At 39.9% G+C, this 102621-nt stretch overlaps 5 protein-coding genes, 1 non-coding gene and 2 pseudogenes across 6 annotated transcripts; 3 read left to right on the top strand and 5 right to left on the bottom strand.

Moving 5' to 3' along the window:
• Window positions 1–4891: 4891 nt before the first annotated feature.
• Window positions 4892–7270, top strand: LOC110134237 (olfactory receptor 7E178-like; annotated as a pseudogene).
• Window positions 7271–16527: 9257 nt separating this feature from the next.
• LOC110148588 (olfactory receptor 7D4-like) lies at window positions 16528–17464 on the bottom strand. The gene is given in 2 exon segments (XM_070463781.1): window positions 16528–16971; window positions 16973–17464. Coding segments are annotated over 2 exon segments (936 nt in total).
• Window positions 17465–30569: 13105 nt separating this feature from the next.
• Window positions 30570–31507, bottom strand: LOC139032172 (olfactory receptor 7D4-like). Its single transcript, XM_070458545.1, is given in 2 exon segments — window positions 30570–30865; window positions 30868–31507. Coding segments are annotated over 2 exon segments (936 nt in total).
• A 3766-nt stretch (window positions 31508–35273) lies between these two features.
• Window positions 35274–35379, top strand: LOC139034536 (U6 spliceosomal RNA). Its single transcript, XR_011487080.1, has one exon. It is a non-coding gene; the product is annotated as a U6 spliceosomal RNA (small nuclear RNA).
• A 9791-nt stretch (window positions 35380–45170) lies between these two features.
• LOC139033419 (olfactory receptor 7D4-like) lies at window positions 45171–46157 on the bottom strand. Its single transcript, XM_070462563.1, has one exon. It carries the CDS (start codon window positions 46155–46157, stop codon window positions 45171–45173), a length of 987 nt encoding a protein of 328 aa, XP_070318664.1.
• Window positions 46158–70725: 24568 nt separating this feature from the next.
• Window positions 70726–77298, bottom strand: LOC110134238 (olfactory receptor 7C1-like). Its single transcript, XM_070460840.1, has 2 exons — window positions 77270–77298; window positions 70726–71674 (listed from the first exon to the last, which is right to left on the bottom strand). Exon 2 carries the CDS (start codon window positions 71668–71670, stop codon window positions 70726–70728), a length of 945 nt encoding a protein of 314 aa, XP_070316941.1. The 5' UTR covers window positions 71671–71674; window positions 77270–77298.
• A 1305-nt stretch (window positions 77299–78603) lies between these two features.
• LOC110134239 (armadillo repeat-containing X-linked protein 5-like) lies at window positions 78604–81772 on the top strand (annotated as a pseudogene).
• A 17867-nt stretch (window positions 81773–99639) lies between these two features.
• Window positions 99640–100777, bottom strand: LOC139032170 (olfactory receptor 7D4-like). The gene has a single exon (XM_070458536.1). It carries the CDS (start codon window positions 100775–100777, stop codon window positions 99839–99841), a length of 939 nt encoding a protein of 312 aa, XP_070314637.1. The 3' UTR covers window positions 99640–99838.
• Window positions 100778–102621: the final 1844 nt, after the last annotated feature.

Below are 102621 nucleotides of genomic sequence, written 5' to 3'. Positions count from 1 at the left end.
TTCCACATGCCTTACAGCCAAAAAAACTAAAACAGAAACAATACTGTAACACATTCAACAAAGCCGTTTTATTTTATTTTTTTAAGTTTTTTTTTCCATTTATTTTTATTAGTTGGAGGCTAATTACTTTACAATATTGTAGTGGGTTTTGTCATACATTGACATGAATCAGCCATGGAGTTGCATGTGTTCCCCATCCTGATCCCCGCTCCCACCTCCCTCTCCACCCGATTCCTCTGTTTATAATAGCCAGGACATGGAAGCAACCTAGATGCCCATCAGCAGACGAATGGATAAGGAAGCTGTGGTACATATACACCATGGAATATTACTCAGCCATTAAAAAGAATTCATTTGAATCAGTTCTAATGAGATGGATGAAACTGGAGCCCATTATACAGAGTGAAGTAAGCCAGAAAGGTAAAGAACATTAAAGCATACTAACACATATATATGGAATTTAGAAAGATGGTAATGATAACCCTATATGTAAAACAAAGCCTTTTTAAATGGTCCACATTTAAAAATTAAAAAAAACTTAAAAAATTAATAGATAAAATAAAAACTATTGCTGAATATTTATTAAGTATTGACCTCTTAGGTGCCACTATTGGGAATCCGAGTGGACTGCTCCAAAATGTGCTGCAATGGTTTATTGATTAGTTTATACTGAAGTTGCTTGAGAAGCAGCTAATGCAAGAGGGAAACTCTGATCCTTCTGTGTCTCCTGGAAAAGCAGGGAATAAATCTCTCACATGAAAGGGGCATTCCTGCCCCAGAAGTTGGAGGACAACTTTGTTCTCAGAGATGGGAAATTTGGAGCACAGAAGCCTATACAAACAAATCTGATTGTTTCTGTCATTCTCTGCCCCAAGCCTAAATCTGATTCTTCACTAGCAAAGTACCCAAAGCCTGTGTTTCTTCCTCTTGTCAATTCCTCACCAATTTATTTTGTCTTTGTCTAAAAAGGAAAAAACTGCCTGCTTTGGCCACTTTTTAGGTCCTATTTTTATGAAACCTCCATATGTAGGAATTCAAATTTGTTTCTTTTTCTCCTGTTAATCTGTCTTGTGTCAACTTTGTTATTATTCCAGCCACAAGAACTCCAGAGGGGTAGAAGAGGAAATTCCCCTTTCTTCAACACCATGCATGTCCTACAAATGGGCGTTGTTGGCCCTACTTCAACGTGAGGGATACAAGTGCAGAGCAGTGGGGAGATTTACACACACTGCATATTAAGTGAGTGAAACATTAAGTGGACTCAGACAAAGGCCTCCTAATTCCCACCCCAGGCCTCTTTCCCACCAGATCATTTTCTTTGAAAACCTACGTTAGTCCCAGATGATCAAATGGAAATATAGCCATCAATTGCTTCAATTGGAATGTAGTGAGCTCATATCTAAATTAACAGAATGGACCAAACTGTTTGCAGGGGCTTTGTGGTATGAATATTATGGATGGTATGGTTTTCTATGGATAATAGTACAATTTCCAGCCCATTTTGTAAATCTGAATTATAGAAATATCATTCCCTATACAGGATGTGAATTTTCATACAGCTCTGTCATGAAAAGGACTATTCCTAGTCAGCCTTCAAGGATCTGTCTACACCTTGTATATCAGAACATGTAGTTGATTGGTCTGATTTTTCTATTAGCATAACTTTTGTAAGTAGTTAATAGAAAAATGGCATGTTTCAAATTTTAAAACTGAATCAATACTCTTGTATGCATATACCTTTTGGACATTCTCACTAGTGTAATGTACATAAGATTGCAGGAATTTTCATAGCTATGTCATAATAAAAAACTCAAAAATAAAGTGAAATTTATCCCTCTGATAATGTTATGCATCATTTCTTTCATAAAAGGCATTTTATTTTAAATATAGTAGCGTGTACATGTCAATTCCAAACTCCCAATACTGTGGTCAATGAGAATTTATCTATGTTAGATAGGACCTAGGTAAGTTTTCAACAAAATTGCTTATGAGTATATAGTTTAAGACTAGTGGTATGGAAACACTGAAAGAAAAATGTGTCTACCCAGTTCATGATGTGTTTGCCTCCGAGTTGGTGAAGTGCAGGAGAATCAGAACACTCAGAGAGAGCAAAACTGCTCTGTTTTCATCAGTAATAAATATGCGTTCTAAAGAAAGTATTATCAAATATTTATATTTTAATATGGGCAGTTGGTAATATGAGGAAGAAATGGGAGTCCGCTTTAGGATTCTTGCCTGGACAATCCCATGGACAGGGGAGCCTGGTGGGCTATGGTCCATGGGTGGGAGCGGGTCAGACACAACTGAGCAGCTAAGCGTGGGCACTAGTGGGTAACACGGTTTCAACGATAGCTAACATTATCGCGATGTTTATCAATAGCCTAACAATGGTTCTCTACCCTGACACTATGTTCATTTGCCCAAAGGAATGATGAGTAGAGATTCTGATCTGATTGGTTCTAAGTTGTGGCTAGTCCATAGCTAAATTCTGAAAGATCAAAAGGTAATTATATTGATCAGCCAGCACTAATAACACTGGTTAAGTATTTTATATTGATTTTAATTTGATTTCTTCCAGCAACCCTATAAGCTCAGTACAGTTAATATACTCATTTTACAGAGGCACAAACTCCCCAGGTATTTGGGATATTAGTCTTTGGGGTTTTTTTCCCCTTTTGATTATTCCCAAATGGCATCATATTTTGACCTATAGGAAAATGAAGGCCCGAGTTGCTTTCATGGAGCTGAATGTAGAAAAAAATGCAATTTCTTACTAAGGAAGAATGACTCGAAAAGATCATAAGCTGATCTTAAGTAGGACAACTTGGGGTTTGAGACTTGGCTCTGATCCTATGCTCTTCAAATGTTCCTAAGGGTTAAGTTTGATGAGAAATCAACCCTTCATAAATTTTTAGGAGTAGAGACATAGTTAAGAAGGGTTACCTAGCCACTACACACAAAAACAACAAAACCAAGCTCAGATTTTTTCTTGAGAGTTGCTGGGAGCCAGCACACGAGATCCCACCCATGAAAAGGTCGTGAGGAGAAGACCTGACAAGCAAGGCAGATCAGGGCTTCAGGGTTTCAAAAAGCTGCCCCGGCGCTTACCTTAAAGATGATCTTTGTCTCTCTGATGCTTGCTATATTAGATTACTCCCTAATTTCTGTGACACAGGTAGACGGCCTTCCGCAGTCTCTCTCCAAACAGGATCAACTTAGAACTTTAATCAATTTGTCCCCCAGAAGGTGGTATCCTATAAGATTATCCAGGATGAAAGGCGTGTTTCAATTTAGACCCCTTTGCTGGCATTCTAGCCTGCTTGGCAAATGCCTACTAATGCACATGACTGCTCACAACACCTTAATCATAAACAGCATAAAGAACCTGATCACACAAAAGGCCCTAATAGGCACAGAGCCCTTCAGGGGGTGAGGAAGCCCTATTAGAGAACAGAAAAATATTATTCTAAAAGTGGTTATAGTTAAAGATTTAGAAAAATAAGAGTTTAGAATTGCCAATTTTAACCAGGAATGCTAAACAGGGGCTGCCTCACGGGAGCTGCAGAGTCTTTGTGTGGTAAACCTTTTAGATACATTTAACTGATAACTTCTGTGAAAGGACTGACCTTTGTGTTCATTAAAGAATACATTTACAAATGCAAATACTGCTTTGCATTCACCTAGGTCATAAAATGTCAATAGGCCCCAAGGTCAGAAGATAATGTATAAGACTCTCACAAAGAAGTATGCAGAAAACACCCTGGTTTCCTTAAGGAGAAACCAATGTAATATTAAACTATCTTCCCCTTAAAAAATGTGCTAACTTAGAATATAAAAGCTATGGTAAAAAAAAAATAAAGATTTGCCAGACTCTGCTACACACCCCCAGTCTGGTCTCTCTCTCTCTCTCTCTCTCTTTTTCTTGCCGACGCCATTCATCCTGAGGGTACCCCTGGATCCTGCTGAGGCTGGACCCCAGCAGAGAGTGTCTAACACTGATAGAGAAAAACTGCAAAAGTGAAAAAAGTTCAGAGTATTTATTAAAATTTAATTATCAAAAAAGCAAGAGAGTTTCAGAAAAAAACATCTACTTCTGCTTTATTGACTATGCCAAACAAAGCCTTTGATTGTGTGGGTCACAATAAACTGTGGAAAATTCTGAAAGAGATGGGAATACCAGACCACCTGACCTGCCTCTTGAGAAAAATGTATGCAGGTCAGGAAGCAACAGTTAGGACTGGACATGGAACAACAGACTGGCTCCAAATCGAGAAAGGAGTGTGTCAAGGATGTATATTGTCACCCTACTTATTTAACTTATATGCACAGTATATCATGAGAAATGCTGGAGTGGATGAAGCACAAGCTGGAATCAAGATTGCTGGGAGAAATATCAATAACCTCAGATATGCAGACGACACCACACTTATGGCAGAAAGCAAAGACCTAAAGAGCCTCTTGAAAGTGAAAGAGGAGAGTGAAAAGTTGGCTTAAAACTCAACATTCAGGATGTTATGCCCGATGTCCGAATCCCCGAGCGGGAAGAGAGAAGTCCCAAGAGACAATGCAAAACGCAAGAAGGGAGTTTATTGCTAGCTCGAGCTAGGGCCCCCGCTGTGTCCAACGCAGTGGCGCACAGGCTGAGAGCCCCGAGCCCGGTTTTTCTACTCATATTTATAGGACATCCAATTTCAAACATAAGCAGGGGTCAACTAGCGAAGCGGATTGGTTACATGCTTGCGGGGGTCCTTTCATTGGTCAGACATTCATCGGCTGTTCGCGCGCGCGGGACTTTTCCGTAAACAAGTTCTGATTGGCTGTATCTGGGTGGCCTGATAATCGTCCTAGTTGCCAGAGGAGGGTCTTTCCCTTCCCGCCTCTGTCTCCTATCATGGCGTTATGTTTGCTCTTCCTACATTCCGTTTGTTCTTCCTACACAGGAAGCTAAGATCATGGCATCTGGTCCCATCACTTCATGGCAAATAGATGGAGAAACAATGGAAACAGTGACAGACTTTATTTTCTTGGATTCCAAAATCACTGCAGATGGTGACTGCAGCCATGAAATCAGACGCTTGCTCCTTGGAAGAAAAGTTCTGACCAACCTAGACAGCATATTAAAAAGCAGAGACATTACTTTGCCAACAAAGATCCATCTAATCAAAGCTATGGTTTTTCCAGTAGTCATGTATGGATGTGAGAGTTGGACTATATAGAAAGCTGAGTGCCGAAGAAATGATGCTTTTTGAACTGTGGTGTTGGAGGAGACTCCCGAGAGTCCCTTGGGCTGCAAGGAGATCCAACCAGTCCATCCAAAGGAAATCGGCCCTGAATATTAACTGGAAGGACTGATGCTGAAACTGAAACTTCAATACTTTGGCCACCTGATGTGAAAAACTGACTCATTGGAAAAGATCCTGATGCTGGGAAAGATTGAAGGTGGAGGAGAAAGGGATGACAGAGGATGAGATGGTTGGATGGCATTAATGACTCAATGGACTTGAGTTTGAGCAATCTCTGAGAGTTGCTGATGGACATAGAAGCCTGGCATGCTGCAGTCCATGGGGTCAGTCGGACACGGCTGAACAACTGAACTGAACTGAATTATTATTTAATCCCTGGTACATCATATGTTTATACTATCCTCAGGATCAGTGACACTTTTAATGAAATACATATACTTTTAGCAAAAATATATTTATCAAAATATGAAGCCCACCAAGGCCAAATATTTATATTTCAGTTATATTGAGAACACTTTGACCGCCACATTTGAGTGAGCACTTATCTCCCTGGAAGATGGATGTCATTGAACCACATAAAGATGAAAAACCCTTAAAGATAATTGGTATATAGAAAGGTTATCTGACTATAATTTATACTATAGTGAATGTGGTTTGATCTCTTCAGGACTACATTGAAAGCAAGGGAATTTCTTGTACAGCATTTGGATAATAGCAGTACATTTGAGTGCTTTTTAGTATCCTGTAATTAGAATAATTTTTTAACAGGGAAGACAATAATTTTTATTCAATATTTTTCCTTCAGAAGTAGGGGGCAGATATTTTACTGTGTTCATGGATTTGTTATCTTGAAATGTCTTTACTTCTCTTCTATTACTTGACCCCATGCCTCTAAAATAGATGCATAAAGAAATCAGTGAATATTTTTACCCTAGTGAAGAATCACTCACAACTGAGAAACACTGCTAAAAGTGCTAAGGGGTATGATTATCAAGTGTAAATATTTCATTTGTAAATTGCTTCAATCAAAAGTATGGACACTAATCTGGGTGCCCCTACAATCATTTTCTGTTTTCAACACTCTTTTTTTTCTAAAGGTACCCCATCAACATGGAACCACAAAATCCCTCCTCCTGGGCCTCTCAGGTTATCCAGACCTGCAGCCCCTTCTCTTTGGGCTCTTCCTGTCTATGTACTTGGTCACTGTGCTTGGGAAGCTACTCATCATTCTGGCTGTCACCTCTGACCCCCACCTCCACACACCCATTTACTTCTTCCTCTCCAACATGTCCTTGGCTGACATCAGTTTCAACACCACCACTGTCCCCAAGATGCTAGTGAACCTCCAGACACACAGCAAATCCATCACCTATGCAGGCTGCCTAGCTCAGGTAACTTGACTGTCTTTTCTCTTTTTGACTGTTTGGAGAGTCTCCTTCTGATAGTGATGGCCTATGACCGGTTGGTGGCCATTTGCCACCCCCTACACTACCTGTTCATCATGAACCCCCACCTCTGTGGCTTCTTGGTCTTGGTGTCATTTTCCATCAGACTTTTGAACTCCCAGCTTCACTACTTGATGATGTCACAGCTTACCTTCTGTGCAGAAGTGGAAATGCCTTATTTCTTCTGTGACCCTTCTAAACTCCTCAATCTTGCCTGTTCTGAAAACTCCATCAATATCATATTAATTTATTTCATTAGTACCATTGTTGGTGGGATTCCATTTTCAGGAATTTTTTGCTCTTATTCTCAAATTGTTTCCTCAATTCTGAGAGTCTCCTCATCAGGAGGGAAGTACAAAGCCTTATCCACCTGTGGTTCTCACCTGTCAGTTGTATGTTTGTTTTATGGAACAGGCCCTTGGGATGTACCTCAGCTCAGCTGTCTCATCTTCCCACAGGAAGGGTGCAGTGGCCTTGGTGATGTACACTGTGGTCACCCCTATGCTGAACCCTTTCACCTACAGTCTAAGGAACAAGGACATCAAGAGTGCCCTCTGGCGGATTATCAGCAGAATAGCCTAATCCCAACGCCTGTGCCACCTTTTTTTCGGTTCATGAAAGTAGAAAATGCAACAAAATCGAACATGTGCAATAAGTGATTCTGAATCTGAAGTCACTTACTCTAAATGTACCTATCTGGCTCTCTACTTTATGTTTACACGATTTTTCCTCTTCATAGCATAGCTCTAATGGAATTGGAGAATTAGATGGAAGACCCATGTGAGTTATAACCCTTCTGGGATTTTGCGTATTGCATCAGTATACCCGTCTCTTTTTCCTTAAGTATTACTCAAGACTCTTGGTCACAAGCAATCTTGTTTCTATCATCACAAAATAAACAGAGCTCTCTCTTTTTCTTGTTATGCATTGTTTCTGTAACTTTCCTATGATCATTCCCTATATGTTAGGTGGATCTAAACCTTACCTTAATGACCAAGATATTTAATATATTTTTGCTCCTTAATGATTTTTGAGTAAATAGAATGGATATTTGATTTCTAAACTGGAGTATTTTGAAATTAAAATAGGACACTATGAATATTAAGTTTGAATAAACACTTATCAAATGGGTTTTTCCTGGGGAAAGTGGGATATATGCTTCCCAAGGAGTAGGTGGCAGGGTACCTATCAAAGCAAAGTCAGTTCCCAATTTTGCTGATAATTCTCCTTCCCATTCCATCTAACTTCTTCCCAATCATTTGAAATAGCAAAACACAAAGAGACAAAAATTGAATAAATCATTCAAATAAATCATTAAATCATTCATTTTGACACCTAAAGTAGTCAAAATCATAGAGACAGTGGGTAGGATGGCAGTTGCCAGGGGCTTTGGAAAGAAGAATAGGGAATTAGTTTAGTGGAAATAGAGTTTCACTTGGGGAAGATAAAAAGTTCTGGAGATGGATAGTAGTGTGTGCATGCATGCTCAGTTGTTCAGTCATGTCTGACTCTGCAACACCATGGACTATAGTCCACCTGGCTCTTCTCTCCCTGGGATTTCCCAGGTAAGAATACTGGAGTGGGTTGCCTTTTCCTCCTTCAGGGAATCTTTCTGATCCAGGGATCAAGCCCATGTCTCCTGTGTCTCCTGCCTTACATGCAGATTCTTTACCACTGAGCCACAAATGCTCCTGAACTGGACACTTAAGATGGCTAAGAGGGTAAGAAAATAATAGCAAATGCAACAATTGACAAAGGATTAATTTCCAAAATATACAGGCAGCTCATACAACTCAGTACCAAGAAAACAGACAACCCAATCAAAAAGTGGGAAAGAGACTTAAACAGACATTTCTCCAAAGAAGACATACAGATAGCTAATAAACACATGAAAAGATGCTCAACATTACTCATTAGAGAAATGCAAATCAAAACCACAATGAGATATCACCTCACCAGTCAGAATGGCCATCATCAAAAAATCTACAAACAATAAGTGTTGGAGAGTGTGGAGAAAAAGGAACACTCTTGCACTGTTCGTGGAAATATTAATTGATACAGCCACTATGGAAGACAGTATGGAGATTCCTTAAAAAACTAGGGATAAAACCACCATATGACCCAGCAATCCCACTCCTAGGCATATACCCTGAGGAAACCAGGGTTGAAAAAGACACATGTATCCCATTGTTCATTGCAGCACTATTTACAATAGCTAGAACATGGAAGCAACCTAGATGCCCATCGACAGATGAATGGATAAAGAAGTTGTGGTACATATACACAATGGAATATTAATCAGCCATAAAAAGGGATGCATTTGAGTCAGTTCTGATGAGGTGGATGAACCTAGAACCTATTATACAGAGTGAAGTGAGTCAGAAAGAGAAAGATAAATATTGTATTCTAATGCACATATACAGAATCTAGAAAAATAGTGCTGAAAAATGTATTTACAAGGAAGCAATGGAGAAACAGTCATAGAGAATAGACTTATGGACATGGGGAGAGGGGAGGGGAGGGTGAGATGTATGGGAAGAGTAACATGGAAACTTACATTCAGTTCAGTTCAGTTCAGTTACTCATTCGTGTCCGACTCTTTGCGACCCCATGAACCGCAGCACACCAGGCCTCCCTGTCCATCACCAACTCCCAGAGTTTACCCAAACTCCTGTTCATCAAGTCAGTGAAGCCATCCAGCCATCTCATCCTCTGTCATTCCCTTCTCCTCCTGCCCCCAGTCCCTCCCAGCATCAGGGTCTTTTAACTCTTCGCATGAGGTGGCCAAAGTATTGGAGTTTCAGCTTCAGCATCAGTTCTTCTAATGAACACCCAGGACTGATCTCCTTTAGGATGGACAGTTTGGATCTCCTTGCAGTCCAAGGGACTCTCAATAGTTTTCTCCAACACCACACTTCAAAAGCATCAATTTTTCAGTGCTCAACTTTCTTCACAGTCAAACTCTCACATCCATACATGACCACTGGAAAAACCATAGCCTTGACTGGACAGACCTTTGTTGGCAAAGTAATGTCTCTGCTTTTTAATATGCTTTCTAGGTTGGTTATAACTTTCCTTCCAAGGAGTAAGCATCTTTTGATTTCATGACTGCAATCACCATCTGCAGTGAGCCCCCAAAAATAAAGTCTGACACTGCTTCCACTGTTTCCCCATCTATTTGCCATGAAGTGATGGAACTGGATGCCATGATCTTAGTTTTCTGAATGTTGAGTTTTAAGCCAACTTTTTCACTTTCCTCTTTCACTTTCATCAAGAGGCTCTTTAGTTCCTCTTCACTTTCTGCCATAAGGGTGGTGTAATCTGCATATCTGAGGTTATTGATATTTCTCCTGGCAATCTTGATTCCAGCTTGTGCTTCTTCCAGCCCAGCATTTCTCATGATGTACTCTGCATATAAGTTAAATAAGCAGGGTGACAATATACAGCCTTGACGTGCTCCTTTTCCTATTTGGAACCAACCTGTTCCATGTCCAGTTCTGACTGTTGCTTCCTGACCTGCATACAGGTTCCTCAAGAGGCAGGCCAGGTGGTCTGGTATTCCCATCTCTTTCAGAATTTTCCACAGTTTATTGTGATCCACACAGTCAGAGGCTTATGTAAAATAGATAGCCAATGGGAATATGCTGTATGGCTCAGGAAACTCAAACAGGAAACTCAAACTCTGTATCATCCTAGAAGGGTGGGATGGGGAGGGAGATAGGAGGGAGGTTCAAAAGGGAGTGGATATATGTATACCTATGGCTGATTCATGTTGAGGTTTGACAGAAAACAACAAAATGCTGTAAAGCAATTATCCTTCAATTAAAAAACAATAGATAAAATGGCTAAGAGGGTAAATTTTATGTTCTTATGCTATCCTGTCAGGCATGAGGGACATATCACTCCAAAGTTGGGTGTTACTCAGCCCTCAGCAATCAACTCCTAGAGGGATCAGCCTCAGCTACAGAACATCACTGGGCAGCCCAAATTCAATGACTATATGATGAGGGTGTGTAAACATTTATTTCTTTTGCCTCAGCTCCAGCCAACTCTAAAGGATTGTCTTAGCTCCAGAGGTCCCTGAGGATTTTCAAAGGCCTGTGATGGGTTTGAACTTGACTTGATTTTTTCCACTGTCTTTTCTGGCTACAAAGAGTTTGCCAAACTGTGATGTCTGAGGAAACAGTCCTCACAGGCCTGTCCTCATTTCAGACACCAGCACAAGTTCACAGGTTCCCAGGGGGACCCTCAAGCCAGCCAGCCACAAATTCAAGGGCTTTCTCACATTCAGCAATTTTCTAGAATGTTCAAATTAAGGAGAATCCCTCAGCTTTAACAGTATACCAGAAACTCACAGAACTCAGGAAAGTTCTGGGCTCAGATGGTAAAGAATCTGTCTGCAATGTAGGAGACCTGGGTTCAAGCTTTCGATAAGGAAGATCCCCTGGAGAAGGGAATGGCAATCCACTCCAGTATTCTTGCCTGGAGAATTCCATGGACAGAGGAGTCTGGTGGGCTACAGTCCATGGGGTCACAAAGAATTGGACATGACTGGGTGACTAACACTCTATGATTATAGATTTTTTAATAGTAAAGGACACAAATATAAAAATCAGGTGAAAGATACAACATAGGGCAAGATCTGGAAAGTCCCATAGGTTATGCTTCTTGGTTTCCTCTTTCCATGGAGTCCAGATCTATTACCTCCTCTTAGATACAATATATGACAATAACAATACTATATATATATATATATATATATATATATATATATATATATATATATATATATAACTAGGTGGCTTACTTGAGCTTCAGTCTCTAGAATTTTTATTGAGGTTCATTCCATAAATGCATTAGTTGAATTTTTGCCCATATGATTGAACTCCATTTCCAGCTTCCCTCCCTAGATGTTGGGTTGATAAACTTGAAAACACAGTTGTTTAGACATATTGGCTTTCTTCTAGTTCATCAACCAGACCACATTCTTTTCAGCCTCTAGATCATGCATTTATTTCTCTCTGTCTCATCTCCACTGAAACAAAAACTGGGAGGATTTTTTAAGCTGGGGGAAGCTAATGGAAAAGCACTGGAAGATGTTAGGGAAGGGAGGTTGATTGATAGGCCATTTGTGTTTGCTAATTGCTGCTTTTCTTTTTGGGACTTCCCAGGTGGCACTAATGGTTAAGAAGCCACCTGCCAATAAAGAAGACAGAGGTTTGATACCTGGGTCAGGAAGATCCCCTGGAGGAGGAAATGGCAACCATTCTTGCCTAGAGAATCCCCATGGATAGAGGATCCTGGCAGGCTAGAGTCCATAGGGTCACAAAGTGTCAGACATGACTGAAGTGACTTAGCACATATGCAGACTTTTCAACCAGCGGATAATTGCTTTACAATGTTGTGTTTGTTTCTGCTGGACAACAAAGGGAGTCAGCCATAATTGTACATATATCCCCTCCTTCTTGACCTCCCTCCCCACCTCCCATCCTACACCTCTAGGTCATCACACAGTACCAGGCTGGGCTCCCTGTGTTGTATATCAGCTTCCCACTAGCTATCTATTTTACACATGATAGTGTATATATGTCAATGCTACTGTTTTAGTTGCTGCTTTTTGAATTTAGGCTCTCACACTCCCACAGAATAGGGAGACAGGGGAACTAATTTTCTTGATGATTACATTTCAAGAGAAGGCTTTGTGAAAATCATTCTCTGGTTGTAAAAAGGATGAGAGACTTGGAGAAGATTTATATGCATTTACTAATAAAAGAATCAGACTGGACTTCCCTGGTGTTTCAGGGGTTAAGGCTCTGTGCTTCCACTGCAAGGGGCATGAGTTCAGTCCCTGGTCAGGGAACTAAGATTCCCACACGCCCATGGCATGGCCAAAAAGAAAGGAATAGAAAAAAGAATTTAAAAGTTTTCTAATATAAGTACTCTAAGAAAAGAGAGTGAAGACAGATTGGTACAAACTCATTTAAGCTGAGGGGGAAACTTAAGGTAGTCTTAGCCAATGAATATCCAACAATTCCACTGTTGTTACAACTTTGCAATTCTTGGGGTTTTAATTGTGGTGTAGGAAGCTAACCTTCACACTGAGCAGGGGTTTTAAATTATGATTACAAGTAACTTGAGTTATAAACTCAAATGTCGGTGTTAACAGTGAGAGGCAAGGCAATAAATCTGGAATGGTACAGTCACAGGTGAGCACACATCAGGAGCATTGTTAGATTTAGCTAACCAAAAATATCAAGAGCAAGTCAGCAAAAGTCAGAAGGAGATATATGTATACAAAAGCTGATCCACTTCATTGTTCAGCAGAAACTAACACAAGAGTGTAAAGCATCTATGCCAAAATTAAAAAACAACATTGAAAAAGATGCATGGGCCCCAATGTTCATTTCAGCACTCTTTATAATAGCTAGGACATGGAAGCAACCTAGATGTTCATTGACAGATGAATGGATAAAGAAGTTGTGGTACAGATATAGAGTGGAATATTACTCAGTCATAAAGAGGAACAAATTTCAGTCAGTTGTCATGAGGTAGATGAATCTAAAACTTGTTATACAGAGTGAAGTAAGTCAGAAAGAGAAAAACAAGTTTTGTATAATAATAATAATAATTATATATATATATATATATATATATATATATATATATAGCATGTAGGGAAATGGTACTGATGAACTTATTTGCAGGGCAGGAATACAGACTCAGACATAGCGAACAGATTTATGAACAGAGAAGGGAAAGGAGAGGGTGGGATGAATTGAGAGCAGCATTGAAACATACACATTACCATATGTAAAACAGATGGCCAACGGGAAGCTGCCGTATAACACGGAGAGCTCAACCAGGTGCTCTGTGACAGCCTAGAAGGACGAGATGGGGTAGGAGGTGGGAGGGAGACTCAGGAGGGAGGGAACATATGTATACTTATGGCAGATTTGTTTTGATGTATGCCAGAAACCAACACAACATTATAAAGCAATTATCCTCTACTTAAAAATAAAAAAATTCCAAAAAAATAGTCAGTTCCCATAATTGAAAATCATGATTCTTTTCCCAGTTGCCAGACCCAAGACTGTTTTCAATCTCAAAGCCTAGAGATTAAATGGATTAAATAGGAGATGAGCCCCCCTTTTAGAAGACCATTCTTGTTCTTCAAAGTGGTAACACTCTTCAAGGACATAACTTGGTGACCAGTTGATTCCACTGGACTCCAGTCCCTGTATGAGCAGTGATTCTTCTTTACCAAGCTGAATATTTATGTATTTATGTTTGCCTTCCCTGCCTGAAGTGCCTTGGCAAACACACCATCCAAAGAACACATCATCCAATTTTGTCTTTTTAATATTTATTTATTTATATTTCTTTTTGTTGTGCTGGGTCTCCCTTATTGCCTGTGGGCTTTCTCTAGTGGTGGCAAGCAGGGGCTACTCTCTAGCTGTGAGAGTAGTGATAAGTGTGAGCTTCTCCTTGTGGTGACTTCTCTTGCTGTGTAGCACAGACTGTAGCATGGATGGGCTTCAGTAGCTGTGGCTCATGGGTTCTAGACCATAGCCACAGTAGTTGTGGTGCACAGGCTTACTTGCCCCATGGCATGTGAAATCTTACTAGACCAGGGATCAAATCCATGTCCCCTCCACTGGAGGGTAGACACTCAGTCACTGGACCACCAGGGAAAGTCCCATTTAATTTCTTTATGGTGAAGAATATGGGAAAATAAACATTCATCAAGACATCTAGTAGTTTGAACATATTCTGTACCCCCTGAAACTGCTCAGCATCACATATCTCCAGGGTGGCAATTCTGTGATTCAATTCCTACTCTTCTGAATTCTAATCCAGCACTCTGTCCTGGCACAATACCTGAACATATGTCCCCTTTCATCCAGATTTTGTCACCATCTGGATCTTGTGTTTCAACTTTAGTAAATTCACCTACAGTGAGGCAGCTAGATCCAACAATTTATTAGCAACTGACCTGTTCTAATATGCTTGGCCTTGCACTTTTTCTGTCCTAGTGATAAATGTTCATACCTTATTTTGGAAGCATACTAAATATACGCAGAAAAGTTCAACCATGTTGAAAATCAAATAAATAATTTATTTGTCAGTGTATTTTCTGTTTGGACATAGAGCATGGCCTGATAAATGCTGAAATCCGGGATTTAAGCTCTATGAGGGCAAAGATTTTTGTCTTTATTTTCCTCCCTTCACTTCTGCATTCCAGATATTTGCATCAGCCTGGCACAATGAGCACCACTCAGAAAGTACTGTTGAATAAATGAATTTGATAAGAACTAGCAATGGTATTGATAACAAGCACTATTTCATAATTCTTATTCAACTATTCTGAGTCTGTACCTGAAGTGGCTGGTATCAACCTGCAGGACTAGAAATCCAGTCCAATTTACAGTGATGGATAAGTAAAAGGAGGGATGCAGAGAGTAGAACTGAGGTTAATAGAGACAACACTGTAAGAGGTGAAGACAAAGTACCCACTAGGCAATTCTGACCAAAGTCCCTTGCAGGGAATGGATGAGAAACAAAACTCGATGTGATTAAAAGGCAAAATTTCTTGTCAGAGAGAGTGTGGAGAAAAGGGTACACTCCTATACTGTTGGTGGGAATGTAAATTGGTACAGCCACTATGGAGAGTCCTTAAAAAACTAAATATAGAAGTTCATATAGAATATATGATCCCACAATCCCACTCCTTGGCATATATCCAGAAAAAACCAAAAAGATACATGCTTTTCAATGTTTATTGCAACACTATTCACCAAAACCGGAACAAGGAAACAAGCTAAATGTCCATCAACAGAGGAATGAATGAAGATGTGTACATACATATAATAGAATATTACTCAGCTATGAAAAAGAACAAAATAACGCCACTTGCATTTACATAGATGGACCTAGAGATTATCAAACCAAGTGAAGTAAGTCAGACAAATATACAATATCACTTACACATGGAATCCAAGAAAAAATGATACAAACAAACTCACAAAACAGAAAGACTCACAGATCTCAAAATCAACCTCATGGTTACCAAAGGCGGAGGGAGGGGAGTGATAAATTTGGGAGAATGGGGTTAACAAATGTACAGTACTATGGATCAAATAGGTAACTAATAAGGACATTTGGTATAGCACAGGGAGCTCTACTCAGTACTCAAATGACCTATATGGGGGGAAAGTCTACAAAAGAGTGTGACTTATAATGTGAAGTATAATGTATATAATGTGATGTATAACTCATTCACTTTGCTGTATAGCAGAAACTGACTATTTTTTTTTTATATTCTGTGGTAACCTATACAAGAAAAGAATCTGAAAAAGAACAGATATAGGTGTATATATAACTGATTCACTTTGCTGTACACTTGGAATTAAAACAACATTGTAAATCAACTATACTTCGATAAAATTTTTTTCAAAAGAGGCAGGATTCCAAACACTTGAATGACATAACAATATACTGAGTAAATGCAAACTTGAGTAATTAAACACAGATAAACCTTCTAAAATTCATTCAGTGGTCATTCAAAAACACTTTATTTACATAAAATTATTAAAAGTTATGTAAAATTATTAAATAAGGGCTATTTAGGTCTGATATTCTAAATTCATGAAGTGTGTTTCTAAGACAATCCTGAAATTGTACAATGAACTGAATGCAAGATTTGTGTATTAAAATGTATGTGCTCTATTTAAATAAAATACGTATGTACTCAAATCACACACTCACAAACAAAAGAGGCAGTATTTCTTTAGCCAACTGCTGCTATCACTGTCAATTCAACTCCTGGACAAGTGTTCCCATCACTGAACACAGAGTGTTCTTCTAAAGACTTTTTGTAGAACCTTCTTGATGTCCCTATTCCTCAGGCTGTAGATGAAGGGGTTCAGCATGGGGGTGACCACAGTGTACATCACCAAGGTGATCATGCCTTTCCAGGAAGATGAATCAGAACTGAGATACATGCCAAGGCCTGTCCCATAGAACAAAGAAACCATGGACAGGTGAGATGCACAGGTAGAAAATGCTTTATATTTCCCATGAGCTGATAGGATTCTCAGAATGGAGGAGACAATGCAGGTGTAGGAGAAAAGGATCCCTGAGAAGGGAACAATGCCAAGAAATCCAGTCACCATATACAGCAGGATGTAATTGATGAGTGTGTCTGAGCAGGCAAGTGTGAGGACCTGAGCAAGTTCACAATAAAAGTGTGGAATGACCCAGTTGGTACAGAAGGACAGCCAGCCACAACATCAACAGACTCTGGATCAGGGAGTATGACAAGCTGGTGAACCAAGACACAAGAACCAGCAGACCACAGAGGCAAGGGTTCATGATGACTGTGTAGTGCAGGGGGTGACAGATGGCCACAAAGCGGTCATAGGCCATCACAGTCATGAGAAAAGTGTCCATACCTCCAAAAACCATGAAAAAATACATCTGGGTGATGCACCCTGCATAGCTGATGGATTTGCTCTGTGTCTGGATGTTCACAATCATCTTGGGGACTGTGGTGGAGATGAAACCAGTGTCAGCCAACGACAAGTTGGAAAGGAAGAAGTACAAGGGGATGTGAACACGGGAGTCTGAGCTGATGGTCAGGATGATGAGCTGGTTCCTGAGCACAGAGACAACAAACATAGATAGAAACAACCCAAATAAAATGCACTGCTTTTCTGAGTCTTGGGAAAATCCCAGGAGTAAAACTTCTAAAACACATGTTTGATTTCCTGGTTCCATGTTGCTGATGCACCAGCTAGATGACTGAAGAAGGGAGAAAAATGAAATAGCCACTGGACAGACTCTGGAGCCGCTGTACTTCTTTAATTTCTTAAAGTGAAGGATTGGGTATAAAAGCATTAACATGACAAAGCTTCAGAATCCTATATTGTTATTTGTTCTATGCAGCAGTTCAACCATGTCCACTGACCTTTGGGATACTCATCCATCATCCTGAACTCTGGCTTGTTGTTGATGATCAGTTTCTAAGGCGTATACGACTCTTTGCAACTCCACAGACTACAGCCTGCCAGGCTCCTCTGTCCATTGGATTTCCCAGGCAAGAATACTGAAGTGGGTGGCCACTTCCTTCTCCAGGGGATCTTCCTGATGCAGGGATCAAAATCACATCTGCGGCATCGCAGGCAGATTCTTCACCACTGAGTCACCATGGAGGCCCCTATCTCTGGCTTAGGATCATCAAATCTAAAAAGTTAGAGCAGGACTTTCCTGGTGGTCCAGTGGATAAGAATCCACCTGCCAATGCAGGGAACATGGGTTTGATCCCTGGTCCAGGAAGATCCCACATGCTGCAGCACAACTAAGCCCATGTGCCACAACTGCTGAAGCCCTCATTCCCTAGAGCTCGTGCTCCACAAGAAAAATTACTGCAATGAGAAGCCCACTCACTAATTTAACCCCTTCATTTCATAGAATGAGGAAATGGATTCCTGAAGAAGGAAGTGGCTTGCCCAAGTTTATGAGTCAGGCTCTTTTGCTTCTGAACCAGGAAGTGGTCCAGTCTGTCTAATAAGTATGTTTAAACTCTCTTTAGCCATTGAAAACTAGGAAATCATGTCTCCCTAAGTTTACTGTGAGTATTTCAATTCTGTGTCTCCCTCTGCCTTTCTTCCTAGGTCCATTTGTTGATTCATGGATTTGGGTGGTGACAGTGACATGAAAGATATTAAGCTGAAATTATTCTTCTACTGAACAGCTTGATTTAAAATTGCTTTCATGTTCACTGCCTTATTCTTTCTTATGATAGTCCCATGAAGGTACTAATTTTCCCATTTTTAAAAATCAAGAAATTGGAAAACACTGGGGCTTGCCAGTGTTTACTCAGCTAATAAGTGACAACCCACATCTGTAGTCAAGTGTTTAGCTCCCAGTTAGCACCTAGAGTGTGGATCCTTAGCACACAGACTCCCACAGCCCATAGGACACCCTAGCTTCACCAAGGCTGGGACAACCCAACATTTATCTAAGAAGATAAAAGAATGCAGATAAAATCATTAACTTGGATCACAAATACCATTGTTATTTCAGAATTAAGCTGTAACGCATCCACAAGGAATCAAGTACAAGGAAAACCTATCTAAAAGTAAAGCTGTCTAAAAGATGAGCTGTTTTGAGTGGTAGTGAGCTGCCCATCACAGACAATACTCAAGCGTAGGATAAATGAAATCCTAATGGGGACAAAGGAATCAGAATTTGCATAAGAAATTGCATTAAATGTTTTCTGTGAGATGTCATTTGCACTGAGATGATTTGTTTTGAGCTTGTTTGGAGATTTTTTTCTGATAAAAATAAATAAGTCTATATTAAAAAAAAAAAAAAAAAAGCCCACTCCCTGCAACTAGAGAAAGCCCCATGCAGCACCAAAGACCCAGTGTAGAGAAAAATAAAGAAGTGCATTTAAAAAAAAATTTTTTTTCATTAAAAGCTAAGGGCAACTTTGGACCTTAGATATAAATGGTTCATGCTCACTCTAACCCAAAAGTGGAACATGAGGCCCAGTGGGATACAGTAACTTGATCTATGCTACTTGCCTTTCCTGGGAGCCAGAAAGGGGTCAGGTAACCATGCCTCACAGGTGAGGAAATATGAGAGAATATCTCAAATATTTGGACCCAGTCCTGCGGGATGAGTAGAATTACAGTCTATTTCTTATGGAAAAATAAAGAAAACATTTTCACTAAATAATAAAACACATTTACAAATGTTTAGGGGCTTCCCTGATAGCTCAGTTGCTAAAGAATCTGCCTGCAATGCAGGAGACTGGTTTGATTCCTGGGTCAGGAAGATCCCCTGGAGAAGGGATAGGTTACTCACTCCAGTATTCTTGGGCTTCCCTTGTGGCTTAGCTGGTAAAGAATCCACCTGCAATGTGGGAGACCTGGGTTCTATTCCTGGGTTGGGAAGATCCCCTGGAGAAGGGAAAAGCTACACACTCCAGTATTCTGGCCTGGAAAATTCCATACAGTCCATGGGTTGGCAAAGAGTCAGACACGACTGAGTGTCTTTCACCTACAGATGTTTAATGCCTGATATACCAAGGACATTGAGGGCAGGAGGAGAAGGAGGCAGCAGAGGATGAGATGGTTAGATGGCATCATTGTCTTAATGGACGTGAGTTTGAGCAAACTCCAGGAGATGGTGAAGGATAAGGAAGCCTGGCATGCTGCAGTCCATGGGGTCACAAAGAGTTGGAAATAACTGATTCTCTGAACATCAAATACCATGGACAATTAATATCTTGTAGAAACAGGGCTATATGCTTTCTAGACATTCATCAAGTGATGAAAAACCCTTCATCTGTGAAGTTATGGGACTGGTTAAAATGGTCTTAAACCATTTCAGTACCATTAGATACTAGGATAGTTACAAAAAACACTTCGTTCTCTATGGTGCTCATTAAATATTGGGAGGAAAGAAGTTGCACCAGGATGAATCATATGTGGCACCCATATTAAAGTGATGCTTAGAAGGGAGCTAAGAAGATGAAGACACTTATCTAGAGCCCAACTGCCCTCTGATTCTCACCACCCCTGGTCCTGAGGGTCCTGTACCCAGAAAAATGGGTCCTATACCAGCAATTAGGAATAACATAAGATCATACAATGATTGATAGTGAAGGACAGGGAAGCCTGGCATCCTGCAGTCCATGGAAACACAAAGAGTCAGATGCGACTTAGTGACTAAACAAGAATACAATGATTGTCAGTGTTCTGTTTGCCTTGTTACATACAAGTCTTTCTGCATACTTGCTATTCTGTAATGCTCCTAATTACAAAGGAGAAAGACCACCATTGGCTGTCATCACTGTCAATCTCCTTGGGTTGACAAAAGTCTCCTAAGTCTCCTTAGGAGGATGAAGGATGGGTGAAATGGGTGAAGGGGGTCAAAATGTCATACTTCAGGTTAAGATATAAATAAACCATGGAGTTGTAATGTACAACATGCTGACTTTGAATATTTGAAAGCTTCCAAGAGAGTAGACTAAAAGTTCTCATCACAACAAAAAATTTTGTACTTTTTTTCTTGTGTTTGTGATCTTGTGATTTGGTGTTAACTGGCTTATTGGGTCATTTTGAAATATTGAGTGTTGAATGTCTTCCAATATTGAATCATTATGGTGTACATCTGAAAATAATGCAGTGTTATATGTCTATTGCCACTCAATAATTAAAAAAAATTCAAGGCTGATAGTGTTTTGGAAAGATAAAAATGACCATATCATATGCAAATTCTTTAACTATACATGAGTATCTTCATTCAATCTGACTCTTTGGGGGAGGTGGGCAGTTTGTAACTGTTGGTAGTGCCTTCTGATCAACTGAAAGGCAGTCTTATTTCCATGACTCATATTTGAAGTATAATAGTTTGTAAAAAGATTCCCTTGACTTTTAATAAATGTGGATTGTTCTCTTGCATTTCAACTTGAGCATTTATTGAGCAGAGTCATAGAAAGTATATGAGAATGCCTCAGGTTCTGGGTATTCCCTGGAGTGTGCTGTGCAACTTAATGGATCAACTGCCTTGGAAGTGAGGAAAGTAATTTTATCTCCTACTGATCTATTGTGGGCTTCCCAAGTGGCATTGGTGGTAAAGAACCTGCCTGCCTATGCAGTATACATAAGAGATGAAGGTTCAGTCCCTGGGGTGGGATTGTAGACCTATTGCAGAGTTCTTAGCACATCAAGAACCTCCTATGACTATAGTTGAGTGAGTTAATAAGTAGATGAGTTTCTCCATCAAAGCCTCTGGGTGTCTATGCCTCCCAAACTTTCAGCAACTATTTACCTCAAGGGAAATTACTAAATGGAGAGAAGATAAAGAAATAAGATGTTAATATTAATATTAATATTAATAGAAGAAAGAAAGAGAGAAAAGGAATATAAAGTTTCTGCTCATTAACTAACCAAGTTCAGGCTTCCCTGTTGGCTCAGTGGTAAAGAATCTGGCTGTCAATGCAGGAGACACAAGTTTGATCCCTGGCCCGAGATGATTCCATATGCCACGGAGCAACTAAGACCATGCACCACAACTACAGAACCTGTACTTGAGAGCCTGGAAACCTCAAGTACTGAGCACCTAGAGCCAATGTTCTGCAACAGAAGAAGCCACCACAATGAGAAACCCATACACCACCACTACATAGTAGCCCCTGCTTGTTGCAATTAGAGGAAAATGCCTACACAGCAAGAAAGACCCAGCATAGCCAAAATTAAATTAAAAGGGCAACATGCTCATTCCCAATGTTGACCCCTTCCTAGTCCAAATAATTTAGCCTATTTGCTCTTGCCCTGATATCTACTTATTCTTTCACCTGGGATCTTTCTTCTTTATGGTTTTAATTTTTTATTGAGGTAGAGTTGATTTAAAATGCTGTGTTAATTTCTGCTGTAAAGTGATTCATTTATACGTATATATACATTCTTTTCTATATCCTTTTCCATTATGGTTTATCACAGGATACTGAACATAGTTCTCTGTGCTATACAGTAGGACCTTGTTGTTTGTCCATTCTGTCATCTGGGATCTTTACCCAGGAAAGTATCAGCAATTGCTTTTCTACAGTCCTTGTCTGCAATACCAACATATGTGTCTCTGACTTCCTGTCCTAATTATCAAATGGCACAAACAGAAGGTAACTGAGAGAATAAATAGGGAAATTACACATTTACAAGAAATTTCACAAATGATGAAATATCACACAGCTATTTTGCTGCAATCATAAGTAAGGATACTCATCATCCTTTGATTTCCTTTCCTGGAATTTCTTCAACATTTATATTCTGAGTCCTTTTGCTTTCATGTGAAATTTCTAAATACCTTTAATTTCTGAATGAGGAGATCCTTTCTTTTTTGTGCTCTCCCCTCAAACACTTGAGGATCTCCTTCCAGGGCAGAGCAATGGTGTGTGTGCGTACTTACTCATTTGACACCTGCAACCCCATGGACTATAGCCTTCCAGGCTCCTCTATAAATGGGATGTTTTCCCAGCAAGAATACTGAAATGGCTTGCCATTTCCCCCTCCAGGGGATCTTTCCAACCCAGGGATCGAACCCTCATCTCCTGTTTCTGCTGCACTGCAGGCATATTCTTTATCACTGAGCTGTCTGAGCAACGGCAGGTAAGAGGATAAAGACACTCATTGCTTTACCTCTGGTTATAGGGTCTCACTTTCACTTTTCGTAGGGCCTCAGGATCTGAAAAGGAGAGAGCCAGAAGATAGGCAGACACTGGACAAATGCCTCCTCTCTCCATCTTCTCAGCATTACCTCATGGGTGACCCTCATCCTTTCAAGATCATACATAAAAATCCTGGTGCAATTTTGCTCTTCTTATAAAAGTATTTAATGAACACCATGGGGCATAGTACTTTCCCAGATAGTGCTAATGGTAAAGGACCTGCCTGCCTGCCAATGCAAGAGATGTATGGGACATGGGTTTGTTCACTGGATTGGGAAGATCCCCTAGAGGAGGGCAAGGCAATCCACTCCAGTATTCTTGCCTGGAGAATCCCATGGACAGAGAAGCCTGGCAGGCTACAGTCCATATATATAACTGAGGTGAGATCTCACTCAGTCCTGAATATTCATTGAAAAGACTGATGCTCAACTGAAGCTCCAGTATTTTGGCCATATGATATGAAACACTGACCCATTGGGTAAGACTCTGATGCAGATTGAAGGCAGGAGGAGAAGAGGACGACAGAGGATGAAATGATTGGATGGCATCACTGACTTGATGGACATGAGTTTGAGCAAGCTCCAGGAGTTGGTGATGGACTGGAGTTCTGGTGTGCTGCAGCCCATGGGGTCATAGAGTCGAACATGACTGAGCAACTGAACTTAACTGAACCCTGAACACCCTTCCCTCCAGCATGCAGAACCTTTGGGAAGTACAAATTGGTTCCAAGCAGAGGCTAAGTTGAACAGTGTATGAGACCGATAGGCCATCTGTTTTCTATCTTTCCCAAAGAGTTTAATCTCTTACAACTGGGAAGAGAGTAGGGGTAGCTAAATATCTTTTTTTTTTTTTTAACTTTTAAATTTGTACTGGGGTATGGCCAGTTAAAATGTTGTGATCCTGAAAGGTGAACAGAGAAGGGACTCAGCCTTACTTGTACATGTATCCATTCTCTTCCCAAACCCCCTCCCATCTAGGCTGCCACATAACATTGAGCAGAGTTCCATGTGCTCCACAGAAGGTCCCTGTTGGTAACCATTTTAAATTTAGCAGTCTGTCCGTGTCTATACTAAACTCCCTAAGTATCCCTTCCCTTCCCCTCTGGCAACCATGCATGAATGCTAAGTTGTTTTAGCTGTCTGACTTTGCAGTTCTATGGACTGCAACCCACCAAGTTCCTCTGTCCGTGGGACTCTCCAGGCAAAAATACTGGAGTGGGTTGCCATGCCCTCCTCCCAACAACCATAAGAGAACTGAATATCTTGAGTCATGGAGATTGTATCTTTCTCTAAGTCAATGCCTTCGAAATGGCAGGGCCTTCAGTTGGAGTAACTTGATGCCTTTTGGGACAGGAATAAAGTCAAGTCCTGTGGTCTTGGAGACAGTTGCAGTCACACTTGGCAGTGATAGAATGCATGTTCAGGGGAACCACAAGTGCCATAATTCACAGAAACATGGAAGCCATCTGCTTCATGGATTGAAAATAAGGAGAGTGGAAGTGGGTGAGTGCCTTGCAGAGGAGGTGAACAGTTTACCACCTTCTTTCTATCTGTCTCTTTCTGTGTCTTACCGATTTAAGAGCTTTGCAGGAACTCTGCTATTCTCCATGTAAGCTCCCTCAATAAAGCCATATTTAACACAGTTGTGGCAGTTTTAAGACACGGCTCGCAAATGTTTTATATTCTTCTCCCTAGTGGCTCAGCAGTAACGAATCAGACAGCAGTGGGGGAAGTCTCGATTCGATCCCTGGCTCAGGGAAAGATCCCCCGGAGGAGGAAATAACAACACACTCCAGTATTCATGCCTGGGGAGTCCCAGGACAGAGGAGTCTGGTGGGCTACAGTCCATGTGGTTGCAAAGAGTTGGACATGACTAAAGCGACTGAGCACACATGAAAGTGAAGTCCATGTCCCCTCACTTGAATCAACTTGTAATTCTAAGTATGAATTGTAGTTGAAACTATTAATACCTACTATCTCTAAAATCATCGTCACCCAGGCTATAGAAATGTCAGTTTCTTAGCTTTAAAATGGGGCCAATAAGAATAACAATTTTACATAGTATTTTTAGAAGTTGAGAGTCAAAGATCCCAGCTATATATTCTCACTTGCTCTGACATTCACTGGCACAGGTATAGATCTCTTTTCTTATCTCTGTTGACTCTACACAATTTAATTTTTATGTCATGCAAGCAATTTCTCCAGGGACTAAGGGTGGGGAAAATGGGGAGATACTGGTCAAAGGATGCAAATTCCAGATAGACGATGAATAAATTCTGGAGATCTAACTATAGTCAGGGCTTCCCTAGTGACTCAGGCAGTAGAGAATCTGCCTATCATGCAGAAGACCCAAGTTTTATCCCTGGAAGTATGTAAGATCTCAAGCTAGAAAAATAAAGATATATCTTTAAAATAATAAATAATTTTGATCTTTAAGTGAGAGGTAACATTCAATGGCACATGGAAACTTTAAGAAATGGCAATTAATGAACATGTAAAAATTTCTACTATAAACCACAGTATTTAATATTATTTTGAGAACTCAAACAAACACACAAGATGAAAACAAGAGCAGGGGGATAAACGTTTTAAAGTGACAACAAATGTATCATCATTTGTAGATCAGATGTTGGAGGTGAAGATCTCTCTGAAGACACAGCCTTGTGATAGTCCTTCATCACTCATTTAAACAAATCCACAAGAGCAGTTGTTTTCAAATTGTAGCCACCCATAGTATCCACTCGGATGGCTTACTAAACACAAGTAGCTGGGGCTGACCCTGGAGTTTCTGACTTATCATCAATAGATCTGGGATGAAGGCCAAAACTGTGCATGTCTAACAAACTCCCAGGTGATGTTGATGCTGCTGATCTGGAGACAAAACTGTGAGAAACACTATTCTTTGTGTCCCTAGGACTCTGTCTAATAAGTTTTCCCTCCATTGCTTACATCTCCCTCCTCTATCCCACCCCCAGCCTTTACTTTGGTACCCTGCCTCTTTCAAATGACATCATGGAAACCCCTAGTTGCCTTGGTTCTTTTTCTGCAGTGTACATTTTCTTCCAGGAAGTACAGGGAGATTATCCAAGAAGGGAATTCCCACCTTATGTCTGGGAAGTCCAAGATACTTTGCCTTGGGGACACTGAAAGCTTATTTTAAAAGTTTCCGGGTCTTAGGTAGCTGATTCTCAGACTGCCTCATTAAATAAATTGGCCTGTTGTCACTCCACTCTTTAAACAATTAAGCTCCCTTGAGGTAGAAGGAGAATAATAGAAGAGAAACTTTCTACCACTATGGTTTCCCTGAAGATCACAGTGAAGAGAGGCAAAATTCTTTCTTCCAATTATTTTTAATTTATCTGGCTATGCTCAAACATTTGTAGTCAATGTTTGATTATTTATTATTTCCCTGGAGATTAAAAAGATTCCTTCATGAAGAAATCTCCCAGGGCTCTTAGGATTCTTCCTAATTCTTCTTTCCCCTTTATAGGATTTGATTTCAAAGTTAGAAGTTGCTCCCTCAGGGATGTGTTAATGCTGCAAGTTGCCCAGTGGCCATGAATCTGTGAATCCCACTGTAACAGAAACAAAGTGCTTTAGAAAGGTCCCTATTTCAAGAAAGGGAATGCAGCCATTAGTGATATTGCTACTGAGACATCAAGCATTTTGACAAAAGGAAATATCCCTTGAAACTTATTTGGCAAGTGAGGTCACTGCAGACCTTAGGGAACGCAGTTGTGATGGAGCTTAAAATACTCCTGATGAGTTGGTTGAGAAGAGAGGGGATATCATGGGAATGGAAGTAGCAAATACTGACCAAATTCTTTAAAAGTTTGGAGCGATACCCAAAGGGGTTTATGGGTCTACAAGTGTTTTATTTCCCTTGAAAGAAATGGGAATGTGGATGATTAGATATTATAATAGGTCATATGAGATCATATATCCATATGAGGCTCTATAACTGAGAACTGAAGCATCATGGGTAGGATTCATTCAAGCATGGGCTTCTATTTCTATTAATAACTCCTGAATCTCTCAGCAGGAACTTCTTCTGTCTGTATGATTAATTAATTTATACTGTCACTTATGCAGATTAATGATAGCCAGACCAATACCACTTACCTTTCAGATAATAGCTGGGTATTCTGAAGGCCGTCAACTCAACATTTCCAAGATAACCTGATGCTTAATCCTCCCCCAAATGTTGCTTTTTCTATGATCCCATCTCCTTGAAAGCGTAAACCATCAATTCTGGTACCCACAGAATTTTTTTACTCCATTTTTCTCAACCACACTGATTTTTCCCTCTCTGAAACAACTGGCAATGTCAGGGGACATTTCTGCTTATCACAACTCAGTGCTGCTATCTCATGAGTAGAGGCCAGGGATGCTGTTGAACATCATACAATACATAGGATAGACTCTGTGACAAATATTAATAATACAGGCCAAAAATGTCAGTATGGTTGAGCTTGAGAAACCTTTGTCTATATTGTTGAGGGAAAATATTAAAATGTTTATCTTGGGACTTTCCTAATTTTCCAGTGGTTAAGACTTCATGCTTCCACTTCAGGGTGCATGAGTTTGACCCCTGGTTGGGGAACTAAGATCTTGCATACTGTGTGGCTTGACCCAAAAAATAAATAAAATAAAAAATTTCAAAAAAATCCCACCAAGCTCTATTATTTTATAATGATATTGAAAACATTATCCAAAATAAACTTCAATCTTTTTCCATTGTTTTGTGCTACTTAATGTTTCTTGTTACGATTACATTTACATAACATATATGTAAAAGAATGAAGGTAGAATATTCTCTAACACCATATACTAAAACAAACTCACAATAGATTAAAGACCTAAATGTAAGACCAGATACTATAAACTTTTAGAGGAAAGTATAGGCAGAACACTATTTGATATATATCACAGAAATATTTTCTCCATCATAACCATTTTTATATGCACAATTCTGTACATTTGGCATTAAGTACATTCACATGGTTGGGCAACCATCACCACCTTCCACCTCCAGATCTTTTTCATCTTCCCAAACTGAAACTCTGGACCCATTAAACACTAAACTTATTTCCTCTCTTCCTCTATACCTTGGAAACCATCATTCTATGTTGATTCTATGAATTTGACTACTGTTGGTACTTCATATATGTGGAATCTTATAATATGTATCTGTGTGAAATATCTCAATTTTGAGATACTTCTGAATCTCTGATGTCCACTATCATTCCCAAATTTGCTTCACTCTCACCCTCCCTGTCCCACTGGATGTGTGCTGTTGTGCTCAGCAGCTCAGTCGTGTCCGACTCTTTGTGATGCTATGGACTGTAGACCACCAGGCTCCTCTGTCCATGGGGATTCTCCAGGCAAGAATACTGGAGTGGGTTGCCACTTCCTTCTCCAAGGGATTTTCCTGAGCCAGGGATCGAACCCTTGTCTCCTGCATTGCAGATGGATTCTTTACCACTGCACCACCTGGGAAACCCATCTCAATGAATTCAAGTCTATTTTTTCAGTTGTTCAGGCCCCAATCCTGGAGTCATTCTTGTCTTTTCTCTTTCTCTCACACCTGTATCCAACCTGGAAGCAGAACCTTTTGGTTCTCCCTTCAAAATACAACTCAACTGACTGCTTCCCAGTGCTTACACTGCTATCCTCCCCTTGGTCCTAGGTGCCTATATCTCACCAGGCTTGCTCACAAGTAAGTCCAAACAGGCTACCTTACACCCTACAATCCAAGCTAAATCCAGCACCCAGAATGACCTTTAAAATCTTAAGTCAGATCATGTCATGTGTCTGCTCAAATCCCTGCAATGACTCCCTATATTATTCAGAGTAATTGAAAGTGTGAGTCCTTTAGTGGCAGAAAGTCTCACAGGATCAGCACTGATACCTACCCTCTTGTTCTGCTGTGCTCCCCCTCACTCTGCTCCAGCCACCTCCCTGGCACCAGGCAGTCCCTACCTCAGGGTCTTTTTATTAACCTTACTCTTTCCCCAGGTACCACTTGCCTAAGTCACTTGCCATCTTCACCTATATTCCTGCCCCAAGCCTATACTATTGATTTTTTTCTGTTACTTTAAAAAATTTATTCCTTTGTTTTAATTGGAGGATAATTACTTTGCAATATTGTGATGGTTTTTGCCAAACATCAACACGAGTTGGCCATAAGTATACACATGCTTCCCACCCATCCTAAACCCCACTGCCACCTCCCTCCCCACCCTATCCCTCTAGGTTGTCTCAGACCACTGGCTTTGGTTGCCCTTCTTCATGCTTCAAACTCACACTGGTCATCTATCTGATATGTGCTGTGCTGTGCTTAGTCACCCAGTCCTGTCTGACTCTCTGTGACCCTATGGACTGTAGCCTGCTAGGCTCCTCTGTCCACGGAGGTTCTCCAGGCAAGAATATTGGAGCGGGCTGCCCTGCCCTCCTCCAGGGGATCTTCCCAACACAGGGATCGAACCCAGGTCTCCCACTGTGCAGGCAGATTCTCTACCTTATGAGCCACCAGGGAAGCCCCTATTTTAGATATGGTAATATATATGTTCGATGATTTGAGAATTGCACTATTGTTTCTTGACTCTTCCTCCCTTGTCTCTCCATCCCCTCCCTTTCCTAATTAACAACTGTTTGAACCTGCTCTTGGAATTCAGGGAAGGTCTTGGAGTTTGAATGCAGCCTATTTCCTGTAATCAAAAAACTGTTGTTGTTGTTGCTTCATCCTAAGTCATGCCTGCCAGGAGCCTGCCAGGCTTCTCTGTCCAAGGGGTTCCCCAGGCAAGAATACTGGAGTAGGTTGCCATTTCCTTCTCCAAGGAATCTTCCTGACCCAGGGATTGAACCCATGTCTCTTGCCAATGCAGGCTGATTCTTTACTGTCTGAACCACCAGGGAAGCCACTTCTTTTGAAAAGTGGGGTGCATAAGAGAAAATATCTCAAAGAAGTGTTTTCAAGAAGATATAAAGTCACACATGTGAAGAAACAAGCACAATCCTGATATGAGAAACTCTTTGTTATGTCTATTGTATGATTTGTATCCCATTTCTTTTGCAGATAACAAGCCCACAACCAAATGAATGTGAAGAACACCAAATTTGAGAGGCTAATTTGGGGACTACCAGGTCAGCACTTGATAAAGTGCTCTAAATCTGAAGTTAGAAATTGTTAGAATGCTACAAGAAAGCATGTAAAACCATGACATTTTATGGACAGCATATAATGAAAATGTCAAAAAAATTTACTGATAACAATGCTGTGGAGAAACTAATAAAAAAACAGAAGTGGGGACTTCTCTGGCAGCCCAGTGGTAAGACTTCCCCTTCCAGGCCAGGGGGTGCCTCTTGTTATCTGGTCGGGGAGCTACATGATATCACATGCCTCACAGACAGAAAAACCAAAACATAAAAGCAGAAGCAATGTTGTAACAAATTCAATAAAGACTTTAAAAAATGGTCTCCGTCCAAAAAAAAAACAGTCTTAAAAAATAATACAATACAACAAAAGATGCTTTAGGAATAGAAGAAATGAACATGTCTTTTGAGGAAGAAAAGGGGCCAGGAGATTCAAATCTACATTTGTCTTCGGGGTTCACAATGTTCACTTAGTTCTGAGGTCAGTGACTCATCACAGACAGGGGGCGCCTAGACTCAGGAGCCTGGCCAGGGCCCCTTTCACATCCTTGTTCCTCAGGCTGTAGATGAAGGGGTTCAGCATCGGAGTGACTACAGTGTACATCACTGAGGCAATGGAGCTTCTCTGGGAAGAGTGGGTCACAGCAGAAGTGAGGTAAACCCCCAGGCCTGTCCCATAGAACAAGGAGACCACAGTGAGGTGAGACACGCAGGTGGAAAACGCTTTGTACTTGCCCTCAGTGGAGGCCATCTTGATCAATGTAGAGACAATCTGAGAGTAAGAAAAAGGATCCCAGTCAGAGGAAACATACACAGCAGGACAGTCGCCACATACAAGCAGATGTTATTGATGAGGGTGTCCGAGCAGGCTGCCTTGAGAGTCTGAGTCAGTTCACAGAAGAAATGTGGAATTTCAGTTCCAATACAGAAAGTCAGCCGCATCATCAGTAGCACATGAAACAGGGAGCTGAATAAAATGATAAGCCAACACGTGAGAACCAGGAGACCACAGAAGTGGGGGTTCATGATGACCATGTAGTGCAGGGGTTGGCAGATGGCCACAAACCGGTCATAGGCCATCACGGTCAGGAGGAAATTGTCCATTCCAGCAAAAACCATAAAGAAATACACCTGAGTGAAGCAGCCTATGTAGGAGATGTCTTTTCTCTGTGTCTGAATATTCACTAGCATCCTCGGGACAGTGGTGGAGACAAAGCAGATGTCAACGAAGGACAGGTGGGAGAGGAAGAAGTACATGGGGGTGTGGAGGTGGGAGTCAGTGCTGATGGCCAGGATGATGAGCAGGTTCCCCAGCATGGCAACCAGGAACATGGACAGGAACACTCCACAGAGAAGGGGCTGCAGTTCTGGATCATCTGAGAAGCCCAGGAGGAGGAACTGTGATACTCCTGTCTGGTTTCCTGCTCCCATGTAGCTGGTGTGTCTGCTGGGGAAGGAGGCAAAAGCAAGATTTTTCAATGAATAGTCAACTGGCACCTCAGCTAGTCATCACTTTTCTTTCAGACTGAAGTATAATTGATTTGGGGGACTTCTCTAGTAACTCAGATGGTAAAGAAACTGCCTGCAATGCAGGAGACTCCAGTTTGATTCCTGGGCTGGGAAGATCCCCTGATAAGCGCTAGGCTACCCACTCCAGTACCTTGGGCTTCCCTGGTGGTCAGTCAGTAAAGAATCCACCTGCAATGCATCCCCACACAGAGGAGCCTGGTGGGCTGCAGTCCCTGGGGTCAAAAAGAGTCAGACACGACTGAGTGACTCAGCACAGCACAGCGTAGTTGATTTATAATGTGATAGTTTCAGCTGTATAACAAAGTGATTCAGTTATATATACTTTTTCAGATTATTTTCTATTATGATTTATTATAAGATATTATGATAGTTCATTCAGCTATACAGTAAATCCTTCTTGCTTATTTATTTTATGTTTAGTAGTTTGTATCTGTTAATCCCATACACTTAATTTACTCTCCTGCCACTCCCTTCCCCCTTAGGTAACTGTCAGTTTGTTTTCTATGTCTGTGAATCTGTTTCTGGTTTGTATATAGATGCACTTGTATTATTTTTTTTGGTTCTATATATAAGTGACATCATATAATATTTGTCTTTCTCCGACCTACCTCACTTTGTTTGATAATCTCTAGGGCCATCCATGTTGCTGCACATGTCAATATTTCACTCTCTTTTATGGCCATATAATATTCCATTGTGTGTGTGTGTATCTATGTATATCACATTTTCTTATCTTAAGCTAATTGTCTGTTGATGGTCACTTGTTTTCATGTCTTGATCATTGTAAATAGAGCTTCTATGAATATTTGGGAGCATGTGTCTTTTTTAATTAGAGTTTTCATCTTTTCTGGGTTTGTGCCCAGATGTGGGACTGCTGGATCATTTGGTAGCTCTGTTTTTACATTTTTTAAGGAAACACCGTACTGTTTAGTGGTTGTACCAACTTACCGTCCCACCAACAGTATAGGAATCCCTTTTCTTCACATCCTCTCCAGCCTTTATAATGTGTCAACCTGTTTAAGTCTTCATCTTCTGATTCCACATTTTCATGGACAGGCTTCATTCTCTATTAGTTCTTCCTATGTCAGTGATTCATTCAATGAAGTGGCAGCCCATTTTTGTTGTAAATATATATAATTATTCAGACTTTCTTTAATTCAACAGATATCTCTATTTCTTTTTATGTCCTAGTCATGTGTTCTAATTCCCATATTGAATCTATTAACATAAATAAATTTCCTCAAAATTGGGCTATTGATTAAAGACATTAAGGTCTTTTTTAAAAATAGTATCTATATGTCCTTCATACTCATAGCTCTATAATAGTGAGTAAGACATGAGTTGTCAGTTCAAACAATTTTAATTCTGTCCCATGATACTTCCTTCCTATTGATGTCTCAGTTAACTCTAATGTATCTTATTTCTACTCTTTCAAAAAATGTGGTTACTGCTCTTAACTTTTTAGTGATGCTTGAAAATGCCTTTGTGCACAGCAGAATATCAATAACTGATAGCTATAATTATTATAATTATCAATATTAATCTTGTGGCAATTATTTATGAATCATAACTCAAAGTACAGTATGAAAACAATTAGTTGCTCAGTCCTGTCCAACTATTTTGCAACCCCGTGAGGCTCCTCAGTATGGGATTCTCCAGGCAAGAATACTGGAGTGGGTGGCCATGTCTTTCAGGGGGTATTCCCAACCCAGGGATCAAACCTGGGTCTCCTGCATTGCCAGCAGATTGCTTACCATCTGAGCCACTAGGGAAGCCCTAAGTTTAGTGTAGAGCTGTGAGTTATAAAATGCGATCTTGAGACAGAATTCCCAGAATAGAATTTTGGTCCACCAAGTTACTTTCTTTGTGACCTAGACAAAGTAACTTAATCTCTCTGAACTACAGATACATACCTCTACAGTGGAGCAGTAAACATCCCCTACATTGTAAGACTGATGAGTGAATAAAATAAGATGATGCATGTGCTTTTTCTAGTGTGGTTCTTGTGACACGCAGTGGACATCTAGTAAATGTGACCTGTTCTTCATATGTATCTTGCATGGCTACCATTGAGCAATATTGCCCTTAGAAAGGGGGAAACATCAAAGATAAAATCTTGATTATTATAAACATAAAAGGTCTGTTACCTCTTTTGACTCCCATGCAACACTTCTAATTAGTGATTATTCCCAAGGCTCCCTGGAGAAGACAATGGCACCCCACTCCAGTACTCTTGCCTGGAAAATCCCATGGATGGAGGAGCCTGGTAGGCTGCAGTCCATGGGGTCGCAAAGAGTCAGACACAACTGAGCAACTTCACTTTCAAGTTTCACTTTCATGCATTGGAGAAGGAAATGGCAACCCACTCCAATGTTCTTGCCTGGAGAATCCCAGGGACGGGGGAGCCTGGTGGGCTGTCACCTATGGGGTCGCACAGAGTCGGACACGACTGAAGTGACTTAGCAGCAGCAGCAGCAGCAGCAGCAGCAGCAGCAGCAGCAGCAGCCAAGGCTCCCACTTTCAGAGACCACCTGCCAGGTGGATTCTTGCAAGAAAGGGAAAAATCTTATGAATTACATAGATAAGAGAGGGAAACAAGATCACAAAACCATTAAAATCAAATACAAAGTGTGTGAGACAGTATAAGTGTATGTGTTCATGCTCACAATTGGAAATGTGTCATATAAAAATCAGTGGACTTGGGACTTCCCTGGCACTCTATTGATTCAGAGTTCACCTTTCAGAAGAAGGGGTGTATGTTCAGTCTCTAGTTGAAGAGTTAAGGTCCCACACACCTCGCAGACAAAAAGCAAAAACATAAAACAGAAGCAATATTATGAAAATTCACAATAAAAACTTGTACAAAATCAGTGGACTTAACTGCAAGAAAGGTATGGTGGATAGATTTGATTTTAAATATTCAAAACTTCTATAAATCAAATTTACAGAAGCTGAAAGGCAAATTCAAGGCTTGAAAAAATGTTTGCATCCATTGTGATAGGAAAAGTTTGCTATTAATGTAATGTTTAGATAATGCTAGTTAATTAAAGAGAAAAAAGTCATTGAGAACTAATTTGCTCTGAGAAGGTGGGTAGAAAAAGTTTCTCTCTGAAACACAAATATTGAGCTGTGAAAGGAAGGATGGGAATTGTTAATCAGAGGAAATAAGGAAAGGGCAAGCATTTGGGGCTGAGAGAACAGATTTCATGGTTGCTCTGGGACTGGTGAACTTGGTAATGTAAGGGATGTGAGAGGTCAGTGAGATGGAGAGGAGAGTGAAGCCAGAAGGACAGAGAGTGAAGCCCACTAGTCCAGCATCTTGTACTATTCTTGACATGCATCTCATATGTTTATTTGTGGGTCAGAAGTTGTGACTATTTTTGCTTATCATTGTCCTTCCAGGGGCTTACATAGTGCCTGGTGCATAGAAGGTGCTCAACACATGCAAATGATAGATATATAATAAAAATGTGAGACCATAAGCATCAACTATAACATAAAATGAACCCACCAAGTTTATCATATGCCTGTATATAGACACAACACAGAATAGTTAAATGAAACAAAGTACTTAAAATATAGCTTTTAAGATAATAATATATCATGAATAATAACTATTTTCAGAATGGGAAGCTGGCTATACTATGATGTTTGTTAACAAAATTCATTACAAAACTATATCAATAAAGAGAAATTATAACCAAAATCACAAGAGATTAGCAAGTCCCCTGTGCAAGGATGACATGCAAATTCATGAAGCATTCCATATTTTTAAGAGACTATTATCAGCAGCTATATGCAAATAAAATGGGCAAGTTGGAAGAAATGGACAAATTCATAGAAAAGTACAACTTTTCAAAACTGAACCAGGAAGAAATAGAAAATCTTAGCAGACCCACCACAAGCATGGAAATTGAAACTGTAATCAGAAATTTTCCAGCAAACAAAAGCCCAGGACCAGACAGCTTCACAGCTGAATTCTACAAAAAAAATTTAGAGAAGAACTAACACCCCTCCTACTCAAACTCTTCCAGAAAATTGCAGAAGAAGGTAAACTTCCAAATTCATTCTATGAGGCCACCATCACCCTAATACCAAAACCAGACAAAGATGCCACAAAAAAAGAAAACTACAAGCCAATATCACTGATGAACATAGATGCAAAAATCCTTAACAAAATTCTAGCAAACAGAATCCAACAACATATTAAAAAGATCATACATCATGACCAAATGGGCTTTATCCCAGGGATGCAAGGATTCTTCAATATCCTCAAATCAATCAATGTAATATACTACATTAACAAATTGAAAAATAAAAACCATACGATTATCTCAATAGATGCAGAGAAAGCCTTTGACAAAATTCAACATCCATTTATGATTAAAAAAAAAAAAACCCTCCAGAAAGCGGGAATAGAAGGAACATACCTCAACATAATAAAAGCTATATATGACAAACCCTCAGCAAACATTATCCTCAGTGGTGAAAAATTGAAGGCATTTCCTCTAAAGTCAGGAACAAGACGAGGGTGTCCACTCTCACCACTACTATTCAACATATTTAGGAAGTTTTGGCCACAGCAATCAGAGCAGAAAAAGAAATAAAAGGAATCCAGATTGGAAAAGAAGAAGTAAAACTCTCACTGTTTGCAGATGACATGATCCTCTACAATGAAAACCCTAAAGATGCCACCAGAAAATTACTAGAGCTAATCAATGAATATAGTAAAGAAGCAGCATATAAAGTTAACACAGAGAAATCCCTTGCATTCCTATACACTAACAACGAGAAAACAAAAAGAGAAATTAAGGAAACAATTTCATTCACCATTGCAGCAAAAAGAGTAAAATACTTAGGAGTATATCTGCCTAAAGGAACAAAATACCTATATATAGAAAACTATAAAACACTGGTGAAAGAAATCAAAGAGGACGCAAATGGAGAAATATGCCATGTTCATGGATCGGAAGAATCAATATTGTGAAAATGAGTATACTACCCAAAGCAATCTATAGATTCAATGCAATCCCTATCAAGCTACCAACGGTATTCTTCACAGAACTAGAACAAATAATTTCACAATTTGTATGGAAATACAAAAAACCTCGAATAGCCAAAGCAATCTTGAGAAAGAAGAATGGAACTGGAGGAATCAATCTGCCTGACTTCAGACTATACTACAAAGCCACAGTCATCAAGACAGTATGGTACTGGCACAAAGAAAGAAATATAGATCAATGGAACAAAATAGAAAACCCAGAGATTAATCCACGTACCTATGGACAACTTATCTTCGACAAAGGAGCCAAGAATATACAATGGAGGAAAGACAAACTCTTTAACAGGTGGTGTTGGGAAAAACGGTCAACCACTTGTAAAAGAATGAAACTAGAACACTTTCTAACACCATACACAAAAATAAACTCAAAATGGATTAAAGTTCTAAACATAAAACCAGAAACTATTAAACTCCTAGAGGGAAACATAGGCAAAACACTCTCTGACATAAACCACAGCAGGATCCTCCATGACCCACCTCCCAGACTATTAGAAATAAAAGCAAAAATAAACAAATGGGACCTAATTAAACTTAAAAGCTTTTTCACAACAAAGGAAACTATAAACAAGGTGAAAAGATAGCCTTCAGAATGGGAGAAAATAATAGCAAATGAAACAACTGACAAAGAATTAATCTCAAAAATATACAAGCAACTCCTGCAGCTCAATTCCAGGGAAAAAAAAAAAATGACCCAATCAAAAAACGGGCCAAAGAACTAAACAGACATTTCTCCAAAGAAGACATACAGATGGCTAACAAACACATGAAAAGATGCCCAACATCACTCATTATCAGAGAAATGTAAATCCAAACCACAATGAGGTACCATTTCACGCCAGTGAGAATGGCTGTTATCCAAAACTCTACAAGCAATAAATGCTGGAGAGGGTGTAGAGAAAAGGGAACCCTCTTACACTGTTGGTGAGAATGCAAACTAGTACAGCCACTATGAAGAACAGTGTGGAGATTCCTTTAAAAATTGGAAATAGAACTGCCATATGACCCAGCAATCCCACTCCTGGGCATATACACTGAGGAAATGAGATCTGAAAGAGACACGTGTACCCCAATGTTCATCACAGCACTGTTTATAGTAGCCAGAACATGGAAGCAACCTAGATGTCCATCAGCAGACAAATGAATAAGAAAGCTGTGGTACATATACACAATGGAATGTTACTCAGCCGTTAAAAAGAATACATTTGAATCAGTTCTAATGAGGTTGATGAAACGGGAGCCTATTATACAGAGTGAAGTAAGCCAGAAAGTAAAGCACCAATACAGTATACTAATGCATATATATGGAATTTAGAAAGATGGTAATGATAACCCTGTATGTAAGAGAGCAAAAACATCACAGATGTATAGAACAGTCTTTTGAACTCTGTGGGAGAGGGCGAGGGCAGGATGATATGGGAGAATGGCATCGAAACATGTAAATTATCATATGTGAAATGAATCACCAGTCCAGGTTCGATGCATGATACAGGGTGCTCAGGGCTGGTGCACTGGGATGACCCAGAGGGATGGGATGGGGAGCTAGGTGGGAGGGGGTTTCAGGATGGGGAACACAGGAACACCCATGATGGATTCAAGGTGATATATGGCAAAACCAGTACAATATTGTAAAGTAAAAAATAAATATATGAATAAAACTGAAAATATAAAAAGAGAGAGAGAAAATGCATTTGAGAAAATGTATAGTTAGCAGCCAGGACAGAGCCTCTCATTAAATGGGGATACAAAAGATAGTTTCTTAACCCGACCAAGAATGGGTATTTTAAAACTACAGCCAGTAAGATATTCTACAAAAGGCTAAAATATTTGTTAAATTCATGAACAGGCCAATTCTGTTAAATTCATGAACAAGCCATCTACTTCAATTTCTATCTTCCCATATTATCCTGAACGATTAGAGACCATGGTCCACAAAGTCTGGGATGCACCACAGGAGGTGAACAGCAGGTGAGCAAGCAAAGCTTCACCTGTATTTACAGCCACTCCCCGTCACCAACATTACCACCTGAGCTCTACGTTCTGTCAGATCAATGATGCCACTGGATTCTCATAGGAGAGAAAACTCTACAATGAACTGTGCATGTGAGGGAACTAGGTTGTGTGCTCTGTGTGAGAATCAAATGCCTGATGATCTGAGGTGGAGCGGAAACAGTGATGCTAGTGCTGAGGAGTGGCTGCAAGTACAGACTATCATTAGCAGAGAGGTTTGACTGCACAGTGCATGTTTAGTCACTTCAGTCATGTCCGACCCTTTGTGACCCTGTGGACTATAGTCTTCCAGGCTCCTCTGTTCATCGGATTCTCCAGGCAAGAGTAATGGACTGGGCTCCCATTTCTTTCTCCAGGGAATCTTCTCAACCCAGGGATCAAACTCACATCTCTTATGTCTCTTGCATTGGCAGACAGATTCTTTACCACTAGCACCTCTGGGAAACTCCTTGAATGCATAGAGATCAAATGTTTATAGACTCATATCAAAACTCTATCAGTGAGTGACAAGTGATAACTGTATAATTATTTCTTTATATATTGCAAAGTAATAATAATAGAAATAAAGCACACAATGAATGTAATGTGCTTGAATCATCCCAAAACCTTCCCCCCAACCTCTATCTATGCAAAAATTTTCTTCCATGAAACCAGTCCCTGATGCCAAAGGTTAGGGACTGCTGATTAAAGACATTGGTAAGATGAGAAAATAAAATGAGCCTGAGTACAGAACATGAGAAATAATTATATTATTTGTCGATGATACTGAGGACACTAAAGTGAAGCAACAAAAAGAATGCAATCAATATGGATCTCTTAGGTTTTATCAATAAGTTGAGTCTGCTGCAAAAACATTTGAGCAATGTAATAGGTAAATTCCATCACATGAGGAATATATTAGACATTACCTGGTGCGTATCTCTAGTCAGCAGTTAATGAATGAGTACTTGGTCACAGGAAGTCAAGTAGGAGCCTACAGTTCAAAGGAAAGAGCAGAGAAGAAGCAGAGAGTCCTTGGAAAATAAGTCTTATTGGAGAGAGAATTTAGTAGAGTCTAAGAAGACAGAGGAGGAAACAGCAAGACGTGGGAAACACTGGTGTCAGTAGAAACTAAAGCACCTTCAAAGTACAGGGACTTCACTGCCTTAGAATAAATCAACAGTTCCCAGTCTCACTCTGCTAAAGGTAAAGACTGATACCCACTTTCTCCCCGCTTTTTTTTTTTTATCTTACTCCATAGGCAACATCCGGAGAGACATACTCTGTTATTTATCACCCAAGGTTTCTGTTCTCCATTTTCTGTCCTTGGTAAGTCCAGTTGTGTTTTCACTTGGCTGGGCTCAGAGAATTATATCTAAGGGGTAAAAAGAACATGCTTATGGTTTGCAGGGTCTCAGGGGTGGGATTCTCACAGCTCCTCATTAAATGAACTGTTCTATTGGCTTTCTACTCTCCAAACTATTCAGCTCCCTTGAGGTACAAAGATGAAAGAATGGAAAATTTTCAACTAGTGCCATGTCTGTGCAAGTAGCCGTGGTGGGGGATGAACCGATTTCTCCACTACTGCCTTTGGGCTTCCTGAATAGCTCAGTTGGTAAAGAATCCACGTGCAATGCAGGAGACCCCAGTTCAATTCCTGGGTCGGGAAGATCCACTGGAGAGGGGACAGGCTACCCACTCCAGTATTCTTAGGCTTCCCTTGTGGCTCAGCTGGTAAAGAATCTGCCTGCAGTGTGGGAGACCTGGACTCAGTCCCTGGGTTGGGAAGATCCCCTGGTGAAGGGAAAGGCTAACCACTCCAGTATTCTGGCCTGGAGAATTCCATGGACTGTATAGCCCATGGGGTCACAAAGAGTCAGACACGACTGAGCAACTTTCTCTTTCACTACTGCCATTAATTAAGATGGAACACCTGACCAACACATTCCATTGCCAAGTGGAAATTACTAGTGGGGTGTTTCATGGACACATCAAACTCAGTCTTTCCAAGAACAAATTCAGTGTTTTTTCCTTTCTTCCTTTTTACCTTATTTCACTTTTACCTTTATTCCTTCCTTCAGAAGGACAAGATAGACATTTTCCAGTCAATCCTATAAAAGCTTTTGAATCTAAACCCTGAACCTATTCAGAAGATAAATAATCATTTTTAAGTAGGATAAGAAGGCTCAAATTCTTAATATCACAAAACCACTATAGCGGAAAACCTGGATTGGAAACAATTTATGAGGAAAAGATATGAGAGCCTTACTTATTACAATTTTGGTAATTGGACAAATAGCAAATGAGTGTATAGAGAGACTCTTTTTTATTTGGGACGTTGTATCACAAAACAAATGGGTTATGCAAATTTTTACTTTTACTTGAAGAAAAGACTGCTAAATCAGATTGGACTGGTGTAACAAAATACTATAAATGGGGGAGGGGCTTGTGAACAATTAAAAAAAAAAAGTATTTCTTAGAGTCCTAGAGACTGGAAGTCTGAGGTCTGGGTTCCAGGATCACTGATTTCTGGTAAAGACTCTCTTTCAGGGTGCTGATTGTTCACTTTCCATCGTGTCCTCACAGGGCAAAGAGCAGAGAGAAAAAGCAGCTCTCTCATGACTCTCACAAGACTAAGAACCCCATCATGAGGGCCCACCCCCCTGACAGCATCAAATCCTCATTATCTCCCCAAAGAACCACCTCCTAATACCATCACATGGGAGGTAGGTTTCAGCATATGAATGTTGAGGGGACACAAGTATTCATTCCATAACAAGTATTAGTGGGGAAATGAGAGGCTCTATGGAGACCATGAAAAAGCTTTTGACTTTGAAGAGTGAAGACTTTGACTTTGAAGAACAAGAATGGGCTTCCAAAAGAGGGGACTTGAAGGGTGAAGTAGGTCATAAAGAGAAAAACGAATATTATATATTAACACACATATATGGCATCTAGCCAAATGGTACTGATGAACCTATTTGCAGGACAGGAATACAGACTCAGACATAGAGAACAGATATATGGACACAGCAAGGAAAAGAGAGGGTGGGATGAATTGAGAGCAGTGTTGAAACACATACATTACCATATGTAAAATAGATAGCCAGTGGGAAGTTGCTGTATACACTGGGAGCTCAACTGGGTGTTCTGTGACAGCCTAGAGGGATGAGATGGGGTAGGAGGTGGGAGGGAGACTCAAGAGGGAGGGAACGTATGTATACTTATGGATGATTCATGTTGATGTATAGCAGAAACCAACACAATATTGTAAAGCAATTATCCTCTACCTAAAAATAAATTTAAAAAAAAATAGTCAGTTCCCACAATTGAAAATAATGATTCTTTCCCAGTTGCCAGACCCTATCTCTCAGTCACAAAGCCCAGAGATTAAATGAATTAAATAGGAGATTAGATCCCCTTTTGGAAGCCCATTCTTGTTCTTCAAAATGATAACACTCTTCAAGGATGTAACTTGGGGACCAGTTGATTCAGTTTTACTCCAGTCCTGGTGTGAGCAAGGATTCTTCTTTACAGAGATGAATATTTATGCATTTATGTTTGCCTCTCTGGCCTGCAGTGCCTTGGCAAACACGAACATTCAAAGACTTAATGCATCATCCGATTTTGTTTTTTTCAATATTTATTTATTTATATTTCTTTTTGGTTGTGCTGGATCTTATTGCCTGTGGGCTTTCTCTAGCTGTGGCAAGTGGAGGCTAATCTCTAATTGCAAGAGTAGTGATAAATGTGGGCTTCTCCTTGTGGTGACTTCTCTTGTTGTTGAGTACATGCTCTAGTGTGGATGGGCTTCAATAGCTGTGGCCCATGGATTCTAGACTATAGTCACAGTAGTTGTGGTGCACAAGCTTAGTTGCCCCCATGGCATGTGGAATCATACTGGACCAGGGATCAAACCCATGTCCCCTCCACTAGCAGGTAGACTCTCAGTCACTGGACCACCAGGGAAAGTGCCATTCAATTTCTTTATGGTGAAGAATATGGGAAAATAAACATTCATCAAGACATCTAGTAGTTGGAACATATTCTGTACCCCATGAAGCTGTTCAGTATCACATATGTCCAGGGTGGCAATTCTGTGATTCAGTTCCTACTCTCTTGAATTCTAATCCAGCACTCTGTCCTGGCACAATACCTGGACATATGTCCTCTTTCAGCCAGATTTTGTCACCATCTGGATCTGTGTTTCAACCTCACCAAACTCACCTGTAGAATGAGGCAACTAGATCCAACAATTTATTAGCAACTGACCTGTTCTAATATTCTTGGCCTTGCAGTTTTTTTGTCTCTAGTGATATATGTTCATACCTTATTTTGGAAACATACTAACTATATGCAGAAAAGTTCAACCACGCTGAAAATCAAACAATTTATTTGTCAGTGTATTTTCTGTTTGGACATAGAGCGTGATCTGATTAATGCTGAAATCCAGGATTTAAGCTCTATGAGGGCAAAGATTTTTGTTTTTTTTTTCCTCCCTTCACTTCTGTGTTCCAGATATTTGCATCAGCCTGGCACACTGTGCACCGCTCAGAAAGTACTGTTGAATAAATGAATTTGATAAGAACTAGCAATGGTATTGATAACAAGCACTATTTCATAATCTCATTCAACTATTCTGAGTCTGTACTTGAAGTGGCTGGTATCAACCTGGAGGACTGGAAATCCAATCCAATTTACAGTGATGGATAAGTAAAAGGAGGGATGCAGAGTAGGACTGAGGTTAATAGAGTCATCATTGTAAGAGGTGAAGACAAAGTACTCACTAGGCAATTCTGAGCAAAATCCCTTGCAGAGGATGGATGAGAAACAAAACTCGATGTGATGAAAAGGCAAAATTTCTTGTCGGAGAGAGTGTGGAGAAAAGGGTACCCTCCTATACTGTTGGTGGGAATGTAAATAGGTACAGCCACTATGGAGATTCCTTAAAAAAAACTAAATATAGAAGTACATATGGAATATGATCCCACAATCCCACCCCCTTGGCATATAACCAGAGAAAACCATAATTCAAAAAGATACATGCACTTCAATGTTTATTGCAACACTATTCACCAAAATCAGGACAAGGAAGCAAGCTAAATGTCCATCAACAGAGGAATGAATGAAGATGTGTACATATATACAACAGAATACTACTCAGTTGTGAAAAAGAACAAAATAATGCCATTTGCAGCAACATGGATGGACCTAAAGGTTATCAAACTAAGTGAAGTAAGTCAGACAAATATCATTAATATCACTTACATGTGGAACCCAATAAAAATGATACAAACAAACTCATAAAACAGAAAGAGTCATAGATCCCAAAGTCAACCTTACAGTTACCAAAGGGAAATGTGTGGGGATGATAAATAGGGAGATTGTGATTAATATATATATACTGCTATGTATAAAATAGACAACTAGTAAGGACCTACTGAATAGCACTAGGAACCCTACTCAAAATCCTGTAATCACCTGTGTGGGAGAAGAATCTGAGAAAGTGTGAACATACACACAACTGGTTCACTTAGCTGTATAGCAGAAACTAGCAGAACATTGTGAATCAACCACACTCTATTAAAAAAAATCTAAATATTCTGTGGTAACCTATACAGGAAAGAACCTGAAAAAGAATAGATATGGGTATATGTATAACTGATTCACTTTGCTGTGCACCTGAAATTAACACAGCATTGTAAATCAACTATATTTCAATTTTAAAAAGTTTTAAAGAGTCAGGATTCTGGCTTACTTCGCTCTGTATAATGGGCTCCAGTTTCATCCATCTCATTAGAACTGATTCAAATGAATTCTTTTTAATGGCTGAGTAATATTCCATGGTGTATATGTACCACAGCTTCCTCATCCATTCGTCTGCTGATGGGCATCTGGGTTGCTTCCATGTCCTGGCTATTATAAACAGTGCTGCGATGAACATTGGGGTGCATGTGTCTCTTTCAGATCTGGTTTCCTTGGTGTGTATGCCCAGAAGTGGGATTGCTGGGTTATATGGCAGTTCTATTTCCAGCTTTTTAAGAAATCTCCACACTGCATGAGACAAGTGCTCAGGTCTGGTGCACTGGGAAGACCCAGAGGGATGGGGTGGAGAGGGAGGTGGGAGGGGGGACTGGGATGGGGAATACATGTAAATCCATGGCTAATTCATATCAATGTATAACAAAAACTACTGTAATGATGTAAAGTAATTAGAGTCAGGATTTCAAACACTTGAATGACAATAAAATATACTGAGTAAATGCAAGCTGTTGAATAATTAAGCTTAGGTCTACATTCTAAAATTCAATGAGTGGTCATTTAAAAACACTTTCTCTACATATGTAAAATTATTAAATAATAGCTGGAATTCTAAGTTTATGAAATGTGTTTCAAAAACAATTCTGATATTTTTAAGTGAACTGAATGCAAAATATTTACATTAAAATATATATGCTAGTTTAAATAGAATACATGTTATTCAAATCACACACACAAGAAAGAGGCAGGACTTCTTTAGCCAACTGCTGCTATCACTGTCGGCTCAAAACCCTTGGATCTGTACTCCCACCACTGAACACAGAGTGTCCTTCCAATGACTTTTTGTAGAGCCCTCTTGATGTCCCTGTTCCTCAGGCTGTAGATGAAGGGGTTCAGCATAGGGGTGACCACAGTGTACATCACTGAGGCAATCATGCCTCTCCAGGAAGATGAATCAGAACTGAGATACACGCCAAGGCCCGTCCCATAGAACAAAGAAACCACAGACAGGTGAGATGCACAGGTAGAAAATGCTTTATATTTCCCATGAGCTGATGGGATTCTCAGAATGGAGGAGACAATGTGGGTGTAGGAGAAAAGGATCCCTGAGAAGGGAACAATGCCAAGAAGTCCAGTCACCATATACAGCAAGATGTAATTGATGAGTGTGTCTGAGCAAGCAAGCATGAGGACCTGAGCAAGTTCACAATAAAAGTGTGGAATGACCCAGTTGGTACAGAAGGACAGCCGCAACACCAACAGACTCTGGATCAGGGAGTATGACAAGCTGGTGAACCAAGACACAAGAACCAGCAGACCACAGAGGCAAGGGTTCATGATGACTGTGTAGTGCAGGGGGTGACAGATGGCCACAAAGCGGTCATAGGCCATCACAGTCAGGAGAAAAGTGTCCATACCTCCAAAAACCATGAAAAGACACATCTGGGTGATGCAGCCTGCATAGCTGATGGATTTGCTCTGTGTCTGGATGTTCACAATCATTTTAGGGACTGTGGTGGAGATGAAACCAATGTCAGCCAAGGACAAGTTGGAGAGGAAGAAGTACATGGGGGTGTGGACACGGGGGTCTGAGCTGATGGCCAGGATGATGAGCAGATTCCCGAGCACAGTGACCACAAACACAGATAGAAACAACCCAAATAAGATGCGCTGCTTTTCTGAGTCCTGGGAAAATCCCAGGAGTAAAAATTCTAAAGCAAGTGTTTGATTTCCTGGTTCCATGTTGCTGATGCATCAGCTAGATGATTGAAGAAGGGGAAAAAAAAAAAACAAAAAAACAAAATGAAATAGCCACTGGACAGCCTCTAGAGTCGCTCTGTGTGTATTAGTTGCCCAGTCCTGTCCTACTCTTAGGGAACACATGGACTGTAATCATCCCAGTTCCTCTGTCCATGGAATTCTCCAGGCAAGAATACTGGAGTGGGTTGCCATTCCCTTATCCAGGGGATCTTCCCAACCCAGGGATCGAAGCCAGGTCTCCTGAATTGCAGGCAGATTCTTTACTGTCTGAGCCACCAGGGAAGCCAAGAGTCTACTACTTTAACTTCTTAAAGTGGAGGATTGGGTATAAGATACTTAACAGGACAAAGCTTACGAATCCTACATTCTGTTATTTGTTCTATGCAGCCTTTCAACCACTGTCCACTGATCTTTGGGATACTCATCCACCCTCTTGAACTCTGGCTTGTTGTTGTTCAGTTGCTAACTTGTGTCTGACTCTTTGCAACTCCACAAACTATAGCTCACCAGGTTCTTCTGTTCATGGGATTTCACAGGTAAGAATACTGGAGGGAGTGGCCATTTCCTTCTCCAGGGGATCATCCTGATTCAGGGATCAAAACCATGTCTGCTGCATTTCAGGCAGATTCTTCACCACTGAGTCACCATGGAAGCCTCTATCTCTGGCTTAGGATCATCAAATAAAAAAAAAAAAAAATTAGAGCAGAACTTCCCTGGTGGCCCAGTGAATAAGAATTCACCTGCCAACGCAGGGAACATGGGTTTGATCCCTGGTCCAGGAAGATCCCACATGCTGCAGCACAACAAAGCCCATGTGCCACAACTGCTGAAGCCCTCATGCCCTAGAGCTCATGCTCCATAAGAGAAGCTTCTGCAGTGAGAAGCCCATGCACTGTAACTAGAGAAAGCCCCATACAGCACCAAAGACCCAGTGTAGAGGAAAATAAATAAGTATGTTTTGTTAAAAAATTATTTTTAAATTAAAAATTGAGAGCAAATTTGGACCTTCAAGATAAATGGTTCATTCTTGCTCTAAAGCGAAAGTGGTACATGAGGCCCAGTAAAATATAGTAACTTGTTCTAGGTTATTTGCCTTGTCTGGGAGCCAGAAAAGCATCAGATAATGATGCCTCAGAGGTGAGAAAATTTGTCAAATATCTGGAGAGAGAATTGTGGCATGAGTAGAACTAAGGTTTATTTCTTATGGAAAAATAAAGAAAATATTTTCACTGAATAATAAAACACATTTACAAATTTTCAACCTGGTATACCAAGAACATTGAAGACAGGAGGAGAAGAGGGTGGCAGAGGATGAGATGGTTAGATAGCATCATTTTCTCAATGGACATGAGTTTGAAAAAACTCTGGGAGATAGTGAAGGACAGGGAAGCCTGGCATGCTACAGCCCACGGGGTCACAAAAAGTCAGAAATGACTTAGCAATTGAACAACAACAACAAATACCAAGGACAATCAATATCTTGTAGAAACAGGGCTATATGTTTCCTGGATATTTGTCACATGATGAAACACACTTCACCTGTGATGTTAAGGGACTTGTTAAAATGTCCAAGGAAAGCGTGGCCAAGTCTTCAAGTACTAAACCATTTCATTACCATGAGATACTAAAATCATCACAAACAAAATTTTGTTCTCTATGGTGCTCATTAAATATTTGGGAAGAAAGAAATTGCACATTAAATATTTGGGAGGAAAGAAAGATATTTGAGATAGTCTCTCAAATTTTCTCAGGCTATTTACATATGAACCAGAAAGGGTGAATCATATGCTGCACCCACATTAAAGTGATGCTTAGAAAGAGCTAAGAAGATGAAGACACTCATCTAGAGTCCACCTGCACTCTGACTCTCACCACCCCTGGTCCTGGGGGTCCTGTACCCAGAGTAACAGGTCCTATAACCAGCAATAAGAAATAGCATAAGACTGATTGATACTGAAGGGCATTGATATTGAAGGACAAGGAAGTCTGGCATGCTGCAGTCCATGGGGTGGCAAAGAGTTGGGCACGACTTAGTGACTGAACAACAATGCAATGATTGTCAGTGTTCTGTTTGCCTTGATACAAGTGTTTTTGCACACTTGCTATTCTGTAATGCCCCTAATTGCAAAGGAGAAAGACAACCATTGGCTGTCATCACTGTCAGTCTCCTTAGGTATTAATACCCAAGTAGGAGGATGAATGATGGGTAAAATGGGTGAAGGGGGTCAAAAAATGAAAACTTCCAGTTATGAAATAAATAAAACATGCAGTTGTAATGTACAACACAGTGACTATTTGCATATTTGAAAGTTGCTAAGAGAGTAGACCTGAAAATATCTCATCACAAGAAAAAATTCTTGTAATTTTTTCTTGTGTTTGTGATCTTGTGATCTGGTATTAACTGGCTTATTGTGATCATCTTGAAATATTGAGTATTGAATGTCTTCAAATATTGAATCATTATGGTGTACATCTGAAAATAATATAGTGTTAGTATGTCCATTGCCAGTCAATAATTTTAAAAAATTCAAGGCAGACAGTGTCTTTGGAAAGATAAAAATGACCATATCATATGGAAATTGTTTAATTATAGATGACTATTTTCATTCAATCTGATGCTTTGGGTGAGGTGGGCAGTTTGCAACAGTCTCTAGTGACTTCTGATCAGCTGAAAGGCAGTCTGCTTTTCAGGGCTTATATTTGAAGTATGATAGTTTGTAAAAAGATTCCCTTGAATTTTAGTAAATGTGGTTTGTTCTCTTGCATTCCAGCTTGCTTTATTCAGCAGAGTAGTAGAGAGTATATGAGAATGCCTGAGGTTTTCGGTATTGCCTGGAGTGTGTTATGCAAGTTAATGGATCAACTGCCTTGGAAAAGAGGAAAGTAATTTTATCTCCTAGTGATGTATTGCAGGCTTCCCAGGTGGCACTGGTGATAAAGAACCTGCCTGTCAATGCAGTATATGTAAGAGACAAGAGTTCGATTCCTGGGTCACGATTGCAGATCTATCACAGAGGTTTTAGCACACAGGGACCCTCCACATGACTATGGCGAGTAAATTAATAAGTAGATGAGTGTACAAACCAATATTTCTCCATTGTTGCAGCTCATCAAAACCTCTGGGTGTCTATGACTCCCAAACCTTCAACAGCTCTCTCCCTCAAGGAAATTACTAAATGGAGAGAAGACAAAAGAAATAAGATGCTAATATTAATAGAAGAAAGATAGAAAGAGAAAAAGGAATATAAAGTTTCTGCTCATTAAATAACCAAGCCCAAGCTTCCCTGTTGGCTCAGTGGTAAAGAATCTGCCTGCCAGTGCAGGAGACACAATTCAATCCATGATCCAGGAAGATCCCACAAGCAGTGGAGCAACTAACCCTGCACACCACAGCTATAGACCCTGTATTCTAGAACATGGAAATCACAACTACTGAGCACCTAGAGCCTGTGTTCTGCAACAGAAGAAGCCACCGAAATGAAAAACCTATGCATCACGACTAGAGAGTAGCCCCTGCTTGTTGCAATTAGAGGGAAAAGCCTGCACCGCAACAAAGACCCAGAATAGCCAAAAATGAATTAAATTAAATGGGCAACATGTTCATTCCCAATGTTGAACCATCCCTAGTCCCAACAATTTAGCCTACTTGCTCTTGCCCTGATATCTACTTATTCTTTCACCTGGGATCTTTCTCCTTTTCAGTTTTGATTTTTTATTGAAGTAGAGTTGATTTAAAATGCTGTGTTAATTTCTGCTGAAGAGGGAAATGATTCATTTGTACATATGCATTCTTTTCTATATCCTTTTCCATTATGGTTTATCACAGGATATTGAATATAGTTCTCTGTGCTATGCAGCAGGACCTTGTTGTTTGTCCATTCTATCACCTGGGGTCTTTACCCAGGAAAGTACCAGCAGTTGCTTTTCTACAGTCTTTATCTGAAATATCAACATGTGTGTATCTGACTTTCTGTCCTAATTATCTAAAGGCACAAACAAGGTAACTGAGAGACTAAATAGGGAAATTATACATTTGAAGAAATTTCACAAATGATGAATTATCACACAGCTATTTTTCTGCAATCATAAGTTAGGATACTCATCATCTTCTGATTTCCCTTCCTGGAATTTCTTCAACATTTACATTCTGAGTCCTTTTACTTTCACGTGAGGTTGCTAAATACGTTTCATCTCTGAATGAGGAGATTTTGTCTTTTTTTTTTTGTGCTCTCCCCTTCAAACACTTAAGGATCTCCTTCCAAGACAGTGCAATGATGTGTGTGCACGCTTAGTCATTCGACACTTGCAACCCCATGGACTGTAGCCTTCCAGGCTCCTCTGTACATGGGATGTTTTCCCAGCAAAAACACTCGAGTATTTTGCCATTTCCTCCTCCAGGGGATCTTCCCAACCCAGGGATCGAGCCCTCATCTCCTGTATCTCCGGGATTGCAGGCGGATTCTTTACCACTGAGCCATGTGAGTAGTTAAGAGGGTAAAGATACTCATTACTTTACCTCTGGTTACAGGACCTCAGGACCTGGAAAGGAGAGAGACAGAGGACAGGCAGACACTGGAAAAATGCCCCCTCTCTCCATCTTTTCAGCATCGCCTCATGGATGATCCTCATCCTTTCAGAACCATATGTAAACATCCTGGTGCAATTTTACTCTTCTTATAAGTATTTAATGAATACCATAGAGGATAGTCAGAGAAGGCAATGGCAACCCACTCCAGTATTCTTGCCTGGAGAATCCCATGGACAGAAGAGCCTGGCGGGCTACAGTGCATATATATAACTGAAGTGAAATCTCACTCTGTCATGGTAATTTCACACAAGAAGTATAGCCATTCACCCTCCCAAACAATTAGTCTTTAGAGCTATTTCTCCATAGACATTATAAGGTTTTCTTTGCCTTGTGCTTAATGAGTCAGTGCCCTTTCCACTCAACTACCCTTTTCCTACTTCCCACAACACTTATTGGGTTATGAAGGCTTGCCAATATGGGACCACTACAGGGGTCAACTCTCCTGAATCCTATTCTCTCATGGAGCGTGGATGATGAAGGAAGAAGGTCTGTCCCACCAAAAAGCAAGGATATTCAGCCAGGCACATGGTTTGGGGTCTCATTGATTTCTCCTGGAGAAGGCATTAGTTGTCTTGGGTCTGGTGCATGGGGGCCTTAGTTACTATAAGTTGATGTGTTACAGCTTTTATGGCCCTAGAGACTAAATACCCTCTGAAGCTTGTTAGGCAAATTGATTGATGAATCTTCCGTTCCCCAATCAGTTTGACTCCTCAAGGACAAGGAGGATCTCCTGGAAAGGATCTCTGACCTGCTCAATTCCTTGTCCCTGTGAGACATACAGAGGGTCTATCTGTGATTCCTCTTTTAGGTTTGTTTCCTCTGGAAAGAATCACCTTAGTCTCCCTTCAATTTCCTCTTAGGAACAAGTGCCAGCATTTTGGATTTGCATTTTCCTCATTAGGAAGTTTGCAGAGCACCAAAGGGCCCCTTCTGGGGTTTATAGTTCTCAAACTTAAACCTGAACCAAGATGATCTTGAGAATATGTTACAACACAGATTTCCAAGTCCCACCCCAAATTTCTGTCTCAGTAGATTGGGGCTTGGGTTTCTCAGGTGGTTTGGTGGTAAAGAATCCACCCACCAATATAGGAGACTCAAGATTAGTCTCAGAGTCAGGAGGATCCCCTGGAGAAGGAAATGGAAACCCACTCCAGTATTCTTACCTGGGAAATACCATGGACGGAAGAGCACGGCAGACTACAATCCATGGGGTTGCATAGGAGTTGGACACGACTTAGCTACTGAACAGCAACAAGAAGTTTGGGGCTTGGGTCTGATAATTTAGATTTTTTAAAAGTTCCAAATTTTGCCAGTTGCCACAACAATCCTTTGACAATCATTGCCCTGAGATAATGTTTCATAATTTGAGCTTTACCTAAACTATCATAAAATTAATGGAAAGGAGGAAAACTTAAACAAATATAGGCACAAAATGACACTAATTATGGATATGTGTGTGTGTGTGTATGTATGTAAGAAAATGTGTATACAGAGAAAAAACTGGTAGAAAATACAATGAGGTGTCAACAGTGGAAGAAAAAAACCTATCAACTGAGGCTTTTGTTAATATAAAGCTTCTCATGTTATCCCAGAGTTACCTACTCAACATCTCCAGTGGTCGAGTTTGAGAATTAATGTTTAAAAATATTTTTTATTTGGCTGCATTGAGTGTTAATCATGGCATGTGGGGTCTTCATTCAAGTCCATGAATACTCTGCTTGCGGTGCAAGGGCTCTGGAGGGCATGGGCTTAGTAGTTACAGTGTGAGGCCTTAGTTGTCCCCACATGACATGTGGGATCTTAGTTCCCTGACCATTGATCTATCCTGCATTACCTAAATAACAAGGTGGATTCTAAACCACTGAACTAGCAGGGAAATCCAACTGAGAGTTTACTTTTAAAAGAAAATTACAAGGAAACAAAAGACCTATACATAGAAAACTGTAAAACATTGATGAAAGAAATCAAAGAGGACACAAACAGATAGAGGAATATACCGTGTTTGTGGACTGGAAGAATCAATATTGTGAAAATGAGTATACTACCCAAAGCAATCTATAGATTCAATGCAATCCCTATCAAGCTACCAATAGTATTCTTCACAGAACTAGAACAAATAATTTCACAATTTGTATGGAAACACAAAAAACCTCGAATAGCCAAAGCAAACTTGAGAAAAAGAATGGAACTGGAGGAATCAACCTGCCTGACTTCAGGGTCTACTACAAAACCACAGTGATCAAGATAGCATGGTACTGGCACAAAGACACAAATATAGATCAATGGAACAAAATAAAAAGCCCAGAGATTAATCCATGTACCTATGGACACCTTATCTTCGGCAAAGGAGGCAAGAATATACGACGGAAAAAAAAACCTCTTTAACAAGTGGTGCTGGGAAAACTGGTCAACCACTTGTAAAAGAATGAAACTAGAACACGTTCTAACACCATACACAAAAATAAACTCAAAATGGATTAAAGATCTAAACATAAGACCAGAAACTATAAAACTCCTAGAGGAGAACATAGGCAAAACACACTCCAACATAAATCACAGCAGGATCCTCTATGACCCACCTCCCAGACTATTGAAAATAAAATCAGATCTGAAAGAGACACGTGCACCCCAATGTTCATTGCAGCACTGTTTATAATAGCCAGGACATGGAAGCAACCCAGATGCCCATCAGCAGACGAATGGATGAGGAAGCTGTGGTACATATACACCATGGAATATTACTCAGCCATTAAAAAGAATTCATTTGAATCAGTTCTAATGAGATGGATGAAACTGGAGCCCATTATACAGAGCGAAGTAAGCCAGAAAGATAAAGACCATTACAGTATACTAACACATGTATGTGGAATTTAGAAAGATGGTAATGATAACCCTATATGCAAAACAGAAAAAGAGACTCAGATGTATAGAACAGACTTGTGGACTCTGGGAGAAGGCAAGGGTGGGATGTTTCAGGAGAACAGCATTGAAACATGTATATTATCTAGGGTGAAACAGATCACCAGCCCAGGTTGGGTGCATGAGACAAGTGCTCGGGCCTGGTGCGCTGGGAAGACCCAGAGGGATCGGGTGGAGAGGGAGGTGGGAGGGGGGACCGGGATGGGGAATACATGTAAATCCATGGCTAATTCATTTCAGTGTATGACAAAACTACTGTAATGATGTAAAGTAATTAGCCTCCAACTAATAAAAATAAATGGAAAAAAAAAAGAAAATAAAAGCAAAAATAAACAAATGGGACCTAATGAAACTTAAAAGCTTTTGCACAACAAAGGAAGCTATAAGCAAGGTGAAAAGACAGCCTTCAGAATGGGAGAAAATAATAGCAAATGAAGCAATGGACAAAGAATTAATCTCAAAAATATACAAGCAACTCCTGCAGCTCAATTCCAGGAAAATAAATGACCCAATCAAAAAATGGGCCAAAGATCTAAACAGACATTTCTCCAAAGAAGACAGACAGATGGCTAACAAATACATGAAAAGATGCTCAACATCACTCATAATCAGAGAAATGCAAATCAAAACCTCAATGAGGTACCATTACATGCCAGTGAGAATGGCTGCTATCCAAAAGTCTACAAGCAATAAATGCTGGAGAGGGTGTGGAGAAAAGGGAACCCTCTTACACTGTTGGTGAGAATGCAAACTAGTACAGCCACCATGGAGAACAGTGTGGAGATTCCTTAAAAAACTAGAAATAGAACTGCCATATGACCCAGCAATCCCACTCCTGGACATACACACTGAGGAAACCACATCTGAAAGAGACACGTGCACCCCAATGTTCATAACAGCACTGCTTATAATAGCCAGAACATGGAAGCAACCTAGATGCCCATCAGTGGACGAATGGATAAGGAAGCTGTGGTACATATACACAATGGAATATTACTCAGCCCTTAAAAAGAATTCATTAGAATCAGTTCTAATGAGATGGATGAAACTGGAGCCCATTATACAGAGTGAAGTAAGCCAGAAAGATAAAGACCAATACAGTATACTAACACATATATATGGAATTTTAAAAGATGGTAACAATAGCCCTATATGCAAAACAGAAAAAGAGACACAGATGTACAGAATAGATTTTGGGACTCTGTGGGAAAAGGTGAGGGTGGGATATTCTGAGAGAACAGCATTGAAACAAGTATACTATCAAGGGTGAAACAGATCACCAGCCCAGGTTGGATGCATGAGATAAGTGCTCGGGGTTGGTGCACTGGGAAGACCCAGAGGGATGGGATGGGGAGGGAGGCGGGAGGGGGGATCGGGATGGGGAACACATGTAAATCCATGGCTGATTCATGTCAATGTATGGCAAAAACCACTACAATATTGCAAAGTAATTAGCTTCCAACTAATAAAAATAAATGAAAAAAATAAAGTTGAATAATATTCCATTGTGTGTATATATCCCTATTTTTTCATTATCGATGGACACATGGGTTTTTTAAATCTTTTGGCTGTTGTGATTAATGCTGCTATGTACGCAAGAATCCATTTGAATTCCTGCCTTCAAATCTTTGGGGCATATATCTAGGCAGAATTGATGAACCCTGAAAATCTACCTGTAAAAGGAAACCAAGGGGCATAAGCAGCAGTGGGGGTGGCAGCATTTAGTGGCAGTGCCAGCAGTTCTAGCCTGTTGTTTTACTTTTTAGCTGCATGAAAATAAGAACACAGTCATTATGCTGAAGAGAAAGTCCCCAGTGAAAACAGAGGGCAAAGATAGATCCAAAATAACTAAACAGGAGCTCAGTAGACAGTTTATGAAGTTGTCAGCAAAACCGCCTCTACCAAAACCTGAACCTGAATTTAAATGGAAAAAAAAAAAAAAATCTGCAAAGAAAGAACCAGGAACAAAGGGTAATATATTGTCTACTTGTGGTTGTTGTTTAGTCGCTAAATTGTGTCCACAGTTTGCTACCCCATGGATGGTAGCAGGCCAGGCTCCTTTGTCCATGGGAATGTTTCAGGCAATAATACTGGAGTAGGTTGCCATTTCCTTCTCCAGGGAATCTTTCAGACTCAGGGATTGAACTTGAGTCTCCTGCATTGTCAGGCAGATTCTTTACCACTGAGCCACCTGGGAAGCCCAATGATGGCTAATAACCTGAGTCGTATCTTTGAGCTGTTTTGCAGATACCTAAACCCCCACCAGAAGGAAGAATTTAACTGCATGCTGACCACAAACACAAAGTCCCCAGAAGACAGGTTGGAACCCGAAGGTTGGTGATGTTGACCCTCAATTACTTCACCGCCAACCTACCACAGATTGTGCACCAGCTGATCATGCACTCTGAAATCCCCTCCCTCACCCTGTTTTTAAAAACTTTTCCCTGAAGGCCATCAGGGAGGTCTGGGTCTTTTGAGCATTAGCTGCCTGCACTCCTTGATTGACCTTGAAAAGAAAGTCTGCAGGAGAACAAGATGGCAGAAGAGTAGGCAGACATGCAGTACATCTCTCTTCATAGATACATCAGGAATACCCCTTTAGACACAGAAGTGCATGCAGAACACCATCTGAGAGCAGACAGGAGTACCTGACCAGCAGAAAAGAATGTATAGAACCACTCAAAACTCAGTAGGATGAAGGAACTAAAGGGAAAAACAGTAGTGTTACTAGGAGAGGACCTGCCCTCAGCGGGTGGGGGAACTGAAGCACGGGTCCAATCCACACATTAGGGCAATTGTCTGAGTCAGAGGAGAAACATTTAAGGATGATAGTGAAACAGCTGACCTGTGGCAGCCTAAATGGATTGAGAATCAGACAGTCCTTGCTGGAGTCTTTGCTGTCCATACATACCCTGGACAGGGATGCAGGTCCCCTGGAAGGCACAGCGGTTGGGAGCTGGAGTTTAGGGTTTGTGGAGCAATCCCAGGGCGAGGGCTGCTATTGACTGTGGAGATACAGATCAAGGGGATATGAGGGAGGAGATTGTGGTGGGAAATGCCTGTGGAGGAAAGCCATGGAAGGAAGGTGATACTGCTGAGTCACGTGTAGGGGGTGGAGCCATCACCATAGCTTCTCTCTCCCCACATGCCAGCATGGCAGCTGAACAATAGAGAGGCTGGCCCATCAAATGCCTGATGCACTGAATTACAGATTAGGACCCCACCCAGGATGCTCCTTTAAGTGACTGATGTGCCAATCTACAGAGTAGGACCCCAGCCGGGGTGGGGGTGGGAGGGGCTCTGTGTGTCTGAATGGGTGGAGCTACAGAGAAATTATGGCCAAAGAGGCCTTCTGATCACAAGCTACAGGAGACTCAAAAGAAGACTCTGATAGTGCCGTAACTCCTGGGGTAGAGGCAGTACGTGTCCCTGCACACCTGGTGTTGCCAGGGTCCCCACAAGCCAAGCAGCTGCACCTCAACTCTCACGCTCAACTTTCACTGGGGCAGAGCTGCCACAGGCAAAAAATAGTTACGTCTATGTGTGCAGGGTCAATTCAGTCATGTCCAACTCTTTGCAACCCTGTAGATTGTGACCTGTCAGGCGGATTCTCCGGGCAAGAATACTGGAGCATATTGGCCAATACTCATTGCCATACCCTTCTCAGTTCAGTTCAGTTCAGTTGTTCAGTCGTGTCTAACTCTTTGTGATCCCATGGACCACAGCACGCCAGGCCTCTCTGTCCATCACCAACTCCTGGAGCTTACCCAAACTCATGTCCATTGAGTCGGTAATGCCATCCAACCATCTCATCCTCTGTCGTCCCCTTCTCCTCCCACCCTCAAGCTTTCCCAACATCCGGGTCTTCTCAAATGAGTCAGCTCTTCGCATCAGGTGGCCAAAGTATTGGAGTTTCCCAGCTTCAACATCAGTCCTTCCAATGGACACCCAGAACTGATCTCCTTTAGGATGGACTGGTTGGATCTCCTTGCAGTCCAAGGGACTTTCAAGAGTCTCCTCCAACACCACAGTTCAAAAGCATCAATTCTTTGACACTCAGCTTTCTTAACAGTCCAACTCTCACATCCATACATGACTACTGGAAAAACCATAGCCTTTACTAGATGGACCTTTAGTGACAAAGTAACGTCTCTGCTTTTTAATATGCTGTCTAGGTTCTAGAATGCTATATTTCCTGCTGCCCTAGCCTCCAACTCCCCTGAGTACCTGGTGCTGCCAGAACCCCTGCAACCCAAGCAGCTGCAGCACCTCCACACCTGGCCCTCACAGGGAAAAACCCAAGTCCTCCAGGGCAGCCTCAGGAACAAACCCCAGTGGACGACCCACATGCAGAGGTGGAAATAAAACCACAGTTGAAACTCAGAGGCAGTGTGGCTAAGGAAGAAGACCCAAAACCTTCCAACCCGCTGTACGAACTGCAGATTAAATCCACATGATGATTAGGCAGACTCTGTGTCTATGGAATATGTAAAAGGACCCTGAGAGCTCTCACAAAAGAAAATGCACTCGTTCTGATAGCTGTGGACATTGGCGGCAAGAACACACAGGAGTAGGACCAGATTAGAATCTGAGCTGTCCCCGCAGCAGGTCCGGAGATCAATACAGTGTTAGAGGGCTTCCTAGGGAGGTGAGGTGGACTGTGACTCCCGGCAAGGGAAAGGACTCTGACAACAGTGACTCAAGAAAAACATCTATTATTCTTACCTTTTGACTTGTTCTGTAAATTACTTTGGATTTTTTTTCTTTTCTTTTTCCTTTTCCCCCTCCGCTGTTGTAGTTGTCAATTTTATTGGCGCTATGAAATCTGATTAAGCTTTTGAGCTTTTATTTTTTCTTCTTTTCTCAATCACTTAAAAAAAAAACTCATTTTAAACCTTTGCCTCTATGATGAGCTTTTGCAGTTCTGTTTAGTCTTCCTTTTTTTTTCTAATTTTTTAATTCTAATTTTTAATTTTTTAAACTTATATTATTTTTTCTACATTATCCCTTTGCTTGCTTTTCCTAGTGTTCTTTTTCACTTGCAGTTAATCTTAAATGTATATAAATTTCTTTATCTACCGCTATTTATCTTTGTATATCTATTCTTTCTTTTCCTCTCAATGTATTTGTTAGTTTCATTTTCATTGCTTTATTCCCCACCTGGCACCTTGCTTTAGTGTTGTTTTCCAGTTTGTGCTTTAGTTAGTTTTGTTCTTAACTGACAGATAAATTTTTAGTTTCCTTTGTTCACTGGGTCAATCTATTGTACTTTATTTTAGTTGGACTATTTTGATTTTCCTTATAGGTGTATATGTGTTTGGGTATATCCAGTCACACTTTTCATTGTTGTTATAGACCTCGACCTCTGCCTCTATGTTGGGTTTTTGCAGTTCTGTGGAGTTTTCCTTTTTTTCTCTTTTTTTAATGCTAATTTTTTAAACCTATTATTATTTTTTCTATATTTATTCCTTTGTTTGCCTTTCCTACTGTTCTTTTCCACTTGCAGTTAACCTTTAATGTATATAAATCTTCTTTATCTAGCTCTATTTTACTTTGCATATCTATTCTTTCTTTCTTTCCTTTCCTCTCAACATATTTGTTACTTTTATTTTTATTGTTTTATTCCCCAGTTGGCACCTTACTTTACTTTTGTTTTCCAGTTCATGCTTTAGCCACTTTTGTTCTTAACCGGTAGATACCAGCAAAGGTCTGTCTAGTCAAAGTTATGGTTTTTCCAATAGCCATGTATGGATGTGAGAATTGGACTATAAAGAAAGCTGACTGCCGAAGAATTGATGCTTTTGAACTGTGGTGTTGGAGGAGACTCTTGAGAGTCCCTTGGACTGCAAGGAGATCCAACCAGTCCATCCTAAAGGAGATCAATTCTGGGTGTTCATTGGAAGGACTGATGTTGAAGCTGGGAAACTCCAATACTTTGGCCACCTGATGCGAAGAGCTGACTCATTTGAAAAGACCCGGATGTTGGGAAAGCTTGAGGGTGGGAGGAGAAGGGGACGACAGAGGATGAGATGGTTGGATGGCATCACCGACTCAATGGACATGAGTTTGGGTAAGCTCCAGGAGTTGGTGATGGGCAGGGAGGCCTGGTGTGCTGTGGTCCATGGGGTCACAAAGAGTCGGACATGACTGAGTGACTGAACTGAACTCAACTGATAATTTTAGGTTTCCTTTGTTCACCAGGTCAATCTATTGTACCTTATTTTTGTTGGACTGTTTTGATTTTGCTTATGGATATATGAGTGTGTACATGCAGTCACACTTTTTATTGTTGTTATAAACCTCTGCCTCCATGTTGGGCTTTTGCAGTTCTGTGAAGTTTCCCTTTTTTATTCTTTCTTCTTCCTCTTTTTTCTTTTTTAATACTTTTATTTTTAATTTTTTAAAACCTATTATTATTTTTCTGCATTTATTCCTTTGTTTTCCTTTCCTACTATTCTTTTCCCCTTGCAGTTAATCTTTAGTGTATGTAAGTCTTCTTTATCTGCCTCTGTTTAGTTTTGCATATCTATTCTTTCTTTCCTTTCTTTTCCTTTCCTCTCAACATATTTGATAGTTCTTTTTTCATTGCTTCATTCCCCACTTGGCACCTTGCTTCAGTTTTGTTTTCCAGTTTGTGCTTTAGTTACCTTTGCTCTTAACTGGTAAATACAATTTTTGATTTACTTTGTTTGCCAGGTCAATCTTCCATACTTTATTTTAGTTGGACTGTTTTGACTTTGCTTGTGGGAGTATATGTGTATGTGTATATTACATTATTTTAATTATTATTTGCCTGATTTTGTAACTGCCATTTGTCTAGGGTTCATGTTTGGTTTCTCATTTTGGGGTATTTGTTTTAATCTCACTTAATGCCATAACAGGCCACATGTGGAATCTTTGTTCCTGACCAGAGATCAAGCCCTGAGCCTTTAGAGTTGGAGCACTGTCTCCAAGACCCTAAACTACCAGAGAACTAACTCTAGGCAGTATCAAATAGTGAGAACTCACACAAAGGAAACCACTTGAATACAAGACCCAGCATCACCTAACCACCAGTAGCACCCTGTGCAGAATGCCTCATCTAAAGAACAAACAAAACAAAAATACAAGCCAAATCATTAGCAGACAGGATTACCACTTCACTCAGCCTTACCCATCAGAGGAAAAACAAACAAATGGACAAATAAACAACAACAACAAAAACTCAGCACAAATCTCAACCTGTAGGAAGCTTACACAAACCACTAGACCAAACTTAGGAGAGCAGAAACCAAAAGGAAGAAATAATTCAACCTTGACGCCTGAGAAAAGGAGTCTTCAAATATGATAAGTTTTTTAAAAAGTAATGAAAATACTATACCAATGAGGAACAAATTAGAAACACAGAAGTCAAGATAAATGAAGAAGAAATAGGCAAAATACCTGAAAAAGAATTCATAATAATGATGATCAAGAAACTTGAAAACAAAATGGAGACAATGCAAAAGTCAATTAACAAAGACCTAGAAGAATTAAAGAATAAATATACAGAGACAAACAACACAATTACTGAAGTTAAAAATACTCTAGAAGGAATCAAAAGCAGAATATCTGAAGCAGAAGAACAAATCAGTGAGCTGGAAGATAAAATGGTGGAAATAGCTTCTAAAGAGCAGAATGAAGTAAAAAGAATGAAAAGAACTGAGGACAGTCTCAGCGACCTCTGGACAATTTCAAACACACTAACATTCAAATCATGGGGGTCCCAGAAGAAGAAGAGAAAAAGAAAGGGTATGAGAATATTTTTGAAGAGACTCTAGTTGAAAATTTCCCCAACATGGAAAAGGAAATAGTCAATCGAGTCCAAGAGGTACAAAGAGTCACATACAGGATAAACCCAAGAAGAAACACACCAAGACACATACTAATCAAACTAACAAAGACAAAGAAAGAATATTAAAAGCAGCAAGGGAAAAGCAACAAGTAACATACAAGGGAAACTCCATATGTTTAACATCTGATTTAAGCAGAAACTCTGTGGGCCAGAAGGGAATGACAGGATATATTTAAAGTACTGAAAGTGAACTATCTACAACCAAGATTACTGTACTCATAATTGATGAAGAAATAAAAAGCCTTTCAGAGAAACAAAAGTTAAGAGAATTCAGTACCACCAAACCAAATGTTAAATGAGCTTATAGTCAAAAAATACAAGAGAAGGAAAAGATCTACAAAGTCAACCTCAAACAATTAAGAAAATGGCAATAGGAACATACATATCAATAATTACTTTAAATGTAAATGGATTAAATGCTCCAACCAAAAGACACAGACTGGCTGAATGGATACAAAAACAAGACCCATATTCTGCTGTCTACAAGAAACCCACTTCAGACCTAAAGACACATATAGCCTGAAAATGAGAGAATGGAAAAATATATCCCTTGCAAATGGGAAGCAAAAGAAAGCTGGAGTAGCAATCCTCATATCAGACAAACTAGACCTTAAAATAAAGAAGATTACAAGATATAAGGAAGGACACTATATAGTGATCAAGGGATCAATCCAAGAGGAAGACATAATAGTTGTAAATATCTATGCAGCCAACATAGGAAAACCTCAATACATAAGACAAACACTAACAGACATAAAAGGAGAAATTGACAGTAACACAAGAATAGTTGGAGACTTTAACACCCCTTCATACCAGTACACAGATCATCAAAGCAGAAAATTAATAAGGAAACACAAGTCTTAAATGATATATTAGATGAGATGGATCTCATTGATATCTTCAGGACATTCCATCCAAATATAGAAGAATACACCTTCTTCCCAAGTGCACATGGAATATTTTCCAGGATAGACTACATCTTGGGTCACAAATCAAACCTCAGTAAATTTAAGAAAATTGAAATTGTATCAAGCATCTTCTCTGACCACAATGCTATGAGACTAGATACCAATTACAAGAAAAAAAACTGTAAGAAACACAAACACATGGAGATTAAACAATGCATTTCTAAATAGCCAATAGGCTAGTGAAGAAAGCAAAAGGGAAATAAATCTCCAGAGACAAATGACAATGAAAACACAGCTCAAAACCTATGGGATACAGCAAAAGCAGTTCTAAGAGGGAAGTTTCCACCAATACTATCCTACCTCAAGAAATTAGAAAAACATTGAATAGACAACCTAACTTTACACCTAAAACAACTGGAAAAAGAACAAAAAAATTAGTAGAAGGAAAGAAATCATAAAGATCTGAGCAGAAATAAGAGAAAAAGAAATGAAAGGAACAGTAGTAAAAGTTAATAAAACTGAAAGCTATTTCTTTAAGGAGCTACACAAAATTGAAAAACCTTTAGTCAGACTCATCAAGAAAAAAAGAGAGAAGACTCAAATCAGCAAAGTTAGGAATGAAAAAGGAGAGGTTACAACAGACAATGCAGAAATACAAAGGCTTATAAGAGACGACTATAAACAACTATATGGCAATAAAATGGATAACCTGGAAGAAATGGAAAGATTCTTATTAAAGTTCAATCTTCCAAGACTGCACCAGGAAGAAAGAGAAATTACGAACAACCCAATTGCAAACACTGAAATTGAAGCTGTGATCCAAAATCTCCCAAAAAACAAAACCCCAGGGCCAGATGGCTTCAAAGGAGAATTCTACCAAACATTCAGAGAACTAATGCTTATCCTGTTAAAACGCTTTAAAAAAAATTGCAGAGGAAGGAACACTTCCAAACACATTCTATAAGGCCACCATCACCCTGATACCAAAACCAGACAAAGACAACACAGAAAAAGGAAACTACAGGCCAGTATCACTGATGAATATAGATGCAAAAATCCTCAACAAAATTTTAGCAAACAATTCAGCAACACATCAAAAATCATGATCAAGTTGGGTTTATTTCAGGGATGCAAGGATTCTTCAATATACACAAATCAATCAACATGATACACCATATTAACAAATTGAAAGATAAAAACCATGTGATAATCTCAATAGATGCAAAGAGAGCCTTTGACAAAATTCAGCACCCATTTATGATTAAAACTCTTCAAAAAATGGGCACAGATGGAACCTACCTCAACATAGTAAAGGCTATATATGATAAGCCCACAGCAAACATTATTCTCAATGGTGAAAAACTGAAAGCATTCCCTCTAAGATCAGGAACAAGACAAGGGTGTCCATTTTTGCCACTGTTATTCAACAAAGTTCTGTAAGTCCTAGCTACAGCAATCAGAGAAGAAAAAGAAATAAAAAGAATCCAGATCAGAAAAGAAGAAGTAAAACTCTTACTGTATGAAGATGACATGATACTGTACATAGAAAACCCTAAAGATAGTATCAGAAAATTACTAGAGCTAATCAGTGAATTTAGCAAAATTGCATGATACAAAATCAATGCACAGAAATCATTTGCATTTCTATATACTAACAATGAAAAATCAGAAAGAAAATAAGGAATCAATCACATTCACCTTCACATTCACCATTGCAACAGAAAGAGTTAAATATCTAGGAATAACTTACCTAAGGTGACAAAAGAACTGTACACAGAAAATTATAAGACACTGATGAAAGAAGTCAAAGATGACATAAACAGATGAAGAGATATTCCTTATTCCTGGGTAGGATGAATCAGTATTGTGAAAATGACTATACTACCAAATGCAATCTACAGATTCAGTGCAATCCCTATCAAATTACCAATGATATTTTTCACAGAACTAGAAGAAAAATTTCACAATTCATATGGAAGCACAAAAGACCCTGAATAGCAAAAGCAGTCTTGAGAAAGAAGAATGGAGCTGGAGGAATCAACCTTCCTGACTTCAGATTATCCTACAAAGCTTCAGTCATTAAGACAGTATGGTACTGGCTCAAAAACAGAAATATAGACAGAAATGGAGCAAGATAGAAAGCCCAGAAATAAACCCATGCACCCATGGGTACCTTATTTTTGACAAAGGAGGAAAGAATATACAATGGAGCAAAGACAACCTCTTCAATAAATGGTGCTGGGAAAACTGGACTACTACATGTAAAAGAATGAAATTAGAACACTTCCTAACACCATACAAAAAGATAAACTCAAAATGGATCAAAGACCTAGATGTAAGACCAGAAACTATAAAACTCTTAGAGGAAAACATAGGCAGAACACTCAAAGACATAAATCAAAGCAAGATCCTCTATGACCCACTTCCTAGAGTAATGGGAATAAAAAGAAAAGTAAACAAGTAGGACTGGATTAAACTTAAAAGCTTTTGCACATCAAAGGAAACTATAAGTAAGATGAAAAGACAAACCTCAGAATGGGAGAAAATAATAGCAAATGAAACAACTGACAAAGACTAATTTCCAAACTATACAAGCAGCTCATACAACTCAATACCAGGAAAACAAACAACCCAATCAAAAAGTGGGGAAAATACCTAGACATTTCTCCCAAGAAGAAATACAGATGGTTAACAAACACATGAAAAGATGCTCAACATTGCTCATTATGAGAGAAATGCAAATCAAAACTACAATGAGATATCACCTCACACCAGTGAGAATGGTCATCATCAAAAAGTCTACAAACAGTAAATTCTGGAGAGGATGTGGAGAAAAGGGAACACTTTTTGGTGGCAATGTAAATTGATACAGCTACTAGGGAAGATGGCAGAGAGATTACTTAAAAAACTAGGAATAAGCCACTGTATGACCCAACAATCCCACTCCTAGGCATATACTCTGAGGAAACCAAAATTGAAAAAGACACATGTATCCCATTGTTCATTGAAGCACTATTTACAATAACTACAACATGGAAGCAACTAGATGTACATATCGATAGATGAATGAATAAAGAAATTGTGGTACATATACACAATGAAACATTACTCAGCCATAAAAAGGAATGCATTTGAGTCAGTGCTAATGAAATTGGATGAACCTAGAACCTATTATATAGAGTGAAGTAAGTCAGAAAAAGAAACATAAATATCATATTCTAGCACATATATACAGAATCTAGAAAAGTGGTACTGAAAAATTTATTTACAGGGCAGCAATGGAGAAATGGACATAGAGAATAGACTTACAGACATGGGGAGAGGGGAGGAGAGGCTGAGATGTATGGAAAGAGTAACATGGAAACTTTCATCACCATATGTAAAATAGATAGTCAATGGGAATTTGCTGTATGGCTCAGGAAACTCAAACAGGGGCTCTGTATCAACCTAGATGGGTGGGATGGGGAGGGAGATGGGAGGGAGGTTCAAAAGGGAGGGGATATATGTATACTGATGGCTGATTCATGTTGAGGATTGACAGAAAACAACAAACTTTATAAAACAATTATCTTTCAATTAAAAAATAAATATTTTTTTTTAATGGGAGGATTTCTTAAGCTGGGGGGAGCTAACAGAAAAGTACTAGATGATGTTACAGGAGGGAGGTGGGTTGATGGGATTAGGCCATCTAATTGCTGCTTTTCCTTTTAACTGCATGATAATTGCTTTACAATGTTGGGTTGCTTTTTGCCATAGAACAACGGAAATTGGCCATAATTGTACATACATCTCCTTCTTGACCCTCCCTCCCCTCCCCGCATCCTACACCTCTAGGTATCACAAGTGTCAAGCTGGGCTCCCTGTGTTGTATATCAACTTGCCGCTAGCTATCCATTTTACACATGATAGTGTATACATGACACTGCTACAGTTTCGGTTGCTGCCTTTTTAATTTAGGCTCTTACATTCCCACAGAAGCTGGGAGACAAGAGAACTAACTTTCTTGATGATTGCATTTCAAAGCGAAGGCTTTATGAAAGGCATTCCTTGCTTGTAAAAAGAACAAAAGGCTTAGAAAAGATTAATCTACATTTACTAATAAAAGGAGCAGACAGGACTCCCCTGGTGGTTCAATGGTTAATCCTCTATGTTTCCAATGCAAGGGGCATGGGTTCAATTCCTGGTCAGGGAACTAATATCCTGCATGTCCACGGTATAGCCAAAAAAGAAAGGAGTAAAAAAAGAATTTAAAAGTTTTCTAATGTAAGTATTCTAAGAGAAGAATGGGGACAGATGGGTAGAAACTTGTTTAAGCTGAGGGGGGATATTTAAGGTTGTCTTAGTCTAAGTTAATGACTTAATCTTAGTCAATAAAGTAGTCTTAGTCCGTTGTTGTTGCAATTTTGCAATTCTTTAGGTTTTGATTGTGGCGTGGTAAGCTAACCTCCATTCTGAAGTGCAGTTTTAAATTATGGTTTCAAGTAACTTGAGTTATAAATTCAAATGGCGGTGTTAACAGTGAGAGGCAAGGCAATAAACTGGAATGGTACGGTCACAGGTGAGCACACATCAGGAACATTGCTTGATTTAGCTAAGCAAAAATATCAAAAGCAAGTCAGCAAATGTCAGAAAGGGATATATGTATACAACAGTTGATCCACTTTGTTGTACAGCAGAAACTAACACACCATTATAAAGCATTATACCCCAATTAATAAAACAAATTTGAAAAAGATGCATGTACCCCAATGTTCATTGTGGTACTAATTACATAGGACATGGAAGCAACCTAGATGTCCATCGACAGATACATGGATAAAGAAGTTGTGGTATATATATATACTGTGGAATATTTCTCAGCCATAAAAAGGGATGAATTTAAGTCAGTTGTCATGAGGTGGATGAACCTAAAGCCTGTTATACAGTGTGAAATAAGTCATAAAAAGAAAAACAATTATTGTATACATGGCATCTAGGAAAATGGTACTGATGAACCTATTTCCAGGGCAGGAATACAGACTCAGACATAAAGAACAGATTTATGGACACAGCAAGGAAAAGAGGGTGGGATGAATTGAGAGCAGCATTGAAATATATACATTACCATATGTAAAACAGATGGCCAACAGGAAGCTGCCGTAAAACAGAGAGAGCCAACCAGGTGCTCTGTGACAGCCTAGAGGTACGAGATGGGGCAGGAGGTGGGAGGGAGACTCAAGAGAGAGGGAACATATGTATACTTATGGCTGCTTCATGTTGATGTATGCCAGAAACCAACACAGCATTGTAAAGCAATTATCCTCTACTTAAAAAAAAAAAAAAAAGTCAGTTCCCACAATTGAAAACCATGATTCTTTTCCCAGTTTTCAGACCCAAGCCTGTTTTTCAGTCTCAAAGATTAGAGATTAAACAGACTAAATAGGAGATGAGCAAATCCCCCCTCCCCACCCCTGTCCTTTTGGAAGCCCATTCTTGTTCTTCAAAATGATAACATTCTTCAAGGCCATAACTTGGTGACCAGTTGATTCAACTGGACTCCAGTCTTGGTATTAGCAGTGATTCTTTTTATGTTTATGTTTGCCTTTCCTGCCTGCAGTGCCTTGGCAAATACAAATATTCAAAGACTTAATGCATCATCCGACTTTGTTTTTTTTAATATTTATTTATTTATATTTCTTTTTGGTTGTGCTAGATCTTCCCTACTGCATGTGCATTTTCTCTAGCTGTGGCAAGTGGGGGATACTCTCTAGTTGCAAGAGTAGTGATAAATGTGGGCTTCTCCTTGTGGTGACTTCTCTTGTTGTGGACTACAGGCTCTAGTGTGGATGGGCTTCAGTAGCTGTGGCCCATGGGTTCTAGACCACAGCCACATTAGCTGTGGTGCACAAGCTTAGTTGCCCCATGGCATGTGGAATCATACTGGACCAGGGATCAAACCCATGTCCCCTCCACTAGCAGGTAGACTCTCAGTCACTGAACCACCAGGGAAAGTCCCATCCAATTTTTTATGGTGAAGAAGACGTGAAAATAAACATTCATCAAGACATCTAGTAGTTGGAACATATTCTGTACCCCCTGAAGCTGTTCAGTATCACGTATGTCCAGTGTGGCAATTCTGTGATTCAATTCATACTCTCTTGAATTCTAATCCAGCACTCTGTCCTGGCACAATACCTGGACATATGTCCTCTTTCAGCCAGATTTTGTCACCATCTGGATCTTGTGTTTCAACCTCAGTAAATTAACCTGTAGAATGAGGCAACTAGATCCAACAATTTATCACCTAATATTGTTCTAATATTCTTGGCCTTGCAGTTTTTATGTCTCTAGTGATACATGTTCATACCTTATTTTGGAAACATACTAAATATATATAGAAAAGTTCAACAATGTTGAAAATCAAATAAATAATCTATTTGTCAGTGTATTTTCTGTTTGACATAGAGCATGATCTGATAAATGTTGAAATGCAGGATTTAAGCTCCATGAGGGCAAAGATTTTTGTCTTTTTTCCTCCCTTCACTTCTGTGTTCTGGATATTTGCATCAGCCTGGCACACTGCACACCAGTCAGTAAGTACTGTTGAATAAATGAATTTGGTAAAAACTAGCAATGGTATTGATAACAAGCACTATTTCATAATTCTTATTCAACTATTCTGAGTCTGTACTTGAAATGGCTGGTATCAACCTGCAGGACTGGAAATCCAATCCAAGTTACAGTGATGGATAAGTAAAAGGACGGATGCAGAGTATAGGACTGAGGTTAATAGTCATCACTGTAAGAGGTGAAGACAAAGTTCTCACCAGGCAAGTCACTTGCAGAGGATGGATGAGAAACAAAACTTGATGTGACTAAGAGACAAGATTTCTTGTTGGAGAGAGTGTGGAGAAAAGGGTACCCTCCTATACTGTTGGTGGCAATGTAAATTGGTACTGCCACTATGGAGATTCCTTAAAAAATGAAATATAGAAGTTCATGTATTGGCCCTTATCTTTCTGGCTTACTTCACTCTATATAATGGGCTCCAGTTTCATCCACCTCATTAGAACTGATCACCAGTCCAGGTTGGATGCATGAGACAAGTGCTCGGGGTTGGTGGACTGGGAAGATCCAGAGGGATGGGGTGGGGAAGGAGGTGAGAGGGGGGATCGGGATGGGGAATACATGTAAATCCATGGATGATTCATGTCAATGTATGGCATAAACCACTACAATATTGTAAAGTAATTAGCCTACAACTAATAAAAATAAATGGAAAAAAAAATTAAGAAAAAAAAAAGAAGTTCATGTAGAATATATGATCCCACAATCCCACTCCTTGGCATATAACCACTGAAAATCATAATTCAAAAAGATACATACAGTTCAATGTTTATTGCAACACTATTCACCAAAGCCAAGACATGGAAGTAAACTATATATCCCTCAACAGGGGAATAAATGAAGATGTGTACATATAGACAGTGGAATATTACCCAGCTATGAAAAAAGAACAAAATAATGCCATTTGCAGTAACATAGGTGGACCCAGAGATTATCAAACTAAGTGAAGTCAGACAAATATCATTAGTATCACTTACATGTGGAACCCAATAAAAATGTTACAAACTCATAAAACAGAAAGACTCACAGATCTCAAAGTCAACCTCTTGGTTACCAAAGGGAAGTGTGGGGGGTGGAGGTAGTGATAAATTGGGAGATTGGAATTAACATATATACACTGCTATATATAAAATAGACAACTAGTAAGGACCTCCTGAATAGCACTAGGAACCCTACTCAATATCCTGTAATCATCTGTGTGGGAGAAGAATCTGAGAAAGTGTGGACATACATACAACTGATTCACTTAGCTGTATAGCAGAAACTAGCAGAACATTGTGAATCAACCATACTCCAATAAAAATCTTTTAAAAGAGGCAGGATTTCAAACACTTGAATGACAATATAGTATACTGAGTAAATGCAAGCTGTTGAGTAATTAAGCACAGGTCTACATTCTAAAATTCAATCTGTGGTCATTAAAAAGCACTTTCTCTATGTATGCAAAATTATAAAATAATAGTTGATATTCTAAGTTCATGAAATGTGTTTCTAAGACAATTCTGAAACTGTTTAATGAGCTGAATGCAAGATATTTGCATTAAAATGTATATGCTCTGCTTAAATAAAATACATGTTTATTCAAATCACACACAAGAAAAAAGCAGGATTTCTTTTGCTAACTACTGCTACAACTGTCAGCTCAAAACCCTTGGATCAGTGTTCCCACCACTGAACACAGAGTGTCCTTCCAATGACTTTTTGTAGAGCCCTCTTGATGTCCCTGTTCCTCAGGCTGTAGATGAAGGGGTTCAGCATGGGGGTGACCACAGTGTACATCACCGAGGCGATCATGCCTCTCCAGGAAGATGAATCAGAACTGAGATACACACCAAGGCCTGTCCCATAAAACAAAGAAACCACGGACAGGTGAGATGCACAGGTAGAAAATGCCTTATATTTCCCATGAGCTGATGGGATTCTCAGAATGGAGAAGACAATGCGGGTGTAGGAGAAAAGGATCCCTGAGAAGGGAACAATGCCAAGAAAGCCAATCACCATATACAGCAGGATGTAATTGATGAGTGTGTCTGAGCAGGCAAGTGTGAGGACCTGAGCAAGTTCACAATAAAAGTGTGGAATGACCCAGTTGGTACAGAAGGACAGCCGCAACATCAACAGACTCTGGATCAGGGAGTATGACAAGCTGGTGAACCAAGACACAAGAACCAGCAGACCACAGAGGCAAGGGTTCATGATGACCGTGTAGTGCAGGGGGTGACAGATGGCCACAAAGCGGTCATAGGCCATCACGGTCAGGAGAAAAGTGTCCATAACTCCAAAAACCATGAAAAAATACATCTGGGTGATGCAGCCTGCATAGCTGATGGATTTGCTCTGTGTCTGGATGTTCATCAGCATCTTTGGGACTGTGGTGGAAGTGAAACAGACATCGGCAAAGGACAGGTTGCAGAGGAAGAAGTACATGGGGGTGTGGAGTTGGGAGTCTGAGATGACAGCCAGGATGATGAGCAGGTTCCCAAGGACAGTGACCACAAACACAGATAGGAATAGCTCAAATAAGATGTGTTGCTCCTCTGAGTCTTGGGAAAATCCCAGGAGTAAAAATTCTAAAACACGTGTTTGATTTCCTAGTTCCATGTTGCTGATGCATCAGCTAGACGATTGAAGAAGGGGGGAAAAAAACATGAAATAACCACTGGACTGACTCTAGAGTCTCTGTGTTTGTCTGTTATTTGCTCAGTCCTGTCCGACTCTTTGTGATCCTATGGACTGTAGCCCGCCAGGCTCCTCTGTACGTGGAATTCTCCAGGCCAGAATACTGGAGTGGGTAGCCTATCCCTTCTCCAGGGGATCTTCCTAACCCAGGGATCGAACCCAGGTTTCCTGCATTGCCAGCAGATTCTTTACTGTCTGAGCCACCAGGAAAGCCCATAGGGTCTCTCTACTTCTTTAATTTCTTAAAGTGAAGGATTGGGTATAAAAGCATTAACATGACAAAGCTTCAGAATCCTATATTGTTATTTGTCTATGCAGCATTTCAACCACTGTCCACTGACCTTTGGGGTACACATCCACCCTAACTCTGGCTTGTTGTTGTTGGTCAGTCACTAAGGCTTATCTGACTCTTTGCAACTCCATGGACTACAGCCCACCAGGCTCCTCTGTCCATTGGATTTTCCAGGCAAGAATACTGGAATGGGTGGTCATTTCCTTCTCCAGAGTCTCTTCCTGATGCAGGGATCAAAACTGCATCTGCTGCATTACAGGCAGATTCTTCACCACTGAGTCACCAGGGAAGCCTCTATCTCTGGCTTAGGATCATCAAATCTAAAAAGTTAGTGCAAGACTTCCCTGGTGGTCCAGTGGATAAGAATTCACCTGCCAATGCAGGGAACATGGGTTTGATCTCTGGTCCAGGTCCAAGAAGATCTCACATGCTGCAGCACAACTACGCCCATGTGCCACAACTGCTGAAGCCCTCATTCCCTAGAACTAGCGCTCCACAGGAGAAGCCACCACAATGAGAAGCCCACTGTCTGCAACTAGAGAAAGCCCCATGCAGCACCAAATACCTAGTGTTGACAAAAATAAATAAGCACATTTTCTAAAAAAAAAAAATTAACTAAAAGTTAAGGGCAACTTTGAAACATAGAGATAAATGGTTCATTCTTGTTCTAAAGCAAAGGTGGAACATGAGGCCTGGTGAAATACAGTAACTTGTTCTAGGTTATTTGCCTTGTCTGGGACACAGAAAGGAGTCAGATAACCATGCCTCAGAGGTGACAAAATTTGAAAGAACATCTCAACTATCTGGTCAGAGTATTGTGGGATGAGTAGAATTAAGGTCTATTTCTTATGGGAAAATGAAGAAACTATTTTCATTAAATAATAAAACACATTTACAAATGTTTAGGGGCTTCCCTGATAGTTCAGTTGGTAAAGAATCCACCTGCAATGCAGGAGACCCCGCTTCTATTCCTCAGTCGGGAAGATCCACTGGAGAAGGGATAGGCTACCCACTCCAGTATTCTTGGGCTTCCCTTGTGCTCAGCTGGTAAAGAATCCACCTGCAATGTGGGAGACCTGGGTTCATCCCTGGGTCAGGGAGATCCCCTGGAGAAGGGAAAACCTACCACTCCAGTATTCTGGCCTGGAGAATTCCATAGACTGTATAGTACATGGTGTTGCAGAATCAGACACAACTGAGCGAGTTTCACCTACAAATGTTTAATGCCTGGTATGACAAGGACATTGAGGGCAGGAGGAGAAAGGAGCGGTACAGGATGAGATGGTTAGATAGCATTATTGAATCAATGGACATGAGTTTGAGAAAACTCCAGGAGATGGTGAAGGACAAGGAAGCCTGGCATGCTGCAGTCCATGGGGTCACAAAGAGCTGGACATGACTGATGGTCCAAACAACAACAAATACCAAGACCGATCATTATCTCATAGAAACAGGGTTATATGCTTCCTGGACATTTGTCACGTGATGAAACACCCTTCACCTGGGAAGTTAAAGGGCTGGTTTAAATGTCCAAGGAAAATGTGTCCATCAAAAACCATTTCAGTACCATTAGATACTAGAATGGCCACAAACAAAATTTTGTTCTCTGTGGTGCTCATTAAATATTGGGAGGAAAGAAGTTGCACCAGGATATTTACATATGAACCTGAAAGGATGAGTCATATGTGGCACCCACATTAAAGTGATGCTTAGAATGGAGCTAAGATGAGGACACACATCTAGAGCCCACCTGCCCTCTGATTCTCACCACCCCTGGCCCTCAGGGTCCTGTACCCAAATAATAGATCCTATAACCAGCAATTAAAGATAACATAAAATTATACAATGATTGATAGTGAAGGACAGGTAAGCCTGGCATGCTGCAGTCCATGGGGTCACAAAGAGTGGGACACAACTTATTGACTGAACAATACAATGACTGTCAGTGTTCCGTTTTCCTTTTACAAGTCTTTCTGCACACTTGCTATAGTGTAATGCCCCTAATCACAAAGGAGAAGGACCACCATTGGCTGTCCTCACTGTCAGTCTCCTTATTAAAATCCAAGTCCCCTAAGTTTCCTTAGCAGGATGAATGATGGGTCAAATGGGTGAAGGGTGTCCAAATGTGCAAACTTCCAGTTATGAAATAGGTAAGCCATGGAATTTTACTGTATAATATGGAGACTATTTGCATATTTGAAAGCTGCTAAGAGAGTAGAACTTAAAAGTTCTCATCACAAGAAAAAACTTTGTAATCTTTTTCTTGAGTTTGTGATCTTGTGACTTGGTCTTAAATGGCTTGTTACAATCATTTTGAAATATTGAGTATTGAATGTCTTCAAATATTGAATCATTATGGTGTACATCTGAAAATAATATAGTGTTGTATGTCCATTGTCAGTCAATAATTATTTTTTGGTCAGTCAATAATTAAAAATAACTCAAGGCAGATAGTGTCTTTGGAAAGATAAAAATGACTGTATCATATGCAAATTATTTAACTGTATATGAGTATCTTGGTTCAATCTGACTCTTTCGGGGAGGTGGGCAGCTTTTAATTGTCTATAGTGGCTTCTGATCAATTGAAAGGCAGTTCAATTTCCATGACTCATATTTGAAGTATGATAGTTTGTAAAAAGATTCCCTTGACTTTTAGTAAATGTGGATTGTTCACTGCACTCCAACTTGCTTTATTCAGCAGAGTAGTAGAGAATATATGAGAATGCCTGACATTCTAGGTATTCCTTGGAGTGTGCTGTGCAAGTTAATGGATCAACTGCCTTGAAAGAGAGGAAAGCAATTTTGTCTCCTATTGATCTATTGCGGGCTTCCTAGGTGGCATTGGTGATAAAGAACCTGCCTGCCAATGCAGTATATGTAAAAGATGAGGGTTCGATCACTGGGTCAGGATCACAAATCTATCGCAGAGTTCTTAGCACACAGGGACCCTCCAAATGACTACAGCAAGTGAATTAATGAGTAGGTGAGTGTACAAACCAGTATTTCTCCATTGTTGCTCATCAAAATCTCTGGGTGTCTATGATCCCCAAACCTTCAGCAACTCTTGCCTTCAAGGAAGTTACTATGTGGAAAGAAGATAAAAGAAATAAGATATTAATATTAATAGAAGAGAGATAGAAAGAGAGACAGAAAAGGAACATAAAGTTTCTGCACATTGAATAACCAAGTCCAGACTTCCCTATTGGCTCAGTTGTAATCAATCTTCCTGCCAGCGCAGGAGACAAGAGTTCTATCCCTGATCTGGGAAGATTCCACATGCAGTGGAGCAACTAAGCCCATGAAACACAACTACAGAGCCCATGCTGTAGAACCTGGAAACAGCAACTACTGAGCACCTAGAGCTCGTGTTCTGCAACAGAAGAAGCCACCACATTGGGAAACCCATGCACCACAACTAGAGAATGCCCCCTGCTTGTTGCAATCAGAGAAAAAAGCCTACACAGCCACAAAGACCCAGCATAGACAAAAATGAATTAAATTAAATGAACAACATGCTCATTCCCAATGTTGAACCATCCCTAATCCCAACAATAGTCCATTTCCTCTGGCCATGATATTTACTTATTCTTTCACCTGGGATCATTCTTCTTTTCAGTTTTAATTTTTTGTTGAAGTAGATTTGATTTAAAATGCCTGTGTTAATTTCTGTTGTAGAGAAAAGTGATTCATTTATATATATATATATATTTACATTCTTTTCTATATCCTTTTCCATTATGGTTTATCATGGGATATTGAATATAGTTCTCTGTGCTGTACAGTAGGACCCTGTTGTTTGTCTATTTTATCACCCAGGGTCTTTACCCAGGAAAGTATCAGCAATTGCTTTTCTACAATCCTTATCTGAAATACCAACATATGTGTCTCTGACTTCCTGTCCTAATTATCTAAAGGCACAAACAGAAGTTAACTGAGAGATTAAATAGGGAAATTATACATTTGCAAGAGATTTCACAAAGGATGAATTATCACACAGCTATTTTTCTGTGATAATAAGTAAGGATACTCATCATCTTCTGATTTCCCTTTCTGGAATTCCTTCAACATTTATATTCTGAGTCCTTTCACTTTCTCTAAGTACCTTTTATCTCTGAATGAGGAGATCCTTTCTTTTTTGTGCTCTGCCCTCAAACACTTGAAGACCTCCTTCCAGGACAGAACAATGGTGTGTACGTGCGAGCTTAGTCTTTTGACTCTTTGTGACCCAGTGGACTGTATAGCCTTCCAGGCTTCTCTGCAAATGGGATGTTTTCCCAGCAAGCATACTGAAGTGGCTTGCCATTTCCTCCTCCAGGGGATCTTGCCAACTCAGGGACTGATCCCTCCTCTCCTGTGTTTCCTGCATTACAGGTGGATTCTTGACCACTGAGCCAGCTGAGCAATGGCAGGTAAGGGGATAAAGACACTCATCCCTTTACCTCTGGTTACAGGGCCTACGGAACTGGAAAGGAAAGAGTCAAGGGGTAGGCAGACACTGGACAAATGCCCCCTCTGTCCATCTTCTCAGCATCACCTCATGGGTGATCCTCATCCTTTCAGGATTATACACAAACATCCTGGTGCAATTTTTCTCTTCTTATAAGTATTTATGAACACCATAGAGGGTAGTACTTCCCCAAGTAGTGCTAGTGGTAAATAACCTGCCTCCCAATGAGATGTAAGAGACGTGGGTTCAATCCCTAGGTTGGGAAGAACCCCTGGAGGAAGGCATGGAATCCACTCTAGTATTCTTGCCTAGAGAATCCCATGGACAGAGGAGCCTGGCAGGCTGTATATAAATACATATAAACTGTATATATAAACTCCATATATATAGCTGAGGTGAAATCTCACTCCGTTGTGGCAGCTTCACAGTTGTTCAGCCATTCACCTTCACAAGAATTACCCTCTAGAGCTATTTCTCCATAGACATCATAGGGTTTTCTCTGCCTTGTGCTTAATAAGTCAGTGCCCTTTCCACTCAATCACCTGTTTTTTTCTATTTCCCACAACACTTACTGGAATATGCAGGCTTGCCAATATGGGACCACCACAGGGGCCAACTTCCCTGAATCCTGTTCTCTCATGGAGTGTGGATGATGAAGGAAGAAGGTATGTCCCACCAAAAAAAAAACAAAAACAAAAAAACAAGGATATAAGGCCAGGCACATGCTTTGGAGTCTGGTTGATTTCTCCTGAAGAAGGCATTGAGTGTCTTTGGTCTGGCACGTGGAGGCCTTGGTGACTATAAGTTGATATGTTACAGCTTTTGTGCCCCTAGAGACTGAATACCCTCTGAAGCTTGTTAGACAAATTGATCAATGGATCTTTCATTCCCCGATCAGTTTGACTCCTCAAGGACAAGGAGCACACAGGAAAGCATCTCTGACCTGCCCACTTCCTTGTCCCTGTGAGACTTGCAGAGGGTCTACCTGTGATTCCTCTATTCTGGGTCTGTTTACTCTGGGAAGAATCACTCTGGTCTCCCTTCAGTCTCCTCTTTGAGACAAGTGTCAGCATTTTGTCAGCATTGTAGCTTCCACATTAGAAAGATTGCAGAGTACCAAAGGGCCCCAGGATTCACTATGGTAGTTCTCAAACCTAAGCCTGCAGCAAAATTTTCTTGAGAATGTGTTACACCACACACTGCTGAGTCTTACCCCAAATTTCTGCCTCAGTAGATTTGTGCTTGGGTTTTTCAGGTGGCTCAGTGGTAAAGTATTCACCTGCCAGTGCAGGAGACTCAAGTTCAGTTCCTGGGTCAGGAATCCACTGGAGAAGGAAATGCCAATCCACTCCAGTACTGTTTCCTGGGAAATCCCATGGACAGAGAAGCCTGGTGGGCTGAAGTCCATGAAGTTACATGAGAGTTGGACACAACTTAGGGACTAAACAACAACAACAATTTGGGGCTTGGCTCTAATAGTTTGGATTTTTTAAAGTTTCCAAATTTTGCCAATCCCCAAGACGATCTTTTGAGAACCATTGTCCTGGGGTAATGTTTCATAATTTGAATATTATCCAAACTAACATAAAACTAATAGAAAGGAAGAAAACTTACACAAACATGGGCACAAAATTATACTAATTGTGGGTATATGTGTGTGTGTATGTAAAAAAAAAAAATGTGTATGTATAGAGAAGAGACTGGTAGAAAATGAAATGAAGTGTCGGCAGTGAAAAAAAAAAATTCCATTGACTGAGGTTTTTGTTGATATATAGCTTCCCATCTTATCCCAGACTTACCTACTCAACATATCCAGGAGAAGAGTTTGACAATTTACTTTTAAGAAATATTTATTTACTTCCTTGCATCGAATCTTAGCTATGGCACACGGGATCTGCTTTGCAGCCCACAGATGCTCTAATTGTAGTGCGAGGGCTCCAGACCTCAAGGGCTCAGTAGTTGTTGCACAGGGGCTTAGTTGCACCCACATGACACATGCATCCTAGTTCCCATACCAGGGATCTATCCTGTATTCCCTGAATTGCAAAGTGGATTCTTAACCACTGAATCACCAAAGAAGTCCTAACTGAGGGGTTACTTTTGAAAGAAAATTACAATGCATGTGAGAGTTGGATGGCAAAGAAAGCTGAGTGCCAAAGAATTGATGCTTTTGAACTACGGTGCTGGATGACTCTTGAGAGTCCCTTGGACAGCAAGGATATCAAACCAGTCAATCCTAAAGGAAATTAACCCTGAATACTCATTGGAAGGACTAATGTTAAAGCTGGAGCTCCCATAATTTGGCCACCCAATGGGAAGAACTGACTCATTGGAAAAGATCCTGCTGCTGGGAAAGACTGAGGGCAGAAGGAGACAGGGACGACAGAGGATGAGATGATTGGATGGTATCACTGAATCAATGGACTTAAGTTTGAGTAAACTCCAGGAGATAGTGAAGGAAAGGGAAGCCTGGTTTGCTGCAGTCCATGATGTCGCAAAGAGTCAAACACTATTTAGTGACTGAACAACAGTAGTTTTACTTTATTTTATGTTTATTGCATATAGACTCACAAGCTGGATCAAGATTGCCAGGAGAAATATCAACAACCTCAGATATGCAGATGATACCACATTCGTGGCAGAAAGTGAAGACGAACTTAAGAGACTCTTGATGATGGTGAAAGAGGAGAGTAAAAAAGCTGGCTCAAAACTCAATATTCAAAAAACTGGGATCATGGCATCCAGTCCCATCACTTTACAGCAAATAGATGGGGGGAAAGTGGAAATAGTTGCAGAATTTATTTTCTTGGGCTCCAAAATCACTGTGGATAGTGACTACAGACATGAAATTAAAGACACTTGCTTCTTGGTAGAAAAGTTATGACAAACCTAGACAGTGTTTTAAAAAGAGGAGACATCACTTTGCGAACAAATGTCCATATAGTCAAAGCTATGGTTTTTCCAGTAGTCATGTACAGATGTGAGATTTGGACCATAAAGAAGACTGAGAGCCAAAAAATTGATGCTTTTTTGAACTGTGGTGCTGGAGAAGATTCTTGAGAGCCCCTTAGACAACAAGGAGATCAAACTTGTCCATTCTAAAGGAAATCAGTCCTGAATATTCACTGGAGGGACTGATGCTGAAGCTCCAATACTTTGGCCACCTGATGGGAACAGCCAACTCACTGGAAAAGACCCTGATGCTGGGAAAGAGTGAGGTCAGGAGGAGAAGAGGCCAACAGAGGATGAGATGGTTGGATGGCATCACAAATTCAATGGATATGAGTTTGAGCAAACCCCGAGAGACAGGGAAGGACAGGGAAGCCTGGAATGCTGCAGTTCATGGGGTTGCAAACAGTCAGACACCACTTAGTGACTAAACAACAACAACAACATACAATATATACAATAATCACATTGTATATTTTATATTGTATGTGTATATATATAATGAAGTTCATCATTTTAACCATTCTTATGTGTAAAACTGGACTTTGTATGAAAACACCAACCTGGGAGACACCTTCAGTCAAGGCTGAGACAGGGGTGGGGATATATAACTTGGCCTTGCTTGTAACTTGGATCATGACTGACTTCCGTGCTGAGGCAAGGGCAGAGAAGGGGCTGGGGTTGGCCTGAAAGCTGGCATCCGTGGCCCTGCCAACACTAAAGCCAAGGCTAAGATCCAAGCCAAGGCAGTGGCTGAGGCAGAACTGAAAACGCGACTGGCGACTCAGGCCTGGCTGGGGATGGAGCAGTGGCCAGGACACAGTGACCTATGCTGAGGCCATGGCTATGACAAGGCAAGTGATCAAGATGGAATCTAGGCTAAGACTAGAGTCATCACTGAGACCAAGGCAACCCCCCTGACAGAACCGAGTGTAGTGTCCCAAACCAAGTCAAAGGCCATGCCTATGTCCAGGCTCAGTGCTGTAACCAGTTATAAAGTGAAGGCTGGTGCTGGAAGTGAAGCCAATTTCCGTTCCAAAGACAACATTGGGTCCAGGTCCCAGAGAAGGAGCGAGGCCAGCATCAAGTTGAAGTTTGGGGACAGAGCTGGTACTGTAACTCAGTTCCGAGATGAGGATGAGGAAAATGTCTGTTCTTGGTTTTGGACTGGAGAAGAGCCTAGTGTAGGATCCTGGTTCTGGCCTAAAGAAGACAACCCATTTCAAGTGTATAAGCCTCCAGCTAAGATCCAGGAAAAGCCTAAGCCTACACCCAAACCTGAACTTACTATAAAGCAAAAAGCAAAAGCATGGTGAAGGGCCAGGTTTTCTGTCCTAGTCCCCTAGATGGAGGGGAGCAGTCCTTACCTCCAGGAGGGAATTGGACTCTGGTTGATACCTTGATTGAAACTCCTCTAGGGATTCGACCTCTGACCAAAATCCCACCCTATGATGGATCTTACTTTCAGACCTTAGCTGAGCTCAAAAAGCAGGTTAAGTATAGGGAAAAGTATAGGCCCAATCCAAAAACCTGTCACTGCAAATCACATGTTTTTAGTTTAGGGCCTAAAGAGTTTGATAAACTTGTTGCCCTACTTAAGTTAACTAGGGATCCTTTCATTCATGAAATAGCTACAATGATGATGGGTGTCAGTCCTGCTTATCCATTTACCCAAGATATAATTCATGATGTAGGTATTACTGTTATGATTGAAAATTTGGTCAATAATCCCAATATTAAAGAACACCCTAGAACTTTAAATATGGTGGATGACAACTCTGAGTCTTCTGGAGAACCACAAATAGGAGAGTTGTACATAAATCAAATTTGTAAGGACATAATCTTTTATCCTTTGAATTCCCCTGTGCAACTGTCTGGACTAAAATTATTAGTGCAGCTGAGTGTAAACTTTGAGTACCACCACATAATTGTCAATTACATTCCAGATTTCCTCACTTTGTTAAACAAGGAAAGTGTCAAAACCAAGTTTTATGTTTTAAAAGTGTGTTTGCACTTGTCTAAAAATCAAGCAAATACAAGAGAACTGATCAGTGCCAAAGTGTTGTCACCATTGGGTGCGCCCTTTAACAAAAATGAATCAAAGGCCAATATTCTTAATATCATTGAAATATTTGAGAATATAAATTTCCAATTTAAAAAGAAGGTGAAGCTATTTAGCAAGGAAGAGTTCACAAAATATGAACTTATTTCCATATTTCAGGGAGCAAAAGAGTTTGGTCAGAAACTACAAGACTTAGCAGAGCACAGTGATCCCGAGGTGAGAGATAAAGTTATAAGATTAACACTCAAACTCTGAATAGCTGTATGTTCTCACAAAACCTTTAGCAATTTTTTTGGTGTTGTAATATGAAACCAATGCAACTTGTAAGTTAAGTATTTATGCTATCTGTGCTGATTGAAGGAGCTAATTTTATGGATCCCAAATGATCTTGAGAGCTTGAATGTTTGTTGGTTTTCTTTGTGCTATATAAGTTCAGATATTTTTAGTATTTTTGCAATGTGACCTGATAATGAACTTATTCATCCTGAGTAAGTTATACTTCTGTGCTTTATATTAACATAAGTGTATTCATTTAATACTTCAATTACATGTGAATCAAGTTGCATGCTAAAACTGGTGAAAAAAAAAAAAAAAGAGTAATATGTTGGGGTCCTTTAATGGACTGGGACCTGGTGGTCCGGAGTCAATGATAAGAAAGTGAAAGAGAGAGCCGGAGGGGGAGAGAGAGAAAGAGAAAGAAAGAAAGACATGGGGACCCAAGCTCTGATGGAGCAAAGGTGCTTTAATGATTTTTCTGTGAGTATATATAGGCTGTAGTACAAGAAATTTCTTTCGATAGTGATAAAGATCAGAAAACCAAACGTACAGTAACCGTTACCAAGGGAACAAAGGATAATAATGGTCACAAGTTCAGGAGACAATCCATATCTCAAGAAAGGGGAAGGGGACTAAGCAGTTTTGTCTTAAAGAGAATGTTTACTGAAGGAGACCCAAGCCTGTCTCCCACAATGACCTCAGTCCTGAGAGCTGCGAGCAGTTCTACTCGCTTCTGGCAGAAGCTGATAAGGAACAGAGGATTTATGAGAAATAGCACATAGGAATCCTCCCATCAAACACTCCCTGAAAATTCCTCCTTAGTTTATTTATAATATTTGTAAAAAGAGTTCTGACTATAAGAGTTTGTTTAGTTTTAACAATCTTTGCATAAGGTAACGGTAGATGACAAATATAATTGTCAAGATAATCACTAAAATTACAGTTCCAGACCTGATGCTGTGAGTAATGCTTTGAAAGCATTCGCGTGGGTCTAGCCTAGATAATTGATCAGCTAGTTGTTCAGCTAAAGTTTCCAAATTAGTGGAAGAGGGCAGATTATTAGAAAAGGTTTCAAATATTTCTTTTTGTAATAATTGTACATTCAGAGAGGCATTATCATGTATGTTTTGTAAGTGAAATTTGATTTGTTCCCAGTTGTAGGCATTATTATTGAATTGAACAGGAGTAACACAAAATTGAGTAGAATTCTAATCACATTTTAGTATCACCTGTTTTTGTACATCTAATAATTGATCTGCAGCCCATTTGATGGCTGTCCATAGTTCCTGTATTTCATCTTGAATATCCTCATCTATTTGAGCCTGAGTGGCCCACATAGTATGAGCATCTTTAGTCCAATTTTGGATAAAATTATGTGTTTGAATTGAGGTTTGTAAAACAACAGCAGTGACAGCAGCAGTGTGCAAGTAGCTATTAATCCCAAAATGCAAACATCAGCCATCCAATGGATCGTTTAGATCACTGGAGCCATTTAGTAAGTACCTGGGAAGCAAGTCCAGCCATGGGACCTTCTTCCCAGGGCCGCTGGAGATTTATTGGTAACCGTAGATTAAGTCAAAATCAAAGAATCAAAAGGGAGTCATTTCTCAAGGAAATAGAGGAGTTAAGTATATAATTTACAATTTATTCAAGTTACAGAACGTAAAGTCTTATTGAATTGTAAATTTCCTATAGCTACAACAAAAGGAAGTGGAACATAGGCTTGTATAAAATATGATTGATTATAGTGAAAGAAATAATGCTAAAGCTATGATTGGTCCCTGTGAAATGTCCGGTCCAAGTCCCAAGTTCTTTGGTGTTTGCAGCAAGTTTCCAGATGTCCCATTGTTCAGGCCCATATCTGTTTATCAAGGATGATTCGAGGAACAGAGGGGGCATTCCACCATCAAGCCATCCAAGAAGTCCTCTGTCATGGTAATGCTCCATTGTAGTATTAGTAACCTTCCATGCTACTTGAGTAACATAATCACAGATAGTACTGTTAATATCATCTGAGCAGTTAGATAACCATATACCATGGGGTCCCCAATCGATAATTGTATGACTAGCCATAAACATTAATTTTTCCGATTTGGCCTGACATTTGTCTTAATGAACAGGAATATATTTAAAGTTCACTAGTAAACCCTTTGTATGGTGTTCTTTGTTCTTTCTTCAATTCTTTGCCTAAAGTTTCAGTAGCATAAATATGATTCATGGACAAAGAAAGGGCAGTAAAGAATCCAACCAGTGTCTGAAAGTCCTCTTTTGGAGGCAGGGCGAAAGCCCGTTTGTTGGCTAATGTTTATGCATAATTCTGTTGGGCCCATACATAAAGTTTTTCTTCTTCAGGATGAGAGGGCCCCTCCAGGTTCCAAGAAGGGGGCATATGTGTTGAGTCACTAGTGGATATGATTGGTCATATATCTGTCCATTTTATAACCTACAATAAAAAAAGGGGGGTTAGGTATATAAGCCCAATAAGTGTGACCAATCAAGTCAGCCTGAATGGGGGAAGTAAAAGCAAGCAAAGCAAGCATAGCAAAGAAAAATATTTTCAGGATTCTGAGGCATTCCCTGTTAAGAAATCAAATTTTCAGTTTGATTAGTAAGGATTTTTATCTGTCCCCAAGTAGGGAGATCATAAGGTCGGGGATGTCAAGTGCGGCATTTTTTGGAAATTTTTAAAGTCGCCATGGCTTATATTGGAATTCTTTCCTCCTGGGGTTTTTGTTGTTTCATCTCTAGTCTGAATGTTGGGGGCCCCCTTAGGTTGAATCCTCTGAAGAGGAAGTCATGTGAGTTTGTTGAATCCATCTGGAGAAATAGAAGCATACCCCTTTCCCTGTAAGATTAGTTTCTTAGATTTCCATTGATTAGTTAACCCATCTTGATATCAAATAGGCAAAGGAAGGGAGGCGTCCTTTAATGTTTCAAAATGTTTTTCTGCTTTTGTCAAAATATCTCCTTGTGGTAAGTTTAAACAATTTAAAATAAATAAGGCTATATTAATAATAGTTATAGAAATAAAGGAAAACAATAATGATGAAAACATTCCTAGGAAATATTTCAGTCCAAAAGAAAAAAATCATCTAGAAATCTGTTTGGGGTTGGTATTTGGCTGTGGTTTTGAATTAATGGGTTGAGTTTCTCTTCATTCAGTACATACATGTTCCTGATATAAAAAGAAATGGAACCTGACTGTGTTCTAAGTGGTTTGTGTTATTTGGGGCAAAAGATTAGAAGCAAACATTCAAACATTTTTTCCTAAGTGAAATTATTGGAAAGCTGATGCAGAACAACTTGACAAATGAAATGTTGCTCACATCCAAATATATTTGACCTTGTCCTTGGAAAAGAAATGCAGCCTGGCAGCTGTTGAATCTCTCTGTTCAGTGTGTTAAAGAAGATAATTATACTTTCAAGACAGACCTGAAAAGAAGGTGAGTATTTGGCATTTTTTATATTCTTAGGAACAAATAACTTATTTGGCAAATGGTGTCTTTTTTACATTGTTTTTGTTTTGTATTGTGAAACAGGCATTGAAGTTGATGTTGTTTTGTTTTAAGAATCTTACAGACTGGAAACAGAAATAAAGCTATATTAATAATAGTTATAGGCTTAAAGAATATAGTGCATTAGAATCTAGTAAAGTCTGTTCTGGATAAGGAAGATAAAGGTGTTCCTATGTATTTCCTCTTATTTAATTTTTTATTTGCAGTTATAGTGTGTAATGTGTTTGTTTAATTATGTCTTGTGTTTGTGGATTATAAGGAATATCTGTGATCTGTTTAATAGAGAATGAGTGTAAAAATTGTTTGAACTGCTTAGAAATATAGGCAGGGCCATTGTCTGTTTTTATAGAATTAGGTGTTCTCATTATTGCAAAGTAAGTTGATAGGTGGGTTATAACATGTTGTGTAGTTTTACCTTGGAGAGGTGTGGTCCCTAGAAAAGAAGAATTTGTATTGATCAAGACATGTAAGAAGGAAGAGGAAGAAAGTTCAGGGCAATGAGTTACATCTATTTGTCATAAAATTCTCTTTCATTTGTCATAAACTTTTGTTTATATTTTTGTATTCATCATTTTATTTGCCATTTCTTATATCTTTTTATTAAAAGCATATATCTTATTTTTCTTTAGCAACTATGAAGTGTCTTTTATGTTAGTATTTTATAGATTGGTGAATATATTTATTATATCATATTATATATTATAATATATACATATTTATTTTTATATAAATATATATTTATATTTATTAATAGCTTAAAATCTCTTTAGTTTTTCTGTAAGAAAAACTTTTTGTAAGAGGAAGTTAATGTTCAGTAATTAATGTTTTAAAATCTTACTTCATTTGGAAATGACCTAGTTATTTAATAAACTTTTATTATTTAGTTTAGTATAACTCCAGAAACTTAAGTTACCCCAATCCTAAGAGATTGTTTTAGATTATAATAGATTATAATAATAGATCATTTTATCAAAAATACAATTCTTTTCAATAGAGTTTATCTAAAAGTTTTCATCTCACCTATATATATTTATATATATTATATATATATATATATATATATATATTAATATTGAATATTTTTCAGTTCATGTGAATTTAAATAGAGTTTATTAACTTCATATTATCCAAAAACAAGGACATATATTGAGACATAGATAATTTTAGATACATAGACATAGTTCCCCTTATGAAATTTAAAATAACTTTTTGTTTATTTATTTATTTTGGGCTCCACCAATTTGCTCATTGCTGGAGTCCTAGATAAAGTGGGCTGTGTATCCCAAGGACATGATAAAAGTTAACTTTAGGTTTTTTCTTAAGTCTGTTTTTGTTTCCCAGGCAGAATTGGAGCTCCAAAAAAGTATTTTAACAAGTTAACCTTTTCCTAACTGCATGTGTAAGAAGAACCAGTTTTGCAATTTCAAAAAAGATTTTATTTTAATCAGTTTTCTCTGGAGTCTAAAGAATATCATGGCCATTCAGTGTCAAAAATATCCTTTCTCCTTTTTGTAGTTATAGTATATTATTAATGATATATGCATGAGGGGATTGCTGTCACATAGGATAGTAAAGCCTTGACTACAAAATTTTGACAAATACTAGGACTTTTAAGCATAACTTGAGGTAATATAGTCTACGGAAATCTTTTATGGGGCCCAATATGTTTAGGATAAGGGAGAGAGAAAGTTAGTCTCTCCCGGTCTAAAGGGTGTAAAGGCATATTAAAAAATCAATCTTGTGAATCAGTAATAATAATGTGCCAATTTTGAGGAATAGTAATAGGTGATGGGAATCTCTGGTTGTAATGCACCCATGGTTTCATAGATGCATTAACTTTTCTAAGGTCTGTTAAGAGACACCATTTGTTAGATTTCTTTTTTATAATAAAACTAGGAGAGTTCCAAGAAGAGCAAGATTCCTCAATATGCTTCAATTCTAACTGTGCGTCTATAAGTTCTTTAGTCTCTTGTAATTTTTCTTTTGAAAGGGGCCATTGCTTTGTCTAAATAGGCTCGTAAATTTTCTCAGTTATTTTAATAACTGTTTTGTTTGTAAAATGAGCAGTGGCCCCTAGGAAAAATGTGGAATGTATATCTGAGTTTGCCATTGCATAAGTAAGTCCCTTCCTATTAGATTAAGGGGTGCATCTATCACATAAGGTCTTAATGTTGTAGATTGACCTTTTGGTCTATCATATGGGTAGATTTGAACATTTTGATAAATTTCTTGTACTTTGGTTTGAGAAATTCCTGCAATTTGGCAAGAGACCTTTTGTATAGGCCAGGATTTGGGCCATAGTGTTTGGAAATAATAGTAATATTAGGTCCAGTGCCGAGGAGATCAGAAAATATTTTACTATTAATTTTGATATTTATGTTTGGTTGGGCATATTCAGATACCAATGATGTCCATAAGGATTGTTTTTGATCTGTACTGCCAAATCTGCCTGTCTGTACATTATTAGAGGAGTTAATAGAAATGTAAGGCAAAAGAAGTAATTGAGCAATTTTGTCCCCCTTTTTGAATTGCCATAGAATCTGAGATGACGTCATAATTTGAATCTCTCCTTTATAATTTGAATCAATTATTTCAGGGTGAACAGTAATTCCTTTAGAAGCCAAATTAGATCGGCCAAAGAAAAGACTGAAGGTTTATGGGGGCAGGGGTCCAAAAAGTCCAGTAGGTACTCTAGAAGGGACTGCTTAAGGGTAAAGGAAAAAAATCATTTAGGGCTGGTATATTGACGGCAGTATTGCCGGATGTTGAGGGTTTGAGGGGAAAGATAGAATTTGCCCCTGGTTTTTGTTGTAGGGGACCTGGGGGGGGGGGGGTCCCCTGTTTGGAGTTTTCTGGAATAGGTTTTCCTTCAATATCAAATTTAGATTTACAGTCTTTGGCCCAATGCATTCCTCTATGGCAGCAAGGGCAAATTCTTGGAGGTTTTTTTTTTAACCTTCTTAGGGCAGTCCCTTTTTAAATGGTTTTTATCTCCACATGTAAAGCATCCTTCATTTCTCTTTTTAAAAGGTTGTAGCATTGTTTCAGCTAGTATTTGCATCTTTTCAGTTTTTGATCCTAGATTGTGACAAGCCTTTAAATAATCAATAATAATCCTAGTCTGACAAATTGCAGCTATAGCTCTTTGACATTTCTGATATGCATTCTCATAAGCAAGTAATTTCTCTAGCTGTTTCTAGGTTTCTTCTCCAATTACAGTTCAGGAAATAGCAGTTTCTAATCTAGCTAAAAAATTAGCATAACTTTCATTAGGTTTCAACAAAGAGAGACTTTTGGAGTTGCGACTGTTGGCAGAGGAGGAGCATTTGGAGCAGCCAGGGCAGGGCTAGCAAGAAAATTTTGAAATATTTTATGTTGTTCTAATTGGGCCTTTTGTAAAGTTTTATCATTTAATTTATATTCATGTAATAAGTGTTCTGTCTGTTGTCGAATATTAGGAAGGCTAGAAGTTACCTTGAAATGGCAGAATTACAGCTTTAATGAGAGCCCATGGGGGCTAGAAATCAATTGGAATTTTTTTCCTTGTTTGGCGGCTCATTCAACATTTTCTTTGACTCAGTGCCAAATTTCTAAATCAAAACTGCATTTATCAGGGAACCAAGGGTTACATTTAACCACTGTTTGAAAGTAAACCTCTATTCATTGGCGCAAAACCAAAAGTCCCTGAGCTTTAGACAAATGGTGAAGTAAAATACAGAAATGATGGGGCTTTCCAGCTGTTTGACCCATGTCTTAGTACTTACCGACCTCAATAGGCCCTGACCTCAATAAGTCTGGAGTCACTCCGTCCGAAATGCCACGTATACCAGTGTCTGTGTTCTGGGCGCCACTTGTTGGGGTCCTTTAATGGACCGGGACCTGGCAGTTGGAGTCGATGATAAGAAAGTGAAAGAGAGAGCCAGAGGGAGGGAGAAAGAGAGAACAAAGAGAGAAAGACACGGGGACCCAAGCTCTGGTGGAGCAAATGTGCTTTAATGATTTTTCTGTGAGTATATATAGGCTGTAGTACAAGAAATTTCTTTCGATAATGATAAAGATCAGAAAACCAAACGTACAGTAACTGTTACCAAGGGAACAAAGGATAATAATGGTCACAAGGTCAGGAGACAATCCATATCTCAAGAAAGGGGGGTGAGACTAAGCAGTTTTGTCATAAAGAGAATGTTTTACTAAAGGAGACCCAAGCCTGTCTCCCACAATGACCTCAGTCTTGAGAGCTGCATGCAGTTCTACCAGCTTCTGGCAGAAGAAAGAGGATTTATGAGAAACAGCACACAGGAATCCTCCCGTCAAACACTCCCTGACAATAATATAGTGTCTGATTGTTGCTGTTTAGTTGCTAAGTCATTCCTGAATCTTTTGCAACCCTGTGGACTGTAGCCCATCAGGCTCCTCTGCCCATGGGATTTCCAAGGCAATAATACTGGAGTAGATTGCCATTTCCTTCTCCACGGGATCTTCCTGACCCAGGGATTGAGCCTGAGTCTCCTGCATTAGCAGGCAGATTCTTTACAACTGAGCCACCTGGGCAATCCAATGCTGGCTATAACCTGAACCATATACTTGAGTTCTTTTGAACATATATGAACCCCCACCAGATGGTAGAATTTAACTGCATGCTGACTACAAGCACAAAGAGCCCAGAAGACTGGTTGGAACCAGAAGGTTGATGATGCTGACCCTTGATTATTTCACCACCAACCAATCAGAGAATTGTGCACCAGCTGATCATGCACTCCACAATCCTCTTCCTCACCCTGTCATTAGGAACATTTCCTGGAAGCCCATCGGGGAGGTCTGAGCCATTTGAACATTAGCTGCCTATACTCCTTAGCTTGGCCTTGCAAATAAAGTCTGCACTTTCCTTTACCTGAACCTGAGGTTAGTAGATTGACTTTTTTGGATGCAAGCAAGAGAACCCAGGTTTGGTTCAGTAACAGGATAGCTACCCTGAACACCATTATATCTACTGCTGAGAGATCTGTATGTAAGTTAAGAATAACAGCTAGAACTGTACATGGAACAATAGACTGGTTTCAAATAGGCAAAGGGGTACGTCAAGGCTGTATATTGTCACCCTGCTTATTTAACTTATATGCAGAGTACATCATGCAAAAAGCCAGACTGGATGAAGCACAGGCTGGAATCAAGATTTCTGGGAGAAATATCAATAATCTCAGATATGCAGATGACACCACCCTTATGGCAGAAAGTGAAGAGAAACTGAAGAGCCTCTTGATGAAAGCCTCTTGATGAAAACTGGCTTAAAACTCAACATTCAAAAAACAAATATCATGGCATCCAAACCCATCACTTCAAGGCAAGTAGATGGGAAAACAAAGGAAACAGTGACAGACTTTATTTTGAGGGGCTCTGAAATCACTGAAGATGGTGACTGCAGCCATGAAATTAAAAGACACTTGCTCCTTGGAAGAAAAGCTATGACCAACCTAGACAGCATATTAAAAAGCAGTGACGTTACTTTTTTGACTGTCTAGTCAAAGCTATGGTTTTTCCAGTAATCATGTATGGATGTGAGAACTAAACTATAAAGAAAACTGAGTGCTGAGGATTGATGCTTTTGAACTGTGGTGTTGGATAAGACTCTTGAGAGTCCCCTGGACTGCAAGGAAATCAAATTAGTCCATCCTAAAGAAAATTTGTCCTGAATATTCATTGGAAGAACTGATGCTGAAGCTGAAGCTCCAGTACTTTGGCCACCTGATATGAAAAATTGACTCATTGGGAAAGACCCTGATGCTGGGAAAGATTGAAGGCAAGAGAAGGGGATGACAGAGGACAGAATGGTTTGATGACATCACTGACTCAATGGACATTAGTTTGAGCAAGCTCTGGGAGTTGGTAATGGACAAGGGGGCCTGGTGTGCTGCAGTCCATGGGGTTGCAAAGAGTCGGACACGACTGAGTGACTGAACTGAACTGAACCCTGAAAACCCTTCCCTCCAGCATGCAGAACCTTTGGAAAGTACAAATTGGTCCCAAGCAAAGGCTAAGTTGGACAGTGTATGAGACTGATGGGCCATCCGTTTCCTATCTCTCCCAAGAGTTTAATCTCTTAGGATTGGGCAGAGAGAAGGGGTAAGTACCTTCTTTTTTTTTTTTTTTTTTTTTACTTTTCATTTAGTACTGGGGTTCAGTTCAGTTCAGTTCAGTCACTCAGTCGTGTCTGACTCTTTGTGACCCCATGAATCACAGCATGCCAGGCCTCCCTGTCCATCACCAACTCCCGGAGTTTACTCAAACTCATGTCCGCTGAGTCGGTAATGCCATCCAGCCATCTTATTCTCTGTCATCCCCTTCTCCTCCTGCCCCCAATCCCTCCCAGCATCAAGGTCTTTTCCAATAAGTCAACTCTTCACATGAGGTGGCCAAAGTATAAGAGTTTCAGCTTCAGCATCAGTCCTTCCAATGAATACCCAGGACTGATCTCCTTTAGGGTGGACTGGTTGGATCTCCTTGCAGTCCAAGGGATGCTCAAGAGTCTTCTCCAACACCACAGTTCAAAAGCATCAATTCTTTGGTGCTCAGCTTTCTTCACAGTCCAACTCTCACATCCATACATGACCACTGGAAAACCATAGCCTTGACTAGATGGACTTTTGTTGGCAAAGTAATGTCTCTGCTTTTTAATATGCTATCTGGGTTGGTCATAACTTTCCTTCCAAGGAATACTGGGGTATGGCCAATTAAAAATGTTGGGGTCCTGAAAGGTGAACAGAAAAGGGATTCAGCCATACACATACATGTATTCATTCTCCCCCCAGACTCTCCTCCCATCTAGGATGCCACATAACATTGAGCAGAGTTCCATGTGCTATACAGTAGGTCCTTATTGGTAACCATTTTCTATTGAAACATCAAGAGCTAAGTGGTGGTGCTGCCAGAAGAGTGAAAGTCTTTCTTACATCTGGTCTCTTTCTCTGTCTTTGATTAAAATTGAGGTTTATCAGTTACTCATCTTAACAATTTCACATAATATGTGTACAGTTTAATGAATGGTTCTTTTCTTTTATACTTCCTTCCTGTATGGCTCCAGTGGTTACATCCTCCTAGCAGTTCAATGTTCTTTCAATGGGTCAGTAAATAATCCCTGGTGAGAATAGTAACACACTCCATCATTCATGCTAGGATCATGGCAATCTGGTGGGCTATCCATAGGGTATTATTTTAAATATAGCAGTGTATACGTGTCTATACCAAACTCCCTAAGCATCCCTTCCCTTCCCCTCTGGCAACCAGTGCTAAGTCGTTTCAGTTGTGTCTGACTCTTTGCCACTCTATGGACTGCAGCCCATCAGGTTCCTCTGTCCATGGGATTCTCCAGGCAAATATACTGGAGTGGGTTGCCATGCCCTCCTCCTGAAAACCATAAGGGAACTGACTATCTTGAGTCATGGAGATTGTATCTTTCTCTAAGTCAATGCCTTCAAAAAGGCAGGACCTTCAATAGGAGTAACTTGGTGCCAGTTGGGACAGGAATAAAGTCAAGCCCTGTGGTCTTGGAGACAGTTGCAGTCACACTTGGAAGGGATAGAATGCATGTTCAGAGGAGCCACATGTGTCATAATGCACAGAAACATGGAACATCATCTGTTTCATGGATTGAAAATAAGGAGAGTGGAAGTGGGTGAGTGCCTTGCAGAAGAGGTGAACCGTTTACCACCTTCTTTCTCTTTGTCTCTTTCCATGTCTTACTGATTTAAGAGCTTTGCAGGAACTCTATGATTCTCCATGTAGCTCCCTCAGTAAACCCATATTTGACACAATTTGAGGCAGTTTTAAGACATGGTTCGTGAATTCTTTTATATTCCTCTCCCTGATGGCTCAGTGGTAACGAATCCTCCAGCAGTGAGCGAGGTCTCGCTTCAATCCCTGGGTCAGAAAGATCCCCTGGAGGAGGAAATAGCAACACACTCCAGTATTCATGCCTAGGGAATTCCATGCACAGGAGTCTGGTGGGCTACAGTCCATAGGGTCTCAAAGAGTTGGACATGACTAAAACGACTGAGCACACATGAAAGTGAATCATGATCTCTTGAATCAGCTTGTAATTCTAAGTATGAATTGTAGTTGAAACTATTAATATCTACTGTCTCTAAAAAGTTTGTTGCTCAGTCTATTGAAATGTCAGTTTCTTAGTTTTAAAATAAGGCCAGTAAGAATTATAATTTTTCATAATACTTTTAGAATCAAGAATCAAAGTTCCCAGCTATGTATTCTCACATGCTCCTATATTCAATGGCACAGGTATAAGTCTCTTTCCTTATTTCTGTTGACTCTACACAATTTAATTTTTATTTCATGCAAGAAGTTTCTCCAGGGACTAAGGGTGGGGGAAATGGGGAGATACTGGTCAAAGGATGCAAATTCCAGATAGACGATGAATAAATTCTGGAGATCTAAGTATAGTCAGGGCTTCCCTAGTGACTCAGGCAGTAGAGAATCTGCCTATCATGCAGAAGACCCAAGTTTTATCCCTGGGTCAGGAAGATCCCCTGAAGAAGGAAATGGCTACCTACTCCAGTGTTCTTGCCTGGAGTATTTCATGGACAGAGGTTACAGTCCATGGGGTCACAAAGAATCAGACACAACTGAGGGACTAACACTTTCACTTTTTCAAATGGGAAGGGAATTTTAAAAAGAGAATATATATATATATACACATACACTTTGCTATATACATATACATACATTCATACATACATACATTCACTTTGCTATATAGTAAAAATTAACACATTGCAAAGCAACTATACTCCAATAAAAATTAATTTTTAAAAATGTATTTGTTCATTTTTAACAGTCATTGCTGCAGAGGGCAATTTGTACGTGAATATGTGGAAGGGAAGGGTGCGGGATCTCCAGCTAGAAAAATAAAGATATATCTTTAAAATAATAAATTTTGATCTTTAAACGAGAGGTAACTTTCAATGGCACATGGAAGCTTTAAGAAATGGCAATTAGCAAATATGCAAAAATTACTGCTATAAACCACAGTATTTAATATTATTTTGAGAATTCAAACAAATGCATAAAATGAAAACAAGAGAGGAAGATAAACATTTTAAAGTGACAACAAATGTATCATCATTTGTAGATCAGATGTTGGAGGTGAAATATCTCTCATATCTCTGAAGATGCAGCCTTGTGAGGGTCTTTCATCACTCATTTCAACAAATTCCCTAAGGGAGTTGTTTTCAAATTTTAGCCACCCATAGAATTCACTCAGGTAGCTTGTTAAACACAAGCTAGGGCTGACCCTGGAGTTCCTAGCTTAGCATCAATAGATCTGGGATGAAGGCCAAAAATGTGCATGTCTAACAAGCTCTCAGGTGATGTTGATGCTGCTGGTCTGGAGACAAAACTTTGAGAAACACTATTCATCTTTTTGTCCCTAGGACTCTAATAAGTTTTCCCTCCATTGCTTACAACTCCCTTCTCTATCCCCACCCACAGCCTTTACTTTGATAAACTGCCTCTTTCAGATGACATCATGGAAACCCCTAATTGCCTTGGTTGTTTTCCTACAGTGCACATTTTCTTCCAGAAAGTGCAGGGAGATTATCCAAGAAGGGAATTCACACCTTACGTCTGGTAAGCCAAGATACTTTGCCTTGGGGACACTGAAAGCTTATTTTAAAAGTTTTCAGGACTTTGGTAGCTGAATTCTGAGACTGCCTCATTAAATAAATTGGCCTGTTGTCACTCTACTCTTTAAACAATTAAGCTCCCTTGGGGTAGAAGAAGAATAATAGGAAAGAAACTTTCTGCCGCTGCTGTTTCCCTGAAGATCACAGTAAAAAGAGGCAAATTTCTTTCTTGCAATTATTCTTAATTTATCTGGCTATGCTCAAACATTTACAGTCAAGAGTATTCCCCTGGAGATTAAAAAGGTTTCTTCATGAAGAATTCTCTCAGGGCTCCTTAAGATTCTGCCCTAATTCTTGCTTCCCCTTTGTAGGATTTGATTTCAAAGTTACAAGTTGCTCCCTCAGGGATGTGTTAATGCTGCAAGTTGCCCAGTGGACTTGACTCTGGGAATCCCATTGTAACAGAAACAAAATGCTTTAGAAAAATCCCTATTTCAAGAAAGGGAATGCAGCCATTAGTGATAGTGCTACTGAGACATCAAGAATTTTGACAAAAGGAAATATCCCTTAAAACTTATTTGGCAAGTGAGGTCACTGCAGACCTTAGGGAACGCAGTTGTGATGGAGGTCGAAATACTCCTGATGAGTTGGTTGAGAAGAGAGGGAATGTTGTGAAAATAGAAGCAGCAAATACTGACCAAATTCTTTAAGAGTTTCTAGCGATACCCAAAGGGGAGTATGGGTCTACGAGTATTTTATTTCCCTTGAAAGAAATGGGAATGTGGATGACTGGATATTATAACAGGTCATATGAGATCATATATCCAGATGAGGCTCTATAACTGAGAACTGAAGCTTCATGGGTAGGATTCATTCAAGCATGGGCTTCTATTTCTATTAATAACTCCTGAATCTCTCAGCAGGAGCTTCTTCTGTCTGTATGATTAATTAACTTATACTGTCACTTATGCAGATTAATTATATCCAGACCAATACCGCTTAACTCTCAGATAATAACGGGGTGTTCTGAAGGCCGTCAATTCAACCTTTCCAAGATAACCTGACATTTTATCCTCCCCAAAGTGTTGTTTTTTCCAAGATCCCATCTCTTTGAAAGCATACACCATCAATTCTGTTATCTACAGAATTTTATTTTATTCCAGTGTTCTCAACCAGACTGATTTTTCCCTCTCTGGAACAACTGGCAAAATCAGTCTGGTGGAGAACACTGGAATAACCAGTTTCTGCTTATCACAACTCAGTGCTGGTATCTCATGAGTAGAGGCCAGGGATCCTGATAAACATCAGACAATATACAGGATAGACTCTATGACCAATATTAATAATACAGACCAAAAATATCAGTATTATTGAGGTTGAGAAACCCTTGTCTATGTTGTTGAGGAAAAATATTAAAATTTTTATCTTGGAACTTCCCTAACTGTTCAGTGGTTAAGACCACACTTCCAATGCAGGGGGCATGGGTCTGACCCCTACTTGGGGAACTAAGATCTTGTATACTGTGTGGTGTGGTCAAAAAACAGATAAAAAAGTAAAATTTTTATCCAAAAAATCCTAACTAAGCTCTATTATTTTATAATGATGTTGAAAATATTATCAGAAATAAGCCTCAATCTTTCTCCTTTATTTTGTGCTGCTGCTGCTCAGTTGCTTCAATGGCGTCTGACTCTGATTATTTTATGTTACTTAATGCTTTTATTGTGATTACATTTACATAACATACATATGAAAGTAGAAAATTCTTTAATACCATATACAAAAATAAACTCAAAATAGATTAAAGACCTAAATGTAAGATTGAATACTATAAAACTCTTAGAGGGAACCATAGAAGTGAAGTTAAGTGAAAGTCGCTCAGTCATGTCCGACTCTGTGACCCCATGCACTGTACAATCCATGAAATTCTCCAGGTCAGAATACTGGAGTGGGTAGCCTTTCCCATCAAACCCAGGTCTCCCGCATTGTAGGCAGATTCTGTACCAGCTGAGCCACAAGGGAAGGCCAAGAATACTGGAGCGGGTAGCCTATCCCTTCTCCAGTGGATCTTCCAGACCCAGGAATTAAACCAGGGTCTCCTGCATTGCATGCAGATTCTTCACCAACTGAGCTGTCAGGGAAGCCCAGAGGGAAACAAAGGCAGAATACTGTTTGAAATACATCACAGCGATATTTTTTTGGATCCATCTCTCCATCATAGTCAGTTTTATGTGTACAGTTCTATACACTTGGCATTAAGTATATTCACATTGTTCAGCAATCACCGCCATCATCCATCTCCAGATCTTTTTCACCTTTCCCAACTTCAAACTCTGGACCTGGTAAACACTAATCATATTTACTCCCTTCCTCTATCCCCTGGAACCCACCATTCTATTTTGTCTCTATAAATTTGACTACTCTTCATTCTTCTTATATGTGGACTCATAGAATATATATTCATTTGAAATATCTCACTTTTGAGATATTTCTGAATCTCTGATGTCCTCTTTCCTTCTCAAATTTTCTCCATTTTCACCCTCCATGTCTCAATGGATGTCTGCTGTTGAGCTCAGCAGCTCAGTCGTGTCCAGCTCTTTGCAGACTGGTCTATACTCAGCCCAGCTCCCCTGTTGATGGGATTTACCAGGCAAGAATACTGAAGTGGGTTGCCACTTCCTTCTCCAAGGGATCTTCCTGATCCAGGAATCAAACCCTTGTCTCCTGCATTGCAGGTGGATTCTTTATCACTGCACTACCTCGGAAACCCATCTCAATGAATTCAATTCTATTTTTTTCAGTTGGTTAGGCCCTCAGTCCTGTAGTCATTCTTGTCTTTTCTCTTTCTCTCACACATGTATCCTGCCTGGAAGCAGATCCTTTTAGTTCTGCCTTCAAAATACAATACATTGACTACTTCCCAGTTCTTACACTGGTATCCTCCCCTTGGGCCTAGTACCTATATCTCACCAGGCTTGCCTACAGGTAAGTCCAAACAGGCTACCCTACAATCCATGCTCAACCCAGCAGCCAGAATGATCTTTAAAATCTTATCAGATCATGTTGCATGTCTGCTCAAATCCCTGCAATGACTCCCCATCTCATTCAGAGTAAATGAAAGTGTGAGTCATTTAGTGGCAGAGAAAGGTTCAGAGGATCATCCTCGATACCTGTCCTCCTGTTCTACTGCTCCCCCTCACTCACTCTGCTCCAGCTAACCCCCATCCCCACCCCCATGCAGTCTCCTACCTCAGGGTCTTTGTAGTAACCTTAACCTCTGCCTGGGGCACTGTTTCCCCAGATACCACTGGCCTAAGTCACTTACCATCTTCACCTATATCCCTGCACCAAGGCTGTACTATTGAGTCTTTTGTTTTTCAGTTATTTTAAAAATTTATTCATTTATTTTAATTGGGTGATAGTTACTTTGCAATATTGTGATGGTTTTTTTGCCAAACATCAACATGAATCGGACACAGGTACACATGTGTCCCCCCCATCCTGAACCCCCCTCCCACCTTCCTCCCCACCATGTCCCTCTAGGTTGTCTCAGGCCACTGTCTTTGGGTGCCTTGCTTCATGCATCAAACTCACACTGGTCATCTATTTTACATGTGGGGTGCTCTGTTTAGACACTCAGCTGTGTCTGACTCTTTATGACCCCATGCACTGTAGCCCACTAGGATCCTCTGGGGTTGCCCTGTCCTCCTTCAGGGGATCTTCCCAACCCAGGGACCAAACCCAGGTCTCCCACACTGCAGGCAGATTCTCTACCAGATGAGCCACCAGGGAAGCCCCTATTTTACAATGGTAATGTACATGTTGGATGATTTGAGAATTGCACTATTGTTTCTTGACTGTTCCTCCTTTGTCTCTGCATCCCCTCCCTTTCCTAATTAACAACTGTTTGAACCTGCCCTTGGAATTCAGAGATCTTGGAGGCTGAATGCAACCTATTTCCTGTAATCAAAAAATTGTTGTTGTTGTTGCTTCATCCTAAGTCACCTCTCACTCTTTGCAACCATATGGACTGTAGCCTGCCAGGCTCCTCTGTCCAAGGGATTCCCCAGGTAAGAATACTGGAGTAGGTTGCCATTTCCTTCTCCAAGGGATCTTCCTGACCCAGGGATTGAACCCATGTCTCCTGCCAATGCAGGCAGATTCTTTACTGTCTGAACCACCAGGGAAGCCACTTCTTTTGAAAAGTGGGGTGAATAAGAGAAAATATCTCAAAGAAGTGTTTTCAAGAAGATATAAAGTCACACATGTGAAGAAACAAGCACAATCCTGATATGAGAAACTCTTTGTTATGTCTATTGTATGATTTATATCCCATTTCTTTTGCAGATAACAAGCCCACAACCAAATGAATGTGAAGAACACCAAATTTGAGAGGCTAATTTGGGGACTACCAGGTCAGCACTTGATAAAGTGCTCTAAATCTGAAGTTAGAAATCGTTAGAATGGCTACAAGAAAGCATGCAAAACCATGAAATTTTATGGACAGCATATAATGAAAATGTCCCAAAAAATTTACTGACAATGCTGTGGAGAAACTAATACAAAAACAGAAGTGGGGACTTCTTTGGCAGCCCAGTGGTAAGACTTCCCCTTCCAGGCCAGGGGGTGCCTCTTGTTACCTGGTCAGGGAGCTACATGATCCCACATCCCTCACAGACAGAAAAACCAAAACATAAAAGCATAAGCAATGTTGTAACAAATTCAATAAAGACTTTAAAAAATGGTCTCCATCCAAAAAAAGTCTTAAAAAATAATCCAACAAAAGTGAAGTCACAGGTGCTTTACTTATAGAAGAAATGAACATGTCTTTTGAGGGAGAAGAGAAGTTAAGAGATTTAAATCTACAACATTTGTCTTCAGGGTTCACAATGTTCACTTAGTTCTGAGGTCAGTGACTCATCACAGACAGGGGGCGCATAGGCTCAGGAGCCTGGCCAGGGCCCCTTTCACATCCTTGTTCCTCAGGCTGTAGATGAAGGGGTTCAGCATCGGAGTGACTACAGTGTACATCACTGAGGCAATGGAGCTTCTCTGGGAAGAGTGGGTCACAGCAGAAGTGAGGTAAACCCCCAGGCTTGTCCCATAGAACAAGGAGACCACAGTGAGGTGAGACACGCAAGTGGAAAACGCTTTGTACTTGCCCTCAGTGGAGGCCATCTTGATCAATGTAGAGACAATCTGAGAGTAAGAATAAAGGATCCCAGTCAGCGGAAATATACACAGCAGAACAGTTGCCACATACAAGCAGATGTTATTGATGAGGGTGTCCGAGCAGGCTGCCTTGAGAGTCTGAGTCAATTCACAGAAGAAATGTGGAATTTCAGTTCCAATACAGAAAGTCAGCCGCATCATCAGTAGCACATGAAACAGGGAGCTGAATAAAATGATAAGCCAACACGTGAGAACCAGGAGACCACAGAAGTGGGGGTTCATGATGACCATGTAGTGCAGGGGTTGGCAGATGGCCACAAACCGGTCATAGGCCATCACGGTCAGGAGGAAATTGTCCATTCCAGCAAAAACCATAAAGAAATACACCTGAGTGAAGCAGCCTATGTAGGAGATGTCTTTTCTCTGTGTCTGAATATTCACTAGCATCCTCGGGACAGTGGTGGAGACAAAGCAGATGTCAACGAAGGACAGGTGGGAGAGGAAGAAGTACATGGGGGTGTGGAGGTGGGAGTCAGTGCTGATGGCCAGGATGATGAGCAGGTTCCCCAGCATGGCAACCAGGAACATGGACAGGAACACTCCACAGAGAAGGGGCTGCAGTTCTGGATCATCTGAGAAGCCCAGGAGGAGGAACTGTGATACTCCTGTCTGGTTTCCTGCTCCCATGTAGCTGGTGTGTCTGCTGGGGAAGGAGGCAAAAGCAAGATTTTTCAATGAATAGTCAACTGGCACCTCAGCTAGTCATCACTTTTTTCTAGATTGAAGTTTGGTTGATTTGAGGGGCTTCCCTGGTAGCTCAGACAGCAAGGTATCTGCCTACAATGCAGGAGACCCTGTTTTGATTCCTGGGTCAGGAAGATCCCCTGATAAGGGATAGCCCCCACTCCAGTACTCTTGGGCTTCCCTGGTGTCTCAGTCAGTAAAGGATTCACCTGGAATGCAATCCCCATGGACAGAGGAGCCTAACAGGCTGTAGTCAATGGGATCAAACAGAGTCGAACGTGACTGAATGACTAAGCATAGCACAGCATATTTGATTTACAATATTCTGCTAGTTTCATCCGTACAGCTGAAGTGATTCAGTTACATATACTTTTTCAGATTATTTTCTATTATGATTTATTATAAGATTATAATATAGTTCACTCTGCTATACAGTAAATCCTTCTTATTTATTTATGTTTAGTAGTTTCTATCTGTTAATCCCATACTCTTAATTTACTCTCCCGCCACTCCCTTCCCCCTTAGGTAACTGTAAATTTGTTTTCCATGTCTGTGAATCTGTTTCTGATTTGTATATAGATGCATTTGTATTATTTTTTTTGGTTCCAAACATAAGTGACATCATATAATACTTGTCTTTCTCTGACTTATCTCACTTTGTTTGATAATGTCTAGGGCCATCCATGTTACTGCACATGGCAACATTTCACTCTCTTTTATGGCCATATAATATTCCATTTTGTGTCTGTGGGTGTGTGTGTATCACATTTTTTCATCTTCTTAAGCCAATTGTCTGTTGATAAGCACTTGGATTGTTTCCAAGTCTTGGTTATTATAAATAGAGCTGCTATGAACATTTGGGTGCATGTGTCTTTTTGAATGAGAATTTTCATCTTTTCTGGATATATGCCAAGAAGGGGCATTGTTGGATCATTTGGTAGCTCTATTTTTAGTTTTTTATGGAAACTCCATACTGTTTAGTGGTTGCACTAACTTACTGTCCCACCAACAGTGTAGGAATCCCTTTTCTTCACACCCTCTCCTGACTTTATTATGTATAGGCTTCTTACGTCTTCACTTTCTGATTCCACCTTTTCATGGGCAGGTTTCACCCTCTATTAGTCCTTCCTATGTCAGTGCTTCATTCATTGAATTGGCAGCCCATTTCTATTTTAATGATCTGTAATTATTCAGACTTTCTTTAATTCAGCAGATATCTCTGTTTCTTTTTATGTCCTAGTCATGTGTTTTAATTCCCATGTTGAATCTATGAATATAAATAAATTTCCTCTTTGGTAAGACCTTTCTGAAATAATTGGGCTATTGATTGAAGATACTTAAGGTCTTTTTAAAAAATAATATCTGTATTTCCTTCATTCTCACAGCTCTATAATAGTAAGATATGAGTTGTCAGTTCAAACAATTTTAATTCTGTCCCATGATACGTCCTATTGATGTCTCAGTTAATTCTAATGTGTCTTATTTCTACTCTTTCTAAAAATGTGGTTACTTCTCTTCTTAGTGATGCTTGAAAATGCAATTTTGCACAGCAGAATATCAATAAATGATAGCTATTATTATTATCATTATCAATATTAATGTTTTTATGGCAACTATTTATGAATCATAACTCAAAGTACAGTGTGAAAAGTGTTAATGGCTCAGTCGTGTGTGACTATTTTGCGACCCCATGGACTGCAGCCCACCAGGCTCCTCTGTCCATGGGATTCTCCAGGCAAGAATACTGGAGTGGGTTGCCATTTCTTCCTCCAGGGGATCTTTCTGAC

This window comes from Odocoileus virginianus, chromosome 3 (assembly GCF_023699985.2).
Source record: "Odocoileus virginianus isolate 20LAN1187 ecotype Illinois chromosome 3, Ovbor_1.2, whole genome shotgun sequence".
Lineage (NCBI taxonomy): Eukaryota > Metazoa > Chordata > Mammalia > Artiodactyla > Cervidae > Odocoileus > Odocoileus virginianus.
This window is presented reverse-complemented; position numbering and strand designations above follow the sequence as displayed.

What these genes read in the sequence shown, in the direction of transcription:
- LOC139033419 (XM_070462563.1), bottom strand. Translation starts at nt 46,157, where the DNA reads ATGGAACCAGGAAATCAAACACTTGCTTTAGAATTTTTACTCCTGGGA.
- LOC110134238 (XM_070460840.1), bottom strand. Translation starts at nt 71,670, where the DNA reads ATGGAACTAGGAAATCAAACACGTGTTTTAGAATTTTTACTCCTGGGA.
- LOC139032170 (XM_070458536.1), bottom strand. Translation starts at nt 100,777, where the DNA reads ATGGGAGCAGGAAACCAGACAGGAGTATCACAGTTCCTCCTCCTGGGC.